At 41.7% G+C, this 130,000-nt stretch overlaps 3 protein-coding genes across 4 annotated transcripts in view; 1 reads left to right on the top strand and 2 right to left on the bottom strand.

Annotated features, from left to right (window-relative positions):
- Window positions 1-13,175, top strand: part of slc29a4a (solute carrier family 29 member 4a) — a 16,186-nt gene extending 3,011 nt beyond the window's left edge. Inside the window, exons 2-10 of one of the 2 annotated variants that reach the window (XM_059348890.1) lie at window positions 1,183-1,314; window positions 1,426-1,539; window positions 2,373-2,501; window positions 4,604-4,678; window positions 4,769-5,028; window positions 9,301-9,421; window positions 9,616-9,803; window positions 12,189-12,429; window positions 12,989-13,175. In XM_059348890.1, the coding sequence (XP_059204873.1) occupies window positions 1,183-1,314; window positions 1,426-1,539; window positions 2,373-2,501; window positions 4,604-4,678; window positions 4,769-5,028; window positions 9,301-9,421; window positions 9,616-9,803; window positions 12,189-12,429; window positions 12,989-13,134 (1,406 nt within the window). In that variant the 3' untranslated portion in view covers window positions 13,135-13,175. Of the gene's footprint in view, window positions 1-1,182; window positions 1,315-1,425; window positions 1,540-2,372; window positions 2,502-4,603; window positions 4,679-4,768; window positions 5,038-9,300; window positions 9,422-9,615; window positions 9,804-12,188; window positions 12,430-12,988 lie in introns of both variants that reach the window. The other variant, XM_059348889.1, reaches the window with a different exon arrangement.
- Window positions 13,176-29,239: 16,064 nt separating this feature from the next.
- Window positions 29,240-91,869, bottom strand: tnrc18 (trinucleotide repeat containing 18). The gene is made up of 30 exons (XM_059347267.1): window positions 91,693-91,869; window positions 89,678-90,022; window positions 73,518-73,658; window positions 68,765-68,869; window positions 66,506-68,389; window positions 62,391-62,478; window positions 61,671-61,885; window positions 60,703-60,849; window positions 59,060-59,244; window positions 57,983-58,397; window positions 56,375-57,376; window positions 56,115-56,260; window positions 55,432-55,565; window positions 55,191-55,304; window positions 54,887-55,070; window positions 54,469-54,793; window positions 52,621-52,833; window positions 49,112-49,282; window positions 46,765-47,243; window positions 46,181-46,315; window positions 45,434-45,575; window positions 44,672-44,789; window positions 43,149-43,224; window positions 42,959-43,067; window positions 41,367-41,483; window positions 39,609-39,761; window positions 36,497-38,268; window positions 36,146-36,382; window positions 35,599-35,673; window positions 29,240-33,898 (listed from the first exon to the last, which is right to left on the bottom strand). Exons 2-30 carry the CDS (start codon window positions 89,883-89,885, stop codon window positions 33,692-33,694), a joined length of 9,297 nt encoding a protein of 3,098 aa, XP_059203250.1. The 5' UTR covers window positions 89,886-90,022; window positions 91,693-91,869; the 3' UTR covers window positions 29,240-33,691.
- A 12,669-nt stretch (window positions 91,870-104,538) lies between these two features.
- Window positions 104,539-108,925, bottom strand: actb2 (actin, beta 2). Its single transcript, XM_059348891.1, has 6 exons — window positions 108,808-108,925; window positions 107,181-107,310; window positions 106,585-106,824; window positions 105,734-106,172; window positions 105,443-105,624; window positions 104,539-105,347 (listed from the first exon to the last, which is right to left on the bottom strand). Exons 2-6 carry the CDS (start codon window positions 107,301-107,303, stop codon window positions 105,204-105,206), a joined length of 1,128 nt encoding a protein of 375 aa, XP_059204874.1. The 5' UTR covers window positions 107,304-107,310; window positions 108,808-108,925; the 3' UTR covers window positions 104,539-105,203.
- Between the last annotated feature and the right edge of the window lie 21,075 nt (window positions 108,926-130,000).

The following is a 130,000-nucleotide window of genomic DNA, read 5'->3' as shown; positions in this document are numbered from 1 at the left end:
GTGAGTTATGTAATACACATACTTATTTTTAAACCAAATCATGAATTTTATAAACCTTTTAACCACATGCTTAAAACTGTAATTTAAAACATAATCCGTCAGAAAATATGCCTCTGAAACGTAATTGAGAATGCCGTTCTGTTGTATGGGAATGTAATTTTAAGGAGACATGGCTTAAAACACGTGTGACTTTGGTGTTTTTTCTTAGTCAAGAAGAGGGTTTAAAGAAAGCTTTAATTACCCAAGAGAAGATCTTGCTTCTCCACTCACGTCACCACCAAAAATGTTCCTACAGTCCCTAAATATAAATGTTAGAAAGGGAAAATCTGCCATACATGATATCCATATTGTCAGTTTCTGCACTGAAATGTCAGTCACACAGTGTGGGCGGTGCTGCGGTTTCTTCTTCATTGGATTTTCTGTTAATGAGGTTTGACTTTCTGCAGGCGCTGATCTTTTCTTCTGTCTGTGCAGCCATGGTGATGCTCACTGCTCATTTCCCCCAGAAACAACAAACCCAACAGAACAGCAGAACTGGGAAAGCTTCCCAGACCTCTATGCTATGTATGCACTGCTATTGCATATATGCATGTTATTGAAAGAGGCGCATATTCATAAGAAAAATAATGGGTTATAACTGAAGGTTATCACCCATCATGAGATCAGTCCCAGATATTAACGAGTACATAAAATATTAAGAAGTAAAATCTCAAATTCATGTGTTTTCCCCTTTAGCCGGCTGTAGAATATAAAATGCTTAAAAATGGTTTGGAGCAGTTAATAGTCAGCTCACAGGATTAGGAGAGGATTATGCGCAGTTATATAAAAAACCTGCACATCACACTTTAGCTGTGAAACTGAATCAGCTGCAAAACACACAAGTCCAGTTTTCAGCTGAAGCCACTCTGGCAGATAGTCCATGATCAGCAGTTCCTCTGATCAATCTCTCACCAGCACGTACAGGAACAAGGTCCTCGGCTGCATTAGCTGCTCCATCAGTGGAGCGGAGGCGTTACTGCTGCTGCTACAGCTTCATTCATCCTGATTAGCTTTAATGAAGATCGAGTGCGTTGGCTTCAGACCTAATCCAAGTTTTGAAGTCATTTTTATCCCTGCTGTTTGAGTGTGATTTCATACTCGTTTAATTCTCTCTAACCCTTGACTCCTGCCTTTCCCGCTCAGACTTTGAGGAGCCGATCCCTGACGACCGTTACCATGGCATCTACTTTGCAATGTTATTGGCTGGCGTGGGTTTCCTGCTTCCATACAACAGTTTTATCACTGATGTGGACTACCTGCACCACAAGTTTGAAGGTATAACTATGCATGTGCTTAGTAGAGAATGCATGGGTTTTACAGATACATGCACACTTGGAAAGTACACACTCAACTCCCAGGAGTCATGTGTGTGTTTGTGTGTTTCAGGGACGTCCATAGTGTTCGACATGAGTCTGGTGTACATCCTGGTGGCTCTGTTGGCCGTCATCCTCAACAACGTGCTGGTGGAGAGACTTAGCATGCACACCAGAATCACTGTGGGTAAGTCGAGCTCACAGACGGAGCTTTAATCGTGAAAAATTTCTCATTATGGGAACTTCTGCTGTTTCTCATTTATTAATGACCCTCTGGGAACCTCAAAGCTTATCAGAGCTGAATACGCCGAACAAAAATGAGGAAGACAGTATAAAGAGAAAGCGAAAAACACACTCTGCCATCATTTTCCAGTGGGTTTTATTCATAAAATGTTTCAAACTAACTTTGCCAAAGGCTGGGAACTCACAAGGGGCTGTCTTTCGAGAGTGTGGTTATATATTTTTTTGTTTTTCCTTCTCACTTCTTTAAAATCTTGCATCATTTTCAGTTTTGCTGTCAGCTTTCAAAGCGAACTCACAATGTTGTGCATGTAAACCATTTAGAAACAAGGCAGCTTTTGCATCAGGTTTGTTAAAGAGAGAAAGAGATTTAAATATCACCCCAAATTATTCATTAAAAAGTTGTTTTTTTCATTCTGCTACACATCTTTGCAAATATTAAAGCTGTTCAGCCTACCCCATATGAAAATGATCTTTAAAAATGCATGTCCCCCTAGGATAATTTTGAAGCACATACAGTGAGAGCCAGGTTTCACCACCGTACCCTCTGCAGCTAAAAATAGCTCTGCTTGCATCCTTGAGGAAATGTCTTTTGAAGTGTGTTGTCTGCTGGAGAGCTTGTCTCTGGAGTTAATAAACTTGGGATGGGACTTCAGATGGAAGTGATACGGCTCCCACGTCAGCCCTGTCAAAATATGTTCAGTCATGCGATCGCCACCTGACCTGGTTCAGTGGCGTCTCCTCACTTGTCCGGCTGTCTCTCTGTCTCCTTCTCTGCAGGTTACATCTTTGCTCTGGGCCCGCTGGTGTTTGTCAGCGTGTTTGATGTGTGGCTGGCCAAGTTCACCACCAGGCAGGCTTATGTTATCAACCTTGTGTCAGTGGGAGTCGTGGCCTTCGGATGTACAGGTACTACTAATTACAATGCTTCTCTATACTGCAGATTTATGCAGTACAGGGCCTTATTTAAAGGTATGCTATGCAGGATTTTCCTAAAAACAATCTACAGAGTCATACAAAATTAAAGTAATACAAAAATGACCCCTCTCAACCCCCCTTTTCGACCAAGCCAGTTCCAAAATTGGTTCACAGCGGCACCAACTCTTTGCTGGTCTTGAACTGTGAACCTCTTACGTCAGAGACTTGGGGCGGGGTTATCTGACCAACAAGACCAACTCAGTGCTGTTGAGAGACAACTAAGACATGTATCATTCATTTATTAGATTTGTTTAACGGCAATGTGATTGATACAGGCGAGCAAGCGTGCTAATGTTAGCGGGCGATTGCTAGCGTGTTAGTGTGCATTAACAAACTTATGTTCAGTGTTAATAATAGTGATCAAGGTGAGCAGCACAGATGTGTTGTAGAGACATGTAGTTGAACCAACTGCGAACCAGCACTAGCACCGGCTCCGAACCGGCCCTGAAACTTCTTTGATTGAAAAGGGGTATCAATCATCATCTCTTATGACCTATTCAAAGTGTGTGGCGGTGTCTGAATCTACAGAGACGCTGCCCGCCATCTGTATTTTCTCTTTTCTTCTCATTTTGCTGTGTTCTGCTGGACATTTCTGGGTGTGATTCTTCGGGCATGAAGCTACAAAAATACTTAAGACTGCATCGAAAAGAATAATTGAAAGAAGGTGAAACAACAAGTGGACGGAGCTTGTTCCAAATCAGATTGAATCTGGGGTTTGTTTAATATTTGTTGAGGGGGAGGGCACAAGTATCAATGTTGTGTTTTGAAACAGTAGGCAACAATTCCTGCATAGTATGCCTTTAAAACTGAACTATACATAGTTAAAATAACAATGTGTAAGAAGAATATTTGCAATGTGAAGGTTGAACATGGTGGAGCATTTAGCAGGTAAAGAGCCAGATATTTTCCAAACCTGAGGTAAAAAGATATTGGACTCATATTTGTTATGTGGCTGGAAACACAACTCAAAATGTATAGAGTGCTGCAGGGGTGACATATTTTTGTTGGCCAACCTGGTAGTTATAGCATCACCCTTGTTCCCTTTACAAAAACCAACAGGATGTTTCCACTGGATTATTACAGATTATTACAGAAAATAAGATGATGATGCTTCCACTTTTGTTCAGCAAGATGATGCTTTTTGAATAGAATCTGTAGAAGTAAAAGCTAACGTTAGGCTTCAAACAATGCCACAGTCTCATGACATAAATGTCCCTGATGAGTTTTAATTAGCCACTTGTTTGCAACCGCCTTCTTTAAGACATGTAAAATAAAAAAAACATGAAAGTCTCTATGGATGGTTAACTATGGATCTTATTTCAGGCATCAAACCAAAAAATGTTATAAAACAGCCATAGACTTAAGATGAAGGAACCAGAAGTACAAAAAAATACTAACTCATCTTAACTCATCATTTTCCTTCAGAACTCTATTGAAATGTTTTTACGAACACAACTTAATAAGGTGATATTATGTCAATATTATGTTCTACCCTAAAAAAAATTGCACAATGGAAAAATGGCACTGATCCACTAACTGTAAAATATACATAAATAATGGATTATGTTGAATTTCATAGCACTTGTATCCCCAGGATTTGAAAGTGGATACCATAAAGTATATTCAAACTTCTCTGACACAGTCATAAAGAAAACACAAGCTTTCAGAAAGGGCACATTTAATGTTGCTGTTACATAAGGTGTTCATGATGTATTGTCCACCGCCTGTATATATATAGAGACAGTAATGCAAAATGGTGGTGCTTGTGGTGCTTGTGGTGCCCAGTCAGAGCTGTCAAATGAACAAGCAACAGCCGAGGCTTCAGTCCTCAGCTGCCTCTAATGGCTTTCATACACTGAGCCAGTTTCCTCGTAGCAGCCTTTCAGCCGACAGTAGTAGCAGTTTAATTAGCCGAGGTCCTAACCCTTCTCCCGAGTGGTGTGTGGAGGTTCAGGAAGTTGTGCCTTTGAATAAATTGTTTTGTTACCGTGTTGACTGTTTGCACTGATAGACACTTCCTCATCCCTCCCCAGTGCAGCAGTCTAGTTTCTATGGTTACATGGGGATGCTGCCCAAGAGGTACACACAGGGTGTAATGACTGGAGAGAGTAAGTATGCTCACGCTGACAGAGAATTGTGTACACACATCCCTGCTATCATCTTCTTCACCCCCTTGCTTTTCCTGTTCTTCCTCCCAGGTACGGCAGGTGTGATCATCTCGCTGTCGCGCATCTTCACCAAGCTGCTGATCCCCGACGAGAGGAGGAACACGCTCATCTTCTTCCTCGTCTCCATCAGCATGGAGATGCTCTGCTTCCTGCTTCACCTGGTGGTCCGACGCTCCCAGTTTGTCCGCTACTACACTAACCACGCCCAGGGCAAAGGTTCGGGCAAAGCTCGGGACCCGCGCGACAACGGGACCGGATACAGAGTGCACCATGATGTCACTGCAGAGGAAGTAAGATTTGTAAGTTTGTGGACAGTTTATTGGCTATACCGTGTGTATGTGTGTTAATAATAATAATAATAATACATTTTATTTATGGGCACCTTTCTCAAGGTCACTTTACAAACACAGCAAAAGACATTAGATAAAAACAAGAACACAATCAGCTACATACAAACAAACAACTACATAAAAACAACAGACAGAAGAAGTGAGGATGGCAGGTCAAACAGAAAAGGCTCATCTAAACAAGAGGGTTTAGAGCTGTGATTTGAGGGGGAGAGAGAGGTAATGTCACGGATGGTGAGTGGGAGAGAGTTCCAGAGATGGGGGGCTGCACGGCTAAAAGCTCTGGAGCCCATTGAAGAGAGGCGGGCAGGAGGAGTAGTGAGGAGCATGGGGGAGGAGGAGCGGAGGGTCCTGGAGGGTGTGTAGGCGTGAAGGAGATCAGAAAGGTAAGGAGGTGCGAGGTGATGAAGAGTCTTGAAAGGGAGAAGAAGTATTTTGTAATCGATGCAGTATTTAACATGTAGCCAGTGCAGTTGTTGGGGGACAGGAGTGATATGATGTATGGAGGAGGTTCTGGTGATGATCCAGGCAGCTGTGTTGTGAGAGCATACAGTGAATATATTGAATATTTCTGTTTAGTCATGGGCGGATTATGAGACACTGGGTCTCCGAGCTTAGAGTTGTTTAGCCTCTTGGTTTTTTTTTGTTTTGGAGTGTAAATGGACTGAAAGAGAGGGGTATGACATCAAGGGAGGTCCCAAGGCTGGAATCAAACCTGGGACATTGCAGTTATGTGGCATGCATTATAACCACTCAGCTATCAGTGCTCCGTTTAGCTTCTTTTTCTTTTTCTCTTTGTAGCTGTTGTGGATCTGGCTTTTTCCCTTTGTAGTGATTTTGGTCCTTTCTCATTATTGTTGTGAACCTCACTGTAGTTGTTTTGTGTCACTCTGTAATCGTTTTGGTTCTTGTTGTTCAGGTGGTTGCTTTACCCCTTTTTGTTATCATTTTTCGTCTCTTGGTTGTTGCTTTGTGTCTCTTTGTGGTTGTTTTTGCCCCTTAGTCTCTTTGCAGCTATTTTAGCATCTCTTTGTATTTGTTTTGGCCTCTTTGTAGTCTTTTTGGGGTTGTTTGTGGTTGTTTAAAGTTTCTTTATGGTCATTTTGCATCTCCAACCATGTTCAGTCAGATTTATGTTGGTAGTGCGGATGGCAACGTTGCTCTATCAGCCGATCAATCCCCTAATATCTCAACAGTTATTGGGTGGATCGGCATGAAATTGTTCTGACATTTGTGATCCCCCAGAGCATGAATCCTGCCAACTATTGGTGACTAGCACCACCATGAAACTCACATTTGTGTTTTTTAGTAAAACTTCTTCACATTAGAACAGATTTTCTCATTACAGCTTCTCCTACATGTTTCATTCATTAAATCCTTCATAAATGTTGCAGCAACAAACTGTTTCTCAGCCAAGACAAGTAGGAAAAGTCAGGCCTCTAAACTGTGGTGTCTGGCAACCCCCATTTCCTTGTTGATTTGTGTGTGTGTGTGTGTGTGTGTGTGTGTGTGTGTGTGTGTGTGTGTGTGTGTGTGATCTACGTCAGTGTGACTGTGCACACGGGGATCGAGGGCTGTGTGGGTTTTAAAATGCAGTATCATTTATTTAAGCTGCGGGCTGCTTTTTGGCTGCCACTCAGAAAGAGAAATATTGAGAGAGAAAGAGAAAGGGATTTTGGGAGGGGCTATTAGGGATGAGAGTGGTGTGAGGTGATGTGGAAAAAAGATGAGGACAGATGGAGTTTTAGAAAGAAAGGGAGAGGTTGAGGCCTCCTGCGAACACAGAGAAAATGAGATAAAAGAGGAAAAAAGGTTGTGAGAAAAATGTCTTTGCAAAGAGGCGAGACAGATAAAAGAAGTGGATGTTGCACATTGGTTTGTGGACTACAAGATTTGGCTGTTGTGGTTTTTTTGGAACCAGAAGTGAGGGTGGAGCTAGCTTGATAAGCAAGGGGCATGCATAATTACGAATGAACGGTCAACACCTTTGAGTGTCTTTTCGTACAACTGAACAGATATTTTTTGCACTAAAATATTAAGATGAACTAAAAATGCTGTGAAAGGGTCAAAGTTCTCCAATAAAAACACTCAAGAAGACTTGAAACTAGGGATTGAGACCATAATCTCATTAACAAAGTGTTTCTATAGTTGTTGCCCCCTGTTTGCCATTAAGAAGAATACTGGATTAAGGCACTTCCGCATTGGCTTCACTTTTCAGCCTGCTTTAGGAAAACACAACTGAAAATCAAATACAGAAAGAGAGGGCAGATAGAAGCAGGAAACCATGTCAATGAGAGAAAAAAGTGATTGAAAAATGACAGGAGAAGAGGTTAACCCACTTTATATTCATGCTTGAAGCTGCACTTTGTAGCCTGAAGACATGGAGTTAATATTCCTCATCACCCCGTGTGTGTGTGTGTGTGTGTGTTCAGAGCCTTCAAAGGACGACACATCACCTCAGGCTGTCATCCTTTCATGTGTGCGTGTTTTCTGTTTGTACGCCATTACGCACAAGACAAGTGTGTGAGGGACGCCCCCCCTGTGTTTGACAGTAATGTGTGTGTGTTGGTGTGTGTGTGTGTGTTTGTGTCATTTTCTGGGGGCTGATTCAGGCAGCTCTTTGTTCTGGTTGCTGGGGGAAACCAAGCGCTCAATACGAAGAGATAATCAAGAAGAGTGGTGCCTTCTGGCCCGCAAGTCCCTCTAATCAACTAATGGATCGCTGGGTTGTGTGTGTGTGTGTGTGTGTGTGTGTGTGTGTGTGTGTTTGTGTGCGCATAATTGCTTGTGCACACCTGTGTGTGTGATGTGCTTATGAAAATGTGTGTGTAGAAGACAGTAGCATAAGTAGAAGCATGTGCCTAGACATTTGGATGAAGAGGATGTCTGCTTGTGTTTGTGTGTGTGTGTGTGTGTGTTTGTGTGTGTGTGTGTGTCTCGTGGGCTTATTTGCAGTCCAATCTTCTCTCTCTCCAACATCATTATGCATTACGTCAACCTGCAGCCGCTCACAGTGTTCGTCTCTAATAGCCACTGCCATAAAAACGCTGATGTCATGCATCCAGGAAGCCAATCGCTGAACAGATAAAATTCAATGAATCACTGCAAGAGAATATTTACTGTGTGATGGCTACCTCTAGTATTTTCGTAACCTCTTACATACGTCCGACTTTTTTATTGAGAATTGTGGGTTGTGGGCAGTGGATGTTTAGGGGGTGATAGTAGGTCAAGAACAAATATGGAGGACGTCATGTGAAAACTGTGAACCTGAAGATAATTTGAGATGCAGCTCAGCACTGTGTGTCAAAATGTTTTGGTCAAAAATGTCGAATAAACATGACAATCAATCAATAATGAATGAATGAATGAATGAATGAATGAATTAGTTAAACCTATTCAGATGTATGAGGGTTCAGAACATTAATATATGCTCCTTTTGGAGGCCATTTCCATGTTCAACTATATGTCCAATAAATTGTTGCAGCAATTTTTGGGTTGATACCATTTGTTACACACATTTGGTGATGAATAATACAATTTTATTCATATCAAGAATGGCTAAAAATGGTGAAAATCCCTCCAAAATAGAATATCAATATACCAAGACCTTTGGAACAATTTAAGAGAATCCATTTTGTGATTTGGGTTCAAAAACTTTGGTCATTTTGGAGATTTTTGTATTTTCAGCGATTGGATGACGAGCACTTCTGTTCTACAATCTACTGAGAAACCCTGTTATTGTCAATATACCGAGGAAAGCTGCACATCCTCTGAATGCTCTAGGTCTCTAGTTTGTGGTTGTAAAAAAGTTCCATGAGTCATTATCCTAGAGGTCACAGCAGCTCATTTTATACAGTGAGGTCGAGACTCAATAAATGCCCTCAGTGCAATGAACTACAGGAATTAAAATCATCCCACCTGAACAAAACTGGGCTCATTGAGTCTCAGCTTTCCAGTGACACCCAGTGTATTTATTCAAAGCCTGTTTGGGGACCACAGTATGCACAAATATTCAAATACAGTAGACAGACATAGCACATTTGTACTACCATCTCCTCTATAGCCTTAAAATTAAGCCTGCTGCAACCTCTGAAAGAAAAAAACGCCAAGGGCTTAAATTTAGTTTTAAAATTCAAGGCTTTTGTCATGCATTTTTTATTTGTTTTGCTGTATTAAAAAATTAAGGAAACTGCATCTCTGTGTGTCTCTCTTCAGGGAAATGGAGGGACAGCTCCGTCCACTACAGAGGAAGGCATTGAGGACTTTGAGGGGGGAACGTATGTGCGCTTCGATGCCCCCAAAGCCAAGATAAGGAGGACCTGGCCTGGTGTCCGCGGTACTTTCTGTTTTAATCCTGTGTACTCGCTGCTCAATTACCCTCTGACTCTGACAGATGGATTTGAAATTTAAATGCATCCCCTGGCGACTCAGGGGAAGAGGAGAGTGTTCTTTGTGAATTAACCTACTCAAGTGAGAGCTTTAGGTTTTTAAATATCACTCTGTGTGTGTCACCTTGTCTTCTCCAACCAGACATGATCTTGCATCGTTACGTGGTGTCCCGTGTGATCTGGGCCTACATGCTGTCTATAGCAGTGACCTACAGCATCACCCTGTGTCTGTTCCCCGGGCTGGAGTCAGAGATACGAAACCCCATGTTAGGAGAGTGGCTGCCCATCCTCATCATGGCCACCTTCAACATGTCGGACTTTGTCGGCAAGGTGAGTCGCATGTTGCAAGCATGTGCTTTCAGAACATTTTCACATAATCAACAGCAATATTTGGCTACATAGCACTGCTCAAACAGTGCAGTAACACTTTACTTTTTACTGGCCGAAAAACCCCATTGAGGATGCATTGAGCTCGGATTGGCTCAAGGGTTGCGGTGATACATCCTTTGTGAAAAACGGATGAACGGGTCAAAAGTTAATAAACATTCAACTTTGACCTGTTGGTGGCGCTAGGGCTCTCGAGCTAGAGTTGCCTACACAGTATCACCACTTGAACCCAAGTAATGGGTGGTCTGCTCTTAAATTATTACAATATTGGGGAATTATTACATTATCAGGACTTGCGAAATGAAGGCTAACCTGATAATGTAATAATTAATGTTATACTTTATTACATTATTGGTAAAAAGTGTATTACATTATTGGGAAATGCACTTTATTACATTTTCGGGGAAGTTATTACATTATCAGGTTTTATTACATTTTCAATGGACTCAAGTGCAGATTTTTATTACATTATCGGGGTTATTACATAATCGGGAATTTATTACATTATCAGGTTCTACACACCTTAAAACCCCTTCTTTTTTCACAATTATTACATTGTTGTTGTTTTATTCCAATCACATTTTATTTGCTTCATATTGGGAAAAAGATATTTTTAATAGAACTTGTTTCCATATAAATGTGTTTTCTGGGAACTTTTTTTGGCATGAGCAAGCTTTATAAAAAGAAAATGCAAGTGCACTTGCTCTATGCGCCCATAGATCTGGAAGATCAAAATGATTGTATACACGATAATCTAACTTTTTTGGCTGTAATTAAGAGTATCTTTTTCCCAAATTTAAAAGAATGATTTTGATTTCAAAAGATAAATCTGAGACTAGACTGTATAAATGCAATTGACGTGGCCTCCAGGTCTGAAAAGTGAAGTCAACTTTGAAGTGCTTTAAACCTAAACTGCATTCTTTCTAACGGTCAGCAGGGGGCTGCTCCACTGGTTGTAGAAATAAGAGCTATTGTATGGAAGTCTATGAGAAATGACTTCTCACTTGCTTTAAAACCTTAGAAAACATTTTTTCTAATGAGTTTATGGATTTAATCTGGAGTTTATAACCCTCAATACCCTCAATACAGCATTTTGGTCATTTTGCTAATTATGGTCCCAAGACAACATTAAAGCAGCTATTTTATCAATAAATGTATATTTATTTCACCCACCACCTTAGGCAGATGGGTGAAATCAAAATCATTGTCTGACCATAGACTGTATTCTTTCTACTGGGCAGCAGGGGGCAGCTCCACTGCTTGTAATAATGAGTCAGACTGTAAAGAAGTATATACAATCCAATGTCACACATTTTTCTAATGAGTATACAGATAAAATTGAGATAACATAATTAAATAAAACCAACCTACACTGGATGTTTTTAAAGTAAAAATAGGTTTTTAGAAAGTGAATGGGGCATGACCCCCATACCCAGGGGAACATTTCTAATCATGATTAGTTTCTGTAACCTCATGATTTATGCTCTAAAATCAACATAGCTCTTGGCAATCTCCATCATTTCACACCTCCTGAGATTCTGGGATTTAATTGTACATCAGACTTCTGCGCTACAGAAGCAGGAAAGAGACAAAGTCACACTGTAACACTGGCGTTGACCTTGTGAAATTGGTAAAGGAGTTGTTCCATTTATTAAACCTGAGAGTAAAGATGGGAAAAATCAGGTTTATTTTTGGATAATTGCACTTAGCTCAAAGGCACTATCTAAATATTCAGAAATGAAACCTTATCTGGTGACCTTTAATCATATTTTGACTTTGAAAGGGAAAAAGTTGGTTGAGTGAAAGTTGGGAAAAAAAAAAGATAAAGAGAGAGAAAAGAAAATAATTGGAAATTGTGAAAGAAAAATGTAGCTACCTTAGAGGTAAAATAAAAAAAAAGCATGATAAGAGCAAGGAATAGTGTGAAACTACTTTTACTTGGCATTTTGACTGATTTGTCGTTATTTCTGTCAAGTTCCAGATGCAGCTTTCGTACTTACTTGTTTTTAATTTAACTTGTAAATTTGAATATAGGTAGAGGCCCTGTATAAGCCCTTTTCGATTACTTGCCACTACCTTGCACCTTTCTTTGTTTTCTTTATCTTTTTCTTTTTGTCTTATTGTGCAAAATAAAATACTTCAAACTTCAAACTTCAGCTACATAGATGACCAATGATTTAGAGTTACTGCAGAACAGGGTCTAATGTTAACCCTTCAGTTTTAACTTTAGTTTTAAGACTTGTGCTTGTTTCACAGATGTATGTGTGACGAAACCGAAGAGATATTTACCTCCAACAGCATTGACACACCCCCCTGCTCTCTCCTCAGATCCTGGCAGCGCTGCCGTACGATTGGTCCGGGGGCCGCCTGCTCTTCTTCTCCTGCCTGAGAGTGGTATTCATCCCTCTGTTCGTCATGTGTGTGTTCCCGCCCGCAGCGCCCACTCTGTCCCATCCCGCCTGGCCCTGTCTCTTCTCCCTCCTCATGGGAGTCACCAACGGCTACTTCGGGTCCGTGCCGATGATCCAGGCTGCGGGCAAAGTGCCGCCCGAACAGAGGGAACTGGCGGGTGAGTTATTCGTCTCAGTCAGTACGTTTACACGACACTTGAATAAAACAAATTATTGCCTTAATCTGACTATAACTGGACAACTGAAGTGCATGTAAACGTGTTAGTCCGACTAATGTTGGAGTTCTCCAACTCTGATTAGGACACTCAGATTATGTGATTGGTGTAGGATTTGACAAGATAACGCATGTGCGCATGCTCCACATGCTGCAACCCACCCACCGACCCCCAGCACTGGAACAAAAACATTCAAGAAAGCCGGTCGCAGTAGCCGGTCACATTAGACCCCTGTCACCATGTCTGTAATGATGCAAGCCTAATATAATTATTTTTTAGTTATATAAAAATTCACTCCTGTACAGTTGTCATGAATGGGAAGTTAGCTATAGAGGCCAAACTGTTCTATGCCAGCCTGTAAACATGTCTTAAAGTTGGTCATTTTAACATGGGGGTCTATAGGGATTGGAACTGCAGTTTTACTATTTACTCATGATAAGCTTGTCCTCTTTTCTCTCTGTGTCAGCTCCACGCTCAGTCTCTGCTCTCTGTGTCTCTCCAGGGAACACCATGACAGTCTCTTACATGACAGGCTTGATGGTCGGCTCCGCAGTGGCATACGCAGCTTACAGCTTCACAGCTCCGCCACCAGGACCACACATGTCCACACTCAGCATACACACACTTGCAAATGCGACTGGGTATTGAATGTCCACACACATTAATACACACACACACACACACACACACACACACACACACACACACACGCACACACACAGGCGAGGGGTGTGCAGGATTTGCATACACGTCTGGCAACAAGTATCCATCTTTATGTGTTCATTCGGGTTGTGAGCGTGTGGTTTCCAAAGTGTGGAACACATATACACACACACACACACATACACACACACACATGCAGCCATTTACACACATGAGGTCTGGTCCAAGAGGCAGCGCAGACTGGTGGACTCCAGATCCAGAGGACTGAAAGAAAGCTGTAAGGCTGTATGGCTCGTGTTTATACTCTAAGAGATTGATTCTTCTTTTGTCCAGAATATGCTTCGATGTGGCTCACTGGATAAAGAAAGTGGATGATACAACAAAAAAAAGGAAGAAATTTATGTTAAACTGTAAAACCGTAGCATCCTGGTGGACCACTGACCTTCAAATGTCAAAGCTCTGCTGTGATGAACTTTTCCCCGGAGGTGAAGAACAGGAGCAGTGCATCTGTCAGAGAGCCAACACAGGCCCTCTGAGTGTCTCACAGTGAAATTATTGTCTGCATGTGTGAGCGAACAGACCGGCTGACATTTGTACAGTGTAAAGTCAAGTGGTTATTCGCTGCAGGGAACGAACAGCTTGCAGATTTTGAGGGGACCTTGTGTCACGGGTCACATATGTCACATTTCACGTTGTTGATTTTCAGAGTAGAGAGATGATGTCAGTGTTGATTTTTCTGGACCAGTTGTTTCAGCTGTTTCCTCGTTGTAATCTCTGACAGCCTCTGACTGCTGCACCCTCACAAAATTACAGCAAGAGCATCTTAAAAGGAGCCCCATTAGATTCACAGTGAAACCCAACATCCAAAATGTGGCATATTTACAAGTATAATGGGATATATGAATTATGAGACATATTTAAATGATTGGATATGCAAACACATTTTTTGAATGCTGATATCTAGTCTCCCCAAATCACACCTGAATGAATTCGTAAGGCCATGTAGGCATGAGAAAAGAATTCTTATGTATTAAAAGGAAGAGCAAAGACAGGGAATTTAACATATAACAAAAATAACATAACAAAAAGACATATTGATATGTATTTAGCATAGAATAACTGAACACAGAATTAGAGCTTGAAAAACATTTATTATTTTACTGTGCCTTAAAAGGAATTACAGTTTTCCATTTATAATATACACACTTCCTAAATGATGTCAAAAACTTTTCTTTCAGTTATGTTATTGCAATTTAAAAAAGTTCCCCCTTTTTGTAGACTGTATACTACGGAAGCCAGAAAGGCCAGAAAATAAGCAAGAAAAAGATAATTTGGTTTTTCCTAAAACTAAAACAAAGTTTCAGTGATAAAGAACCTCATTCTCATCAGCCTTATATAAATTATCTAAGAATAAAAAAGTATTAATGTTAAACCGCATTATGATTATGTGTATTAGCGTTGTTTTTATTTACAATAATTCTTAAAGAAGATGACAATAAGCAGATTTCTGTCTGTTCAGTGAGTTTCACTTTCGTTCTTGCTCCCTCTCATGGCTGGAAAGAGAACAAAAGGTTGGTTTGTTTACCAGGTGAGGTAGCATGATGATAGCTGTGTCTTGAAGTTGTGTTTTAAAAAAAAGTAATTTATGTCCCCTCTGTGTCCCTCTGAACGGTGTCTCTGTGTAACATCCATGTAATGATGTGGGATATTATGGGGAGACGGATATGTGCCAAAAAGTCTGCCTGTTTCTGATCAGTGTTAGTAGCTGAGAAAAGAGTGAATGTAAAAAAACTGTTTAAAAGGATGAAAGTTGTAAATATATATATTATGAAATACACTCAAGGCATTGAAAAGCTCTTATTTTACTCATGGGAGAGCCTTTAGGAAATATCAGACTCATATTTTTTGTAGCTTTATTGAATAGACCCAGCAGAGAGCACCTTCCTTAATAGTCCCTCCATGCTTTCCTGTTGGATTTGATTAATTTTTCAGTGATAAGAGGATCCCCTGGCAGTGCAGAGTTCACACTTGTACATTATGAAGAAAACAGGCCCCAAAGTAAAAAGCCATGAAATGCACTGCATTATGTAGGTGACGGCTTGAAACGGCCTAACGTCGTCCCTGTTTGAAGAATGCTTGGGAGCCATTTGGGAGCTAACCTCATTACTGTATGTATGTCCCACTGTGCTGACGGCGCCACACTGCCTGAGGCCCTCTCCTCTCAGTGAGCTGCTGGGTTTGAAGGTGTTTTTAGTTATTTTTGGTCAAATGTGTCATTAAAGGACATGAAATGTCTCTTTCTTCTCTCTCTCTCTGTAGTAGAAACCTTAGGGACATTTAAGAGAAGGGAGACCCCATTCTTCAAAGAACTGCACATTAAACCCAAATTTCCTTTACCCTTCAAGCTCATTTAAAGGGAAGTTTGACATGTGGGGAAATACACTTTTTCACTTTAAAGAGAGAAAGAGTAAGATGAGAAAATCAATAGCACTCTTTAATCATTTCGTTTAGCTTAGCTTAGCTTAGTTTAGCAGGAAGACTGTAAACAGGTGGGAACAGCTAGCCTGGCTCTGTCTGAAGGTTATAAATCCACCTACCAGCACCTGTAAATAACATAATAATATTTTATTTGAATAAATCAAATTGAAAGTAGGGTTATTTCTCATGGGCTTCTATACAGTTGGACTCAGAGGTTGCCCCTTGCTTTGGACAGATCCAGGCTAGCTTTTTCACCCTGTAATTGAAAAGCATGTTTACAGCGTTAGCAAGTTTCCCTACGCTGTGATGACTGTGTGAATTAAGCATTTTTAGCAGCTGGCTCGTTGGCTAGCTAGTTTACTAATTTTGATAGCTATAGTGTGCTAGCATCCAGACAAAGAGAAGCTACTAGTCAGTCACAGCACACTGAGCCCTCTTCTCTGGCAGAAATTTAGTTGTAAGATTCAAGACAGTGATTAAAATGTCAACCTATTCCCTTAAAATGAATAATTCACTGCAGTGACAGATTATTTAACTGGCTTTTGCTTCACAACAGTCTTTTAAAAAATAAAATGTAACGGGCAAATGAGTAAGATAGAGATGAAATTATTTAAATCAGTAAAGTGATCTGCCAGTGTGATGAACAGTTTAAGCTGAACTGGAGAAAATGAATCGTGCATTAGACCACAATGACACTTTGATCTGTTTAAAACTGACACCTTCAAATCTTATTATGGCCTAATGTAAGGATGACTGTGTGCAAACTCTTTTGATGAATCATTTATCATTTCAGAACATATTTTTGGCATTGGCTGACACTTTTATCCAGAGTGACTTATGATGAGTTTAACAGTAGAATAAGCTTCAACAGACAGCCAACCACAGGCAGGCAGTGCTTTGACAGAATCACTATGACAAGAAAGAAATGTCAGGAAAAGAGGAGGCAGAAAGAATATCTGGATAATTAAAGTGAACTGTAGCAGAGAGGACATGGAAAGCAACTCTGGAGTTTGAAGGTTATTCCAAAACTGGAATAATCTCCAGCTGCGTGCAAACGCACTGACCTGTACTAAAGAAAAGAGGGGAAAAACCTTTTAATTCTGCATTTGATCTCTGATATCTGTCAGCCATGTCACTTCCTCTTTCTGTTTTTTTTTCATCAGTAATTTCCCTGCCAACAAACAGCAGAATTTCTTCAGAAACCACGTCATGCTGACTATTTTAGACTGAAGGCTCATGTGACTGCACACTGTGAAACATCAGGATGGTGTAAAAACAATGAGATTACATACAGACTCTACACTGTAAATACATGTGTATATATCTACTGTAACATAAAATATTTTGCAGATGATATTTGTGGAAAAGAATAAAAGCCTTAGTGATCCAGACTAAGAAGTAGGTGCAGCTATATTTTGCCTTTTTTTGGATGTCTTATTTAGATTTTTGCAAAATATGTGCATATAGCTTAATTATTTAACAACCAAACTTCAGGTGGTTAAGGAGTGGGAGGATAATTATCTTTAGCCTGATAAATTACTATGAGATCTTAATGTTTACCGGGATTGGAGCAAATTGTGGCATTTAGCTCTTAATGTTTAATTCCTGATGCCATTTATACTTAAACAATACATTTATTGCTTAATGTATCAAAATGCAACTAATATCATCCTACAAATCTTGCAAATATGGCAGAATACATGCAAAATTACCCAACAATTTGGTTGAAATCTTGTTTTATTGTCAAAATGTCATGGTTTAATTACTTTTCACAAAAAAAAACAGAAAAACAGTCTGTACATCCCCAGCATTGTCCCATTGTCAGAGCTCAATAAAACATTTGATTACAGCTCCGTTTGTTGTGTTGTGGATATTTCTGCTGTTGTGTATCTACATGGATAGAGAAGAGACTTTTCCCCTACATCTTACAGTTCCTTTGTGTCTGTGAAAACAGGAAGCCACCACATTTAGTCAATCCGATTTTCCTGTTTAAACAGCTTGAGCGTAACAGATTAAAAACCTCACATCACACAATCTTTTTTCTTTTGAGCTTTTTACAAATGCAGCCGTAATTGCAAATGTTTGATAATCTTATTACTAAGAGATATCTGTGTTTGTGTGAAACATGAAACATAAGGAGCGACTTTGATCGCTTCTTCAGAGCTGGAGTTAATGAACGGGAAGTCCAACAAACAGGCGAGAAATGCAACAGAGTTTCTCATCCTCAGTGCCTCCTGAAGTGTCCCTGAGCAATGATCTGAATGTGTCCGGCTTTAGGAGGCTGACTTTGCTGTGAAGAAGGGAAGAGAAATGTGACTTTATCCTGCAGGGATCAGTCAATGAAAGGAAATCTGTATTAACTTCTTCTGTCCAGCAGAGAGAGCTGCAGCTCAGAGAACCACATCAGGGACCTTGCAGGAGGAGGACTCCAGGTCCAAACGGACACTGATGTAGAGCATTTGTTTGTAGTCTTGTAGTTTGTAGTTTGTAGACAGTAGTCTGTCTACTGGTCGTGTTCCTCGAGGTTTTAAACATGCAGTGGTGCAGCCCCTACTTAAGAAACCTGGCCTAGATCGCAGCGTGCTGGCCAATTTTAGGCCTATCTCCAAGCTGCCCTTTATCTCTAAGGTCTTGGAGAAGGTTGTATACGGTCAGTTACAGTCTTTTCTTGATGTACATGGTGTCCTGGAGGTGTTTCAATCTGGTTTTAAAACTATGCATAGCACAGAGTCAGCTCTACTCAGAGTTTTTAACGACATCCTCCTGGCTAATGACTCCGGTGACCATGTAATTCTTGTTCTGTTGGACCTGACTGCAGCGTTTGACACCGTGGACCATAGCATCCTAGTGGCTCGGTTACGCCACCTAGTGGGCATCGGTGGTACTGCGCTAGAGTGGTTCAAGTCATATCTGACCGACAGAAGTTTAACTGTAAGCCTTGGTACCTCGGAGTCCAGCCCCGCTCCACTGCTGTATGGGGTTCCACAGGGGTCGATTTTAGGCCCCCTGCTTTTTTCTTTGTATTTACTGCCTTTGGGCTCCATCTTGAGAAAGCACGGCATCCCTTTCCATTGCTACGCTGACGACAGTCAGATCTATGTGCCACTGAAGAAAAAAGATGCTTTCTCCCTCACACCGCTCCTGTCATGTCTCAAAGACATCAAGGCCTGGATGGCCTTGAACTTTTTAAATTTTAATGAGAAGAAAACAGAAGTGATAGTGTTTGGCCCTAGTGGCTCTTGTGTGACCCCTCCTTTTGACTTGGGCCCTCTGGCAGATTTTATAAGACCAACTGTGTCAAATTTAGGTTTTAAGATGGACAGTGATTTTAAATTAGATCGTCAGATTAGCGCTGCTGTGAGGTCAAGCTTTTTTCATATCAGGCAGCTGGCTAAGGTGAAGCCTTTTCTCACACACAAGCACTTTGAAACGGTAATCCACGCCTTCGTTACATCTCGGCTGGATTACTGCAACTCACTTTACCTTGGAGTCAGCCAGTCCTCCCTCGCACGGCTCCAGTTAGTGCAAAACGCGGCTGCTCGCCTCCTAACTGGAGTTCGTAAGAGGGAGCACATAACTCCCATCCTGGCCTCCCTCCACTGGCTGCCTGTGCATTTTAGAGTCCATTTTAAGATTCTTTTATTTGTTTTTAAATCTTTAAATGGTCTCGCCCCACTGTACCTCTCTGAGCTCCTCCACCCCTACTCTCCTGCTCGGTGCCTCAGGTCAGCTGATCTGCTGCTCCTGGAGGTACCGAGGTCTAAACGGAAGCTCAGAGGGGACAGAGCTTTTTCTGTTGCAGCCCCCAGACTTTGGAATGAGCTACCTTTACACATCAGACAAGCCTCCTCACTGTCCATTTTTAAAAGTCATCTTAAAACCTATTTTTATTCCTTGGCTTTTAACCACGCATGAGACTCTGCTCTTGTTTTAGTGTTTTATGGTTTGCTTTTATTTATTGTTTTTTAAATTGTCTTTTAAAAAGCAATAAATCTATTTATTTTAGTGTTTATTTCCTGTTTTATTTATTTTATTGTCTCTTGTTCTGTTTGTTTATGTACAGCACTTTGTTGCGGCTGTTGTTGTTTTAAAGTGCTTTACAAATAAAGTTGAGTTGAGTTGAGTTGAGAATTTGTTTCACGGATCAGAGGTTGTGTCTTTATTTAGCTTCATATCTGTGTTAGAGAGCCCTAGAGGATGTTAAAAAAACAAGTTCCTGTAAAAAGAAATTCTCCTTTCTGTTGACCTTTTAACCTTTCTGTTGCAGGACATGTCTCTACTCAGGACTCACAACCAAACAAGGCCAATAACATATTCTGTCTTGTGTCCATAGCTGTTTATAGAGGTCAGAGTGTGGAGCTGTGTGTGCTTGACTATCTGGGTGTTTGTGTGAGTGTGTGTGTGGATTTGCCATTGACTGTGCATGTGTGTATTCCTGTGTGCTAATTTTGGATGTGGCTGCAGGGAAAGAAAGTCTCTGGTGTGTGACAGAGCAACTGATCATTAGTCATTCTGCTCCACATACTGTAGAGAGGAAGGAAGAGAAAGATGGAGGAGATAGAGGGAGGTAACAGAGGTCTGCTCTCCACTCTGACTGTGTGCAAGTTTTAATGGTGCTTGGTTTTAAAGGTCAATATATGCTCTTCAAATGGATGGTAATGTCCCGGTATGAGGAAGCAAATGATGATTAAACTCACTCCAGTGCGGTTGTTAGTGCCCTTTTTTTTTTGACTCATGAAACCACTGCTTCCTTTCACTGACTTGATACTTCTCCTCTAATCGCTTCAGTTATTAAAGTAAAAAAAAAACCCTGAAAATAAAATAAATATTTACTTGACTTGAACTTAAATAAAACTAAAAAAGAACAACTAAAACTGTGCTTTATAGTCTGGTTAAAGAACTAAGACATATACAAATTAATTTCAGTTTTAGGCTGCAATATACAGTATCACTGCCAGAAAAAAAAGAGAGTTTGATTTCCTTCAACTGTTGTGAAACTGAACCACACAAATCAAGCAATATGCCACAATTGCTTCACATTGTACAGTTAAACATTATAACTATTTATTTTTCACGCACCAAACTTCTAATATTCAATAAACATCAAAAATAACATAGAGGTTTTTCATGCGTTTTAAATATTCAGTAAGTCCTGATGGCTACACTTATGAATACAAAATTTAACAAAAATATAAGGTATTACTAATGTCCAGTTCATGCTCCTAGTAATAACAATAACTTCGTTTTACATTATAACCATTCCCACACAGCTCTCCAACCATGTATTTTGGAGATATATGTAACTACAGTACAATATCTGAGTCATTTTTACCTGTCCTTAACTAAAAGTACTGAAATAAAAACTGAAAATTCAAACAGTTTATATTTTGAAATACACTTGGAATGAATAGCCAACATGTGCCATAAATCTGCATCACTTTGTGCGATAAAGCGATGCAGTGCCAACCTTCTCAACTATCTGCATGTTTGTTTAATGTAAGAGCCATTTATTGATGTGAAAAGGATACGTGTGACATTTTCATATCGTTAAAAATGGTTCCTCTTCTTCTTTACTGTAGGTGTGAATTGAACCCTAGAAAGAAGGAAGTCAGCACCATGGGGAAGACATTTGTATGAACTCTGACGCATTGAAACTGTCAGCTTTTCTCTACATTTATTACACTTGCCAGGTGCATGTGTGTATCAGTCCATCCGTCCGTCTGTCCGTCTGTTCGTCCGTCTGTACGCCTGTCTGTCTGTCTGTCTGCCTGCGTGTGTGTCTGTCTGTCTGTCTGTCTGCCTGTCTGTCTGTCCGTTCATTTTTTTCGTCTGTCTGTCTGTCATTCTGTCTGTCATTCTGTCTGTCCATCCGTTCGTTCGTTCGTTCGTCCGTTCGTTCGTCTGTCTGTCTGTCTGTCTGTCTGTGTGTGTGTCTGTCTGTCTGTCTGTCTGTCTGTCCATCCGTTAATTTTTCGTCTGTCTGTCTGTCTGTCTGTCTGTCTGTCTGTCCGTCCTTCTGTTCGTTCGTCTGTCTGTCTGTCTGTCTGTCTGTCTGTCTGTCCGTTCGTCTGTCTGTCTGTCCACAGCTAACATCTCATACTACTGGACGACTCAGCCTAATCATTTTTTTTCTTTTGCACATTTATAACTTTTAGGACCACCATGTCATTGGTGACATGACAAAACATTTGTTGTCTTAAAGGAGTTTGGATGATCAGAGCTGTGCAAGAGATTCTAGCTGACAGCTGCTGTCTAAATGCTCTTTTTAGTTATACTTGTCCTTTTGTATTATACTGTCACAAGTATATAAGAACACAAATATCATAAACAAAACATATTCAGTTGATGAATAAACAAAGTTGTTTTAATTAGTTTATTTTTTATTTATTTTTATTTCTGCCATGTTCCAGGATTAGGTTTGCTCAACTACAATTTGACCCAACCTGTCAACACTGCAACTGAGACTCAACAGTCCTTCTCCATTCATTTGGGCTTACCCAGATATAAGTTGAACTACTGTCGTACCAGTGTGATAAGGCCATGGACCCAGAGAGATGCCTGGCTCTGCTTATAGAGATCTGAATGTCTCTCAAGCTTTCTTGTCGCTTTGGCAACACTTCTCATTCTATATGATTGGAAATTGTATTATGATTAGATTAGCGGAACAATGAAAAAAGTAAGAGCATAACCAAGGTGAAAGAGGTGGAAGAGGGCAGAAAAATGGCTAAAACAATGAAGGTGTGGACGGATGACAAGAGAGAGGAGGGAGAGGTGATGGATGAGACGGTAGAAAAGAGAGAAAACCAGAGAACAGGGGATGGGCCAGAAGAACAGACGCAGGCATCCTGATAAGTGACACGATGTGCAGATATGTCTCATAAGCAGGATGGATAGAGGACGATAAAAACAGTCTGTCCCTGTATAACAAGATATAAAAATGAAATATGGCAGAAAACTTCCTGGGTGGTGAGCGTCGGCCCTTGCCTACAGGTGGCAGCCTCGGGCTGGAGAAGACTTCACATCTCTACCCTTTTTTCCTCCTTTTAGAAATGTTTCTTATCCAAATGTGCTTTACTGGGATGAACATTATTAAGTTTAGCAGTCCAAAATTTTACAAAGTAAGCTTTTTACAATGTACATGTAAAACTGAAACTCAGAATTGAAGGGGGAAAAAAACATGTTTTTGTCTACTATTACTACTACTACGACAAACATAACATTGTTTAATTTTGTAATGTATTTTTTTGTATTTTACATCTCAAAGGCTTCAGGGAATATAACAAGAAAACACATTATCAATTATCATTATTAACATTATCAACATCCAAAATGTGTTTTTTCCAGCTTTTTTACTTTGATTTGTAATTACCTTAATAAATGAATAATGAATGTACAGTTTAGTAAATGTGAAATAGCTAAGTAACCATAGCAAACTGTAAATTCCACAAGAGTTAAAAAGTGAAATGGCAGCGAGTTTACTGCTACTCTGTAAGCTAGGCTAGTTAGCTTAAAGCAGTACTAGTTTAGCTGGTTTTATTCTTCATGACTTAGCTACTGCGTTATTGCTTGAAACAAACTAAATAATAGACATGTTAGTTTATCAAACTGCGTACACTGATTTCAGGGAGCCGTTAACAGGAAAACATATGCAGGCTGGTTATATTTAGCTATAGCCGCGGGCTATCTCCAGCTAGCTGTAACTGGAGTTGGCTCTGTTGCTTTAGTTTGGCTTATAGCTGTGTTTTGTGGTAAGCGCTGCACACTTAACTTGGTGCTTTCTTTCTAAGTATACATTTATATGTCCTAAAAAATTATATTGCTAAATGATAGTATGGATATAACCTTTAATGTGTTTTTTTCTGAGAGTGTCAGGCTAAACTTTGGTTTCAAATGAGCTTTTTCTTGGATACAAACTCCTCCTTTCTCTAAAAACTGTGAACACCATATGCTGAATATATACTAAATATATTTTAGTACAATAACAAAGAAGAAAAAGGTATTTCTATGCAGACAATATTTTCAGCCCTGAGTAATGTCTGCAGAGCTTTCTTTCAGGTTGCTCATGGTCCCACCGAACTCTCCCAACCATCAGCTACAAGTATAACACAGTATTGACCAATTTGGAGTCGACGTCATGGCTACGTAACTGGCAGTTGCATGCACAGGCTGATGGCAAAAATTATAGTCTTTTGATACATATAAGAGCATAATATGGCCAGAAATAACAGAAAAAACACCGTATTATGGGATGTCCAAAAATGACCCCCTCAAAAAAGAGTCAATCTCACAATAGTAGTTGTTTCCCTCAGAGTTTCTGCTGACTTAAAGTAACATTTACATAGTAGCAGTATCTTGATGTTCAACCACTTTGGCCATTTAATGGTCCTTTACCATCCTGACGGTGAATACAGGTCAGGAAATCTCACAACATTGTAAAGGATTAGCTTACTCATGTAAAATAATCTGTCATTTGATAATAAACCATGAAAATAATCAGGAAAACCATCTTGACGATTCATATTATTTGACAACTGTACCGCTGGAACTGCTGGGACCAGCAGCTAACTGTCACTTTCTGCCACCAGTTAGGCTCCTCCCACAAAATACATCATCATTGTTGGTAAACAGAAAATTGGTCTATAACATTAGCTTTTTATAGTGCTAGGGAAAATGCTTAATCTACTATATTGAAATTATATTAGGCCAAAAGCATCACACTTTCACGTGTAACCCACCCGCCCATTTCCAGCACGTGAATTAATTGGTATCCTGCTCATTCAGTCTTGTGGGAATTGCCATGACCAGGAAGTAACCCGTGTTGACTTGCTTAGTTTCAATTAATAACCTGGGTCCAACCCTGGTCATTGGTGTGAAAGATGTAAGAGTGAGGGCAGCCTGAGACACAATATCCAGGGGGGAGTCCAGATAGATGCTGCTTCCAAAGCACAGGGTAACCCATGAAGGTAAACCAGATGAACATTTTAAAGTCTTTTCTTGTCTGGATCTTGGGAGCTGGACTGTCAGAGAACAGTGTTAGGAGAGAGTTTAGAGACTGAATAATGTCCCCCTCATCCCCAGTGTAAATTATGCCCTTATCCTTAATTAGTAGGAGCTGGTAGTCCTCAGCTGTCAGGTATTCAGTGGGCATCACCACGTCTTCACAGCTACAATTGGATTTCATTCACACTGTCACTAATGTCTAAATACTCACAACGGCAGCTGTGGGTGTGTGTGTGTGTGTGTGTGTGTGTGAGAGAGAGAGAGAGAGAGAGGGAAAGAGGGAGGGAGGGAGGGAGGGAGGGGGAGAGAGAAGTAAACATGCCTGAAATACAAAGACTGTGATGTTTCATTCATTACGTTGTCAGCATGAATAATAGATAGCTAATTGATATGCAGTACATCACACACATACACACACTTCCATGTGGGATCGCACTCTGAACTAATATTTGTAAGGCTCAGCTGTCATTTCACATTCAAATTTATCGCATGAGGCAAAAGATAGAGAGAGAGGGATCATAAGCCAGAGAAAACAAGGAACACACACACAGAGTTCGTACGTATATATTATGCAAACATGCAACAGGTGAATAGCAGCGATAACTAGAATTACTCAGTAACGAATAATATGGGAAGACGTCCTATTTCCAACCTGGTTTTAGACCTTCACCACATATCTGAGATGAACAGAATACTGGAGATTGTTTTTTACAATCTGATATATTATTATATATTTTTTGCATACGGATAAACAAGTTAGGTATAACATATTAATATATTTAGCTTTAGAGGTGCTGTTGGCTGTATTTCTAAGTACAACCATAGTAGTTTTTTCATGCTTCTTCAGGCCTTCATGGTAAGTTAAGCTAACCGATGTTAAACTGTTGTAACAAAAAAATTAGATCCAATTTTCCTTTCTCCCACAATTTTCACTCTTTATTTATAATTTCTTAATCAAAACGTAGAAAAATATGTCCCCTTCCTAACAAACTTACTCATATTTGGTGCTAAGAGCCTAAAAGTGCAATCAAACTGTCCCATTGACTCAAACTAAATAAACAGAATTTTCAAAAGCAAAACTTTTCCAATTTTCTAAATTACTCACTCTGTTTCACATATTTTGGACACGACAAACATGTGTTGAGCAGAATACATACATTATTACAAATAAAAAATGTTTTTGTCAATTGCAGTTTAGCATCAGCTTTTAAACATCCAGCATTCAAACCATGATTTCTTGAGAAATTGCCTACTCTAGATTGATCCATTGTTGTCCATTGTAGAGGCTGCAGCTGGTTTAAGGCACGGTAGGGCTGTAATGGTTTGTATTTTTGTGCCAAACCGTCACAGTACAGGGGTCACAGTATATAGTACGGTACATATACTGAGGTTAGCACAACAAGTCACACTAACAACAATGAAACGTCAGAGCTGAAAGACCTGCCTGCAGATTCATGGTCAGCTACAACAGTATCAGAGAGAAAGAGTGTGTTAACATAAAGATGCTGACAAAAACAAATCACTGAAGCGTTTGGCATTAACAATAGCATATGGCCAAGGTGAAAACTAATTGAAACACTCCTCGAAATGCAGAAGTTTTACTGTTATAAAAGACCTGTTACCTTGAAAGTGTTTGTTCAGTGTTTGCACAGTGAAATACAGAAGTGTTTGAAATAGCAGTTTACTAAAGTTCCATCCCCAGCAGTAGGATCTTGTTTGTCTGTTCAAAGTAAATGAAAAGAAACTAATCATAATGCATACTAAACCGGGGTATAAACTGCAACTTCTGTATACAGTTTCACCCCTCGAAATGAGATAGAGGACAATGATAAGAAGATGTAAAGCCTTGGGTCTCTCTTGGTTGACGACTCTAACAAACTCCTGTATTTACATCTAGTTTTTAGACCTCTTGATGTCTGTATAAGCAGAGAGGGAAACACACAAGTAATCTGAAAATGACAGATGTGAGAATGAAAGAAAGATTGACACATAGAAAGAAGGAAGGAGGAGAAAGTAGTGTTTGTCTAGAAACAAATTCAGAAAACTCTTTTTCTTTTTCCTTTTTGATAAAACAGAGTTGAAGGACAAACAGTGTTCTGGAAGTCTGAGAGCAGACTTCAGTCTGAATAACAAGCCTTTCAAACTGGACGCCCCCTCACTTAGATACCTGTCTCCTGGGAAACCAGTGGGTACGACCCACTCACTCACTCACTCTCTCTTTCACACACACACGCACGCACGCACACACACACACACACACACACACACACACACACGCACGCACGCACGCACACACACACACACACACACACACACACAGACACACACACACTGCTTGGAAGAGCTGAGGAGAAGGTGGGGGGATTCAACAGTAATGAGTTCAAACACTCACATATACACAGGCGCAAGCATACACATACACATACACACACACACACACACACACACACACACACATACTCGCCCCTCGGCTCCCTGTGTTTAAGCTGCAATGAAACCTCAGCCAATAGATGCCTGTGTTCATGTGATGTCGGCCAATCAGAACCCTGCATGCTGACACACCCACAAGAGGGTGTGTAGGGCTCCACTGAGGATGGAGAGTGTGTGTGCCAGTGTAGGTTTGGATGTGTGGACACCGTTCTGTGCTGGTTTACTGTATCTGTGTGTGTGTGTGTGTGTGTGTGTGTGTGTGTGTCAGGGGAAGCTCCCAGCAGGTTCTGATGTTATGCTGATGTTGGTCCTTTGGGGGAAACAGAGAGGCGGCCAAAACCCTGACTGCTGCTCTCACCATGAAACAGGAACACATACTCAGTTCATGTCAGCAAAGATTTGATTACACGTGGGCACACAGGAATTCAAAAGGCACACACACACACATACACACACACACACACACACACACACACACTTTCATACACTCACACACACATACACACACCCTTGCCAGCTCTTTGAGGGCAGAGTCATGAACGGTCAGCGGTGGAAAATGTGTCTCCTGCGGTCAGCTCTGCAGCTCAGCAGAGGAAGCTGAACTTTCCTCCATTTTATCACAACCAGCAGCTTCATTACTGGGCTGCCAAAATGGAGGCCTGATGGAGTCCAATGTTGATTAAAGGGGCAGTCCACAAAAACTGAACAGGTACAACAGCAAAGAAAAAACTGACAGAAAACTACTGAAAGCTGCTGGAGGTGATGTGATGGAGGATAACATCAGCAAAGTTGAAATAGCTGAATATTTACTGTGAACTATTATGTAAAACCAATAAGTTAACATTTTAGGGAACATGCTTTCTGACTTTCTCACAGAGTTGGATGGTAAAATTAAAGGCTGTTGTCAGTCACTGTATCCTAGTTTGTTCTTAAGCTGCAACCTCTAGAGGTTATGGCGGGAGAAAACGAAGTTAGGGGATATAGTATAAAGAGCGACAAAGTCTGTGTAGAGAGGAGGCCAGGATGGACTAATGGGTCACACAAACAGAGGACTTTAATCAAAGAGACTGGTGTCCCCTGTGAAAAAAACCTTAACCATTTAAGTTAGGTCTGTAGGTTAACTTCCGTACATAACTTTCAAAGAATAATAGTATAAAACCAATTATGATGATAATCATTGTGACTTCACTCACTGGTTTGGACTCGTTTCTGAAGCCTTTTATTTGCATTTTGGCTATTGCCATCTTGGTTTATGGACATTTCCGTAATGTTCTTTTGCAACCAGTGCATACTAAGAATGGATCTGGAGTCTGGATGACACTATGTATAAGATAACGGTAGTGCTAGCTTAGTTAGCAAGGGGCAATCGTTATTCAAAACGAACAGCCGACTCCTAAGACTGTCTTTTAGTTCATCCAACACTAAACATACATTTTAAGTGACAAAAATGTTAAATTGATGAGCTGGAAAAATAATGTGAAATGGTCAAAGATTGAAGATGAAAACACACTATTGACCTGTCAATTACAAGATATGTTGTATTTAAGAAGACATGAAACTGGAAATATAGATCCATAAACTCATCAGGAAATTGTTTACTGAGGTAATGAAGTAAAATCAAGTGATAAGTAGGGTAATTTATTCCCGAGACTTCTATACCATCTGACTTCTTTTTGCAGCCAGTGGAGGCGCCCCCTGCTGGCCGTTAGATAGAATGCAGGGTTAAGGCACTTCTACATTAGCTTCACTTTTCAGGCTGAATATTTGCTGTTTGATTATCATGTGACGGACATACACAGCTATGTTAAGTATGTAAGTAGTTTGTAATTTTAACCCAGTAGTTCCATTTGACAATGGTAAACACAACTGTCATATTTCGTAAGATTTCAAACTAACCATTGTATGAGGATACTTAATAATTGAAAGCATTCAGATCTGTATGTATGGTATGAAGCTAGAGCTAGCAGCCAATTAGCTTAGATTAGCTTAAAGACTGGAAACAGCTAGCCACGCTAGCTAAAATTTCTGACTGAAGTGAACAAAACCAGTCAAAGAAGGGGATCAAAGGGAAAAGTGCAGTTTTTTAGCAGTTCAAAAGGAACACAATGTCATCAAAAGATATGAGAAGAGAAAAACGTTGAGAAATTTGTTTTGAGGCCAAAGACTCACAGAACACCAAAAGTACAGTTCCATCTGTTTATTGATTAACTATAAAATATTGAGTTACTAAAACAATTTAAAAGAAACACTGATAAACGTGGTTGCTGTCTGTAAAAAAAAAAGAAAAAAAAACCTTACACATACAGTATAGGGTGACAGAATATATCTGGTTTCAGATTTATCTCTAAAATGTATTCTTTTTGCATTTTTACAAGATTAGACATGTGTACAAAGTATATTCTGATAGCTTTTTCTCCACTCGACAGTGAAGGATCATTTACAAAACTTAGATGATTTTTCTATTTATTTTCAAAATAATCTTTTTTTTTCTGTAACAGGACGATAACGATACTGAAGGAACAGCAGACGAAGAACCAGCCTCCAGTCCACCTCTCTCTCTCTCCCATTCTCTCTTATGCTCTCTCTCCCATTCCTCACTCTCTATCGTTCTCTCTCTTTCTCTCTCTCTCTCTCTCTAGCAGCTAGCTCCCAGTGCCTGTCAGCAGTATTGCTTGAGAGGCGTGGACGATTGTTCAGAGAGGGGAAGCAAGGGGAAAACAAATGACGGAAACATGCAAAAAAATACAGTTAAAAAAAACGTCACAGCAAAAACAAACAATTTAAAAGACAAGCCGAAGTAAAACATAAATGGTGATAAAAAGAACATATACAAAGTCAGGCTCTTTAAACATATGACACCAAATGAAAGTGAAGGCGAAGTGGGCAATAAGTGTTTGTGTGTGTGTGTGTGTGTGTGTGTGTGTGTGTGTGTGTGTGTGTGTTAGACCCTGTTTGAAGGCCTAAGGCTGGGCTTTGGATGGAGATAGGGGGCTAATAGAGATTGGAAGGCAATAACGCACACCTTTAACGGTTACAAAGGTGTGTAAGTGTGTGCATGTGTGTGTGTGTGTACTGGAGGATAAGAGTGTGATGTCTTATCAGTCTCCCTCACACACACATACACACACACACAGAAAAAAAGTGCTTTAGCAGCTTCAGGGGTAAACAAACATTCATAACGGGCACGTTAACTTGTCCACTCTGCAAACATCGGTACGACCTGTGTACCCATCATGCTCCCACGGCTCAGATCCCAGCCGGAGATCCTTTTTTTTTTGGGCCGTGTCACAAAACTTTTGTCTGCAGAAATGTTAGTCTAAAGGAGCAGGTGGGGATTTAGCAGATGAGATTTTTGGGGCATCAATCTCAGAAAACAGCACATATTATCACTCTGTACCTTGTTAAACCACTTTCAATACTAGCAGCGCTTTGTCAAACTTTTCCTCTACTTCCTCTCCTGTACTGAAATGCTACTACACTGGCAGACGTCTTTTGTCGTTTTATTTATCGGGAATACGTCACATTAACAACATTAACATCTTGGGCTGTCCTCGAGACGTCTTAGAGTGAGCAAAAAAACACGACATAGCCTATAATAAAATCAGACATAACCAAAAGATCTCAAAAGAGTAGAAAATATTAAACCTATTGAATATCAACAAGACAATCTTCAATCTCTGCAGCGAAGCAGAGCGAGGGCAACGTGGTAAGAAACGTACAAGAAAATCAACATGATAATCACAGATATATACGACTTATACAGTATGTTATATACTGTATATAGATACTGATATAGATCTGATACAAACTCTATACACAATAGTGTAACGAAGTGGGTTAAGAGCTCAGGAACAGAGGGTTGTTTAAATCGCAAAGAGGAAAGGCATTTTTGAGGAAAACACCAATCTGATTACTTTGATGATGGTGGGAGAAGAGGGCGGGACCCAAACGAGATTTGGCGAATCATCATCATCATCATAAGGCCTGGGAGAGTAAGGCCGCCCAAACGCTCACAACCCTGAGCACGACATTCAACAGTCTCACCCTAAAAACGGTTAAACTAGGCACGTGGAAAAAAATCGTAAGCAGCTAAGAGAGATGAAAAAAAGAAAAGGGACGTGTGTTCGTTTGTGTGTCTTAGGGTGAAGGGGGATCAATCACAGGGACACAGAGGACAGATGGGAGGGGGGGTAGGTAAATACTCTAGGAAAACATACAAGACTCCCAGTCACAGTCTCCTCTGTAGCGGAGCTCATTCAAAGTGCACTCATGTCAAAAATGATTGCTTGGAGGGCGAAATGTAGACAAAAGGGGGTAAGATAGACGTCCATAAAAAAGCAGAAGCAAAAGAAAAATAAAATCTAAAAACACAGGACATTTAGAGGTTGAAAACACCGCAGCCAAAACGAATGAATGAAGCCAAACTGTGGGAGATAACTGGTAAAATTGAATTATGCTCATGATGTAATCAGTGCTGGCAGCTTCATACTGACTATCAGCTCCATGACCTTGATGCATCTTGGACTGACTGCAATGTTAACAACCCTGAAAACACCTTAAATTAAAGGACAAATCCACCCTCTGGGACTCCTACACAATCTGTACATCAGCTTGTGCATTCAGAGTCGCTTTGTGATCAAGTGTTGTAGTTTACTTTTCTTGGTTACCAAGTTTTGTCCATCATTTCCCAGTATGCCTTTCAGCTTCTCCCAGACACCAGATCTTGTACCTGTGCTGCACCTCTATAGCTTATCTGCAATCATGTGACTATGATAACAAGAGAAATACAGATGGAGGGCAGAAAGTGATAAATTCATAAACTTAGTGTCCCTACTGGTGGCAGGAGATTATCGCATTTTTTTGAACTAAAAGTAATGGTCGCCGTTTTAAACTCGTAATTAACGCTGTGAAACAGTTGCAGTTTGGTGTGTAGGTAACAAAACCACTTGCATAAGGTTAAAAGACAAAAAGTACATGGTTAGGAAAAGATAGCTGAAAAGGTATCATTAATGTAAATGTTACTACTGGAGGTGAGAAAGTTACGTTGGTGACGAAAATCGCGATATAGACATGATTTAGCTACGCACAGCAAGTTTAGTTACGTAACTTACTTAACCTACATAACATTTAATTTTTCTTTCACAGAAGTCCTGTGTTTGTTTGACCCACCTACCCTATGTGGACCTTGTCTTCCTTTGCTTTTACACTCCGCAACGTCAGTTCCTCTTTAGCGTCTACGACCACCAGAGGGCGCTGCTATCTACAAATGTATATAATTAGGCATTTAAGCTGCTGTACATACAACACATGCGATTGTTTTTGAGGGAGGATAGCCTCCACCTTTATGTACTTCTATTTCTGGGACTCAAATATATCTCTTGTTTTTTTGCCAGTTTCCTTGATTGGGACAACGAAAATCACAGGCAGTGGTTGCTTCAGATCTGCCTCCAGTAACCTGCCCTCCATCTGGAAATCGTGCCGATCAATGACGTCATATGCAAAGAAGCTATTGAGGCTGCTGTCAAGTAGATAAACTGGTGTCTCTAGGATCTATTTCTCCACAAACTGTTGTGCAAAAATGGGGCAAACGACAAAGTACAAGATACATCAACAGCAGCTGGTTTCATAGTGTTTACGTGTTTTCAGGGTGGATTTTTCCTCCAAGATAAGGAACTCAAAGAAGAAAATGGGAAGTGCTTTTAATAGTACAAGATTCCTTCCTCTCTCTTTAAGCCTGAGTCTCTGAGGGAGTCAGAAGTTTAAGTAGCGCACGGACAGTTCGTCTGCCCGAGTTAGGATTGTCGAGGGGAATAGCAGGGGTTAAATTAAAAGTGTTTTCTATTTAAGTGCTCTCTGTTGGACAGCAATGGAAGGACTCTACCTCTCTCTTTCTGTGCGTCTCTTTCTCTGTCTGTCGCTCCTGCTGTTCTGTAGATACATTTATATGACTGTAACATGACTGTAACATCACCACAGCAACATCATAATCACAACGTCACATCTCCGCCATCTGTTGTCTGTCCGTGCGTCCTGCCGGGGCGCGGGGCAGGGGGGAGGACGGACAGACGGACGGACGGACGGACACGGGCCTCTCTCCTGTATCATCATTCACAGTTCATTAAAGCTTCTCGACTGTTTACCTCTTTAGAAAAAAGTACTCTGACATAAATCTATTACATGAAAATAAAACACTCATATTTTCCTCTATATAACCGTGTGTATTACATGGAGGTGAGTATTTACACGTGTCTGTGCGTGTGTGAGTGTAAATGTGTGCTGATGCAGAGTATATTTACATGTAAAAGGAGACTGAAGTGCTTGTGTGTTCTCAAGCTTTCCCATAAACACAACAAGCAGAACAGTATATGTTGATGGAGTCTGTGTGTGCAAACGTTTCCGGAGACTTGTTCCTTGTAATACTGTCTATAGTGTCTCCTGTCTCTGTAGTAGAAGCTGTTCAGGACAGTCTGAAGTGTATCATGGTGTCGGAGCAGTTGAGTTCATCGAAAGATCCATCATGAATGAAGATCAGTGATTAGACTTGGAAAAGACCACGGGTCGGGTTCCACTCCCTCGTGAGGAGTCGGGTCAGGATTTGGTTTCAGCGACTCTTTTAGTGAGTTTCTGTGTTTGTTTAGCAGATGACTGGGACTCCGTCGGTGTTGAAGATCATGCCGGTGGTGGGTTCGTAGGTGCCGGCCAAGTAGTAGAGGTCCTCGCTGTCGGCGTAGCGGCGCGTGTGGGTCATCTGCTCGTACTCCTCCACGCTGACCACCAGGCACTTGTGGCTGACCGTCTGCACGTCGTTCTCGTCGCTGTGAGACGACTGGTAGAGAGCGCGCTGTGACGGAGACAGAGGTTTTTTACATTCAAAATCCACTTTACATACTGAGGATGAAACACCAGCTTCTTAACACATTCACTTGTCATCTACGGAGCCACACAGAAAGTACCAATACAAAGATTTATGTTTTTCCTTTAACCTCCTGTCAGTTGGTCACATAATAGAAGTGCCAGGGCTTCTTTTATCCCTGTGGCCATTGAGAAGCTTAATTTACTTCACTAACTTGGTTGCTTTTATGTGCATCCTTCTTAGATATCTTGAATTGGCCTGGATTGAATATTTATTTATTTCCATTTCATTTCCTACAGCTAATTTAGCTACAGGTTTAGTGTGGCAGTGTACCTTCTGATTTGTGGTGTGGAAATGTGTCTTTTAGTATTGTTACTGTTGTTGATATTTCATGTCTGTCATGGTCCTTGATGTGATGTGATGCCGGCTGCAGATTAAATTTCCTCCGGGATAATAAAGTTAAAGTTAAAATTAAAACATCAGCACAGCACTAGAGGACAGTGCGTTTAGCTAGCTTAACTGGTTTGAAAGCACTATATACACGTAATACATTACTCTGCTCTTTTCCCTCCTTGTCTAAATTTTAATCTAATTTTGAATGTAATTTTGCCTTTTAATGGGGTCACGTTAACCGTGTTCTCAGAGCCTCAATTTTTTTTTTGTCTGTCATTATTCCTTTGTAATTCCTGCATTATGTTAACCACTCATTAGCCATTAGCTCGTTAAACTGTTGGTATTTGTACTGCAAACATCACTTTATAAACCCTTTAAAAGTAGCTAAAGCATTTTAGCTAACAAACCAATGCTAATAAAGTTAGTGAGGTAAAACTATCTGGAGTTCACAGACAACACTATCTTTAAGTGCTTTTGACCTTGTGTCATTATTTCCAGATGTAGGTGATTTAATGTCAAACAAACTAACTTACAAAGAATTGAACATATTCTACGTACTATTAGCTAGCTAACTTTGTTAGTTTTAGCCTGCTAGCTAAAATGTTTAGCTACATTTAATAGAGTTTGTAATGCTACAGCAGTAAGCAGTACAGTATATGGATGGTATAGTTTTATGACGAAAGTTAGCTTTAGCTACGTAGCTGTCTAAAAAGGCTGGTGCTCTGTGTGTTTAGCTAACGTTATTTCAGTTAAGCTAGGTAGCCAGTCATCTAGAAAACTGTAAATGTGTTGAGGAAAATATTACTTGGGGAAAGTTGATAAAAGACCAAAAAAGAACCAATTATTTGAGGCAGTGAAAGATAAACAGAAATAGATAACTTAAGCCTATGTTTTCTGATAATTGATGTTATACTTTTCTGTTCTTATTTTTTGTATAATTATGTCATTGCTGTTTGTTGTTTGATAAGTAAATGCAATAAAAAGTAGGTTTAAAAAAAAAAATAGAACTAGGTGTAAAAAAAATGTTTTTTCCAATTTAAAGGAGGTTTAAGGAAAAGTATGAAGCTTTCTATTTTATTTGACAGACCACCTTGAAAAATTACTTAATAGCAATGCTTATTGATGTATTCAGTTGTGTGTTTGACTTGTATGATAACCTTTTAATACACTTAGTTTTGGGACTCTGTGCTGTCCAAGCCTACCTAATCTGCTTTATGGTTATGATGATAAGATCAATATGGGTTTCAAAGCCTGAAGATCAAAACTGGAAAACACAGGCTTAATTTCTTTCTCACCTCCATGAAGTCTTTCCTCTGGATAGAAGAGTGCAGAGCTGCCGGTAAAGACTGACCGCACATCTGATCCCAGTTCTGTAGAGGAAAGAAGCAAAACACAGAAATAAATCCAGCCTGACACTGGGCGTTTCTTTTACTTAACAACTATAAATGAATCATGCATACAATACTAAAAAAGTCATGATCAACGTTCTCATGATGATCTCATGGTTTTTTAATGATATGGTAACATGATATATTACAATGAGAGGAAATAAGAGAGAAAAATTATGGAGGAAGGCTCTATTAGTTATGAGAACTAAATAATTCTCCTTTCATGAATTATATTTCCTGAAATTAAATAGGTGTCAGAACACTCTCACCCGTGAATGAGACCTTCGGCTATTCAGACCAAATAATTCAAGAGAAAAATTTATCTTTTACTGAATGACAAATCACAATGCGCAGATAGTGATTTAGCAAGTTGTGAGACTTAAAACAATGACTGTCTAAGATTTGATCAATCAGTAATTTCTTTAGAACTTTTTTTAAAGCTTTAGTCTCCTACCTTCTTGTCAGTGAGTTTCTTGCCGGGGTTCGTCTCCTCTGGATGGTAGAACCAGTTGACCCGGACCACCATGTTGCTGCCCCACGACTCCCACATGCTCTGGATGCGGCCGATGAAGGGCAAGTTTGGCCGACCGGCGGACAGGAACACGGCGCAGTCACCGATGCGGATCATCTCTCGTCCACGCACAATCGCCTTATAGAAGAGCTTCTTAGCCTTGCCCTTCATACCGCGTCTCTGTGGTGGGGGTCAGAAGAGGACGGACTGGTCACAGAGTGAAAGGACGGGGGTATTGGGGTATTGGGGTATTTGGATGAAAAAAGTAGGCGCACCAGGAATTTTTCTACTCACCTGAGTGGGTTTTCCAAACCACTTCCAGAGCTGTCTGGCTGGAAGGAAAGCAGAAATTTTGGGCCTGTTCTCCACGCTGGGAAGCCTCTGACGTTTAGCCAGCTCCTTGGTTGTGGGGAGGTGGACCCCCTCTCTACGCTTTGGTCTCCCCACCTTCCCCTCTCCTCCGCTGGGCTTTGGTTTGGGAGGACGACCTCTTTGCCCGGAGCCCTTCCCCGTGGCTGGTTTAGCAGGTTTAGCCGGAGCTGGAGTGGAAGGAGTCGGAGAGGTTGAAGGGGAGGGCGATCGTGAAGGAGGAGACAGCTCTTCATCCTCAACTTTTACCTCCACCTCCTTCTTCACCTCTTCTTCCTCCTCCTCCTCTTCTTCTTCTTTTGTTTCTTCTTTCGGTTTGTCTGGTACTGGAGGTGGGGTGACGGGTCCAGGTGGAGGCGTAGGGGTCCTCTCTTCATCAGAGCTGCAGGAGGAGTCATCAGTAGATGAAGAGGACGATGAAGAGGAAGATGATGAAGATGATGAGGAGGAACCAGAGCAGGATGAAGAGGAGGACGAGCAACTTGATGTGCATTTCTTCTTTTTCTTCATCTTCCCTTTCTGCCCTTCTTCCTCCGACTCTGAGCTGCTGCTACTCTGAGATTCCTCCTTCATCTTCCTCTCCTCTCTTTTCTCCACCTCCTTCCTCTCCTCCTTTTTACCTTTCTCCTCTCTTGTGTCCATCTCCTGTCCTCTACCACGACTTTCTGCTTTCTCTTTAGCCAGCATCGGTGCTTTGTAGGTGTCTTTCTCTGGCAGGCCTGACTCTCTATCTGGAGCTCTGGGTTTAGCCTTCAGCAGTTTCTGAGTGGCTGCGGCCGGAGGGATGGGGGTGTGATCTCCACGGACGCCTCGACCCTCCAGCAACATCAGAGCCTTGGTCTTCTTGGTCTTGGGGGAGGTGACGCCTTCATGGTCGAGCTTCACGAGGGGCTCTGCAGACAGGGGCTTGCGTCTCACCACCGAGCCCACGTCACTTTGCCCGGAGCTGGTCTTGGGCCTGGAGATGGGGCCGGTTCTGGAGCTGGAGGACAGCTGATCGGACGGCATCTTCACTTTGGGTCTGGGGGCAGATGATGACGACAACGAAGACGATGAGGGTCTGGGAGTTAGCGACGAGCTGGGTTTGCTTGTTGACAGCCTGGAGATGGCGCCAGGTATGAGTCCAGAGCTGTGGCTGGGTCTGGAGCTGCCGTGATGGTCCGAGGACGGTTTGGTTTTGGGTGAGGAGGCAGAAGTGGGCCGGGGCGCGGAAGGACCACTTGGCTTGGGCACAGCAGATGATGTCGCCATACTGGGTCTGGACATCGGCCTGTTGGTGGTGGGACTGACGTTGCTGCTATTCTCTCGTTCTCTGCGCTGGTTGTTGTACGAGCTGAGGTTTGGCTCGCTGTACAGATCCACAGTCAGGACTTTCCCATAGGTGGAGGGGTAGAGGGAGGGAGGCAGAGCACGGGGTGGTTTAGGTGCAGAAGGCTGGGCTGAGCTGGCCTTCCTGGGCACTGGGATGGGAAGGGTGGGGCTACTTGCGGGAGACGTGGTGGAGCTCTTGCGGCCTGGTTTTAGCTGAGTTCCCATTGTTGGGCGGGATGCAGGCCGGGGCTTCTCCTGAGCTGCCTTCTGGACAGAGGAGGTCCTGTCCTGGGAGGGCTTGGCTGAAGGCTGGGATCTCTCTGTGGGCTGGGTGGAGGCTGATGGAGGATCAGCTTTCTCCCGCCCGTCTGGGTTCATCGAGGTCTCTGAAAAGCAAGGAAAAACAAGAAAAGTTTCAGGGTTGGTATGGTTTTGTTAAGAGTAAATTCAAGATTTTTTTTAACACTTAAGTGTGTAAGATAACAAACAAATATGGCGACAGAAGCTGCTGCCCCCGCCCACAGATGGGGCTGTGCTGACCTCCATCGACTGGAGGGAATACACTGACTACGGATAAGTAGCTCAAATCTCAATGCTAAAAAATTCAGGCTATTCCTTTCAGAAACTTTTTCTTCTTCTTGTTATTTTTCTTTGTTATTTGGTTCCACTATAAATGGGTTTGCATTAGATATGCTGACATTTTCATTGTGTGGCTTCATGATTTTGTGGTCCGCAGCCTCACGTGCTGAGAACAGTAGACAAATGAGCAAGGAAACGAATCTGAAGTGAAAACATTGCATTGAAGAAGTGCTTACCCAGTAGAAACAAGGCCAGCGTCAGCAAATCAGACACACAACATGCCATTTATTACAGCCAGACTTACAGAACAACGACCAAGCTGTTTGAGCAAATTCATTAAACTGATATCAGAGATGACAGCCAAACTCAAATATGAGATGTTTGATAAAAGATCTTTCGGAGCCTTGAGCTATTTTTGTTGCCCCTGTCTCTTTGATTAATCTTTTTAAAACAACGAAGATGACTAAAGCGTTTTTTCATTTGACATTTTTAATGGTTTCTATGCTAAATATGTTAATATAAAGTCAGCAACAAACTAATCTCTATTATTTTGGCCCAAAATCAACATACGTAAAGTCAGTTTCTAAATGTTGTAAATGGAAAAGTGAATGCACTCAGGAGAGAAACACACTTCTCTTTCATGATGAGTGCTGAGGCAAATAATTTGAAATCCATCTCTTTTTATGATATTGTGCTGACACATTTGGCTCCAGTGTGTGAGGAGATGTCCTTTACTGGTCCCATGGAGTTACTCAAAGAAGAAAAAAAGGAAGCATATCTCAAATAAAGACAAACGTGATGGCAGTACTTAACGTACAGCGAGCTAGTCTCTCTTAAGCACCCCTCCATTATTTTTACCTCCCATAGGAACATTACTGTTTCTTTCTTTGATCATTCTCACAGATTTCAATTATTTCTGTGAGACTTATTGTTTCTGCCAGCTTTTTTCACTGATACATTAAAGTTAAGCAGAATTAGACTCAGAGGATATTATCTATTAGGAGAACAAGCAGCGGGTCGGCGGGGCAGTAATAACAGTTAGAAAGTGGAATAACGATGATACTAAAAGTCAAGGTTGAAGCCAAAATGAAGACTTTTATTATTCAATGCATCCATCACTCCTTGGGAAGCAGTCGGATTGGCTCACCTGGTTTGGGTTTGGGTTTGCGACCAGGTTTTCCTTTGATCTTAGGAACGGTCTCCTCTGGTTTTGTTCCTGCTTCTTTGCCCTCTTTGCTGCATTTGCGGACTCGCCTCCTGGAGCAGCTGGCCACGAGCAGCGCAGGGGACGGCTCGGCGCCTGGACACAAGCAGAGAGTCAGCAGGTTTTATGGTGTATCTCAAATCTTTTGGCCAATATGCTCCCAGGGCTTGCATTGCAATTCTGCATTAAATTTAAATGTATTCTGAAGTAATTTATTTGCACTGCTCGCATACAAACAGGTGTGTGAATGAAAACGGCAACTCCTATTATGTTTTGAAGAACTTGAATAAATCAAGTGCACAGCAATACATGATCCACTACTAGTAAGTGAATTTCTGTACATGGGTTCAAAAGTAATAAGATACTTTTAAAGAGTACAATGGCTGATATCAACACTGCCAAAACAAAACCCTATGGTGCACAGGGGAGCGGCCGGAGGGACATTCGCCACCATTATAACATATTTATATGGATCAGCAGTAGATTGGTGACGTTAATCCGATATCCCTTGAGTGAATTACGTCAATATCGGAACCAGATACTGATCCTGGATCGGTTCCATCGCTAGCTTTCATCATGACTGCAGGACATTAAAGTGATTCAGGTTTCATACTGTTGTTTGTTACCTGCAAACCTCTCAGCTGAGCCAAGATGATTATGAACAACATTGTGTCTCTTTGAGTGCGTGCCCTCTGCAGTGTTCACTCCCTCATAAAACATCAACTAGTTAGAAGTACCTTGCTTTTGCAAAAAGGAAAATATTTACACCAGCCTCTGAACTGCAGAAATCAACAAAAGCGTCCAGAGAGAGAGATACTGGAATGTAACAAGGTGGTTTGAACACCGTGCTCAAAAGATACTTTCATTTTTGTAAGCAAAGTGCTTCATGTAGTTTTTTTTAACTGTGTTGTGGATAACTATAAAGGTCGAACCAAGCTTTAGTTTAGCCAATACATCCACTTAGGAACAAGTGGACACACACACACACACAGATCCAAACACACCAGTTTACAGGTCACATATTGCAAAAAGTGAGACTTTTTTGATTATAAAGCAGGTCTAGCTGCTATAAATATACTGTGATAGTATCAAATGCGCACACAGACTGTATTCAGAAACTGTGTCTTTAAACGAGCACTCAGGACTTCTGTAAGGTTGTGATGTCACAACTATACTATATATATACAGTACAGGCCAAAAGTTTGGACACACCTTCTCATTCAATGTTTTTCCTTTATTTTCATGACTATTGACATTGTAAATTCATCAAAACTATTAATGAACATATGTGGAATTATGTACTTAACAAAAAAGTGTGAAATAACTGAAAACATGTCTTATATTCTCGTAAGCAAAGGGTGGCTACTTTGAGGAATCTAAAATACAAGACATGTTTTCAGTTATTTCACACTTTTTTTGTTAAGTACATAATTCCATATGTGTTCATTCATAGTTTTGATGCCTTCAGTGAGAATCTACAATGTAAATAGTCATGAAAATAAAGAAAAGCGCATTGAATGAGATGGGTGTGTCCAAACTTTTGGCCTGTACTGTATATGTTTCGGGAGGTCAATACAGATATAATCAGACAGACAATATGAGAAAATGTGATTTTTAAACATTAAAGCAAGTATGAACCTCAAAACTAGCATAATATGTCCCCCTTTACATTTATGACTGTGTGTGTGTTTGTGCTCTCACAGTGGATCTTGTAGTCAGGCGGCAGCAGCCTGATGTGTGAGAGGGGGATGCGTCCTGTGTCGCCATCGTCAAACTCCACAGTGATCAGATCATCGTTCTCGTCAATATCTGAGCTTCCTGTTTAGGGAGAAAAAAAAGCAAGCAGAGAACCATTTAATTTGGGCACATTTTAGAGATTAAAAACCTGTTGTAACGCTTGTGATTAGTACAAGTGTGTCGCACTCAGTCACTGAAGCAATATTGCCTCTTATTGCTCATTGCAGTAAAGCTGTACTGAATGGAAAGTGCTTCATAAGAACAGAACCCAGTACAGTTATGTTCCCATTACCATCCGGCTCTTCAAAGTAATAAACTCTGCTGCGTTATACTCTGTCAAGATTTTTTATATTTGTTTGTGCTGCCAGCTACAATTAAATTGTCCATGTGAGTGGATTATGAATTCTCTCTCTCTCTTTTTAACTTCCAGTTGTGACAACTTTAAACCTTTAAGTTAGTTACTTAAATACTCCTCACAATTCTAAACAGGCCCTGCGATAGTCTGGCGTCCTGTCCAGGGTGTACCCCGCCTCTCGCCCAATCACAGCTGGGATAGGCTCCAGCCCCCCGCGACCCGATTGCGGATAAGCGGTTAATGGTAATGAATGAATTCTAAACAGTAGCAGGTAAACTGCTACTTACCTGCTACTGCCGGTATACTCATCGAAGCCTCCTGGGCTCTCCTGCAGCGAGGCGACAGAAACCAGCTTCTCCGGGGCGTCCCGGTGGCTCACACTGGTAGAGCGCTTACCACTAAGGCTGAGTCCTTTCTGCGGCGGAGCCGGGTTCAAATCTGGCCTGAGCTCCCTTTGCCGCATGTCTTCCCCTCTATCACCCCCTTTCACTCTATCACTTTCAATAAAAGCATAAAAATGCCCAAAAAATAATAATAATAAAAAAAAAGAAAGAAACCAGCTTCTCCCAGGACTACACCTTGGGGTACTCCGTGATTCTCCAACCCTGACATATTTCAAAGAAAGCCTTAAAAACCCCCCTCCTCACTACTTCAACTCATAAACTGATATTTTGCTTTGTGATTATTTCTCGTCTTGTCTGTTTGCTTTTGTTTTTGTTTCATATCTCTTCTGTAAAGCGTCTTTGTGTTTTAGAAAAGCGCCATATAAATAAAATATATTATTATAATCATGTACACTGTAATAGATTTCTTCTGTAGTCATTTTATTTTACTTAAGATATTTGATAAACATTTATTAAATATAAATGCATTCTTTTTGTTGAGGCAGTTGTTTAAGTAACTTTAATATAAAAATGTTTGAGATAGAATCTACTTATTTTGATCACATTAAATATAATCTTTATGCGATGTAATTCTAAATCAAGAGAATTTTGAATGAATCCAACACAATAGAATTAGTCTGTTTTAATTGACACTTAACACTTCCTGGTAAGTTGTTATTAACTCAACTTGTAATGTAGTTAGATTTAATTAAAAATAGTGCGTGCAATCTGTTGCCTCAATTTTATTGAGTAGCTATTGTTTATCTTTTTTTACAGTGTAAGTGGTGTGTGTGTGTGTTTGCCTGCTGGTGCTGTACCGTTGACAACAGTGCCGGGGTACAGGCAGCGGTACTGCTGGCTCCAGTAGGCAGCGATGCGGGTGCCCTCTGGGAGGTAGCGCACAGACGGAGGCTTCACATCGATGATCTGCACACACAGAAGTAAGAACGTTAATATGTAAACATAACGCAGCATCAAGCGAGCTCTCATATGTGACAGTTTACTCACAGCCTCCTGCAGCAGTTGTTCCAAGCAGTAGATGTGTGGTCGGTTGCCTCTCTCCCCCTCCACCACCACGCTGTATCTGTGGGGGTCAGAAGATGGGGGGGTCAGGCTCAGCCAATGTGGGCCGAAGCTTTTAACGACACTGTCTGACAGTTTCAAGAGTCACATCAGCTGTCTCTGCAGTGTAAATGGTCTCTTTGCCAGAGACAGCACTCAACCTTTATCTTGATTCTGACTGCTTTGATGTGCAGCAGGCCGGCGAATGTGTTTTTTTTGTGCTTTTTTATCCACTATAACACGTTTGCTCTGCCTAAAATACAGCTCAGAGCAGAGCACGGCTAATACCAACATCCCCCTGGAATATTAATCCCGTCTGAACAGAGCTTTAGTCTGTTTGTTTTCTTTTAATGAAGCCACTGTGGAATTGAGCTTCAGCTAAATGACCAAAATTAGATCTAAATACAATGTTTTTATGTTTCTGTGTATGCAAGTTTGTGCCTGTTTACAGGAATAGTTTGACATTTCGGGAAAAATGCCTATTTTTGTTTTATTAGGGTAAGGGAACCAATAGTGAGAGCAGAAGATTAATACACGTCTGTGTGGAAAATATGAAGCTACTGCAGTCATTTAGCTTAGCTTATAGCGTAAGGACAGAGGATACAAGGAAAGAGCTAGCTTGGTTTTGTGCAAAGGTAACAACAGCTGCCTACAAGCTCCTTTAAATCTCACAAATGTACATATTATATCTCCTTTGTTAACTCTCTGCTGGAGGGTTTGACAGGTATGTTTTTTTTAATTGTCTGCCAAAACGACATAGCAAGAAACTGTATTTTTCGAACATGTCTCATTGAGAATGTTGCCACAAATAACCCTCTCGCATGAATCAGATCCTGCGAGTCATTAATGATTCGGTTGAGATAAACAGTCACTGCTGTTTACACAGAGCAGAGAGGAGAGGACAAGACAGGTTATAGGTAAAGGCTGTAAAAAACGTTTTTTTTTTTTTTTTAACAATATTGCTAACACCTGGAAATGCACTCTATATATAGATTACATTTTATTCCAATTTTTGCTAAATAAGCTAAGATAAGCTAATCAGCAGCATGCATTTAGCTTTTTGAGCAAGCTATTGCTTCTTAAAATGTCAAACTATTTCTTTAAGTGCACAGAGTGTCCCTGCATGTATGAAATGTGGAGTGGAGTTCTCTCTCTTGGTTGTGCATATGAAGAATCAACAAATCTTTGTAACACGTCTCTGTGGTTTGCACCTGCAGACCAGCCTAACAATATTTTCTCCTTTAGTTTTAACGTCTGGGGGCTCTCCATGAATCTTCCAGCGATGTGCAGCTGAATCAGGTACTTCCCAAATCAAGGACAGCAAACTTCAGCGAGGACAAAAATTGGAGCACACTGATTGATTTGCTGCTTTTAATAGTGCAAACAGATGTGTTTCCACTGTTAAAGGCTGGAAATTAATCACTGTGCTCCAGTCTTTTTCAACCTCTAAAGTTTCAACGTGTACTCACATGTCAGGGGAGTGTACAGTGTTCACGTGTCCTGCGTACAGTAGCTGGTCGTCCATCGGGATCAAAACTCTGAGTCCGTCCACCAGAGAATCCTTATCCAACACACACTGCACTGGAGCTGAACACAACAACACATGCAGATAAATAAGCACATCATTATTTACTGGGAAAGCAACAGTGGTGTAAAAAGTATTGAGATCCCTTACTTAAGTAAAAGTACTAATACCTCACTGTGAAATGACTCTGATACAAGTGAAGGTCCAAAAGTACCAGAATCAAAATGTACTTAAAGTATCAAAAGTAAAAGTACTCATTATGCAGAACGGCCCCATTCAGATTGTTTTATATATTAAAACCAATAATAATAATCCAAATATATGATGGTATTATTGATACATTTATGTAAGCAGTGTTTTATTTTTTTCTCAGGTGTTTTAACTACTTAATATACTTTTTTTTAGATTTAGTCTAAAATTAATTAATCACTTTAAATTGATCATGTTTTCAATGTTAAATCTCAACCTGAAAAGTAACTAAAGCTGTCAGCTAAATGTAGTGGAATAAAAAGTACAATATTTGCTTCTAAAATGTAGTGAAGTAGAAGTATAAAGTTCTCTAAAATGGAAATACTGAAGTAAAGTACAAGTACCTTACAATTTCACTAAAATACAATACTTATTGTACTTATCGTAAATGTAATTATTTATATTCCATCACTGGTAAGCAACGTGTGGGAGCAGTAGTGGTCTTTGTGTGACTGACCGGGTGTGGAGGACCTCTCCGACACACTGTTGCTGCGCGGTGGGACGAGTTCATCTTCACTGAAGCTGCTGTCCTGGTTGGGCTCAAAGTCTTCGTCTGCTGCCATGCTCTCCATCAGCCGGCTCACTGCTCCCCTGGAAGGCTGCAAAACATACACAAGGGTTTTAATTTCACAGCAATAATTATCTAATAAGTCAAAAATGTGAAACGTGTCTTATAATCATCTCGTTGTGGAATGCATGTGAGGTGCACCTGCTGAAAAACCTGAACTATCCCTTTAAGGTTGATTTGTGGCAGCCCACCAAACGGCCAGGCTGACACACCACAAATTAACTTTTCAAAGTGAAACAGCAACATATTACAACACTTATGCTGTTGAATACACAATCTTTTTTCTGCTGTTCCACCACCACAAAGAGCTGTGCACACACTCGAGCTGCCTTTAGTGTTTCCAAAACAAACTCGAGTTTGTGGCTGGTGGCAGATGGAGAGCAATGCAACACTTTGGCAGAAATCACACATCGAAAGAGGTTTACTTTTTCCTCTCACTAACAGAACAAGTGTTAATTACAACACAAGCTATCAGCTGACGTTGCGAGGCTTATTGTTGCCGCGTGTGCGTGTGTTCGTGCAGCACGGCGAGCTAGAAAGTAAAGTGGGCGTGTGCGCATTTGGGTTTTGTCCTTGGCCAAGATAATTAAGTTCACATCTATAATGACTTTGCAGCTGATCCATCATCTCACTGACCTCTCTGGCCTTGGGCTTGGCTTTTGGTTGGCTCTTGCGTGCCGGACTGAGGCTCAGAGGCGCGGGGACGTCTGTGATTGGACTGCACAGAGTGGACGGGCTCACAGGCAGAGGAGAGTCTTTCGACTTCTTTTTCTGGTTTAAAGAGTTAAAAACATGCATATGAATGATTGCACTAAGGATGTACGGGACAGATTAAAATCTTTTTACACACACACACACACACACACACACACACACACACACACTGAGGGTGGGATGCTGCCAGGCTGCCTGCAGTTGTCCTTTCTTGTCAGCAACACGACACAGACAGCAGGGGAGTGCTGCAGTGACTGAAGTACTGGGAAACCCTGCTGGCACTCTGACACACATACACACACAGACTTTAACACACACTCTCACACACAGAGGTGTCAAGGGAGACAAAAGGATGTGAGCGAACCAGAGTTTGAGGGAGGAGGAGAGGAGTGAATCAGTAACAGAGAAGAAAAGGAAGAGAAGCGGGAAAAAAAAGACTCGAATCTCTTTGTTTTTCAGGATTCATCTCAGTTGGTGAGTAACAACTCGATGAATTATTGACGTACTTTCACCACATCTTTCCCCTCTCTGCTGGGCGGGGAGGGTTTGGGTCTGGAGGCGGGCTTCGGGGTGAGAGGTGGGGCCGAGCTGGAGGAGGAGGAAGAGGAGGAGGAGCTCTGACTGGTTGAAACGGTGGCTGGCACGGGCATCTGATTGGCTGAGGTGGTGGCATCGTGGAGGAAGATCCTCTCGCTGCGGCGTCGGGTCCAGCCCTCGTCCTCGCTGAAGCCTCCGAACCCGGAGCTGGAGGGGAGGTCGAAGCTGAATTGCCGTGGCGACCGGGGCGTGGGCCGCGGTTTGGGCAGGGGCTTGCGTTTGACTGGCAGCGCGTCATCTCGCTTGCAGGGGCTGGTCTGGTCGATGCGGCGGGTTGCTGGAGGCAGCAGGGGGAGCTCTGGGGCGGAGCGTTTGCCGTGCAGCAGAGAGGGGAACTTCCTCAGCCGCAGGTCTGAGCCCGAGTCTGACCACTCGCACTCTGACGACCCTGATGGAGGAGAGGAGAGGAGAGGGTCACATGGTGTAAACACACTCACACACACACTGTACAGAAAAAACCCTCACACACAGCCAGTAATATACTCAGGTGTTAGATTCTCTGAAATCAATAACCCTGTGAATAGGGCTATTGATCAATTTGAAACTAATAAATAATGCAAGACTGAATCATTACACGCACCCTGATGTGACAATTAGAAATGAATGAATATTTAACCATGAATCGATAATATAATCCTGAACAAACGGTCAGGCGGTGAACCTGCTCAACCGCAAAAAAAAAAAAAAAAAAAAAATCACAATTACAAGCAGAAAAGCTGGAACCTGTGAAATTAGTCAAAGTTTGTGATGTTTTTCTGCATTCTATTTAAATATAAACAAGAAAGATGTGTTTTCCTCTACTTTCTCTACAGGGTGTTGTATAAAACAAACAGAATACGATATTTTGCCAATTCTTTTTTGACACACATTAAATTGACAACTGTATAAAGACAATATATTTGTGGATTTTTGTAAATAAACGCCTATTCTGTATTTGATGCCAGCAAAACATTTTTTTCTAAAGTTGGGACTGGGGCAACAAAAGACTGGGAAAGTTGTGTAACGCTCAAAAAACCCTTTTTTTTTAAATTCCAGAGGTAAACAGATTCATTGGTAACAGGCGATAGTGTGATGATTGGGCATGGAGCAGGGATGGAGCAAAGTTTGCCACTTTGTGACAAACTGCATGGGTAAATAATCCAACAGTTTAAGATCATTCTCAAAAAATTCTAAGGACTTTAGGGATTTCAGTGTCTACAGTCCATAATAACATAAAAGATTCAGAAAATCCGTTGTAATCTCTGCACGTAAGGCCCCCTCGACCCCTACTCCATGGGCTCAGGGAACACTGCAGAAAGCAGTGAAATCAAGATATCAACAACATCCAGAAACATCGCCTACTTCTCTGGGCCCGAGCTCATCTGAGACAAACTGACACAAAGTGGAGAAATGTGCTGTGGTCTGACGAGCCCACGTTTTAAACTGTTTTTGAAAATCATGGACGTTATGTCCTCGGGGCTGAAGAGGTAAAGAACCATTCAGATTGTTACCAGTGCAAAGTTCAAAAGCCAGCATCTGGATGGTGTGGTGGCGTGTTAGTGCCCATGGCATCATGGGTAACTGCCCCATCTGTGAAAGCACATACAGGTTTTGGAGCAACAGATGCTGCCATTCAGACAACGTACACACATTATGAGTCCCCGGACTGTTGAGCAAGTTTTAAATCTGTGTATATTTACAACAATAATTGTTTTTGCGTTCGAGCATTAAATATATTATCTTTGTACAGTTTTCAACAGAATATATATTGAAATTATCATACTTAATGTTTTAGCCAGTGTCTCATCTTTTTTGGAGTCAGGGTTGTACTTTCCACATCCAGTCATGGAAAAAAATGTTGGACCATTGTTTTCTTTAATTCCTTGTTAATTCTAATGCCTACAACTACATTACATAGTTACATAGGTACATTTATCTGGACAAATAATATGATAACAGGAAAAGCTTATAAGAGTTTAATTTTTGAGCTGATATCTAGACATTTTCCATGGTTTTCTTAATAAGCAACATCATTATCAAGAAAACTATGGAAAATGTTTAGATATCAGCTCCTAAATTAAACTCTTAGGAGCTTTTTTTCGTTGTTATCATTATATTTGTCCAAACAAATGTACCTTTAGTTGTACCAGGAATTAAAATGAACCAGAAAACAATGGTGGTCTAATATTTTTTTTTCCATGACAGTACATCTTAATCCATATTTATTCTGTTTCTTTGCCCGGACACATATGACTCATTGGTTTCTATTGTGTTTACCCAGAGTGCTTTGCCTGCTGCGGTGTTTGCCGTCATGCAGAAGGCTCAGTGGCGTGGAGCTGACAGGGATCGCGCTCGCCGCAAACCTGGCCAGCAGACCCAGCCCGCTCTCCTCGCAGCGGCCATCGTCGTCCGAATCGGACTCGTCCTCGTAGTCGTCCTCTGAGGTTTCTGTTTCAGAGGAAAATATTTTCAGCTCAGAGGTGAATGTGGTGGCAGCGTGGGTCTGCGTCAAAGGTCAAATCACTTCCTACTTCCCATTTCCACTTCCCACTGACACAAAGACTGCACCGCTGAGAAGATGAAGTCATTAAATAACTGTTTCAACACAATAAAGCTAAATACAAAGACTAAGAATAAGCTCTGTATAGAAGCATAGAGCGGCTTGGATCTTACAATAACCGACACACACACTCACACTCACTCTAACAACTTAACATATAGGCTGATCAGAAACAACAGTGGAAAGTAAGGAGATAGTCCAAAGCACTGCAGCCTGCCTCACACTGTAATGCTGTGTAAGCAACATACAGCAGGAAAAAATTGGGATTTACCACAAACATGCATGTGAGAAACGCTGACACACACACACAGCTGCTGAGACAGTGTGAGCTGAAACTCTGACTCAGATATCATTTATTTTTTTTAAATAAACCTCAGAGAATGTGACAGAGAGAGAGAGAGAGAGAGAGAGAGTGATAATCGGTCTCCCTGTGAGTCTGACAGGTCAGTAAAGCACACAAAAAGGCAGAGAAGCGCACACAGACACACACACATATATATACACTGTAGCATACTGCTGGTTAGCTGTGTGTTGCAGGAAGTTAGCAGTTAGGTCCATGGCAACAAATGAGCAGGAGGAGCGTCTCCTCAGGGGTTAGAGTGTTAACATTGTGGGTGGATGCACAGTACAACACATACCTTCAATTTTTTTTGTCTTACCTTAAAACTAATAATAGCACTCATAAAATGAGGTGTTATTTGTGTTTTTTAAAAGTTTTTATTATAAAGGCTGAAAGTCAGAGTTTTGCTGCCCTCTCTGGTTGAAGTCTGTTATGATCTGTTCACATCAAACGGCAAGTGAATTTTTCACTCGGCACAATTACATACAAAGTCGATGCATTCGGGTTTTTGTGCAAACTGAAAATTCTCACTTGAGTGAGAAATTAGTTCGATACTGTGTCGTGAAAGCAGCACACTGGCACTGGGAAGCTCCCGCATAGGATAACCCTGATAAATCCAAACTCTATCTAAAAAACAAGCATTTTAAAAGTTGTTAGCTTGTCGAATAGACTGCAGACCCTACTCTTTACTGAACTATCTTCACATTTGATCTACACAGATGACAACTATAAGTATCGCACTGACTGCTTGCGCGACCGAAAAGCACTTACGTCATAATGGACTCAAACTTAACCCATGCCACTTACTCTGGCTATGTTACTTGACCACATCTTTGCTTGTGTTGTATTAACTCTCATTTGTTTGTCACTTTGGATAAAAGCGTCTGCTAAAAAATGACAGTCTTGCGCGCAAAGCTGGCAAAGCATGAACTCAGACTTTTCAACACATTGTGATATATTCTTTTTCTGCATCATTTTTATTTGTTTATTGACATTAAATCACAGCTAAATCAGTTTATTTTGGGGTTCATACCACTGCTGTAGCAGCAGTCATCCAGACAGTTATAAACACTGAGCTCTGTGCATCGGATGAAGTTATGAACCTACACACGACAGAATTTAGTTTTCTGATATATCTGGGAGTTCCACAAGAGGTACAAAGCAGCAATGGGTATTTTGGCCATGCTTGATGATGGAAAGAAACATTGTTGGTCCCAGTATTATTCCAATATGGTCCGGCAGGTAAACTCACACAAGTACCTCAAGGAAAAAATGTGAGTCTTGTTTGGTGTGACCACATCTGACAGCAGTGATGTCATGGTGTACCAAAGTACAGCTGTACAACACTGCAGCAAGGTGAGAATTTAAACGAAAAGGTCAGCAAAAGGAAGGAAGTTTAACCAAAGTTTGATTTGATTTTTGAGGCTTTTTTGTATTAAACAGTCTACTTTTGTTGCGGCTCTTGGCCAGTATAAAATAAATATTTAAAAACTAATTTTAAGCCATCAGGACTTTTTGTTGTTGTACTGTGAATCCACTATGTGTTAACTGAAGCAGGCAGACGATACAACAGGCAGGCACTGAGAGGACAGCCCTGTGAGGCCCCTTGGTATGATGTTGGCATGAGGTTACCGTGGTTACATCCTCTTCCCATCAGGAGACATAAAGTTGGGAAAGTGGAGGTAACCATGGCTTCCATTAAAAATACAAAAAAAAAAAAGTTAATGTTCTGTGCATGTAGTTTAATTTTAGCATGGTCCATGTTAGCGGTCAATAAAGAATAGAGGGAGGGGCACTTCCTACTTACAGAGCAGGTGACAGGGGTGTGGCCTCAGGCAGGGCGGGGCAGTGCGGCGGAGAGAGCGCAGCCTAGCCGTAGCGTAGCCTGGCCTTAGCACAGTCAAGCTTAAGCAAAGCTTTAGCCACTAGCTGCAGCGAGGTAGCGTAGGCTCCAGGCTGCGCTAGTCCTTGCCAAGCTTCTGTAATGTCGCAGCAGCAGCGGCACAAGCACATGGAACAGGCTGAGAGACACTCAAAGCATCATGGGTAGGATAGGGAGGGAGGGGAGGAGGGGGGCAAAGGTGAGAGGACAGAGCAAGGTGTCTGAGAGAGCAACGTAAAGGGAAAAGGGTTATTTGAAGGTTTAGTAGACACAGAGGAGGGGCTCTATTGTCCAAATATCCCCAGCGGCTAATAGGATTCTCAAGAATTTCCCCACACATCATCAAAACTAGACCACATCAATGAATAGATTTCAATTTACCTAGAAATGTTAGAAAAAGATCCAGCCATCATTACATTCCTCTTTATTTTATGATCGGGTAATAAATAATCTGTCCTTTCAGATTCAGCTCTGTGCACTCTGAACTAATCTTCTCCATATATGTTTTAGGCTGAACAGGCCGAAGCTTCTGCCAGCAGGACTAGAGGGATATTTGACGAACAGAGCGGTCTAAAGGATGTGTGAGGTGCAGCTGGACAGACTGACGGAGACGGACAGACAGATGAAGCAGACACAAGGACCACATCGCTTTGCTTTCTGTGCCAATCAAATCAACACCTTTAATAAAGCTTATAGGTACCAAACTGCAATACAACTTTATGAAAGAATCTCACAATTCACACAATTTTTCAAATGTACAAATGCTACAAAAACGGTTTTTGCAATCCAGGCAATAAAAAACACCATAGAAATAGGTAAACTCTTTAAAAAATAAAAAAAGGCAACTTTATAGAGAAGCCAGCAGCAAGGGAGGTAGAGATCGTCGAGCTAAAGCACAAAACAGCTGCCTCAGCGAAACGCAAACAAAGACACAGGCTGTGACGAGGCTCAGAGACACGGGGCTCTACAGCGAGGGCGAGGAGCTGTAAGATTTGGTCAGTAACCTTGGTCGAAGGAGTCGTCAGAGGAGCTGAGGCCCGCTTCCTCCAGCAGCAGGGATAAGTGCTTGTGTTTCTTCTTCTGAGACTTCTGGCTGGTCAGCAGGGATGTCGGCGACAATGCGGACCGCCTCTTCCTGGTCAGGTTGCCGTGGGAACGTGTCCCCGAGAGAGGGGGCCAGCCCCCTCGAGCAGAATTGTGCTCCTCTGAGTCCGAGTCTGGTGCAGAGAAAGTGCGGTTAATGATTCATGAAATAAAGTCAGACACCAAGAAGTTTCTGCTTGACCTCGACATCATCAGGACTCTGCAAGGACTCTTCAAAGTAAACCTGAATCTATATGATGTTATTTCACTTTATTAACTCAACCAAGGGCAACTTAACTACGACCTAATGTTCTACTGCTGCCGCGAAGTCGTTATTTAATGCCAGCATGCTGCTCTCAAGAGCATGAGGACCGTGCAGTCAGACAGATTCAACCCTCGGAGGCTGATATTTGGCATGGAGGTCAAGTGTGTGTATGAGAAGGTGTGTATTTATGTTCATGCCGATCAGCTAAAAGGGGGTGTGGCAGTGGGAGTGGCAAGTAACAAAAAGGCCCATAACTTCTAAACGGATTCAAGTACCATTAACAAACTCACAGGCTGTTGTCGTAGACTCTTGTGTCAGACGTTATTGCTCCCAGCAGAGAGTTCCTGTTTCAATAGTTGTTTTTACACCAAGGCATTTCTATGCGCATTTTGAAGATTTGCGTGAAAAAAGCTTGATGGAAACATCATAATTTGATAAAACTTTGGCGCATAGAAGTTCTTACGCCCTTTCGGAAAATAGTTTGCGCCAAATGGGAGATGGAAATGCTTTTTCAGAACAAATTCTAGCGTAGCGAACATTTAACCCTCATGACTGATCAGCTGTTTCTGCTCTGCCGGTCAAGACAAGCTGACATTAAAGAACAATTATAAGTTGCCCAATTGAATCCAATTCCTGAAGAATTCTCTCTATTTTCTCTCATGGGTAGACATAGTTGTCTGATTAGCAACTGTTTTTTTTTCTCATCTAATCTCATTTTCTCAATCTCTTCTTCTACTGTTTACTGACGGATTAGCCTACAGCAATACATTACACTCTCTGACCAAAGTATGTTTATGCAGCTTTGTTTTTTTTCGCTGGTGCAGGTTACCACCACTCTTTCCTAGCCATTTGTCATACAGCCTTGCAGGAGCTATCAGTGGACCCAGTAGAAAGTAGTTCTTAGCTGCAACCAACAGCTCTATATATCTCACTCTGTCGGTCGCTCCACAAAGACTCCCCCACCCTTTGGCGACCACAGTTTTCACCCTAAGAGGCTGAAATTTTGAATGGAGGCCAGGCGTTTGTGAGGTTGTGTGTGTGTGAATGGAAGACCATGTGGATGCACTTATAAGGTCGCAGCTATTATAACTTTGTATCTGCTTAAATGAAAACAGTCCTAAGAAGAGGACTTGACACGTATACTGTCTTTTCAAAATAAATGAAAAGGACATATTCGTACACTTTTGTTTTTTTTTCTCACTAACAAACTCACACTGAACTGTGATTCCTAAACCGGGGGAATAAACCGAACCATGTATGGTTACACCCCTATTACTCAACCTCAGGTTAGACTAGGAGCATTATCCAAACAGCAGGATATTAGTGTACAGTAGAATACTTTATCGGTGTACTGACCTATGAGTCACATATAAAGGATAAGTCTGCCGTTAGTCTATATTTTGGACTGACTGACTCAGTGTTTTGATGAGGGAATCTGAACAGTCTATTAGTTCTTCTGTGACTGCATCATTCATACAAAGCCGTCATGTCTCCAGGTACTCACTGTTGGAGCAGCTGCTGAGCTCTGATCTCATTGGAGAGAACAAAGCAGTCTTCTTCTGACCTTTCACCTTCCGGACGGTCTCCGAAGCAGAAGCCTTGGTGGCCATCTTGTGTTTCCCTGCCTTGGCAGATGGATGGACGCCGCGCTCCTTCATCCGACTCTCCGCAGACTTGCCCTTCGACTTGTCTAATTTGGGGTTGGAGTTAAGTTTGCGAGATGCTCCGAGGGAGCCGAGCGAGCTGAGCTGAGAGAGCGAAAGCGCTCTGTCGAGGTCTGACGCCAGCTGCTCCTGCTCGCACACGTGGCCGCGCTTCGTCTTCAACACCTGACAACACCACAAAAAACACTTGATCATTTACTCCGAACACTGGCGGAACACTGCAGCCGAAACACAAACATGCGCTTCAGTGTGGCCTACCTCCAGAGCATGACTGGTGGATGGCTCCTGGTCATTCCAGCTCTTCTTCTTCTTTTTCTTCTTTTTCATCTTCACTCCGCCACTTCCTGCCTCCGTCTCCTCTTCTTCTCTGGACACACGAAACCTCTTCCTCTGTCCGTCCCCAGCTTCAGAGTCCTCGGAGTATTGCACTGTCCTACCCACCCTGAGACAGCAGGATATTTGCACTGTTTTTGCACCGCCAAAAACCAAACATGCAAACCAAAAAAAAAAACATGGAAAACTGCTATAAAAATAAATAAATTAAGGTGGATATCTCACTCACTTTCCAGGCCTGCTGTCCAGTTTGGGAGGTGTAGCCAAGAGTTTCCTCTTCCTGGGTCGTCCTCTGCCACGTCTGGTCAGACTCCGCCTCTCATCCTCCTGCTGCTGCCGCTCACTGACACACACATAAAAGGGTTAAAGGTGTGTTTGTCTGGGAGACGTGGGAACATATTTTTGTGTGTAATAATAACAGCAGTTATTAATTCATCTTGTATGTGGTTGAGTAAAGTATGGAAGCTCACCGCTTGTCTCTGCGTCTCTGCAGCCTGCTCAGATCTCGCTGCTTCTCCTTATACGTCTTCTGCAGCTCGGCCAGGCGGACACGGTATTCCACTTCCACTGCATCCAACACGTCCACAGACATTTTACTGTACAGCTGCAGAGAAGACCCAAGAAAAGTAGCACCACAGTTAATAATCCAGGTTTCCATCCACAAATGGTGACTGAATTTCAAGGAAATTCGCAGAAGAAAATGCAAATGAATGCTTGTTTCTAGCCACCCCGATTATTAGGAGTTTGTTCCTCACGATAAGCTGTAGGTGGTGCCGATTTTCCAGTTCGTTAAAACCATTATATCATTGCAGAAGAAGAGGGTTCAACAAGATGACATAATTGAAAGAGCGCCAGTTGAACCTCAAGCAGTGAAAAACATAAGTAAACCTAATGAAAATATGACTTTTCTGTTTGTTTCATGAATTAATGTACTATTTTCATTTGAAATATAAATTTTTTGTCTCTTCGGTGGGGCCAAAGCTTCACTTGAACTTGAACATTCTTCATGTACGTCATCATGTATTATGTCACGTTTTGCTTTTTATCGATACAGCAACTTTTTGACAGGCTTTTCCACCTCGGCCAAGCGTTAAAACTTTTGTGATATCCCAAGATTTTTACAGATCGGCTGTGACATTTTTCTTCATCTTACCGGCTCTTCCTTCCTCTGCCTCCAGCTGTACTTCTTGTTGGGGTCCAGCGTTCTGGGCAGATCAATGTGCGACTGTTTCTCGATGGCCTCCAACAAAATCTGTCTGCTTGCTTCTAGTAGACAGTCGAGACCCTCTAATGTCAGATCTGAATGGGATGCAGCGGATATTAGAACATTAGAGACATATAAAAACCTCTAATATCACAGAGTTGATGAAAGAATTGCCCTTCCCCTCCTCTCACCCTCCCATATCTGCTCACCTTGCTCCAGGCTCATGTGCTCCATCTCTCGCTGGGCCATTTGGCTGAGCAGGGCCATCCCCTCCAGCGCCACCATCTCCAGAGCACCGGCGCCGCTGCAATCTGCACCCATGGGAGGGTTTTCTATCTGCAGTTCGAGCGTCGGGGCCGGTGGGGTGCTGGGGCGGGCCTGGGCCATCTCGCTGGCTGCCAGCAGAGCGAACATCCCCGCCATGGGATCCTCGGGGCCGATGACCAGCGGGAGCGGCGAGTGGGAGGACGGGGGAGGATAAACGGGTGTTTCGGTGACACTTTCTTTCTGAGTGGGAATGTGTGAGTTGATTGGAGTATCTGGCTGTTCTTGTTCACACACTGCGCTGGTGATTTGTTCTAGCGACGCACAGGTCTGAGACGATTCCTGGCTGCCTGAATCTGCAGTGATGCACGATGGAAAGTGTTCGGGATCCTTGATGACCTCCGGTTTAGGCTCAGCCTCTGTGAGTGGAGTGAGTGGAGGAGGCAGAGCATATGCTGCCTGACAGGAGTAAGATGACACCTCCATCTTGATTTGCCCCCCTTCCTTCTCTTTCTCCCTTACTTCTGCCAGTCTTTCATCTTGTAGCAGTGGAGGGCTGGGGACGAGCAGAGGTAGCGGTTGAGGCTGGGGCTTCAGGGCGTCCCCGTCTTCCACTCTGTCCTGGCAGGGAAGTGCAGGGCTGCAGGTCCGGCGGAGAGGACCCAGAGGTTCTGACGTCATGTCGAGGGGAGGCTGCTCCACACCTGGTTCCTGCTTGAGGAAAGATCCCGTCTTTGACGACTCTAGTTTCCGCGGCTTGATGTCTCCGTCCAGCAGCCTCGGATGAAGGTGGGCTGAGGGCAAAGGGGCAGCAGAGGCAGGAGAGCGGGAGCGGTGGGGTGGGACAACTTCTGTGTTTGCCCCTGCGGGTGCTGGGATGTGATAAGGGGGGAAAGGTGAGCCAAAAGGGGCAGTGATGGACTGGTAAGGGTAACCAGGAGGAAGATCTGTCATAACCGGAAAGCAGAAAGTTAGAGTCACTAATAGATTCATCCAAAATCATGCACAGGTCTGATTTATCCAGAGCAAATATTCAATACTTCACACTACCAAAAACCTTGGCGCGATCCACTTTTTTCCATTTAAAACTAAGTTAGAGCAGTCGGTTAGAACAGATCATCTGCTTAGAGATTACACCGCCCCAAATTGTCAATAGGGTACCTATACTGTAAGGCAGGCAGTGGTACTGACTGTAGTCACCACACTTCTTCAAGTGAAACCCTCAGTGGGAAATAATCAAATAAAATAAAGCCAAAAAGGAGCAGGGATGAAAACAAATGAAATGGTTAATAAGAGCAGGTGGAGCGGAGATGGTGAGGGGAAAAAAAAAGAAAAAAATCACCAGGTTTATTAGAAGTAAAGTGTCTATGTCTAGTTTCTGCCCGTCCAGACTAAAACGCAACATGCATTAGCAGCCATTCCAAAAGTCTTAGTTTAAAGGGTTCAAAAATGCTGCAGCAGTATGGAGGCTAGGTGAAGTCAGCATAGTTCAGGTGGTCTTAAGCCCAACAAGCTGATATGACATTTCAGTCGAGTGTTCAGTCGTAACTCACCAGAGTAGATGCCTGGAAAGGCTGCAGAGGTCGGCTTCTGTGCCTCTCTCTGCTCCCTCCGCCCCACCTCCCCCTCCTCGGCCGCCTCAACTTTAGGCCGCCGTGGCGAGGATGGGGGCGGAGACGCTGAGCGTGGGGAAGGCGGGTGAGGCAGGGGCGTCGGTGGGTGAGACATCACTCTCTGCCCGCCTTCCTCTGACTTGAGGGTGGTCACTGGTGAGGGGAGCGGCGGCAGCGGCGTCAGGGAGGAGGTAGACGGGGTTGGCGAGCGAGAGGGAGGGGGAGGTTTGCGGGGGTGCAGGATGGGCGAGGGAGACGGGGAAGATATCGAAGAGGGGCGGGGTTTGGGGTCGGCATTCCGCTTTTCTGCTTTGTCTTCCATCTCCGGCCGGTGCTCACTGGCCTTTAAACGCTCCTGAAACACAGGAGAGGAGACGGTTTTGCATGCATGATGTTGGTGTGAGGTTGCATTGTTTAGACTTCCTGCACTGTATTCTCCTGCAGCTGCAGGATGTGCTGTGTGAGTGGATGTTTATTGAATGCATTATGCAACTTTACTATGACATAAAAATATGTGAATGTATCCTCTCTGGGCTTTATTTCCCAAATGAAAAATATGTTTGTGACCCATTTTTAAAGATAGAAGTTCTCAGTAGGGAGCATTGGGTCTGTGGAGGGGAGTCAGACAGTAGTGAGATATGGGTGTATTGTCTTTTCATGGGATTTGCTGACAATAAGTAGAATACAGAATATGCACCTTATCTTTTAAGTATTGCTGTAACTCTTCACCCATTTGTAGAATTTGCTTTTATGTGTGTATGCAATATTATTTTTCTCACTTTAAGCTCTCTGTTCTTCTAACAGAACCAGGATATATGTGTTTATTGGTGATGCAATATGCTTTTGTAGGGACATTAATATTAGGCACATAAAAGTCTCCTACAGCCGCTGCTGTGTTTTATGTTATTACTTGGATATATGGTGAATATATACACCATATACATGCATACATATGAAAATGTCTTTGAATATGGGGTTCGAATTCTGTGTGCATTTAACAACCCAAAGTCCACTTACGACTAGCTGTGCGTTCCTCTGCAGCTCCAGGACCTGCGCTGTGTGCTGCTGGATCATGAGCAGCTCCTGTTGTCGGAGCATCTGCTGCTGGGAGAGCAGCTGGAGCTGGGCTGCATGCTGCAGCGAGCTGCCTGTACCGTATACCCCCGACCACACCGGGGCTCCACGCTCCAGTACATCACCTCCTGTGGAGAGATGGAGGGGAGGGGATGGGGGGGTAACATGTTTCAGTAGCCTTCTTTGGCATCTCATCTGCCATGTTAAAGATGAAGAAATGAGCCAATGTTTGACAGCATTCTTACTGCTTCATCTATCAAAAGGAAAACTACATTTCCCACAACCCCCAGGGTTTTCCTCTCAGAGGGAGGAGAAGCATCTGCCCTCTATTGCACTGGGTCCAAACCTCTTTGGTAAGACATACATCTAATGTCCTTTCAGAAGAACTACATTAACACCACCGTCAGGCTTTATATGTGCACACTTGAATTGAAAGTTTTGTATGCTTGCCAAATGAATTGGCAGAAAGCGGATATTTCAACCATTCATACATTACATATGCTTAATATTTAAACTGTTTACCCATTACTTGTAGCTAACTATTTAAACCGTTTACTCGTAGCTAACTGTTTTAACTGTTACTCGTAGCTATCTATTTCAACCGTTTACTTGTAGCCAACTATTTCAACCGTTTACTTGAAGCTAATTCTTTCAACTGTTTACTTGTAGCTAATTATTTCAACCGTTTACTTGTAGCTAATTATTTCAACTGTTTACTTGTAGCTAATTATTTCAACCGTTTACTTGTAGCTAATTATTTCAACTGTTTACTTGTAGCTAATTATTTCAACCGTTTACTTGTAGCTAATTATTTCAACCCTTTACTCGTAGTTAACTATTTCAACCATTTACTTGTAGTTAACTATTTCAACTGTTTACTCGTAGCTAACTATTTCATCTGTTTACTCGTAGCTAACTATTTCAACCATTTACTTGTAGTTAACTATTTCAACCATTTACTTGTAGCTAACTATTTCAACTGTTTACTCGTAGCTAACTATTTCATCTGTTTAATTGTTGCTAACCATTCCAACTGTTTACCAATTTTTAGCTTACTGTTTCAGTCATTAGATACAGTAATCTTTTCAACTGTTTACCCAGTTGCTTGCTAACTACACACTCTACTTAAACATAAAATTGTTTTGACATCTGGCTCAATATGTGGACATATTTTTCTAATCAATGCTTAATTTATATTTTTCTAAACTAGTCAAGCTACTTTATTATCTTTCCAACTGTCAAGGTAGTGTCCTTGGTAACGAATCACACTATTTTGATACTTCATATAAGCTTGTTTTCTCTTGCTCTACGTCCTCCTGTTTGTGCTGTAAAGCAGCAGAAAGGAAAAACTACTGGCACACAGTCGACAACATATGGAGGCTGTCAATCTTGTTGGATACGGTCTCATTTGTTTACAGTAATTACTAACATTAACATCTGCTTCAAAATGAACATGGAAATTGTTTCTTTTGCTAAAACGCAATAAGTAGTAATTTTATTAGTGATAAAATCAGTAAACCAACATCCTGCCCCCGTACTTTAGTTTTCACATGCACACACAAACACACACAGAGGGGCTCCCGTACCGTAGTGTGGCAGGTGTTCAGTGGGGATGACTATTAGCTGTCCAGACTGTGGGTCCCTGGCAAACTGGTAGGGAGGAGGTATGGAGCCTTGCAGGGACGGTGGGTAGCCTGGGGGGAGGGTCTGGTGGAGTGAGGAAGGACCCAGGCCTGAATGGGAGGAAAGGGGAAGAAAAAGTGTGAAAAATGTGTCTGAGAGGAAAAAAAACATTTTCCCAGCTACGTTAAAACAAACATTACTCAACATCATTCTTCACCAGTATTTATACCCATGTTAAAGCCATAATAGACTTACATCCGTAAGCACACACTGAATTTAGCTGCTTTTTTGACTGATTTTGTTTTTTTGCCCTCTGTGTCTAGACAGAGCAGGCCCTTGGGGAGCTCCACATGTGTGTTTCCATATTTTCAGATGTTGTGTGTCCAGCTATGTGTAAACTCACATAAGTATGCGAGTGTGTGCGTGTCTTGATGTTGTTATTTCTGGACAGCGAGCGTTGGAGGAGCAGGAATGTCCTGCAAAGATCAGGAATGTCTGTGGAACTTGACCCCTGGAGGCTGCTGCTGGACGAGCCACTGGACACACACAGCACCTCCCTTTTTCTGCTGCACCAATCACAACAGGCTACACAGGCCCATGTAGAATTTTGCAAGCATGTCATGTTCTGGTGTTGAACTGATTTAGACCCTTTAGTCTTTAGCACCAGGTTGGATAACTCTGCTGGCAGAGAGTGAAGCATAATGCTGACTGAAAAGGGCAAGCGCTGCTTGTACTACTGCAATACTAATGCTTTGTCAGTCCACCTTAGTGAACATATGAAGTGGCCGCATGAAGACATGGAAGGTCATTTTTACAAGTTGTAAAACTATACAAAGCTGTCACGAGGAATGTTAAGTGCAATTTTGGGAACATCCAAACATGTGCTGGCAGCAGTAAGCGAGTGTCTCCAGTCACGTCCTTGTCCACTTACTGTATGGGGAGCTGGAGAGCCAGACTGGTGGGGCTCCGGGTCGGGGCATCCAGGGGTGAGAGGTCAGAGTTGAGGGGTCGGGAGGCCATCGTCCTGCCCCTGCCAGGGCAGCTCCTCCCGTCACCATAAGGTTAGGGGTCATGAGGCTGGGGGTCAGGCAGCTAGACAGCGGGGTAGGGTGCATCTGCGTAAACTCAGCCAGCTCCTTCGACTCTCTGGAAGGAAACAAGACAGTTTTATGTAATTCAGAGTGTTTGCAAGTACAGTACAGGCCAAAAGTTTGGACACACACCTACTCATTCAATGCGTTTTTCTTTATTTTCATGACTATTTACATTGTAGATTCTCACTGAATGCATCAAAACTATGAATGAACACATATGGAATTATGTACTTAACAAAAAAAGTGTGAAATAACTGAAAACATGTCTTGTATTTTAGATTCCTCAAAGTAGCCACCCTTTGCTTACTAGAATATAAGACATGTTTTCAGTTATTTCACACTTTTTTGTTAAATACATAATTCCACATGTGTTCATTAATAGTTTTGATGAATAACAATGTCAATAGTCATGAAAATAAAGGAAACGCATTGAATGAGAAGGCATGCCCAAACTTTTGGCCTGTACTGTACATTTTGTCAACAAAGAGATGTGCATTTTAAAACGGAGTGCAAATTTTACATTTCATAGTTAATTTTTTTTCTTTTTCTATCCTTACCTGAGCACTTTTTCCTGCTCACGCTCCAGCCGGCCTGCCAGCATACGGTCATCATGGTGACGACCACGGTCCTCCCCTCGCTCCTCGTCTACCATGGGTTCAGGAACAGATAAAGATGTTGATTAGCCACATCACTTAGTATGTGCTTAAACCCTGATCCCAAATGTTACACACATTAAAGCACCCCCAAAATGGCCATTTGTATATCAATTACTCCGTGAAGAAAATTACAGCCACTATCCAAACAGCAAACTTTTTCTTTTCAGTTTTAGTATTTACTGCAGCTGCCCTTACAAAGTACATATTGTTCCAGGCAGTATGCGTATAATTGGAACACTACTTCATCATCATCATGGCACATTAAACCCTGACCCTCTGGCTCATAAATATGCCGTGCAGAGGATTGTGGGTCAGAATCAAGCAGCAACCTCCAGGCCTGAAAAGTGTCTTTCTAATGGTCAGCAGGGTGCGACTCCACTGGTTGCAAAAAGAAGTCTGCTTGTATGCAAGTCAATGTGAAAATGACCTTACTTCTCAATTGATGTATTAACTCAGTAAACATTTCCCTAATGCCTTTATGGTCTCAACCGTTAGTTTCAAGTTTTATTCAATACAGCATGATATTCTTTTAAAAAAATATGGTCTAATTTACAATAAAACAGAAGATAAAGCGAGTTGATACCACGGTGGACTGTGTGTTCTCATTTTTGCACTTTGACCCTTTCACAGCTTGTTGTCACTGAACATTTTTTTTGCTTAAAAATGTCTGGTTGAGTCTTCAGTTGGACAGAAAGACACTCTACATACTCTTTACATACTACAAACTAGTATTACAAGTATTACACTAAATAAAGAATCCAAAAACACAAAAAATCTTGATGAATTTAAGTATATTGGGGGTTTCACAAAAAGCAAAACAATGCCAAAACATCTCTTTAAAAACTCTCAAACAACTTGTGAAGTATTCTCCAGCTAAAACCTTAGGTGCTAATCCATGCAAGTCTGGAGGAGTAGTAAACTGAGATATAGTTGATATAGTTTTGCTGTTGTTAAACTTGGCCTCATTTATTTCAATCCATCAAGAGTTTCAGGATTCTTCGCTCACTGTGGAGGTATGCAAGAAAAACAGTTTTCTCACTGAATTCAACCTAACGAGGCTGAGTGACTGATGTGCAAATTATCATTCTGGGGGTGAAATATTCCCTTAAAAACAAGAATATGAGCTGCAAAAGAGGACCTACAGGATGGGTGAGAGGTAAGAGGAAGCAATAATGTGGCGAGAAGTGAAAGAGGAAAGTGGGTGACAGCGCAGGAGAGAGGGGAAGAAGACAAGGTGACACTGGCTATATAATGATGACACGACACAGCATGTCAAAACGAGCGGAGAAGCTAAAAATATGATGTTGGGCCACAGCCTGAACACAATGAGCGTGTGCACACATACTGTACAAACTCGCACACACCAACGGAGTGACAGCTCTCACTCCGAGTGTCAGCTCTTATCAGTTATTAGTCTAGTGCCACAGGAGACGCGTGAACATACCACTAGTGCCTCACACACACACACACAGCCTTAAACCCATGGTGCTTACTATGAGGGCCAACGGCAAAAGACAGAGATGGAGAGTAAAAAAAAAAAGAAAAAGAAAAGCAGAAGCACTCAACCAAGCAGTCCAGAATAAACATGAGGCTCTCCTCCTCGCACTCTTTCCCGTTAACCCTCTTCCATCTCATCGGCGCTGACTGAAGGTCCCCGAGCAGCAGAAAGGTTTTATACGAGTGTGCTGAACCCTTCAGTTCTGCTCTAAAAGTGTGTGCATGTGTGTGTGTAGCCCGTAAAGGGACAAGGGACTTTAACAATCCCTGACATGCTCCGCAGGAAAGGTTTCAAGACTGTTACCAAGGTTACAGGGAGCCTGTCCCACATGCTATCCTCTCTGCATCAGAAAGGCAGCGATTAGCGCCGCACGCCCCCTCTCTCTCCCCCGTTCCTCCATCTCACACTCTCTTTTCACTTCTTTACTTCCTGACATACCTCTCTCTTCCCGTCTATCAACCTATCGATCTACGTCCGTCTGTCCGTCTCTCATCATTAGCCTATCCTTCTCCTCCTCCTCCTCCCTTTTCCCTCCATCTCCCCGCTCATTCATCCATCCATCTATTTGTGTTCTCTGCGTAAATCCTCTGCTGTTTATTTAGAGCTCTTCTCAGCGCGAGGGACTGATGCTATTAGACCAATCACTCCGCTCGAGCAAGGAAATGAATAAACGCCCCCAAACCGGCGTGCACACACACAAAAACACAAACATCTCACGCGCTTTCTCATATACACTCGCAGTCCGTCACTCTCAAGACTGATCCATTGCTTAGCAACGCACCCATGGTCTTATTGTAATTCAAGGCTTGTTTGTAGCTTTTAGCAGCACTCTGTAATGACATGTTTAATGCAGAGAGGGTGGTGGTGGTGGTGGTGGGGAGGTGGAGCTGAAGAAAAGAGTGGAGAAAGAGTAAGGGGGCCTGAGGTGGGACAAGGAGGGAGTGCCGCTACAAAAGGCCTACTCAGAGAGGAAGGAAGGGTGGGGAAGGAGAGAGACATTCAGCGTAAATGAAAAGAGCAAGAGACGGAGAGAGGGAGGGAGAGAGAGAGAGAGAGAGAGAGAGAGAGAGAGAGAGAGAGAGAGAGAGAGAGACAGAGACAGAGACAGAGACAGAGACAGAGAGAGAGAGAGAGAGAGAGAGAGAGAGAGAGAGAGAGAGAGGGAGAGAGAGAGAAAGAGAGAGAGAGAGAGAGAAAGAGAGAGAGAGCTGTGGGAGGACAGAAAGAGCATGGAGCTGAGTGAGAAACAGAAACAAGGAGAAAGAGCGAGAGATGGAGAGATGGAGAGGGAGCACTGTAGTTGAATGACCTTGACGTACAAGAATAATAGAGCGCTGTATGGCAGGAATTGCTATGCAGCACAGAGAGCCCAAAGACTTGCCAAAAAGAGCCTTTCAACAAAACACAACCCATGACATAATTAGTAATTTGGGAACGGGGAGGGGTGTGTTTCTACCAATCGCACACGAGCACCTCAAAGTCAAACAGGAGCTGAGGAAACATGACTTTAATCCGAAAGAAAATGAATCCTCCATTATTCATGGGGACCAAAATGAGGAATCATTTGCTCTTGGTTCATTTAGCTGAGGGGATCCATGATCCCTGCAGTGCCATTCTGAGAGGAGACGCGGCAGAGAGAGCCAGTTGAAAGCAAAAAGCAGGAGGAAATACATTAGAAGAGTGTTTCTAATAAATTAAGTGTACTTGATTTACCTTGCCGGAAACTATTAAATATAAAAATGACTTGTGTGATTGAGTGAATGTCACCACATGAGTCCTGGCTTTTCAAAAGTCAAATTCAAGTACTTTAAGTGTTTTCAAGGTGCAATTTCAAGCTTTCTATCAAATAACAACTCTGGTATATTGTGTCTTTATATTTCACAGGTTTTTACGAGCCAAATTCAAGCACTTTCAAGGTTTCTAATACAAAGCTGTCCAGACACTCAAAGCTTTTATCATCACAGACTCATTGTTACTATAAATACAATTGCAAAAAATTGTGAAAAAAGTAAATGCTCGCCCTCATGGAGCTGCAGAGAGAAACAGAAAAACGGTGCAAGACTCCAGGAGACAACAAGCAAATATGAAGATGGGATTGTTTGATTTTAAATATTAAAAGATTTTTGGTTTACATGAGTGATTGTGTAGCTGAAACACCAGATGAGGAATATTGATCATTTTCAAGAAGCATATTTAAATTCAAACATATTCCTAACCTTAAAAACTTATTTTTTCAAACTTTCCAAACTTTTTTCATCACCAATTTTCATGCAAAAAAAAAAAAAAAAAGTAATTCAGCATGTATAAAAAAAGACTAATGAACTACAGAAATCTAAGTCAACTCTGACCCAAATCACTGACTAACAGCTTGAGAAAACACATTAAATTTGAATGTTTTCAAGGTTTCCCAGCACCCGAAGGACCCCACAGGAGCCACAGGAACAGTGTTAGTAGTGTTCAGCAGTAGAGCAGCGATGCAGTGAGTTTTAGGGGTTTCTTACATAAAAGACATCATTACCTTTAATAGCAGTTTGCAGCAGAGTCCTCTGTGTTTCTGAGGGTCCGCTGGTCTGTTTGCTGGAGCTCCCACTGTCTCTCTGCCGGGCCACGGCGACAGCAATACCAACCGGAGGGTGGCGCACCTCCCCCTCCCCCTCCCGGCCGAAGGAGCGCGCGCTGTCCGGCCGCTCCTGCTCCCTCTTCAGCTGGGGAGGCACCCTCAACGCCCCTGATCCACCCGATCCCACTGAGACCCTCTCCCTGTCTCTCTCCCTCTCTCTATCCCTTTCCCGCTCTCGATCTTTTTCCCTCTCTCGTTCCCGCTCTCGTTCTTTCTCCCTCTCCCTCTCGTTGTCCATCCCAACGCTAGCCAGTCCCCCGAAGGGACCTCGGCCATCTGCGGCGTGCCTGGCGGACCCAGGACCTTCAGTGGCAAAGTTTCCGCTGTATTTGATCAGACTCTGCATGGCGGAAACCTCGTTGGGATCCGACCCTGCTGGCCCACCTCGCTCTCCTCCCAACGACCCTCCAGGTCGGTAGAGCGCCGATGGGTCCAGGTAGCGTCTCTGACTCCCCTCGTCCCCTGCGCGCCCGTGCCCGTGTTGCGAGGGGTGTGTTTGGGGGGAATGGCTGTGGGTGGAGTGTGGGTTGTTGCTGGGCCGGTGGGCTGTGTGAGGGGAATGGGACATTTGTGTGTGTGTCGGCTGGCTGTGGGGGGAGGAGAGTGTGTGTCCGTGTTGAGCTGCCAGGGCAGCCATGTGACTCGTGGCGTAGTTAGCTAACGGGCTGATGGTATTCCACTTAGGCTCCGCCCCCGCCCGCTCTATCCCCAATCGGATTGAGTGTTTAGAGATGTCCCTGGTTTCTGGGCTGAACCTTGATTGACTGGAGGAGTAAGAGGCGTCCTGGCCTCGTTTACCAATGGAACCATTGGAACAAATGACAGAACCTTCCTCTCTTTGATTGCCTGAATCGCCAGACTGGGAGAGACGAGGATGCTCCAAGTGGCTCCTCTCAGGAAACCTGTAGCTCTCCCTCTCCCGGTTTCTCTCCCGTTCACGCTCTCTGTCTCTGTCGCGCTCCCGTTCTCTGTTGCGTTCCCGTTCTCTGTCTTGCTCTCGTTCTCGCTCTCTGTCTCTCTCCCGTTCTCTTTCTCTGTGTTTCTCGCCATGTTTGTCACGGGCCTGCGAGGCGATCTGGATGGGCCCGACCCGCTCGTCGTAAACCTCCACAGAAGGCACATATGTCGGTGCGGTGACCCGCTGCTCCCTCACAGACTCTCTGGGTGTGGAGGGGTGCGGCGGGCCGGCGGCGGAGGGCTGAAGCGCAGGAGGAAGGTTGTAGGAGATGTGGAGGGTGCCGGCTGACGTGGCCACAGAGTCATTCCTCCTTTGTCTCTCTGAGTGAGAGTTTGAGTTATTAGAGTTATGGTTGTGGTGGGGTCGAGAACCGCCGTCTTCATCTCGACCCCCTCTGTCCGTTTCTGCTCCATGAAACCTCCCGCCTCCGCCTGAAGGGAAGGAGTGCTGCGGAGGCGACGGCCTGGATCTGGGCTCGACTGTGGACGGCTGGGAGTGGGACTTCTGCTGATGGGCGTGAGGATGGAAGGGCCAGCTGTCTCTGTCCCTCTCCGTGTCCCGCTCCCTTTCTTTCTCTCGCTCCCGGTCGCCGCTCCTCGCCCTGCGGTCCTCCTCGCTCCTCCCATCCTGCGTCAGGTCCACCACGCTGTGAGGCCTCTGCTCCTCTCTCGACCTCTCCCTCTCCCCTCGGTAAGGCCGGTCCCTACCTCCGTCCCGGGACGTCCTCTGAGGGGGTGTGGAGCTGGACGGGGCGGTCGGAGGAGGAGGAGCAGACGGATGGTGTAGGGGCAGCTGGCTCAAGGAGGCTGGCAGGTAAAATCCCTCTGAAGACACAAAACATTAGAAACATGAGTCTAAAAACGCACACTCACACTCACTGCACGAACACAAAGTGTCAAAACAGAAGATTCAGAGCAAAACAGCAGCACACAGGCAGAAGTGAGCATGGTAAATATTTAAATGTCAACTCAACAGTAACAGAAACCTACAGTAGATCTGCAACAGTCAGAAGATACATTTTAGCAGCTGAATGTTGCTCATTTCTGGATCCGTTCCACAACAAATTACAAGTCTCATTACTAAATGAAAAGGCTCCACACATAAACCTTCTTCCACTAACGGGTCACAGGATATGAGACCATCTGCACACTGAATACAGCCACTTGTCTCCATGACTGTTTGCTGTGACAGTGACTGACCTTTATGGGAGTCGTAGAGAGGGTGCTGGGAGAGCGTGGGAGGATCCAGGTGCCCCAGGGACAGGTAGGGGCTGGAGTACAGGCTGCTTGACAGAGGAGGGTAGCCTGAAGACACACAAACACACAACATGTCATTACAATAACGTTTACATATAAACTGAGACGTTATTGTCTGGCTTCTGTGGTTATGTAACAAACTGGATATTACTTCCAGGGTTCCCACGCATTTTCTTTGACAACATTTCAGAACTTTTCTATGATTCTTCTAACGGAGCAGTAGGGCGGTGACACCTGACAGTTCAGTTGGCTCCCTACCTTCCAACTTCATGCTCTACTTTCACTGCAGTGTAAACAAAACCAAAGTGCGCACTGGCGCTTGGAGTAACAATTGCTCAATTTGCTCCATCTAAAAAATGTAGTGCAACTGAAAAGTGGGACATGGAAATGGAAACTTTGGGCTTCATGACCCAACATGCCTGACATTATTCAAACATATCTGATCCTAACCGGAGAGAAAAATGTAGGGAGAGACAGAAATCAGGAAAAAAATCAGGAAGAAAAAAAAAAAAAAAAAAAAGTATGATAGTAAATACAACTTTGTCTAACGTCAACATGTATAAGAGCTTCCTAAAAAATACATTTGCTGTTATCTTACATTAAGTGGAACTTCATCAGGTTTTTTGCAACAATTAATTTAATAACATACAACAACATTGCATGACTTGTTCAAAACCTTCGGGGATGTTACTAGTAGGGATGGGAATAATTAATCGATTAATGGTCGTTAAGAATTTGGTCGATCACATGGAATTTTAATCGATCTGTGTATTATTTAATTATCTTTACAGTTTAATCTCACTGGAGTTAATGTTACAATCAACAGGAAGTCTCTTTTTCGACCTTTCAAAATAAAAGTGACCGTTATCAAAACAGGCTTTCGCACAGTACTGTATTTATATCTTTTATTTTGCCCATGTATGCATGTTGTAGTGTGTATAAAAACATAGCGATTAACGTTATAGATAATTGAGTTGGCAGGTTTATTCAAAACACCCATCCCTAGTTACTAGTGTCATGACTTTTCCAGGCCTTGAAAACAAGATTGTTAAATGCCATGACCTTTCCAGGTTTGCCATGACCATGGAAACCCTGTAGTTAAAGGGATAATCATTTAGATGATCATAAAATCAAAACCTGTTTTCAATGAATCCATTTATGGTCAACATGTTTTTTACAACAGCCATTTAATGTTTGTGCATTCTGGAGTTTTCTCTCAGTTACGGTAGTTTTCCCTGTCAGGGGCGGAGTCTCTAGTGTGAGAAGAGGTGAGTGAAAATCTTTAAAATGTTCCAGTATTTTGAGTTTTCTGATCTCAGCTTGTCAAACGCTCAGATTTTCTGCTTTTCCTCTAATTTACATCACCATGAAGAAAATATATTTGGGTTTTAGATCTTTGGTTGGATCAAAACACCTGAAGAGATCAACTTGGACTCGAGAAATCGTGCTCAACCTTATTTTGGTTTTACATTTGATAAACCAGATGATTCATTTGGAAACGAATCTGCAGGTTAATCAATAATGAAAATAATCTTTCCTGCAGCCCTATTTACAGCCACCTGAAATTAATGAGTGACTTTATACGACTATAAACTAAAAATGATACAACAATCCTGCAATAAATCCAGCTGTCATAAAGGGTTTAGTTGAAACAGTTTCAGAGGTGCTGATTAGACTTGACGTAATGTTTGAAGGCTGCAGGTGGAATTATTCTCTCATCTCTAACTCTTCAACAGATTTACCTCTTTTAAAATCAGATTATCCTTCGTGTACCAACTCATGTTTTGAATGAGAAGTCGAGCCCCTGATCACCTGCATCAGTTTGTTCATGAGTTGAGCCTAATGTTGACGTTGGGAGCGAGAGTCTGCCTGACAGCCAGCTGCTGCTCTCAGAGACCGGGTCTTAATATAGACAAAGCCTCGCGCCTGGTGTAATGCTCTGGATTGCTGTGTTGGGACTGAGCTGGCTGTGACTCTGACGCTGGCTGGTGTCACCACATGTGACGAAAAAAAAAAGAAAAAAAAAAAAGACTGCCACCAAGAGAGGGTGAGACATTCCCTGTTCCCACACTCCGGCCTCTCCGGGAAATATCAAAGACGCCGCTGTCGTTCCAGCGCGGAGCGCCGGGCTGCAGAGCCGTAGTATAAATCTGTCTCCTCTCCGCTCTGAGAGGCAGAAATGGAGAAGCGAGAAGAGGCGGGTGTCAGTGGTTATAGGGAGGCAGAGGGAGACAGAAATATAAGAGGAATGATGTGACGGGACTAAAGGCATGCGGGATAAGTTTCTTGCAAAGCTTCTTTAACCACAGCTAACAGCTAACCTTGATCTCTAACAGCTTTGATACGGGGTTCCTGTGTGGCGGCGGTGCATCTCAAGTCTGCTCTTAGCTGCTGCCCGGAAACCTCTTCAGCTTTTAGGAACTTTTAACTGCTATTAAAGCCAGCCACCAAGTATTAAGAATCTCTCTTAGGCCATGAAGGATTCTTTTTAGATCAGAGCAAGGCAAAGTTAAGGCTACTTCAGCCATTCTTTAGCTTCAGCTTCAATTCAGGCTAAACTTCAAGTTGAGCGTCAAAAGTCCATCCATCCTTTATCCCTCCTCCTGCAGCCGAATATAAAGTCTAACAGGGCGGAAACTCAGTGCAGATGGGCCAGTGACCGACTTCTGCATTTAAAAGTATAATTTAAAGGGATAATCCTTTAGATTATCATAAGATCAAAACCTGTTTTCAATGTATCCCTTTGTGGTCAACATGTTTTCTGCAACAGCAATTTAATGTAAAAAAAAGAAAAAAAAAAAGAGTGCTGCTCTGATGGGAGAAGATGGTTTTGGACATACTAAAAAAATCTCACATACTGTTTCAGCGTGTTAGATAGCATCTTGGTAAGAGATTTGTGACGCAGCCAGTGGCTGAATGTTGGCTCAGGCTAGTTAATATGCTAAACCTCCATCAACCAAGACAGTGAAAAAGCCCAATTACCCCCAACAACTTATCTAACTGGCTAATTAAATACATGAATTTCACATCCACAAAGGGTTCAGATTCTCTGCTTAACCCTGTTATGTTTGTTTCTCAGGAACAGCCTTTAATTATCCAAGAGTGTCAGAAGCCAAAAAAATCCCAATAAATATTGTTTATATTTCATACTTAACTCCATTACTACCCATTTCAATCATTACTAATCATTTCAAATATTTAGTGCATTGGTGTTCTTTACCTCTCACAGATCATGGTTCAATGAGGATAACACACTTGTTTTTCATAAGAAATGCTGTTAAAACTTTTTTATGTACATTGAAAAGACCTACATATAAAATACAATGGTTTTACATGACATTATTATTTTTAATTGCTTTCTTTTATGCATTGATGTGAAATGAAGCATTTTCATTTTATATGTTGATTACAATTATTAAGCCAAGCAGGAGAATTTTCATCCTGAAAAAATACTTTTAACTATTTTTATTAGATTTTTTAACTTTGAAATGGGTAAATTTAACCAATGTTAGCTGTGGCGCTGGACATGACTTTCAGGCTATCAAACATTAGTATAGTCTTCATTCTTTAGATACATTTTGTGTCGGACCAGGTGTTTCCTCAGCTTAGATGGAATTAAATTTGGCACCAATGGACTTTATGTGAATTAAATAATTAGTCGGTTCCCTTAAAATAACTAAATTCAGTACCCGACATTACTCTGTACTCCTGCCTGGCTCACTACTTCCCACATTATAGCTTGATCGTCTAATCTGACTGAAACTGGAGTGTAAAAACACAAATTTGCCATTTCACGGTGGGTTATGCGCCGGACTATTCTTGGCTATGGAGCTGTTGCCAGGGAACCAGCTAAGAGTCCAACAAGTTACTGCTCAGACTATTGCCTATAATCATAACTGCCGCCTCTCTGAACGTCCCTGAATCAAAGACGGTGAGATCGAAACAAAATCTTAAAAAACTAATCCCACACAATCTGATTTGCAGTGTTGGGAAGCACTGGGAGAGATCCGTGTCACACGGGCGATGCAATCAGTTTTAAAATGAACCCTAAATAGAATCCATTCGTCCTTCTCCCTTTACCTTGGCAAAACGCACCGCGGGATACGCTCCCTCCTATCTGACCTTCTAGTCCAGTGAGATTTGATAAGGAGACACAAAAGGACAGGAGGGAATGAGGAGGGAACAGAGATTCAATCACTGACTGAACAGGCCTTAAGAAGAGCACAGAGACAGAGAGGTCCATGGAGAGGACGAAAACACACAGAGATATATATACCTTACTAAAACTGTGTTCATGAGCTAGGTCAGGAGAGAGATGTTGGAGGAAAGTGGGGCGGGAGAGCTACAGAGAGAGACGGACGGAGACAAAGTGCACATCGGACAGGAAGCTCAAAAAAAGAACAAGAGAGAGGCAGATGGATTACAGCAACGCATGACAGGCGAAAGTTAGAGACAGGTGGAGGACGGAGGAAACGAGACACATATAGGACAGAGCTGGGAGCGCAGCTAGCAGCACGGAGACAGAAATGGAACAGGATCCCACTGGTGTAAGCAATGAGGAACAGGGGAAAGAGCCTCCTGGGCTTTGGACAGGCTGGGAGACAAGTCATGAAAATATAATGTCTTTAAGAGTCTCCGCTGACACAGAAAAGGAGGAGAGAAATGCAAATGTTTGTGGAGGCGAGCGGTGATTTACCTTCGTGAGCGTGCGATGCCCAGAGCTGAGCCATCTGCAGACCGCTGGGATTGGCCGATCTGAACGCGGGGTCGGAGGTCAAGGGGGAGGGGCCGGGATAACCTGACAGGAAAGGACTGGAGCCCGCCGGGAAGGCATCGCCTAGGAGAAAGAGAAGGAAGGCTGTCAGTAACCCTCTCAAACCACCAGAACCAAACTAATAAATGACAATTGATTTACAGTGTACATGCTGTCACTTCTTTTTGGGCGTGTGTGGTGCACAATCGATGGTTCTGTGCTGAAGCAGTCTGTTGTAATCACATTATTACTGAGCCACCATGCACTCTGCTCTCACAGGACAGACCACAGACAGACTGCGCTCTGAAGAAGGGGACACTTAATGTGACCACCGACTGAAAACCACAATGGTCACAGCAGGAGTGCGTACGAACACTTGGATTAGAGTGACACGGATCAGATCTGACACTGTGTGGGGAATTTACCTTCACTGGATTATTGTCACTCCCTAATATAACTGAAAAACAAATTATCCTCACATACAGGTGCATCTCAATACATTAGAATATGATGAAAAGTCCATTTCCAGTAGTTCAAGTCAAATAGCCCCAACTAAGTATTGAGTCATATAGATGGACAACATTTCCATATTAAACATACTTTTTAAAATTAGTCTTTTGTAATATTCAATTTTTTTGAGACACTGAATTTTAGGTCTTCATTGAATGTAAGCCATAATCTTTATAGTTAGAAGAAATTAAATAAATGAAGACATGAAATGTTTCATTCTGTGTGTAATGGATCTATATAATGTGTTATTTCACCTTATTGGATTGATTTGATTTAATAAATAAACTTTGATATTTTAATTTATTGAGATGCTGTTCTGAAAACTTTTTTTATTCAACATATAATGCAGAAAATGTTGCTTGGGGTGATTTAGAAATGGTGTGTTGGCTTTTCTTTCTTTTTTTTTTACCATTTAAAAAAAATCATCAGCAATTTATTTAGCTATTTATTTAATTCCTATTTATGCTTTATTTTCTCAGTTATCATTTATAGAATTGGCTGACAACATAATACATTGTTCATATAATGTATGACAGTGTTAAATATGATATTAATAAAGTTTGATGTTTGAGAATGTAGCTCCCTGGTTACCTTTACAGAGAAGAGTAAAATCAGGAGGGGGTGAGAATGGGTTTGTTAGAATTTAATGGTTTATCATAAAGCCTGACAGATATATAGGTTGACAGATATTATGGACGGATATTGGCACATCAAATGCGTATCGGTATCTGTGTGTATGTATTAGATTTATAATTATTTTCTTTTTTTAAGTCAGCAATTGACTGAAACTGAACTGTAATGATGTTTATTTAACAATTTATTTATTCCATTTAGTCTTTATTTTCTCAGTTAAAGAATTGGCAGACGATATATAACAATGCTAAATGATAATTATTATAAACAAAGTTTTATGTTTGAGAAAGTAGCTCTCTGGGTACCGTTATAGAGTAGAGTAAAATCGGTGCACACTTCAGATAAAAAAAGGTCTATTTTCATTCCAACTTAAAAAATTTACTATATCAGCCACCAGATTAGTTTTTGATAAATGTTCCCCTCTAAAATCAGTATCGGCATCAGTTTAAAAAGTCCCATATCTGTCAGGCTCTAAAAAGACTCATTCTGACACTGTGATGTGTGTATACATACACTCCACTTGAAGTATGTCGACGTCACACACACTTCCCCAATAAACCCACCTCCACCAGTGCAACATGGACAGAATAAATCCTTGTAAAGCATTTCATATCTAATGATTCCGTTATCGATTGTTTTCATTAGACTCCGCCTCCTGCGTGTGTGACCATTAATAAACTTTGAACCTTTGAACCATTACTGCCTCTTCGAATCACAACCTCCTAAGAGCTGGAGAAGGTTTCATGTTTAGCTGAGGTCCCCCCCCAGCCAGCCCAACCCATTACTGAACGCACTGCACAGCCATTACCCTGATAAAACTAACCATGTGTGTAGGGGAAAGGGTGCTGTCCGTATATGGGCGAGGGGGAAGGGACTGAGTGTTTGTGTGTGTGTGTGTGTGTGTTTCTGCATTAGTCCTGTGGGAATCTGTGGGAGACATGCTGTGCTTGCCGAGTTTCCCCTGCATCTAAATCAGTACATTAAAACCGCAGTCCGTCAGCGCCTGTGCACACACACACACACATTTACACACAGAGCATTTTAAATCAATAGCAAATACAGCTTTCCAATTAATCACAAACAGAAGAATGACACAGGTAATGCAGTGTGCCTCTGAAAATCACAGTGAAGGTGGATCCTTGCACAGCCAGTTTTATAAACACACAGATTGAGTAAAGTCTCCCTGTGTTTGCATGTGTGTGTGTGTGTGTGTGTGTGTGTGTGTGTGTGTGTGTGTGTGTGTGTGTGTGCGTAGCTTAAGTGGCTGCCCTGCATCAGTATATGATCACTGACATGTGCAAACAGTTTTGTGTGGGTTTGCAGTGTCTGCCCTTTGAGTCAGAGACACTAGTGCAAGAGCTTCAAACACATGTGAACCAATACACGTCCGAGAGACACACACACGCGTGCAAAAACACAGGCACGCACATTCGAACACACACAATTATGCCAAATGCCGGGAACATGCAGACACGCACACACGCCCTGTGATTAACCTTCAGTTAGTCTCAGTACGTTAACTCTGCTGGAAAACACCCCCCTCGTTCTGCGTGGAATGCTGAGGAGCAGCACAGCGATGACGAGAGACAACTGACTGTCTGTTCGTTTAATAATATGACATATTATTCATCTTAGCAGTTAGCAGTTAAGCAAGTTACCATGCATCACAATTCGTTTTTTTTTAAAAAAATAAGGAACTAAGTGCCCTTTATGCATTGAGTCAGTCACCCATGGGTGCAGGTGATGGAGTCGGGTGGTTACCGGTTTTGCTGGTGTGCAAGCTTTAACTGGTTTAATTTTTTTCAAAATATACGAAAAACAGTGTGAGGACATTAAAGCATGTAAATATGTTTTAGTAGAAACCCACAACATTAGTATATGTCCCCATTACTTCCATTAAATAAATATTTAAAAAAAACTTAATGATACCTTTAAGTTAGAAAAAAAGTAATGCAATAAAATTATTATTATTAATACTAATAATAATAATAATAATAATAATGACACTAATAATAATCATGATAAAAAATCATCCTCAAAGAGTTTAATTTTTTGGGGATTTTAGTTTGTGATATATATTCTTGTGAGAAATGGTTTTCACAGGGCAGCGACAACACGTTGTAATACAGACAAATACCTCATGACATTTATTGACTATAGAACTGACCAATATGTTTCCTGTCCTTTAACTGTTGTCATTGTTTTCATTGTGACTTTAAAAAGTAATTTGCTATTTGTTACTGTGGAACATAAAGCTTGGTTTAACTCTAACCACTTATGACTAGAGCCCGACCGATATATGATTTTTGAGACCGATGCCGATACTGATTTTAGAGGAGGAAAATTCATAGATAACTGATATGGTGGCCAATAAAGTGTTTTTTTTTATTGCTAGAACGAAAATAGACCTTTATGTAGACAGATTGTCCACCACTCTGCAAATGTACCCAGAGAACTACTTTCTCAAACAAAAACTTCATCAAATAATATTAACATTCTAATACATTTTCAAACATTATACAAACAATGAATTACTCTGTCAACCAATCCTATAACTGAGGAAAAAAAGACTAAGTGGAATAAATAAATAAAAAATAAATAAATAGCAAAATAAATATAATTACTGTTCAGTTTCAGTCAGATGCTGACTATAAAAATAAAATAAAAAAAAGTTTAAAAAACCCCCGAATTAATCCCTAACACTAGGTGTGAATCAGCAGAGCCCCCACGGTACGATTTTATGCCATACTTGAGTCACAATGCAATATTATTGCGATTTTAATTGTTTTGTGATATAGTGAGTATTACAATACAATATATTGTGATTTAACGTTTTAACTTTATTTTGTGTCCACAAAATTAAATTAGCCTAAATAGAGAAAGTTTGCAGCGTTATTTCGACAACTTCCTGACACAATATCCTGATGTGATGCCTATAGATTCCCCAGATCTTCTAGTGTCATTTGATACAAATATTCTAGTTTATTCCTAAAAGTCAGCCTTGGTGGCGGTGATTCGATATATTATTGCCACGCAAAATATCGTGATAATATGCTGTATCGATTTCCCCCACCTCTACCTAAATCCATTTCTAAATCATGTCAAGCAACAATTTCTGCATTATATATTGTGTAAAAAAAACTTTTCATAACGGCACATATGGGACAGCACATAGACGGATACCGATACACCTTTGATAGGCCAATATCAGCCGATAATATCAGTCAACCTATATATCTGTCGGGCTCTATGAAACATTAAATTCTAACAAACCCATTTCCCCACCTCCTTTCCATCATTATCTGTGTGTGTCAGGATACGTGCCAACAGTGTTGTTCTAACAAATCATTCCCACCTTTAATCCACTTTATAATTGTTACCGTGTGTGTTTGTGAGGACAGAAACGTAGACGTACCCCCTCAGTGAACACACAGCACACATTCACAACCACCACCTGTCAAAGATGTTAAGGTCCTGGTAAGATGTCAGCCGTTTCAAATTCCTTCAGGCCAAACACTACACACACACACACAGACACACACACACAGTTGATGCCCCACTAGAGTATGGATCAATCTCAGCATTGCAGCCGCCTACAGGCCCTTTATCCCCGTGTGCAGCGAGTACACATACACTGCACAGTTCCGCTTCGTGCCAGTGATCAGGAAAAAAATACAATCCCAAATTCCCTTTTCCCCTTCCTGAACAGTCCAGGGGAGGAAGAAGAGGGAGGGGCAGGGCGAGGGAAAACATTTGCGCTCCTCGTTCCAGAAACAACATCCAAATGGTAGCTGAGAGGGAAATGTTTCTTTAAATGTTTTGGAATGACTCTTTCATTACCTCCCTCTCTCTTTTCTCTCAGCCCTTTCCTTCCTTCCTCTCTCTCCCTTCACAACTCCATCCCGCTTTCCCACCACACACACACACACACACACAAACACTTTGGCTCCCACTTCACAAGACAGTTAGTTTGCCATATTGGGATAAACAAGTTGCCAAGAAACACGCTCTCTGACTCCCCAACACGTTCGGAGCCTCCATTTTCAGATCCTCATAAGAAACGTATCTCCATATCAGAGAGGAGAAAGCCTGCTGGAGATCAATTCTGATAGAGCTGCAAATCTGACACACACCCGCCCACACGGCGAAAAAAAATCAGAGGAATCAAACTCGAAAACAAGAGTCTTGATCGCCAATCGATCTAAGATGGACTGAAACACGACCGAATCCAAAAAACGACAATGCTGGATCATGTACAAAAGCTCCTAAAAATACAGGAGAAAAATATCTGGTATAGATGTCTGCCACAAGCACACACACACACACCACAAACACGTACACACACTTTGTGAACCCATCTGTTATCCATCAGTGGTACTCAGAGCAGGGTTAGCTGGGGGGGAATCTCTATTGATCTCTGGTTTTTATTCGCTGCAAGAAAAACATTCAAACTGTAAAAACTCTGCCATGCTGTCCGCCTCTGCCACAGCTAACTGGAACACTGACACTGGTAACCATTAATTCTGACAGGAAAGCAGGAAAAGGCACACGCTCAAGCACGCACACACACACACACACACACATACACACACGCGAGGGGTGTGCAGGATTTGCATACATGTCTGGCAACAAGTATCCGTCTTTATGTGTTCATTCAGGCTGTGAGCGTGTGGTTTCCAAAGTGTGGGTCTGTTAATGATTTCAAAATGTGAGTCTGGTTTTCCTGCCTCCTCTGTTGTTTAGAGGAAACTATTTTGTTTGTGAGTTCAAGTTGAACACAAACTATTTCTCAACTTCACTTAAAAATGTCTCTGATGTGTGACAAGTTCATGTTCCGACACGTCAACCTTCCGCTCGGTGAAAAGCCGCACCGCAATGTGTTAATGCCTGATGTGGTTTTACTCTTCTGTTATTGTTTGTTGATAAAGACATCACACAATACAGTTAGAGGGGGATAGATTTGCAAAAAAACTGACTTGCTACAGAAAACAAATCTGCTACAAATGTATGTTAGTAACTGCTGTTGCAGATGTTACATTTGTATGGTGCTTATTGTTGTTGTTTCTCTGAAAAAGTGACAGATATCCGGCTAATAATAACACTATTTATAAAAAGTTAATAAACTGTCACAAGGACAAACTGCTATACCTAAAGATAAGATAAACTTTTACTGATCTGCAGCAGGGAAATTCAGTTGTTGTAGCAGCAATACAGATAGAACTATATAAAAGTTAAAATATAGAAAGTAAAGTGACAGTGGTGTGATTAGCCCTCTGAACCCCAGATCTAAGCTTAAAACAGTGATATTTCTTTAAAATAATTTCATGCTACGTCTCATTTAATATTTTTACCAAAAATGTACCTTTTGCACAAACGAGATTTTGTAAAAAATAAATAAATAAATAAATAAATGAATAGAAAAATCAATTCTGCTCTGTGTAGCTGTGAAGCCATAAATGACTCAACTGAGACCAACAGTCACGTGACAAAAATTCAACTAAACTATGACTGAACTGCAGGCTCTTTACACAGACCAGAGAGGAGAGGACAAGAAAGTTTGTTCGGCAGAGAAAGTAGCAAAAACCTGCCTGCTACTTTAACGTAGTTAAAGAACTGTGCACTAAACTACTATCTGTTGGTTAACAAAAATATCATTAAAATATAAAACATATTCACTCCAGTAATATATTCTAAACTTCCATAAAAGCATGCAGGCTAGTCCTTTGGCTCAGACAGTGCAACAGTGTTGGCAGAGGGACTGCACAATTAGAAAAAAATATCTAATTGCAATTATTTTTGACTGATATTGCAACAGGATTCACAATATTGGCGGGAATGGTCCGTTTTGCTTAATCTGTCTCATTTTTATTGAAAAATATATTTAAATGACCATGGTGTGATTTTTGGCTGTACCAAACAAACATTTTCTTCTTAAGTCAGTAGAAATTTTGTGAGCTGTGAAATCTCTGCTGCACCACTACTGAAATATTTCTTCCTAACAAATATTGTAAATTCTGCAATTTGGTGTGCATATTGTAATTTTAATAACTAATAACTGTGCAGACCTAGTTGCCAGCAGTGTGGGCTGCACATGTAATGGAAGAATGCATTGTACATACATATAGAAGGTTGTAAATGTACAGATTTAATAGGATGCTGGCAAATGATCTGTCCATGTGATAGAAGAGTCGCAGCTGGATGCAGCACCTTATTCAATGATCACACGTTTAACCAAAACACAGCATCTAGAATTCCTGCTTCATGTGTTTTCTTTTCTTGCAACTCTCTCATGCAAAACTTGCTCTGACAGTTGGATGGAAACACACCTCGTGAGTCTCGCTGTGCCGTGCTGTTGCACTCAGAAATCTCCTGTGAAGACGGCAGGTGTTGTTCCGACACACTCCTCGATGCAAGCAAATGGAAACACACTCGCAACAGGCACACACACACAATCACGCAGTGTCGCACACAGACAGACAGACTGGTATGCACAGGTGCAATGGAACACAAATGCACAGACGTAGAAGAACAAATGGCGGCTCCATGTACACCTGTAGCACAGGGCTGATCATTTATCATGAAGTTAAGTGGCAGCACGACATTACTTTGTGGTAGATAAGAATAAGATTAATAGAGACTGTTTCCTGTGATGTTGGTGCAGAGTACAAACCACAGAGCCGGTGTGTCATTCCTTCATTTTTAGAGGGTAACAACCTATCAGTAAATCTTTCAGCATAAATGGCAGCTGTTAAAGCATCAAATGTGCATGTTGTCTCTGCGGCTCAACAGGCTAAAGCACATATCAGGTAGTTACATGTCGAACCTGCTCATCATGTCACGACATATTTAAAGTTTAACTATTGGTGCATTCACGTGCTCCTCGGATTGTACCAAGTTGTATGAGCTTTAACCCTTAATAGGGCACTCATTGAAATACTTGCAAATTCCAAATTTCATCCCCAGAGAATATTGGAGGATATTACATACTGCCAGAATGTGTAAAAAAAAAACATACGAACCCAGGGGAGGAGGGTAATATTTTGAGAAAAAAGTTTATGAGATTTAAGTGGTGAATCTGCACAAAAAAAGTTGCTTTTTTTCACTTTTTTCTTGTAAATCTGCGACTTGTTTCTTGCAGATTTGCCACTTTAAATCTCTTAAATCTGCAACTTTTTTTCTTATAGATTTGCCACTTTAATCTAGTAAGTTTGCAACTTTTTTCTCGAAATATTATTTTATTTATTACTCATTTATTACTCATTTTAGATATCCGCTGAAGTTACCAAATATAGTTCTTCGCCTGATAAAGGGTTAAGCAAACAAAACAGACGCTACAAAGAAGATGTGTTGTATTTTATTGCTCAGAAAGTTTTATAGAGCATAATACTTTCCTAAAACCACCAGAATATTGCTTTAGCTGACTTGTTATCAGGGTTCATGTTAATAAATAACTTCTTTAAATAACGAACAAGCTGACCGCTGTCAGTACAATACAGTAGCTTTGTTTCCATTAAAGTCGAAGCAAATTTTGAGGCTAAATTTGAAATGTCACATTACACAACATGCAAATTAGGGACGTTCCAATCAACTGGTTGAGAGCAAATAAACAAAGCTGCATAAATGTACTTTGGTCAAAAGATGGCAGTGTAATGTGTAACTGTAGGCTAATCGGTCGGTAAACAGAAGAAGAAGAAAAGATTGTGAGAAAGAGAAAAAAACAATAAAAGAGTTAGCTAATCGGACAACTTTGGCCACCCATAAGAGATAAATGGAGAGAAGTCTTCAGGACTTGGATTTAATTGGGCAACTTATACTCGTTCTTTCATGTCAGCTCTTCTTGACCTGCATGTGGAGTTAAACGTTCGATACATCAGAACTTGTTCAGATAAAGCATCTCCATCTCTCATTTGGCACATTAAATATTATTTAAAAAAGTCAAAAACAAACTCAATCGAGTGTAAAAACTTTGAGGTGCATTTTTGAAATGTATTAATTTTTGGTGTTTCCATCAAGCTTTTCTCATGCAAATCTTCAAAATGCGTATTGAAATTTGTTGATGAGTCACAACGTCATCATCCAGAAATCTACCTCAGGTCACATGGGGAAAAGTTTTCAAAGGGGCTTGGGAAGACAAACATCCATCATTCTGATACTAAAACACTAAAATGTGAATGTTTTTGAATACATAGGGAACAATACTGGGGAGCTACAGAATGACATAATAGCCTAAAATAAATAATGGGCCCACCCTTTTTATTGACCGAGCATTGACCTCTTTACTTTTAATATGGCTCAGACGTGTTTCCAGTCACATACAGGTGCATCTCAACCCATTAGAATATGGTGGAAAGTCCATTTCCAGTAGTTCAAGTCAAATAGCCCCAACCAAGTACTGAGTCATATAGATGGACATACTTTTCAGAGGCCAACATTTCCACATTAAACATACTTTTTAAAATTGGTCTTTTGTAACATTAATTTATTTCTGAGACACTGAATTTTAGGTCATCATTAACTGTAAGCCATAATCATTCAAATTAGAAGAAATTATATAAATTAAGACATGAAATCTTTCATTCTGTGTCTAATGGATCTATATAATGTGATTTTTCCACTTTTTGAATTGAATTCCAGACCAAGTTTGCTATGATACTCTAATTTATTGAGATGCACCTGTAGACCATAGTGGTGGAGCAAGCCCATCACACCACCTCATCTTGTGCACTGTCCCTATTTCTCTCTGTTGATGTTATATTTGACCGGGAAACTGCAGACAAACTTTCACAGTTTTGTCAACCTTGCTCTCAATGTTGTGAGTGGCGCGCTAACAACAGCGCCTGTTGCTATCAGCAGATAGCTAAAGGTTTCAGGGCCAGGCCCATGTGGGAACAAACGCTGTAGTGCAGCTTTATTTTCCACAATTGAATAACCATTTTTACATTCAAATGTCTGTTTTTGTCTCACAATCAAACACATAAAATAATTTTGTAATATTTGTTGACAGGCCTTGCCTGGAACTTATTTTTCAGATTATTACAACACCACATGAATGCAGGGTATGTATGCTGGGAGGGATATTATAAACCTTATGTAAGGGGACACGTAGAGACTCAACATGCAGCCAAACAGACAGACATAACGCAGTGTGTGACCTTTGTGTGTTGGAGGCTGTTGTTTGACTTAAAGGGAGGGTTCTGGCACAGTGAGCGACTTAGCTAATGCTTTGGGTATTTCGACATGCCGCGGCACGCTCGTTTTCTCACACTCACACACACACACACACACATATACACACCGACCTATCACTCTTGCGCTTGACAGCTGTGTGTGTGCGTCATGTGTATGTGTGTGTGTTGTGTCGTTTGTCTGCCTCCGACAGGTTTATTGTAGCAGGGCAGCGGTGCCTTGTGCTTTCTCTTAAGGGGCCTGTTTTCTCTCCTGAAGGATTCAATTAATCTGAGAGGGGACGTGTCCGAGCCACGTCTTCACACACACACACTCACACACACACACATGTAGAGGTCTGTCTTGAATACATATAAACACACACTCACCACATTAATTTTAACGTAAACAGACACACTAACCAAGTGGCGTGGAAGACAAATTGGTATTGGCCGAGACAACCCTGCCCTGCCCTGCAAGCTGCATGAATTATGCTTACATTTGTGTGTGTGTGTGTGTGTGTGTGTGTGTGTGTGTGTGTGTGTGTGACTGAAAGAGAGAACATTTGAAGGGCTACCACATTTATCTAACAGCGCAGGAATATGTTGTGGTCAGGATAAATCTCTTTCTCAGTGCAGAGAGTCCCAGGGGGAAACCCCGGCTCTAACTGCACTAAGCACAATCACATGCTCCCGTCCCGTACACAAGACCTCAATCCTCTCATCTACACGATTCTCCTCGCACACAAAACAACAACCTCAGCTCTTATCCCTTGAAAACAAAACACTGCTCTCCACCTTAGGGATTGTGCCCACTTAGCTCTCCTTCTCCATTTGTCTTGAGCTGTTTTCATCTCCGTCTATTGACTTCCCTTCTCTGCACTCGCTACAACACCTACATTTGCCTGTGCGTCTCACTCCTATCTTCTGCTACTCCCTAGAGATCACTGAAGTGTGTGTGTCTGTGTGTGTGTGTGAGGGAGAGAGACAAAAGAGCAGAAAAGTTGCTGGTTCAGACGTGTTATCCCTTAAGTCTCTGTGATGAGGGACGCCGCCCTGAACGACATTCTCGCCTCATTAAACCTGCATTTGTTCCAAACTGTTCTCCTGAACCTGCAACGGTCATTCCATAAGGTTAAAGCAATCACCGAAAACAATGACCAGTTTATATAACACTCCAGATATTCAACCTACACCCTGTTTATGCATGCTTCTACGGTTTCTACGGCTCTCGACACCCCGGGAAAAGCAACTGGTGGACAGGGAGGGTGTATGTGTGTGTGTGTGTGTGTGTGTGTGTGTGTGTTTTACGTTTCCCATAGCTACAGCGACACTGTGTTGTTGGTTAAGAAGATATGCAGCATTTTAAGGGTAAAATTCAAGCACTTTTCAAGCCTATTCCTAATGTTAAAAACAAAATGATTAACATTTGGCATTTTCCAAACTTTCCAAACTTCGTAGGAACCCTGGAACTGACTAAACAACTAGTCGAAAAACAGGAAATAATATGACACATGCCGTCAGGGAAATTTTGTGCAAAAGAATGTTTAGCACTAAGCCTCCAGCTGGTGATTAACTAAAAAGTACTTAATGATAGATCAATTATCAAAATAATAATAATTACTTGACTAATCGATTGGTTGAATAATAGTTGCAGCTATATTTGGCACCAAAACAGGCAAATGAGAAACAATCTTTGATGAATTTACCTGCAAAACAATGTGTATAATTCTTATTTTTAACTTGTTTTTTATCATTCTTGATACACAAATTTAACAGTCGGGGTTCCTGCACCTATCTAAACTCAAAATCAAGACATTTTCAAGTTGCATTTTTAAGCTGTTCCAGCACCTTACAGCTGTGGGAAATTACATTTTTATATACCGTACATACACAGTATACTGATTATTTCACTTCTTCATCACATTAAATGTTATTGTGCTATAAACAATCAAAATGTTTCAGGACAGAATTCTACAGAATGGTGACAAATTAACATCATGTTTCAAAATGTGCTTGTAAGTAGTTATGGAGTCTTCAAGCAGTTTCAACCACTAAATTCAAAATCTAAGCACTTTTTAAAATGACACATTTAAATGTTAAATGTTTTCAAGGCTTTCCAGCAGCCATGAGAACCCTGTACACAGCAGAGATTCAGCCTACACCCAGTTCATGCATGGAGCCAGGCAATGTATTGATATTATATTGATATCATGATGTGAGACTAGACAAAGGGGTGTATATTTTTTTTTAACTTAACTGACTCTGTTCTTATAAATTTGCCTTTACCTGCTTAGTCATGATATCCACATTACCGATGATATGACATTAAGTGATATTTGATTTGTTTTCCATTTCGTCCGGCTGTACTTCTGACATTTCTATAGCACACGAAAAACTGGAGCACCAGGTGTGGTGTGTTTTATATTTCCCCCACAGCTGCAGCAACATTTTTGTTGGTTTAGAAAGCAACGGAGTAACCAACTGGTGAAAAACTACAGAAAAAAAAAGGTCAAATGCTGTTTGATTGTCAAGTGTGTCTGGGAAATATGGTGGAGAAAAACACATAGTACCAAAAATTGTTGCACAAATGGAAAGAAATCGTCAGTTTATCTGCACAACCACGTGCCTAAACCTGCCTCCTGATACACGCCCTTCACAATAAAATAATAAGCGACCTTTAACAGTAATAGCAGAGTCTCTGAGGCAGCAGCGTCTCCTCGGTGCAGCCACATTTCAGCAGGTCCTACCTCTGCTGCTCTGGGATGCCAGGGGGAGGGAAGAGGACAGATGGCCTCAATCTGGTGATGCAGGCTCTGGCAGACCTCCTCTAGACAGAGGACCATTTACAGCCATTTCACATCTATAAACACTGACTCAGACCTTATCGTGTTTAGATGAAAAACCTGTGTGAATGAATAAGAATGGGTGCTGCGGGGTTTGCTGATGGAAAATTATGTCTTTACAGAGTGTACAAGCTGCACAAATATCACACTCTTTGCTGCTCCACATTGCATTTAAAACAAATGTTGCGCTGCCACACACACATACATCTGCCAATCTTGAGTTGAGGAAATAAAGGAGACACTGTACTCCGTTAAGTCAGGTGGAAATCCTATTAAAACCAAACTAAAACTGAAAATAAGGGAGTCTCCTGGGAAATAAGGGTGTGTTGGCAGCTATAAACAGTCAACCCTGCTATCAAGAGGTCAGCCAAAAACAACAGTGCAAAACAAATGTCTTGAATTCCATTAAAAACACATGTAAACAAAAACAGTAGCAGGGCGACCTTGGCTCCTCTGATTGCGCTCCAGGTCCTTGAGCGCTGCATTCCCCCGCTGTTTATTGCAATTAAACGGGAGCATTATGAACATTTGCAATTACCGGGTAATTATCATGTAACAGGGCCGTATAGTGTTATTACAAGCATGGGACCGAGATCTCAATTGGGTTTGGTTAATGTAATGTGTGGGGATTTGATATTGAGGAGCGCCATAAAGCTAAATGACCTGCATCGTACGGCGGTGTGTGCGTGTGCATGTGTGTGTTTTAGTGGGTGGAGGCTGTGTAGTGTGCGTAGGGGAGTGAGAGTCAGAGAGTGAGAAGGTCAGTGTGTGGGCTGAATCAAATGTATCCCGTTTTAAAGGAGTGTTTAAACTGCCAATCTGGGCTGGAACATTGGTCGGGTCAATTCCACTTCACAAAAGCCCCCCCATTGGCTTCACATCAAGTTGTTCCACACAAGCAAGTCCGTGCACACACCACAAGCAATTTTCAGCTCGTTTTAGAGCCACAGGAGGGGAAATGGAGGAACAGCATCCCAACTGAAACACGCCGCTGCTACAGAGAAACATTTTATACAGTAATGGCATTTACGTGGTTTACCACAAATCTGATCACTTCACCTGCAAATATTTCCATGTTATTCCAAAGCCGCAAAAATCAGCTCAACAAGCGGCAATAAGCTGCGCCCTGGCACATCTCTTTGCCACGGCACACCCATCAATCACCCTAACGCTCCCTGCTGAGAGTTGATTTCATCTCTGACAGCTTTTTCATGTGCGTGTGTGAGTTTGAGTGTGTGGGCTCTGTCGGTGTGTCAAATTAACGCTTCATCAGAGCCCGTGCCCTGGGAGCACCGCTGCCTCACTTTACTAGACCTCTAGTACCACGAGCTCCGAGTGACAAGTGCTGCATTGAACCCACGCTCCGCGATAAGGACGAAGGGGGGAACACAACTAAACCTGAATATTATCATCCCCGGGATTTACCTCCGAGAAGAAACCAGAGAAACTGTAATTGTATCTGTCTGCTGCTAACTGACTTCAGGGGGATGGAAGTAAGTAACTCGATGAGAGCGTTTGTCAGACTTTCCATTTTCCAAAAGACACAGCGACCCTATCTTTCCTACACAAGCTTGAAATATGATTTGAACCTCGATGACAGCACTCTGACTTTCCCCTTTGACTGACCACGAAACCGTATGCAAACCTCATGCAATGTTATCTTTTGTTGCATAATGTTATTTTAAGGCTTCCGTTACTAATAGCAGAAGCAGACATCACAGTGCAGGCAGTGAGAGTGCAAAGGAAAGACTGCAGCTCAGCAGGAATAACAGATACTGTGGTTGTTCAGGTAATACAACACACACGATTGTCTCCATCATTTTTTATGACATTACATTGACTTACATTCATTTCCTGGAGACTTGCCCTGACCCTAACCCCTTACCCTGACCCTAACCTGCAGGGTCTTCAACCTAAAAATGATTTACCTTATTTTGTCCCCACAAAGAAGATGGGTCCCCACACTGTTACCGTGTCAACAGATTTATGTCCCCACATTGTCAGTAAAACACAAACACACCCCTGTGTGATGTAAACAAACACATGGAGGTTTGCTTTAAAGCACATCTGCCTCATTAATGCCACGCCTTCCCTTTAAAAGCCAAAAACATCCAGTTTGCATCCAACCTGTGCTCGTTTCAGTGCGCGACACACACACACACACGCGCGCGCACACACACTTGATCTCTCTCCTCACACAGTTTCCTCAATGTACTTTACAGCAGGGATGTCCAACACAAATGGTACAAATGCAGCTGAAAGCAGCATCAGCCATTTTTCCTAAATGTTCCAGGAGAGCGCTTTTACTCCAAATACAGCACACAGAACCACAGCCATTCTTCGCTCTCACACACACTCCAGCAACCCCCCCAACAGGGTAAGAGGTGGTCTGTCATCCCTCTGAGGTCGCAACTTTACCACCCCCACTCTCCCAAACACACACACACACACACACACACACACACACACACACACACACACACACACACACACACACACACACACACACACACACACACACTGCATCTGCTCTCTCAGCAATGACGGTGTAATGGTCCACATGCAATCCAAGGCCATTGCACCCTGACCTGCATACTGCTGCAACAACACCCACACCACAACCCTCTACAGTGAGCCCCTGCTTGTGCCGCCGTGCCTATTGCAAACTGTAATTTTTCGCTAATGCCCGTTGCAAAGTCTGAGAATCCTAAACACGATGCCATACTTTCACATTTGAAACTTGTTTCATAAACAGCCACACCTCCTTATGAAATCTACATTTCCCACCACAGAACAGCGCAGCGACATCCAAGTGATGACCGCACATGAAGCCACAAACTGAGCGCATTTTGCGCAGCGTTAATTCAAGTTAATATTTTATTATTTGAGAGGTTTTGCTTTTGGGCCATCCGCATTACAGAAACCAAGCAGTCTGACATAATGTACTTACTGTGGTGTGGATGTAGGTTAATGGCCGATGGCAAGAATTTTCCGGAGTGGAGAGGCGGCGGATGACTCGCGCCCAAGTGACCGGTCGAGGGAGGGATCCTCCCGGCTGCTGCTGCTGCTCCGAGTCGGTGAGACTCCATTGCGAGCCCCGCCAACAACGGAGGTGGTACGTGGACGGATCGGGGAGGTCCAAAATCTCTGCCATCCATTATCCACAATGGGGAAAGTTATGAAAAGAAATAGTCCGTTCGGATAGGCCCCCTATTCCGAGAAAAGCCAATTCTGGCTATAATAATGTCTTTAGTTTTCCAGGCGATTCGGGCTCCTTTTCAGCCATCCTGCTGACCTATAAAATGCAACAAGAAAACATCCGCTTGGTACATAATCTAAGGACACATTAAACAAACTGTTGAGAAGTGGTAGTTTTAGGATTTCTCCTCTTTCCAGCGAACAGGCGGTGCATATGTGCAATGACGCAGTTTGGAAAACCACTTCAAAAACTAACCGTAGAATAAGCTGGTCGACAAAAAGACCATATGAGTTGCTCCTGGTGTATCTGATCTGCACGCCTAAATGCAGCTTTAACTTATATCTACAATATTAAGATCTAATGTTTGAGCGGACTAGCAGCGCTACTCCACCCCCACTGCACCGCACACCGAGCAGGCAGGCAGCATGCAGCCGCTCCGGGGCTCCACTTCCCGGGGACACACAGGCAGGAGAGGGGCCGTGCAGCTGCTCTGTCCCGGCCGTGAAAAACACCCGAAGATCATGCGGTGGAATCGCTTACGGTCAAATTTTAACAGCCTATTCTACCTTTTCCGATTACACAGCTGTTTCCTAAACCGTAAACCAGCAATGTAGGCTATGGGCCGAGTCGCCCTGTAAACCAATACACCATAAATACTGGAGGCGCATCAAATATAAATTTCAAACGGGTTAAAAATAAATAAGGTTGCAAAAGCCTGCATCATTAATCAGCGGGGTTAGCGGTGTTTTGTTGCCCACAGATGCGAATTTAGTCCGGGCTACTCCGCGTTTGGACATGATGGGTGCTGCCCGTGGAAAGAAATCAAACCCGTACAAGACTTCAGTCCGATGTTTAAAAACTAAAACCTCATTTAATTCCCACCTTGTCGAAGGTCTGCCTGCTGGACCTTAGTTTGAACTAGTATTATGATATAATACTGTAATTGACATGATGAATCCGCGTATTTTTCAGGTTAATCAGCATCGACCCGAGCAATGCGTCTTGAATGTGTTAAAAGGTCGATTTTAATCGTTTTGCTAAACACGTGATAAAGCACAATATTCGCGGACATCTGTATGTGTGATATTAAAAAACACAAAAACTGAATAAAAGTTACTTTAAGGAGAACAACAACAAGCAAATGCGACTTTATCCGAAAGCAACAAGGGGATGCACATTTGCTACATTGTGTGTAACCTTTTATTTTTACATACCGAGCTAAAATAACACTATACCTAACACTGTAAATAAGATGAATTACGTAAAAAAAGGCGAAAGTCGAGTTAACCTTCAAAGGCTGCAAGCAAACACATCACAGCAACGACTCGTGATATCCAGGCGGGCGGGATCTGAAGAATGGCTCGTTCACAAATCACAATAAACCTTTTTTGCCTTGAGGTAAACACAAAGGACAGTAATTTAGCCTCTAAACCTTGTGAAATACACCAGGGAGGTAAGAACAAGACTGTATCCGTGTCCGTGGAGGTCCATGCGGAGCGGCAGCGGAGGAGCACGGCATTTCAGCCACGTTTCAAACTTTTTACGGTTCCATTAACGACACAAAACTTTCTCGGCGGAAACGTATCGAAAGTGGGATTTTCACACAGACAAGAGCCAACTAAAAATCCAAAATGTCGTATGCAAAAAAAACCTACGCGCCCTTTTCACTCACATTTACAAGCCTAAATTGTGTTTTAAAACACCGAGACACTTTAGCTGGCAAGAAGAAAAAACAAACAAGGGGGAAAAACATGCCGAGCGCTTACTTGAATGTGGAAAAGCTGCGGGGAAGGAGCTAAAAAAAATGCAAACGTATCTCAAAATCCTTCCAGGTCGCTGGGAGAACTGGAGTAGTCCATTACAGGCTCGTCCGAAGGTAAACTGGGGGATAACTGGGGGGAGAGAGAGCCCCTGACGCGTCCGTAAACTCCTCAGCAATGAAACACAGCATTGTTTTTGCAAGCCCCGCCCATCCCCCTCGCTGCCACCCAACCCCAGACCAGCCCTGTACGTCTCACACAGCGGCCGTCTGATTGGCTGCACCGACTGTCAATCAAAGCTCCGAGTGTATAAAAAATAAAAACCACCCTGGCCGCTCGCCAACACCATAAAACCAATTATGGAGCAAAGAGGTTGAGCCGTTTCAAGGTCCCCTCTTCCTTCAAGACTGAGTGATCAAAACAAGCAGTGGGTTGCTTTTTTTTAGTGGCAGTGGGGGCCAGTTTTAAGGCGACCCCCCCCTCCCCACCCATTTACACGCTAATTATAATAGACGCTCAAAGATTGGGAAGCGGAAAGTATGGGGGCGTTATACCCTTAAAAATACCGCACTCGTTTTTAATGTAGTGTGGGCCGCAGTTTACTTCCCCTCACTAGGAAGCAGTGCATAATTACTCAATAAATAACTTTTCCATTACACCCCTGCTCTCCTCCGAAGAGAGACATGAGTCTGAATACAAACATCAAAAACCTGAGATAACAATCTCACATTTTCTAAAGGCCCCTCAATTAATTCTAATTGAATTATTCAATTTCATTCCGCAGACCGCAATTTGGGCGTTGTTTTCCCACTGGCAAACCCAAGACAACCCATAACAGGCTAGTCATTATGGATACAGCCTACAGTATGGTAAGGGAAAATAGAAAAGTAAAGGTATTACAAGCCAATAACATTTAGCACAAACATTAGGGCATGTTCCTGCATGCCCAAGACAGCCATGATAGCTGAACAGAAGTCTGTACAGTCCTAATAACAGTCCTTAATTTATTTCACTTAAGTTCAGCTTTCATGGCATAGGAAAACGTTACATTTACATCACCAGACCAATTGTGAAATAATTAAAAGAGAAAAAAAAACACAATAAGAAAAGATAAACTATAGATGACATTATATGTCAGTCATTTGTATTTTTTTTTTTCATGCATAATAACTTATTTCAGTGTTCTCGTGTAAACACAAGCTTTTAAGTGGTGCTTTGGCATGATTCTTTGTTGAGAAACCATATCTTATTAAATCAACTAATCGATAAATGAACATTATGGTACATTGTTATTCGACTAATAATTGCTTTAGTCAAGTAGGCCTAGTCTTAGCACCACTAAGTTTGTTAAGAAAGCATAGTAGGGTACTTCATGCCATATCTTTATTCCATCAATTGCTTGTTATGTATTCATTAATGTTAACAGTGCTCCCAGGTTATTAGCCATCACTCAGCACTGCAGGCTAGTGGGTCTGCAGGCTGATCTCACAGGTCAAAGACATCCAGGATCTTCATTATGTCAGCCAGGAACAAGACTTAACGTTATTGTCGCCTTCATGGCCGCTGTATTTGTTGTTCCCCTCACCACTTCTCAGCCAGGAATAATTCAGTATGCAAATGAACATAACAGGCTGTGGTTGAAGCAACGCTGAATGTGTCCTTGTGTATAATCTGCGAGTCTTAGCGGGGACACACACAGATTTGCATTAGAAGAGGAGAAAAAGTGGCGTCCTCATTTAGTGCTATTATGCCAAAATTCAGAAAGGGGGTGGTCGACCTTTGGTGTGAACTACTGCTCGAAGAACAGGACCTCTCAGCCCCTCCTTCTGTCTTACACTCGTTTTTTATTTATTTATCATAAATAAGTTGCCTTTGAGGTAAACCGCTCCGCGTTACATAGTTGCAAAAATGTTGATTAAAAAAATCTGAGGCGGTTTCAAGCTCCCCATGTCACCCTCCCCTTCCCTCCACCAGCCCCTCCTCCTCCTCCTCCTCCTCACGGTGAGGCGGTTTCCAGGCGCCCCCTCCCTCCCTCCGGTAGAGAGGGGAAGCTACAGCAGACAGCACAGCGTCCAGGGAGCGGAGAGAGGACAGTGGAGCGGCTGCTGCAGACGTCTGCTACCGGCAGCAGCGGACACACGCTCCGGTGTGTGGTTGTCAGGTGTACCGGTGATGTCGCGGCGCCCTCGGTGTGTTTTTTTCTTGCACCAGCTACAACCTAAAGCACCGAGCTGCGCTAGAGAGAAGAGGCCGCTCCTCTCCGCTCCGCCACAGGCCGAGCTGTCTGCTGCAGCCCGTCACCCTGACGGGACCCGGGGAGGGAATTACCAGGCGGAGATCAGAGCGACGTCCCGTCCCGGGCCGTCCGAGGGGACCAAGCCAGCCTTTGTTCTCCGACTCGCTCCGACTGGGAATTCAGACAATGCCTTTAGATTAGAGCCCTATTGTTGCTGTCTCTTCAGCCCCTCGCACAGGAGGCAGGTTTCATTTTCTCCTTGTTGTTTTTCTTGTCAAATGCCGCGGCGTCCGTGGGGGGTTATCTCCGCTTCCAGGTGGGTTTCTGGCTGCTGTCCGGGCCGCGGTGCTGTTTATTCCCTTTTTATTAAACACTTAAACATGAATTCTTTGACATTACGAGTCGCGCGACACATTTCCTGTCCACAAATGCGACATTTTACTTTTTTTTTTCATTCAGCAGTAACTTCAATTTAATTAACTACAGGCTGCTATCATTTATGGCAACCCTAAATGATTATAGCCTGACATGGTGCTGGAATGAATACATCCATCAGCAGCCAAAATAATCCAATAAAGACTTATTATAATTCATTATTGCACTCTCCAGCAGCTAATAGCTAGGCTAGATAGAAACATGTGTAGTTTATCTCACCTTACTCATTTGATTGTAATAACAGATATGTTTATTTCTAGGCTTTTTCCCTCATGATGCGTTACTGCAGGAGCAGATGGGACCATTTGGTAGATTATGTCTTTTTATAGCCTATACACCAACTGGGTTCTTTGAGGATGGTCCAACTTGTCCTCTATGTGGGGCTGCAGTGGAAAAGTACTGAAAACCATGATTTATAGCCTGAAACGCTGCTGAGTCAATATAACACCACGGCCAATTTTTCATTCCACCAACATTGTTTTTTTATTCCACCGACCACAGATTACACAATGAGGACATTTGTTATCCCTGGCTCTTGTTTTTAAGCTTATTGTGTTTTTCTTTCTTCCCCCTTGTTGTTTTTCCTCTTATCTTTGTCTCAACACCATTATCTCACATCAACCTCCACCAAACATGCCTGTCCAAATATCATTGTTGCAGGTTTTGGGTTGATTCTGTCCTATCAGCTGAAGGATCAGGTAAATGATTTGATTTGGCGGACAGGCTATCTGATTTTTCTCCAGGCGTGTGGCTGCATTAAACCCACAGGGGACGAAGCACAGAGACAGCATTGATTAATTCAGCTGGGGGTTCAGTCCTCTCTGGAAAAGAAATACATAAATAAATAAACACAGAAAGATGCCCCCCCCCCCTCCACCAAACCGTCCCTGCATAAGCACCCACCCTTCAGCTCCACCACTGGGAGCGATAATAAAGCCTGAATTTATGATCCCGTCTAAATTAAACATATTTTACACATTATTCCTTAAATGGACAAGCAGGAATAAATAACAACAACCCCCTCACACACCAGTGCACACACACACTGACAGAGCAGAGCGCCTGCATGCTCAAAGTGCTAAATCATTCATCATTCCTTGTCTCACGCTCTACACAACTACTGTATTGTTATTGAAGCGACTGCTGCTGCACTGCAGCAACACACATCCACTACATGACTGTGGAGCAGGCTAATTGCAGTGTTATTGGATGGAATGAAACAAACATACAGAGACAAACACACACATCCACGCAATAAACATGCCACTGAGTCTGAGACATCACCACACACACCAACCCCCCACTTGAAGCTCACACATTACACACATAACTCTCATGGGGTACCTGCCAATCATCAGACAGTGGCTTGAAGGGTTTTATGGTGGATCACCGGAGGGGGGGAGGGAGGACCAACAGCCGGCCACATGCACACCGCCCTAACAGTCACCCGAGTGAACGTGTAGTAGTCCGATGATGTCAATGCACAAAGAAAATCTACACACTGTCTGTTTATTACCACAAATATTAGAGTTTTTTTCTCAGTTCATTTTTTATTAGGGTGATGGTGGATTTAGTTTCACTGGTAGTTTCAGTGATTAGCTGTATTTTTAGATGATTGGATGATGCATTGTACAAATATGCTTATAAATGTACTAATGCATGTATGTATTTGGTTATATATGCAGAGGCAGATTATGAGACAATGGGCCCCATGGGCACAGACACGCAAAAGGCCCCAGCACCTCTCCTACACAGGAGCAAGACAGACTTGGTGGTTTTAACTTGTTTTTGTTTTTTTTGCATATCTTTGTAGTTGTTAAACATCTTTTTGTGACTTTGGTTTTCTTTGTGATATTTTTTTGTGTTTCTTTCGTCATTTTGTGTCTCTTTCTTGTCATTTTTGTGTCTTTTGCAGACATTTTGTGTCTTTTTTTTGTCCATTAGCCATTTGATGTCTCTGTTCAGTGCCTCTTTGTGTTCTGTGTTGTGTTTTTGTGTCTAGTTGTCAATTTATGTCTTCGTTTTGTATCCCCTCGCGGTAACTTGTGGCTTTTTGGTCATTTTGTGTCTCTTGACAAGACTTGTAGTCTTTTTAAAATTATTTTTTGTCTTTTCTGTTATTTTGTGTGTCTGTAGTTGTTTTGTGTCTTTTTTGTGTCCATTAGCCATTTTATGTCTCAATTTAGTGCCTCTTTGTGTTCATTTGCATAATTTTGGTTGTTTTGTGTCTAGGTGTAGTCAATTTATGTCTTTATTATTTATCCCATTGCAATAATTTGTGTGATTTTTGGTTATTTTGTGTCTCTTTGCCATCATTTTTGGGACTTTTTGTGTCTTGTTTTAGTAATTTTTTCTCTTTTTTTTGTATTTTTTGTGCATTTTTTCTTTATTTTGCCTCTTTTTCTGGTTGTTTTGTGTCTCTTTTGACTCATTTTGTGTGTTTGTTTGTCATTTTGTGTGCTTGTTGGTCATTTTGCATTTCTGTCCGTCATTACATGTCTCTCTCTTAACATTTTGCAGGTGAAGGCCAGAGAGGTCCCTGTAGCCATTTTCAATAATCCATCCATGCATTCATAGAGGTTTAATAATTTAGCAGGACAGAGCCATCACACATGAAGCACTACAATGAGAACAAATGAAATAAATTTATTCTACCATGTCTCACCGAGTTAAGACCTGTTGTTAGAATTCACAACATCTACTGTATTATGTGTGAGTGGATGTGTGCTGTCCCTATCAAACAAATCGTTAAGACACAACCAAAGGGCTGCAGTTTGAATCCTATTTGAATCAAATCAAAATAAACTGGAAATGGTACCAGAGCAAGGACACGCATGGAAGTCAAAGCAGAGTGATTCCCATCTGCCACTGCTTCAAACAGGCTGGGGGATGGAGAGTGGTGTGGGGGGGGGGGGGGGGGGGGGGGTTGTCTGCTGTGCATGTAGGGTGCTTGAGCAAGCCTGCAGTGCACCGGGTGTGTATTTTTGGTGCCTGGGCTGTTCCTGTGCCTGAGTCGTGCGGTTAGAGCTCTGAGAAATCGTGGGGTTTTTCTTAAGAAAAACCACCCATCCTTCACCACAACCGTAAGGAAACATTGATGCAACAGACGCATCTCCTGCTGAGTAAAAGTACAGTGGTGATGTGATAGGGCCGCTGAAACCTCAGGAAGAAAATAGAAAATGGGGTCATCCACATCTCCTTTCAACCTTAACACTGCCTTTCTTTCTCTTTTTTTTGGTTGTTTTGTGTCTCTGTAGACCATTTATGTCTTATTTTGCCTTTCTTTGTAGTCATTTGTGTATTTCTGGTCATTTTGTGTTTCTTTGTTGTAATTTTGTGTCTTTTTTTGGTCATTTTTTGGGTCCTCGTAGTTATTTTGTGTCTTTTTTTTCTTTATTTTGTCTTTCTTTAAGGTAATTTTGTGTCATTCTGAGACATTTTGTGAGTGTTTGTAATCATTTATCAAGTCTGTTTTGTGTCCCTTTGTAATAATTGTGTCTTTTTTGGTCATTTTTTAAGTTCTCGTAGTTATTTTGCATCCTTTTAGTGTTTATTTTGTCTTTTTTTAAGGTAATTTTGTGTATCTTTATACTAATTTGTCTCTTATTTTGTTTTGTGTCTCATTATTTCTCTTTTTATATCTATATGAAAATCATATCTACAAATCATACATTCCTACTCCGGATTGTGGAAAGCGGGAAAATGTGCCGTCCTGGTTACAGAATATATTTGATTTGACTGAGATATGAAGAAACAACAAATTAAAAATGAGCCAACTGGCCAGTTAGTATATCCTGCTGTCAGTCAGCAGCTCACTGACAGAAACAACACTTTAAATCTGCTGTCAGTCAATCAAACTGAATAATATTGGGTGCAGAGGGGCAGCATTACCTTCAGTGAACATGTCACCCTCGGTGGAATGCAAATCCCTCCGAGGCGTACAAAAAACAGCAGCTACTGTATTTGAATATGATCAATTATTCTCTGCTGGCCTCCTTCTGTCAGCAGTAGTAGCCTTCTTGTTGCCTTTCACCCAGTTTATGTGCCAAACAGGCTCATGTAGCGCAGCGGCCCCATCTGTTGGAGAAACATGAGTACTGCATGAAGGGGTGGGACCCGTGACCCGGCCAATAGAGCTGCTGTAAAGCTGCACAGCTGTAGTAAATGGAGGAACACAGCAAGCCTCATTTTCTGACAAATTGGTCCCCCTCTGCGCCGTCTCTGGAGCGCCTCATTCACACACACCTGCGCTTCTTGCACCTGCGTAGGCAACACACACGCACGATAACCCTGACAAGCAGAGGAAAATGAAGTATGGTTGCACACACACACACACACACACACACACGCCAAGCCCTGCTTCCCTGCCAGTGAGTGTTTTGCTGGCGTGGCAATAAAAGGATATCAGAGGGAAGCAGTCTCAGCAGAATCACAGGCGGGGGGGCTGCAGTGAGATGGAATAAATCTCCAATAGCAAACACACTTGATCTTCAATGTGTATGAGCATGCAGCAGGCAGTCTGTGTGCACTCTGACTTAATGCATGCATATATGAATTCATATGGATGCAAACACTTCCATATGCATGTGCACAGGCCTCCCTGTCCCCCTCAAACAGCCCTCCAGGCTCATCATATATCATCAGGTGCCTGGGTGCAGCCCAGAATACTGTATGAAAGTGGGACAGCCTGACTAATGGATGCAGCATGACTTTGGCGAGTGCTGGATTGCTGGTGTCACACACAGAAACAGGATATATGATGCATAGAACATGAGGGTGGGGCCGCTCCATCCGCCATCCATCTTATCCTCTTTCGCTCTCTGTAATATGCAAATGTTGAGATCGGGTTTTTAGATGTGGATGTGTCAGCAGTGGATCTTTTCCCATCATTCTGGGAAAGCTGGGTTGAAATATATACAAGCTCAGTTACTTTAATGGCTCTATCTTTCATACATCCTTTATTTACTGGCTCTTACACTTCCTTATTCCCATATTCACTGATATTACTTTTTATATTTATACATTTATCGAGCATTAACAGCGTGAAACATGCATTCACACAGTTGAAAGTCAGAAGCACAATGCTTACAGTGTATAACAACATGCAGCTTGGCCCAATAGTTCATCTGACCTCCAAAACTCCCTTAAACCACCAAAACTCTTCATACATGATTCATATTAAGCTTGTTCGACCAGAACACTGAAACAATTCTCACTCAGAAAGCATACACTGTCACCAGTGGTGGAAAAAGTATTCAGATCCTTCAGTAAAATAACTAATACCACACTGCAGGATTACTCCAAGTCAAAGTCCTGCATCAAAATGTTTATCAAAAGGAAAATTACTTGTGATGCAGAATGTCCCCCACACAAATTTTTATACATATTCCAAATAAATTATTGCATTATTATTACTGATGCAATTATGTAAGCAGTGCTTTAATTTTTATCAAGGTAGGGCTCACTTCAACTACTTAATATACTGTTTTGAGGTTTAATAATAATTAAAAAAAATGTCTAATCACTTTAAATTGATGTTTGTCGTGTTAATTCTTGACCTGAAAAATGAAAAAAAAAGCTGTCAGCTAAATGTAGTGGAGTAAAAAGTACAATATCGGTCTCTAAAATGTAATGGAGTAGAAATATAAAGTAACATAAAAATGGAAATATTCAGGTAAAGTACAAGTAATTCAACAGTGCTTGAATGAATGTACTTAGTTACATACCACATTTTCAGTTTGTTGACTGGCCTAGGGTAAACTGTATGTAACAAGAATAATTCAACAGAAATGCAACAATTTGCTTCAATTTTTGCTTCCTGTATGTTTACATGTAGTCATTTGCTTATGAAAAATACAATGTTCAAACAAAAATAATACTGCAATAAAAATGAGGATTTAGAAACTAATGAAGCCCCCTGAAATGAAACATCACATCTGTGTGGCTTTTAGTTGAATGATTATTATTTTATTTTATTTTATCGTAAATTCTGCTGAGATATTTCATAAAAGGGCGGTTAGGAAGAGGGTTCTGGGTTCACACCTGGTTAGATAAGGTTTATTGGTGACCTTACATTGCCTGTAAGTGTAAATATGAGTAGCAGTCTGTCTCTATGTGTCTGTCCTGTGATAGTCTGGCAATGTCCAGCGTGTACCCGCCTTTTGTCCAATGTCAGCTGGGATTGCTTTTATTAATGGGCATTATCGGTCTGTTTAAACTAAAAAGTTAAATATAAAGTGTTTCTCAGGTGGTGGAGTCTGAATGTATGGAATGAGAAAAGAGTTCATGAGTGTTTTAAAATGTGGTCACTTAATGAATTTTTTTTTTTTTTTTTAAACAGTGACTTCAGTTTTGACCTATGCATGTTAGCAGCTAAGTATTCAGATCCCTTACTGAAGTAAAAGTACTAATAGCAAACAAGTTAAAGTCCTACATTCAAAATTTAAGTTAAAGTACAAAAGTATCAACTTAAAGGAAGTTAAAGGATTAACTTAAAGGATCAGAAGTAAAAGTGCTCATTATGCAGAAAGGACCCACTCAGATTGTTTCATATAATCATATATCGTATAATAATATAATATATTATTGTTATATTTGTATTGAAGCATTTATGTAAGCATCAATTAAGTATTGAGTATTATGTAAGCGTTAATTCTATCAAGATAGGGTTCATTTTAACAACTAAATACACTGCTATGATGTTTAATTAAAAAAACAACAACATCTTATCACTTTAAATGTATTATTTCCATGTGAAAAGCAACTAAAGCTGTCAGCCAAATGTAGTGGAGTAAAAAGTACAATATTTACCTTAAAATGTAGTGGAGTAGAAGTATAAATTTAGATAACATTCAAATACGCAAGTAAAGTCCAACTAACTCAACATTTTACTTAAGTACAGTACTTGAGTAAATGTACTTAGTTAAATTCCACCACTGGTTAAATCTAATTAAACATTTTCATTACATCAGCCAGCAAGAAAAGCATGGCTTCAGATCTGGCTCTGTACATACACTTTAATATGAGTTCAAGTTTTGGGATGCAGAGAAAACTACAGCAACATACAACACAGTGGGTCTATTGGAGGTAAATACAAATGGAGCTTCACTGCCACCTGCTGTCTAAACTGTGCAACTGCTGTAAAGTCACAATCAGGTTCTATTCCAGGAGTCAGAGCAGCATCCAGGAATAATATTTACTATACACAACATTACTATGTTCTCTTTATTGTGGAGATGGAGATATGAGCCAAATAAAAATAATCAGGTGAAGCTGTTAAAGCCTGATTGCAATTGTAAAAATGTGCCCTCTGTAGTGTCCAATGTCACTAACTATTCAAAGTAGAGCTGCAACAATTATTCGATTAATCGAATATAATCATTCAAAATCATTCAATCAATTATTGAATTAATCGTAAACTATTTTCATAATCCAATATTTGGTTTGAGCAGTTTTTTAAAGACAATAAGTCCAAATTCTCTGATTTCAGCTACTTCAATGTGAATATTTCTGGTTTCTTTGTTCCTTTATGACAATAAACTGAGTATCTCTTTGGTTTGTGGACAGAACAAGAGATTTGAGGACGTCATCTTGTGGTTTGGGAAACACTGATTGGTATTTTTCAACATTTTATTGACCAAACAACTAATCGATTAATTGTTTAAAGTGGTGAATCTGGGAGAAAAAAGTTGCTTTTTCCCCACTTTTTTCTCGTAAATCTGCGACTTTTTTCGCACAGATTTGCCACTTTAAATCTCTTAAATCTGCGACTTTTTTTCTTGTAGATTTGCCACTTTAATCTAATAAATTTGCAACTTTTTTCTTGAAATATTACCTGAAGTTACCAAATATAGTTCTTTGCCTGATAAAGGGTTAAATAATCAACAGATTAATCAATTATGAAGATAATCGTTAGTTGCAGCCCTAATTCAAAGTACAGATCTAAGGTACCATGAGGAAAATGGAATGCTGCTCACATATGCATCAAAAATAATAATACAATAATATATTCGGAATATATAAAACATTCTGCATAACAAGTACTTTAACAAGTACATTTGATGTTTTAAGTACATTTTTATACTGATACTTTGTATTTTTAGTAAATAAGTCCATTTTGAATGCAGAACTTTTACTTGTAGTGGAGTAATTCTGCAGTGTGGTATTAGTACTTTTACTTTAGTAAGGGATCTTAATACTATTTTCACCACTGCTTTGCTTTAGTATTTTCTTTTCATACCACTTTATACTTCTACCTGCTATATTTGAGTGAAATATCTTACTTTTGACTTATTTACTTATAAAGATGTTTTTCCACACAAATAAAATTAAGAGTTTGTGAAATATGTTTTGTTATAAATTCAACTGGCCGAGAGTTTAACAAGTACAGCTTAGGCTAAGAATGAATCAATTAGTTGATTAACAGAGAATTAATGTGGATGACTTTCTTCATTAAAAAGGTGTTATCTTAAATTCAAGACTTCATGGTTTTCAGTTTCTCAAATGAGAGGATTTGCTGCTTTTCCTTTTCCTTTTTATAATTCATTCATTTGAATGTATTCACTGGGATCACTTTGATGGCATTTCCCAGTTTTCACAAATCAAATAATTAAATAAATATGAAAGAAAATAATCAGAGATTCATCTATAATGAAAATTTTCATTAATGGCAGTCTGATCAAAAACAGTTGAAAATAATAAAAAAATTGGGTTTTGCAGTGACTAGAACAGTAACACCTGCTTTTATATTAATGCACAATTAATGTTATATAATAGTGTAACAGCCATATCATTTTTTCTGCATTAAGGACTTTTACTTTTAAGTACATTTTCCTAATTATACTTATATATATATATATATATATATATATATATTTTTTTTTTTTACTTTAGTAACATTTGAATGCAAGACCTTTACTTTTAATGAGATGTTCATAAAATTAATATTTTTTTATTTGTTGTACAAGTAACTGACAGAAGCTCTATGTAGAGGTACTAATTATTGAGCCTTTTCTTGGCCCATTAGTAAACTTTTGCACACATATGTGACAACAAATATCCTGCATTTTATTTCATTTCATCCAGGATTGATTTGAGACTACAGCTGGCATGAGTGCAACAGACAGCAGGTGCTGGCAGGTGGATTTACTATCACTAACCGCAGGATGTTTGTGGTTGTTCCAGGTTTTTGCAATCGCACCTTCAAGTAATGACTTGCTGCGTGCCCTTTCAGCTGAACTCCCACAGGCAAGCTGCAGACGTTATGTCATTATGTGTGTTTCTGGTAAAAATCCAACATCCCGTCAGTGCTGGTATTCTAACAACTCGTGGGAAACCCTGAACAGGTGAGACAAAGAGCGCCGCAGGGCTCAACAGCTGTCTCGCCTACTGCATGTTAGGTTTGTGGATTCAACCCAAAATACTGCCTGGAGTGGTGTCTACACGGGGTTACATCACTAATTTATGCTCTTAATATATTTGGATTGAGACATTTTTGCCTTTCCTTTGAATTTTACCTGTTCTTTTAAAAAGGAAAAGGACATTTAAAGTTGATTTCAAGACTTGGGGGGACTGGGGTCAGCATTTAATGTTCACTACATGGTGGAATTAGGTAGAGCATTTGATTTCTGACTGTTGGGGAACACTTAGCATTTTGGCATATTTAATTTTGTGTACATTGTATGTTGATAGTTTCTTGAAAAGCCAAGTGTTGAGCTTGTTAAGCACTTTTAAAATCATTTTTAAATCAAGGTAAATTTGACCACCACTGGCCTGTTGGGAGCTCAGATCCCAAGACAAGTTTGCATCTAAAATAAAATTAAGTTTCTGATGGATTCAAAGTAATCTGAGAAAGTTTCAGTAACACTTTGGGTTACCTCAAGACTTAGATAAGAGGCCTACATACAAAACTAAAAACCATAAGTTCTAGTGCAAATGAGGCCTGCATTCAATGCTATCAACTTTTAATTTACTAGTCAAGTCAAAAGGAGCTAGATCTTCAACTGTTGTATTACAAATTCCAGTTTGGAAGTACTACATGCTTAGTGTAGTGTTTAAGGTTATCTGAAGAGCACCCATTTACCTACATGTAGGACCAAGAAGTTTTTTGCGCTAAACTAAAAAGTTAAAGTCACATTCACCTTCAAATACAAACTCATTTAATAGAAGACAAGAGTCAGACGTCATGTCGGAACACATGTGCACTTTATTGGGATTGTTTAGTCAGTGTACAGGTTGGCCCCACCGGTCTGGCACCCCATGTTACCCCATCACGTCGAGACCCCTTGACCCACCACCCCGGGGATGAAACTTCCAACAGGGCGAAGAAGAGGTCACGATTGGGTTTTGCATAACAAAAACAAAAAAATTAACAGGACCAAGATATTTTTAAGGCTGAAAGTACAAAAAACCCAGACATAATTTACATACAAGCGATACTACAACCATGTTTAAGTATGCGCCAACCACTGGGCAGCCTTCACAGAGGCGAATACGTGTCTGAACAATGCAGTTAACATTTGGAATCATGTGTCTGAACAATGCAGTTAACAAACATTTGGAATGACTCAAAAGAAAACAAAATGTACATTTTTTAAGTCCCCAGATGCAACTGCAGAACCCTGGGGTGCTTTTTTTTAATAACCTAGCCAAAAACATTACGGTCTCCATCGTTCCAGTTTTTTAAAATCCTGAGTCAAGCGCCAAAAATAACTGAAGCCATGCCAATGAGTTGGTCATCTAGGCTCTGCGCCTGAGTGTGTATGAGAAATGTGTGGTGTGTGGTTGTTTTGCACAGAGCTGAAGTTGTTGGGCGTTTGGTCGGGGAGGGGGAGGAGGAACAGTCTGTTTAGAAGCATTTGCGGTGGACGATGGAGGGGCCGGACTCATCGTACTCCTGCTTGCTGATCCACATCTGCTGGAAGGTGGACAGAGAGGCCAGGATGGAGCCTCCGATCCAGACAGAGTATTTACGCTCTGGTGGGGCAATGATCTGCAGGGAGACAAGACAAGGAAGCCTGTTAGACCACTGTTCCAATACACACTATGTTACATGTGAGCAGCAACAAAAAGTCAAGTGTTTCTCACCTTGATCTTCATGGTGGATGGGGCCAGGGCTGTGATCTCCTTCTGCATCCTGTCGGCGATGCCGGGGTACATGGTGGTACCTCCAGACAGCACGGTGTTGGCATACAGGTCCTTACGGATGTCGACGTCGCACTTCATGATGCTGTTGTAGGTGGTCTCGTGGATTCCGCAGGACTCCATACCTGAGAACAAATACAGAACACTGGTCAGTGAGATGAAGTACAGTGTAACCTTACAGGTTTAGTATGTTAAAGTATGTAGTGCGAGTTTGACTCAAGTTGGGAGACCTACCGAGGAAGGAAGGCTGGAAGAGGGCCTCTGGGCAACGGAACCTCTCATTGCCGATGGTGATGACCTGTCCGTCGGGCAGCTCGTAGCTCTTCTCCAGGGAGGAGGAGGAGGCAGCGGTACCCATCTCCTGCTCGAAGTCCAGGGCGACGTAGCACAGCTTCTCCTTGATGTCACGCACGATTTCCCTCTCGGCTGTGGTGGTGAAGGAGTAGCCACGCTCTGTCAGGATCTTCATGAGGTAGTCTGTGAGGTCGCGGCCGGCCAAGTCCAGACGCAGGATGGCGTGGGGCAGGGCATAGCCCTCATAGATGGGCACTGTGTGGGTCACACCATCACCGGAGTCCATGACGATACCAGTGGTACGACCAGAGGCATACAGGGACAGCACAGCCTGGATGGCAACGTACATGGCGGGGGTGTTGAAGGTCTCGAACATGATCTGCAAAATAAAGAGAAAACATTAGCATTTTCAATCATAGCATATATTTAGCTTCTGTGGCCACTGCACTCACTACATGCATTAGTGTGAGGCTAAAAGTAAAGTTAGTAGAGAAAAAAAGTGCAGAAAGTAAACATTCCTTCACACTTGTGCATGTCAGATGTCTATTTGGTGCTGATCTACTGACTCTGCTAAAAAGACACAAGTGCAGATAAAGGCACACAGTCAAGAGAGACCTGTTGATGATAGATCATCTTATAGGAGAGAGGTCCTGGAGGAGAGGGGGAGGAAGGAGCAGATGAGAATGGAATGGAGAGGGAAACTGAGGAGGAAATGAGGCAGCTAGCTTTGAACAGTAAGCTAACTATATATGCTAAATTCTGTCTGCATGTGCACAAGTAAGGGTGTGTACCTGGGTCATCTTCTCCCTGTTGGCTTTGGGGTTCAGGGGGGCCTCTGTGAGCAGGACCGGGTGCTCCTCAGGGGCAACTCTCAGCTCGTTGTAGAAGGTGTGATGCCAGATCTTCTCCATGTCATCCCAGTTGGTCACAATACCGTGCTCAATGGGGTACTTCAGGGTCAGGATACCCCTCTTGCTCTGGGCTTCATCACCAACGTAGCTGTCCTTCTGGCCCATACCCACCATCACTCCCTAAACAAGAGATCACATGGATTGTTAACACACATTATCCTGTACTAGGGCCTTCTAAGTTTAGTTGCAGGTAAAAATTACTACTAGATGTATAATGGTGTGAGAAATGTGTAAAAATGCACCAAAGTCATGATGTGTTTATATAAAGGTCGCTTAACTGATAAGATTTAATTGAGTCTAGCATATAAATAAGAGTGAAGCCATTTTCAGTGTGCATGTAATTAATTACAACTTTAATTGCTTTAATTAAATGAAGACAGTAAATGTTTGTAATAAAACTCCTAATATAGCTGTTAATTAGCAAATAATTATTCAAATTGGAAGTGTCTTTATTCTAATTGAGATCAATCGCTCACCTGATGCCTGGGGCGACCGACGATGGAGGGAAAGACAGCACGAGGGGCGTCGTCTCCGGCGAATCCGGCTTTGCACATACCGGATCCGTTGTCAACAACCAGTGCGGCGATTTCATCTTCCATGGCTGAACTGTTGAGAGGAAAAAGAGAAAAGGGGCCGTTAAAAACTGAAGTCCCAGCAGCGCATGCCTGACACTTTAACTTCCTGTTGGTTATCAAGCTGCAGTTCATAGAATTCACCGCTGGGGGGAGCTAGTGTCCCACATTCCGCCCGAGCCAGACAAAAGGAAGTGGCGCTGCATTCTGTTATTACCATATAAGGACATGGTTCGGTTTTGAGCAGCTTTGCGGCTACCGGCGCCATGGCGCGCGGCCAGCGACAGAGCACAGCGAAAAAAAAGAACGTTCGACACTATCAAACCGGCGCCGCGACCACTCCCTCCGGTTCACTACCGTTAGTCAACTCCCTCCGGTTCACTACCGTTAGTTAACTCCCCCAATCCCTCCGGTTCACTACCGTTAACCCCCCACCCCCTCCTCCCATTGTTGCCTAATCATACTAGTTTAATATGCCCAGAGAATCTCCGCTCCATTATCACTGCGTCATACTCCGCCGCTCCATTCATTCTACTGCTCATCTGACTGCATACATCATGAGCATTTTCTCAAAAACTACTCAACCTTTAACGACTGGTAGTTGTAAAAAAAAAATAAGTTGCATAATGATGAACTCATATGTTGACTCATGAATGGGTCACAAGTCCTTGACTGATGCTCCATTTCCTGAAAGCCACGCCTTTTCTTAAGGGTGGAGGATTGTCACTGGCAATTTCCCCATTTTCCTCATGTGCAATTTGGCAATCACTGACTTCATGATAAGACAGGTCTATTCAATTAAACAATTTAATTATGTCTTCTGCAGGCCCGTTATTCTTGGCCTCTTCCCATTTAAATAAAAAAAAAAAAAATCAGCCCTTGTGAATATAAATGACTACAACGATCAAGTCTAGTCTACACGCCCAGGAGTGGACACAAGTGTCCATGAAAAAAAAAAAAAGAATCTATTAAAATTGCTTGTGCTGCCAGTGTGAAGGGCGGTGTTAGCATGGTGCGGCTAAGCTACCATGCTAAAGTAGGTCACACCCCGCCGCATCGGGCGCACAAAGGGAGCAGCCGGGTTTCAGACGACCTCAACTCAAAAGCCTCTTTGAATGTACCCTGCTGGGGAAGATATGTGACACAACAGGAATACTGCAAATGTTGCGCAACTACACGGAGAAAAACCAGCACAAGTTGCAACAAGGTATCATTAACCATAAGCCGGCTGCATTCAAAAGCACCTGTGAGGCGCATTAGCTCAAGTTTAACGGTCCCGTACAATCACTACTGCGCATTAAAGGAAATCATAATACAGATGCCGGTGTCTTTCATTGTTATTTCAAAATCACCAAGTTACATTAGCAGTACAATTAGTCAGGACAAAGAACCTCGTGGTCTCTGCCATCTTTTGCATTCAAAAATGACAAATTTTACAGCCGTTGCATTAAAAAAACAACAACAACTCACTGTTTACTTGGAATATTATTCTAAAATTAGAACCTGTAAGTAATGGTTTCTGTCTCCTTACCTTTGGGTGGGGGGCTTTTCGCTTTAAGGGAACCGGTTTCAGGCAAATGATATCCCGCACAAGCTGCGTGTGACGGCGCTCAGAGTGAATCCGTTAGCTGTGGGCGCTTGCTTTTTATACTGCGTCAGTTGCCCGGCTCTAGCCATAAAAGGTAAACTTTCGGAATAGCGCCCTCTGATTGGTCCAGCGTCATGCACTGGGGCACGTCGCGTGCACACTGTGGTGCACTGGTCACTCGCGATTTGAGAGAGAGAGAGAGAGAGAGGGAGAGGGAGGCGATAATAGCAAAGGATTGGAGAAAATAAAAGGGAAGGGATTGATGTTGTGAGGCCTAGTAAGCCTAATCTCTTGATATATTCTTTTATATACAGGTTAAATGCTGTATAAACTTTTATAAGAGCGAACATGGCTTCCCTGCACCTGTTCTAAACCGTTAGACACATAGTTTTATCATAATTAAAAGAGCTCAGCAGCGAGGACTCCTCCCTGTGAGGGCTGCAAAGGCCCAAGACTTTTATGCAAAGGCTGCTCTCATTCCCAGCTCTTTTCTTCACATTAACTATCACTATTTGATTATTTCAGACAATACAGAGGGTAGGGGCGATGCTGATGTTGTTGTCCACTTTGAAAACCAGCTGTAAAGCTCAGTGGGAGAGTCACAGCCACTGCATCACTAGGTCAAACACATGACACACACACACACATACACACACAGTGGTGGAGCTGATCTGCCACAAGCTGGGGAATGGCCACTTATGTAGGCCAACCCTTCCCAATACTGCCATGTTCATAATGTTAATTTATTGATCAAGTATTTGTGCTTTGTGGATACATTGTCTTGGGCTCCTCCTAAATATCCTGTCAGTTGCTGCTTGCCTCTCACTCTCTCTGTCTGAGATTCAATAGTTTGACAAAGGTGTGTCGTTTCAGGAGAGGATGGGATTTGTTATTTAACGCTGCTTAAATACCCTTCAGACAATATATTTTGGGACAAAAGCCCCAAAATACACCCTGAGTGAAAGTAGCTAGAGGTTTTCAGTTGCTGTTTCAGCCATCTTTAATCATGTAGGAAACACATCTGTCATTTTGAACCACAATGAAGCAAGAAGAACATCCTCACTCCTCCTTCGGCGTAATCAATCAAACCCATTTGCTTTACACCTGCTCTTATTCACCTCTATTATACCCTATAAAACACAGACCCACATGGCACTCCTATTTCCACTTCCTGCCCACTGCATTACAATAAGAGTGGTCTTTTAAAATATTGGGGCCTTTCACCCTCTGCCTCATTCACATCATGACTAATGAGCCCTGTGTGACACAATCTCTGATTTTAAGGCTAGCCATGGGGGCAGGCTAATAAAATTTCCATTCCTGATTCACTGCCGTATTAAGTCTCCACACACCATCAGACCACAGTCTTATCATAAATTACTCCACTTTTAAACGCTTTTTTCACATCTGTGATTTTATTTCTCTCCCCTGTCCTCCGTCTTTCTCTCAACTATCTACTCCCTAACATATAACATCTGGCACACACTTTAATTCATTTTGTGCTGTATGTTAGCAGAATGACTGGGCGGTCCCAGTGCCATTTAAAGCTCTAACACTGAGACATGCAGCAACTTCTTCTCTTCCTCCTTCACCACTTCCCCTTCCTCTCTCTCTCAGTTGCATCAACTGCATTTTTTTTGTTTTTTCTTGTCTTCTCATTCATGCTCTTTAAAGTTGGCTTTAAATGGACATTACTGTTACCTCACATGGCTCATATGACCCCTTTAAATCAGCCATAACCCAATGCAGTGTGAAACCACTTCTAGTATGCGGAAAGATGGTGATAGTTTGTGTGACTTCCTTCTTTGACAGATTTTGAAGGGATATCAGCACAATTTTCAACAGCATAAATAATTATTCTGTGGTGGTAAACAATTAATAAAAGAGAACAGTCAAAGTTAGACCTGTCAATTTATCCACACTGAGCTTTGACTCCAGTCAAAGACTCTGTAGAGACGCTGTTAGAGGGTTTACAGATGAAAGGAGATCAAGGTGATCAAAGGTCTACTGGGCCCACTTATTGATTTACAGGCCCTAAATCTCATTGTTAGGGTCAAATCTCAAACATAGTTTATCCTTGTCTGACACTAGTCTTTTTATTTATATGTCCTTGAAGATAATTAAGTTGCACTTCTATGCGGGACTGAAAAAAAATGTTCCGGTATTTTATGCAGCAGAAAGGATTGTTCCTCTATGTTGACACTTTAGTGGCATGGACAGGGATTGGCTAGGAAATGTTTAATCTGACCTAAAGGGAGTGTCTTTTTGCTATTCAAGCTGAATGTGTGTGTGTTCGTTTGCACATATATGAGTGAGTGAGTAAGTCATTGTTCCGGCCCAGCCTACTTTGATTCAGGTAAAAAACTTGGAATGACGTATTGTTCTTCTTTTACTCCTGAATAAGGAGTGAAACTAGAGATAAAGGTTGTTTCTGTCAGTCAGAACTTTGGATATGCATCTAACGCAGCCTACGTGTGTGTAGTGGTAGTAAGTGAGAGGTCTCTAGTTAAGTGGTGTGTTGTCAACACTATTCAGTGGGAATTTCTACTATCCAAGTGCTTGGAATAGTGTCCCGGGAAGACTCCTCTCATGTGTCATAACTGTGTGTGTGTTTACATCCCTGGTGCCAAGGTGCCTGTACCTTCCTGCCAAGCTCCTTAAAGCCCTGGAGCCATAATGAATTTTTCTGAGGATCTTTCATCTAGACACAAGTTTATACACATGCACTCAAGGTGTTGTGTATAATGACTATTACTATGTATATTGGTTGTCTAAATAGACTACTTGTCAAACTAAGTGACACTTTAACGAGAGCAACAAGTGGAAGCTCAGGGCTTAAACCTGTCATTTAGAAACAGAGAGAGTTAGGGAGCTACTGCAAATGACTGTAATTTAGCTGTAAAAGTCCCATGCCCTTTGGCAAAAACATCTTCCTACAAAATTACGTTCAGCAGCTTGACCCAACGGACACGGGTGGGAGCAAATGTGGGGCCAGATTCAGAGGGTACAAAGGTTTTTCAGCCAGGTGAATTGTTTAACTGTCTACCTTTCAATGCTTGTTGATCTTTTTTATGTGTGGCATGTCAAAGGTCAAGGGCTCAACCTGGAATATATGACTCACACACGTCAGTGGCTGGTAGTGCCGACATGGATTGAACACAGTTGCAATCTGTGATGCTCTGGCAGGGAAAAAACCTCCTGAATGTGGCTTTACGCTTCACATCTTTGTCTGTGTGACTCGCTTAGCGACCTCTGCATTTGAAGGCCACATTGCACAAACAGCTTTTGTTGTTAGAGTGCTGTATGTTCGCCACTTTTCTAGCAACATGACCACACTCCATGATATAATAGATTATCACTTTACTTAAATCACCCCTCTTTATTTACTCAGAAAGTAGTTGTTTATCCAGTGCTTTATAGGCAAAGTCTCTGAAATATCTTAGTCAGTGTCTCTTTGTTTGATGTGAGTTTTACGTTTAAGATTTACACTACCACAGAAATAAAATTAAAGAACAGACATTCCAATTCAGATAAGCACAGCAGGATCGTCAGAGTTTCTGCTTTTTGTCTGCTGAAGTCAGGCAGTAAGTCAATAAGTAACCCACTGACCACTGTAGCACGTGTTTATATATATATTGTATGTGTGTCTCAAAGGTCAAAGAACTTGAAATAACAGCTAATCATAACTGAATGCTATCTTTGGTTAGTAATTCAAAGTGGAAAGCTTTATATGGACATATGATCAGAGTGCATACGGCCGTGTGTGTCTGACAGTGTGTGTGTTTGTTTGAGAGGGTCACTAATAATCTTTACTGACTTCTCAGCACCCTGACCTCTCAACTACACGGTCGCCTATGAAGTTGGAATAAAATATTTATACCTCTTTCCATGAAATAATTGTGACAATGTGATCTATTCATAACAGATAAAGTGTAAATCTTCTCAAAACATATCACAATGAAAATGAAACCACAGTTAACAGACGATTGTGACTGAACACCAACTTTATGGGCGACCGTGTAGATAAAGCAAATTCCCCTTTCAATGACATAAATGCACACACCAAACCATATTAAGCATTCTTATGTGTTGCTCTTTGAGCAGGCATATGTGCCTGTGTAGTCTCAATGTTTACCAGTGAATTGAAGGTGTTGTAACACCCGCGTGTGACGTCATTAGCTCAGGTTTTTCTCTTCAAATATGGTAACCATCCTGCCAGCTGGTTAGCCAGCAGCAGCAGCAGCACCACAGAAGAAGCAGTCTGTTCTGCAGCACTGCCACTCCCTGCCTGACTAAACCCCTCCCACCATGGCTTCCTGTTCCTCTAATGAGTAAAGATGCCACAAGTTTCTCTTTGCTCTCAACCTAAGAAGGCCATAACTTACTAATTCACTCCCACCGCCTCCTCTTCTCCCCTCTCTGTCTACATCTACGCCATCGACCCTTCTTCCCCTTTCTGTCGCTCTTATCATAATGAAAATTTGATATTTTGCGTCTGTGGTAATGGGGAGTTAAGGGTTTTAAACAAGGACATTTTTGGTGTATAAGTGGGTGTGTGTGTTTGCGGGGGAGGGGAGAGGAACCATGAAAGGCCTGTTTCTAATGGCTAAAGCCAGCCATAGGGGGTGGACATGAATACTATATCTATTATCCACATCACTCACACACATACACACACACACACACACACACACACACACACAGAGAGAAAGAGTTAAACATCTGCTGCCTTGAGTCTTAGCGCTACTAGACTGCAAGGCTGCAGCTCAATACAAAAAACATTAGTTGCAATTAGCCTTGAGTGAGGTTGAAAGCTAAGGCTGGAAATGTGGACATCAAAAAAAGAAAAGGGTGGAGGGGGTGAGATGAGAGCAAGACCATCAAGCATTAAATGGCATCTGAGTGGACTATAGGCGTAGATAGAGAGAGAAGAGGAGGATGAGGAGAAATATATAATGTCATGTTGGAAATTAACTTAGTTTGACAACTACAGGAGTTTCACTCTTACCTCACTGCATTTTTGCGTAATAGTGTGTCAGAAAAAAAGACACATGACATCAACCTGGATGCAGCAATGTGGGTATTTTCTCCTTCGGAGCAACAGCTAATACCTTTTAAAGTTATAGTTTGACATTTTTTGAGAAAGAAAACCACTGATTCACTTTCTTGTGTCAAGTCATATGACTTTCAAATTTAGGCTACAGCCTGAATCCAGTTAGCTTAGCCTAGCATAATTTAGAGAATTCTTGGCAGTATCCAAAGGTCACAAAATTTGCCTTCCAGCATCTTTAAAACTCTGAAGTTAACATGTTAACTTGTTTAGTGTAAAAGCAACAATTCATTTTGGGTATGTGCCACACTATGTCCTGGCTATGTGTTAAGGCCCGGACACACAAAACCAAACTAGCAGCGATAGCGGGCCAACTGTTGCCTTGCCTCACATCACTTATGTATTTGCCACAAAGTTGCACTTATAACATACCACAATGACAATGGCCAAATAGCATGTATGTTGTGAAAGTTTTCCTCTACTCCCTCTTTCTTTCTTTCCTCATTCATCCATCCCCCCCATCTTGCTAAGCAGGCTTTTCCATCCTCTCTTCTTTCCTCACGCCCTCTCTTTCTTTCTTGTCTTTGCAGCCTGCTGAAAAGTGACTGGCTGACCAATTGTTTGCCATCTGTGACTGGTCATAGTTTCAGAGAGGGAAGCCCTATTCACCACCCTTCCCTCACCCCCTTCCTGCTTCTCTCCCTCCTTCCTCTCTACCCCCTCTCCAGTGATACAGCCAATAGATTGGTCGTCTGCAGCGTCATTGATCCGTGGGTCACCGTGGTGATGGTCTGACTCCAAGGCACAGGCAAGTTACCAGCTGTGTGTGTGTGTGTGTGTGTGTGTGTGTGTGTGTGTGTGTGTGTGTGTGTGTTGTGCCTGCCAGCTGGTCTGTTCGTGCTTCGATTGGATTAGCTTCCCATTTACGGCCCAAATGGATCCTTAACTCCAACCCCCACTTCTTCACACACACACACACACACACACACACACACACACACACACACACACACACACACACACAATTTTTTTGTTGCCACACCCCATCATGTCTTCCTGACCAGTATCTTATGTCATTCAGCAAACTTTGCACAGCACTGGAATTCACTTGACACCTCAGTTCAACAAGTAGTTCAGATGACAAAGCACATATTGTTGTGATGATCCAGACTTGTTTGAGTTGACTTTTAAATGTGTGTCACAGCTTCTGACATGGAGCTCTAAAACAAGTTTAGCTGCAGGCTACACACTAATGCAAAACATCTTCTGCTAATAATCGATGAAAGAAGAATTATGTGGTTATTACAGTTAAATCTGATCAAGAAGCTTGAAGTGTATGACCCATTTTTTGTCAGACAAAAGGGAGCTTCTCTATAATGGCTGGACTGATGTAATAACCACATGCAGTGCTTGAGACTGTGCAGCTTCTCTGAATTCTCTTTTCTGTTCCTCCACACCAAGCCCTCTGTCCTCTCTTCTTCTTCTCTTCCCCTTCCTGTGCACCCACCTCACTTCCTCCTGCTGTTCTGTCCTCTTATTGGCCCAGATATGCAGCTGAGGTGCCTTTTAAGGCTGTAAGGTTTCATTCGGGTACCTGATGATAGCTTCCATCGCCTTAACCTTTAATGGAGAAATGTCACAACTGCATGTAAAGACACCCTGATGTGTTTACTGTATGCAAAGATGGAAATGCATATATGATGACACAAGTTTACATATAAAACAAGCTCCACACACAACAGGGACACAATTCATACTTTTTTGAATGGGGTTTTGCATGATTTTCTGCAAAATATAAAATAAATCTTCACCTACTCAAGCTAAGAAGAGTGACACACTGATCTATCTCTGTATCTAATTCTATCTCCGACTGACGCACACACACACACACATATGACCACACTCCTCATACCCCCTGCATGGTGGTGAACCCTGGGAGGCTTATCTATCCTCTACCATCTGTCTCTGTCTGGTGGGAGGGCTCCTTCTCTCAGATTGGCTCATTTCACAAGCTGCCAGCCTTCTCATTGGCTCATTCGGCAAATTTCAAGCATCTCGACATGCCCCGGCCCTGCTTTTACTTCCTGATCATCCTCATCCCATGTCTGCCCCCTCAGCGGTAGCTTGAGCGCAGTGAGAGAGGTCAGCCACCTACACACGCCCATGCACTTTGGTCTGTAGTCCTTGGACGTTCCTTACATAACATTACCCCTCCCTGCTTTCTCTCATATTTCACTCGTTATCTTCATCTCTTTTCGTATCTCTGTATCGCTCTCTTCCTGCCTCGTGTTTCGATCTTAGTCTGACAAACATCCATCACATGTCAACTACTGATTAAAGTGGTATAAATAAACACTTGCAGAGGAATTTTAGCTGTGTGCCAAGTCATACCTCTGTCCACATCCTCCTCTCAGCTCTAGAAATCTTTCTCCTCCTCTCCTCCTTTCCTCTCCTATCTCCTCCTCTCCTCTGCATAGTAACTAACAGCCCACCCTCTCCGTTTGCCACCGAAAAACAACTCCAATGCGGCGCTGCAGCGTGCACCCAGTGCCCCTGAATCACTGAGTAAAGTTTGCATGCGTTGCTTTGCTTTGTTGTATTGTAGCACCTATTTTTTGTTTCAAGCCAGTGTGCAGGTTTGTGTGTATGTATGTCTGTGTGTGTGAGTGTGTGTGTGTGTGTTAGTGGGCTATATTGTTTTGTATGGTGCTATGCTGTTCATTTCTGTTTGCAGTTCCCACCCTTCTCCCTCTCTCACACTCCCTGTTTGAATGAGCTGCCTGCTCCGCGCTGATTGGCTGCCAGCGGCTGCCATATAAGGGCATAGGCCAGCAGCAGAGGCAGGAAGTGGGGTAAAGAGGAAGTGGAGAGCCGGCTCTCGGAGACCGGCATCAGAATGTGCAGCCTAAAGAGAATTCATAAGAAACTGCCACACCTTTCCTCACATAATGCTCCATCTTTTTCTTGTCAGTTTAAAATGAAATATCCTCTATTCTTCTTCTTCTTTATCCTCTCTTTTCTTCTTCTCTCCTCCTGTTTTCCTCCTCTCCCTCAGGATTTAGCATCCTTTCCTGATTAGCACATAAAAAAAAAAACGTGTTGAGCCAGTCACTCATTAGTAGTACCTGCTGTGCTCATAAGTGTGCTCAGAGTGTGTGACTGGAAGCCTCTTAATCACTCATGGCAGCGATCTTTCAGCTTAGTGCGGCACACTGGCTTTACTTTACAGCCGAGGGTCGGACAAAGTCCACTCAGAGCTATGCAGCAGCAGCAGAACATGGTGCTGTGCAGCAGATTGTTATATGAGTACAGTATGATGTAATGTGTCAGTGTGAGACAAACAGGGAGTGCTGGGTTTTAGATCAGATCACATGCATGGCACATTTTGATTCCTTTATTTTTGGTGTAATATAACTTGACCACTTTTAGGTGAATGAATAACAGTTTCAAGGTTTCCTGCCCTGTTATGTTCATGCCTGGCAGTGTGGAGAAGGTGGAGACAAGCCACTGCTTCTTCACAGTGGAAAGAGTCAGCTGAGGAGGTTTTTAGGGATGCTTTCTGATCAGGTAATTACTGGAGGTGGTTCTGGCACATCCAGCTGTGAGGAGGCCTGGAGGCACACCCAGAACACACTGGAGGGATTAGACATCCCATCTGGCCTGGAAACGCCTTGAGATTCCTCAGAAAGAGCTGGGGGGCGTGCTAGTTGCTCAGTCTTAGCTCATGCTAATGCTAATGGGGTTCCTTATGAAGAAGAAATCTGCTGCCACTAGGTTAAAGGTGAAAGATGGATGTTAGACATTTTACTAAATAGGCTTATTTGCTTTCTTGTGTCTGTACAGTAAATATGAAGCTACAAACAGCAGATAGTTAGCTTTGCTTAGCATAAAGACTCCAAACGGGGACATGGCAGTCCAGCTGATTCCCCCAGCTACAGTATTTATGCTAGGCTAAGCTAACTGCTGCTAGCTATAGCTTCAGGTTTACTGTTCAACAATGAGAGTGGTATCAATCTTCCCTCCTGCTAATCAGCCTCTTCCACGGCTCAACGTAAGCGAAAGCAAACCCCAGAGTCACTCTTATTTTGGCACAAATTGTTTGCTATGTTTGCATTTTTTAGTCTGTTAGTTCCTAAGATTCATGCCCACAGGGTGACGCCCGGAAATGAAAAGAAAGGAGAAAATACAGTGAGACGGCAGTGTCTGTGGCTTATTAGTGATGATTAAGGGGAGCTTCTCTCTATGAGTCTATGCAAAGAAAATCTTGCATAGTATACCTTTAAAAAGAGACCGTAATCATTTTGGGTCTACACTGTAAAAATGTCTGTAGAAATTACAATAAAACACTGTCTAATTGCATCAGGAATAGAATGTAAAAATAAAAATTGAATTTCACCATAGTAGACGCTGTTAATTACCATAAATCAAGGAATAGTACAAAACTTTTAAACTGTAGAAAACACACAGTTTTTTAAATGTAAAATTAAAGGAGAAATAACATTATATCACAAGGACACAACTACCCTAAAACTAAAGGGACTATTCAGTCTTAATTACAGTTTTTGCTGATATTTACATTTGAATTTATAGTAGAAAACCCACTTTTTTACGTTGAAGTTCTGGCAACCACAGCTGCTGGTATTTTACCGTAAATTAAACAGGTTTTTTTTACAGTGTAGTCATGCATTGAGAGACTCATGACTCAAAATTTTTAACATACCAGCTTTGTTACTAGAAAACAAATGCATAGCTTTAGGACAGTTAGGAGCCAAAGGGCAACCTGATGACGACAATGCACCAATGAACTGTGCTAACTTAGTAACTTAACATAAGCAGAGACCCGACAGTAATGTTTCTTGGTGTTGTCATGTGATAATGCCATGACCACTGATAATTATCAATAGAAATAGTCCAAGATCTTCTAGGACAGAAGCCCAGAATGATGTTTTCATTCCTTTTGTGTTATTAGCCATATTTCCATTCAATTGTCAAGTGAATTTAAGGTAAACTCTTGAAACATAAGTTTGGTCAGAAGTTGGTGCTATAGCTTACACATGACTGTAATCCTCCAAATACCAGAGTAGAAGAAGAGGTTACAAACTGGAAACAAAACAAGTCGCCATGGCTATGAAGAAGTCTTCAAGAACTTGGTTCATTTTGACAAGTTTTAATTGTTCAATGTCAGCTTTTCTGGACACAAAGACAAATATATATATTGTCTGTGAAGACGCAGACAGCAGAAGGAGCTGATTAATGTGAATTTAATGTTTGCTATGTCAGAATTTATTTGGCTGAGGTGTTTAAAAAAAACACAAGCAGGGCACAAACTTTTTTGCTTCTTATGAATTTTTATCAAATTTTGCCATTTACATTCAGCTTTCCTAATGCGATACTTCAAAAATGTGTATAAAAATATGTATGAAACAGAGAGAGTCATAAGTCAAACTGTAATAACTTACAACTGATATTATGATTGTAATCCAATCCTCATGACATGCAGAGTATGGTTGTACCTGTGAAGTGACCTAGAGGATGATTTCACAACCCTTCACCCCTTTTGTCTATCACAGTTTGTGTTTGAGTTGGCAGGAGTGTGTAAGGTGTTGTGCTGTGCAGTTGTATTCATTCTTTGTTTGTCTTTGTGTGTGTGTCTATGTGTGTGTGTGCATGTGTATTTGTTGACCTGGGTGTGTATTAGTGAAGCCACGCCCCCTCCTGTTAACACTGGCATCCATAAAAGGAAATCTTTAAGTTTGTCACATGACAACAATCTGAGGAATGCAAGACCGGTCACATGGGATGCCGTCTCAAGGAAATCAGCTTCACCCCCTAAGGACTGTGAAATTGTGTGTGTGTGTGTGTGTGTGTGTGTGTGTGTGTGTGTGTGTGTGTGTGTGTGTGTGTGTGTGTGTTTGTCTCATTAGGTTCCTATTTGCAGGCACCTAAAATACATCCATGTATGTATTAATGTGTCAGTGATGAATTGTGCATCTTTGTGCCCCTCTGTGTGTGTGTGTGTGTGTGTGTGTGTGTGTGTGTGTGAGTGTGTGTGTGTGTGTGTGTTTAAAGGGGAATTCAGAGTTTGAGAGATTTCACTTCTCGTTCAGTTGTGTTTCAGTAACTGGAAACTGCAGAGGAGGACGTTCTAATTTCCTTTTCAGACAGAAGAAGTGTTTGTGTGTGTGTGTGTGTGTGTGTGTGTGTGTGTGTGTGTGTGTGTGTGTGTGTGTGTGTGTGTGTGGGGCCTGTCTGTGAAACATCAGGATCAAATCAGAAATGTGTCTTTGAATGATTAGTAGTTACAAAATAAAAGCCTCCACTTCCTGTTTTGCTACCCCACAGCTCTGTGTAGGATGAAACATGAAATAAAAAACATGTTTTTTAATGTGTGTGAAATGAGAGAAGTAGAAAATCAGCACTCACACCACTTCATAAAGCTGAGGCTGCTGTGTGGGCTGCAGCTGATGCTGCTCTGTGCTGCCTCCTACAGCTGCCGGCCGTCTACTGAAATCACAAGCTTGTCACTTTTTTCACAGAGAGGGACTTCCTCATAATTCACTATAGGGCACCATATAAGGTCAACAGTCAGCAGGTATAGTCTCAGACACCACCACCACCACCATTGATAGACTACAGGAAGCCATATCTGGGCAGACTGAGCTGTTTGTACCATGTTTCCTTTTATCTGCTGCATTGTCAGTGTGCATGTTAGTCATAAGGAGCACAGCCTGGTGAGGCTGTTTAGCTGTCATCAGCATGCCATTTCTGTTCTTTCCAAACAGCATTAGACACTTCCTGTTTTAGTGTCATTTAAGTTTTCCTGAGTTGAGTATTTTCATATTGTTTGTCTTGCTAGTTGTCCTTCCCTCTCCTACAGAGGAGCAAGACACAGACTTTGTGGTGATTTTGCCTACTTTTTATTGTAAATTTGTAGCCATTTTTCTGGTTGTCTTTGTAGTTTTTTGAAGTGGTGGAATGTAAATTCATACATCTACTCAAATACTGTACTTAAGTACAATTTTGAGGTACTTGTACTTTACTTGAGTATTTCCATTTTATGTAACTTTATACTTCTATTTCACTACATTTTAGAGGCAAATATTGTACTTTTTACTCCTCTACAGGCTTTAGACAGCTTTAGTTACTTTTTAGGTTTTAACAAGATGTAACATAAAAAACATCATAGATTAAATCTCATAAGAGTATATTAAGTCGTTAAAATGAGCCCTATCTTGAGCAAATTCAAATGTACTAACATAAATGCATCATTAATAATAATAATCCAATATTATATTTGGAATATATAAAACGATCTGAGTGGGTTCATTCTGCATAACGAGTACTTCTACTTTTGATACTATAAGTACATTTTGATGCTGATACTTTTGTACTTTCACATAAGTACATTTTGAATGCAGGACTTTTTCTTGTAGTGGAGTAATTTCACAGTGTGGTGTTAGTACTTTACTTAAGTAAATTATCTGAATACTTTTTTCACCACTGGTTATTTGTGTCTTTTTGTGGTTACTTTGTGTCTGTTTTGAGTCATTTTGTCTTTTTTGCTGTTGTGTGTCACTGTGTAATGACAGTAATGTAATTTTGTGTCTTTGTTTTAGTTGTCATTTGTCTCATTACTTTGTGTCTCTAAAGAAATGTTGTGTCTTTTTTGTTGTTTCCTCTCTGTAGTCCTTTGTGGTGTTTTTTGGTATTTTTTTTATGTCCCTTTGAAGTTATTTTGTGCCTTTTCTGGCTGTTTGGTCTCTCTTTGTGGTCATTTGACTCTTCATGGTTGGTACTTATCTCCTTGAGTTACGTTTTGCAAATGAAGGCCCGGGGGGCCTTGACTCTTTGGGCCCAGTGTTGTTCATTTCACAAGAGCTGGCTCAAGCTTCAGTTCAAACAGTTCACCTTCATCGTTCACAACAGAAATACAGACTTGACAGTGACTTCAACATACACATTACCCAGTAATCATCATTGCATAACTATATATTCATTTCATTGGATTGATATTTTTTATGGTTCATTTATAGTTTATATAGTAGATGTAGATTACTACCATCTGCTCTTTCTACAGGCCCCCCCAACCTCCCAGGCCCTGGTGTAAGATATGGAAATCTCTCTTTTTACACTATGGGACCTTTACAATGTCCTACTGGATGAGTTAATACATTGACGCTGGTGCTAGATAAAAACTCAGAGGGTCGTCAATGTCAATGAAATTCATCCATAGAACCAAGTGTGTGTGTGTGTGTCTCATGGCCAACAATTCCACAAAATAATAATATTAGAACAACAAGAAGAAGAGAGGCAAGACATAGAGTGGACAGAGAATAAATCCAGTATTATCTTTGTCCCTGAAGCCTCTGAGGAATGTGCTGTCCAGCCCTGTACCACAGGAAATTAATAAACACATTCTAATTCAGGCATCTGCCATTCCTGGCACTTTGTTTATCTGTGTGTGACCTCCACTGACTCAACTCCACCCACTCACCTCCACCCCCAGGCTTTTATGGTCAGGGAGATAAAACGAGAGACAGAGAACAGGGAGGAGAAGGAATAAACAGAAAGATGAGGTGGGGTTGAGAAAGACAAGCGTTAGAAGAGGACAGACAGGGATCTAAAGTGGATTCATTCATGATCCTCCTCTGACTCAGGCGTTGCTCTTTTCCTACGCCATCACTCCTCCTCCTCCCACCAATAACCCCTCACCCTCACCCTTCCCGCCTCCACCAGCCCAACACACATCCCAGAGGAAACAGGAGATGATGTAATGGCCGACGACTCGAGACTCGGCTTGATTCTCTTCTTTTGTCTCTCATTAACTCTTTCCCCGTCATCTCCTAAACTTCGGTATGTTCTCTGGCATGGCAATTAACTCCAACATCTGTGTGTGTGCAGGTTAACAAGCCTGTTTGGGAGTGTGTTCAAATGACCCCCCTCTCTCCCTCCTCCTCTCCCTCTCTCTTCTTTTCTCCCCTCTGCATTGTTACATTGACCACAAGACTGGCACAAAGCTGTGGCCTAGTTGCACTCCCGTTTCCCTCTTCACTGCTGTGTGCACACATTCACTTCCTGTTGAGGTGTTAAAGTGGAAAACCTTGTTTCAATGTATATTTCACTGGAAAAGGCTACAAGAGAAGAAAAAGCATGGAGCCATAGGAAAAACATGTTTGTGTGTCTGTGTGTGTGTGTTACAGCTAATGATGTGGGATTCCCTAAGCGCTGGGATGGAGTCAAATCCCAAAAATGTAGGTCAAGAGGCACCGCGTTTTCCTTGCGCTGTTACATAACCGTACACACACACACATGTATGCACAACTGTGCAGCTATAGAAGCAGCAGTGAGCGCGCTGATGTGCCGGGAAGTCGTCCAGAGTAAGCAACTGTAAGAGCTCTTTATGAAGCCTTCAGCTGCAGCTATTCCCTCTAGTGCCCTAGTACAGCTCTATACACTGATATGAAAAGTGTGTGTGTGTGTGTGTGTGTGTGTATGGGAGGTGTCCACATATGGGCTGAGTGGATAGTAAAAAAGAGAGATTAGGCTTTTACAGGTGGATAACTTGCTGCGTGGTGATTGGCTGAGGCCTGCAGGTAATCACCTGGACTGGATTGCCTTTTAAGGACATTCTGGTCACAGAGAGCTGTAAATCCTTTGTTCTCGATAGATCCTTCTCGCTGTCTCCTTTCTTTTTTTTCCCTTAGCAAAGTCTCTCTGATTCAGTTGCAGCCCTCTCCTCTTTCCACCCTGCTGTCTTACACACTCCTCTTTCTTGCAGAAGGTTTACAGGACAATAGAAGAAGAAGGGAGAGATGGGGGATGAGGAGAGAGGGAGAGCTACACCTTTCTTGGCTCATCTGATTGTAAGCTGATAACCTGGACCGTACTAGCAAGCTGTTATATAAGGGATAGGAGACAACCTGAGAGACTTCATGTATGTGTGTGTGTGTGTGTATGTGTGTGAGAGAGAGAGAGAGAGCACAAAGTGCATGACATACTAAGCAGCAGTCCAACTCCTGTCTTGTTTTCCCCCGTTTCTTTGGTAACACACAGATTAGTCACACTGCTATTTTTTTTATGTAAAAGGAATTTGCTTGTGTCTGTGTTTCATGTGTGTGTGTGTGTGTGTGTGTGTGTGTGTGTGTGTAGAGAGAGAGAGAGAGAGAGAGGAAATGGAACATGTTGAGTGTGTCCTGGCTTTCATTCTTCTTTCTATCACTGACCTAATTTCACAATATATCACCATATGTAACCCAGTGAATTGTTGGTTCAAGCTGATACATTATAGTCGACCACTAAATGTCCCACTCAGTCATGCGGGGAAAGATCCCGTAAAACTCTGTATCATTTAAGGAGTTTAACAGGAAGTAGCTAGTGGGGAATCATGTTTTTTTATGCATGAATTATTAAAAGTAAAACTTTTATAGGGAATCCACCCTGTACACTCCCTCCCCTGGAGTTTCATTCTGACTGTATCTGCTACTTACTGTTAACAATTAGGGAGAAAAACTGTGAAGGTTATTTATAGTAAAATGTAGGGAAACATCAAAGTGTATTGGAAGGTTTTTAAACATTGAAATATGATAACATGCACTGCACTTAGTCTGATGACTCATTCATCGGGAAAGTTTCTGTCTTTGGTGTCCTGATGGGAAACCAGATGAGTCTTTCACTCTCACTCAACAAAGAAAGCGTGCACACATGTCCACTAACAAGCACAACACTGAAAAATGTTGTTATGGTAATACATTTAAAAAAAAATAATAATAAAAAAGATGTGTTTTCCAGTCCTGGTCTGCACACTAATACTGAACAGAACTAAGTGCATATGCAAGTTGTGTTTCTATTCAAGCAGGTACTGTAGTTCTTGGGAAAATAGGCAGAATATTCAAAGATGTCCTATTGTTACATACAGATATTCAAAAAATCCCTTCTTCATTTGCCCTTTCTTTCCATGGAATGTATGATATAACTTCCTATGTATGAGTAAAAAAAAGTTCAGAATACTTTTCAAAATGTAATATTTTAACATCTGTGGAGACAAGATTAACAACATCTAAATCTCTGAGTTTAAACACATATTTTGTAGACTGTAGTAGGGGCAGCAGTATTGATCTGTAACATGTTGATACAGTTTTTTAAACTAGCACCCATTTGAGCTTTAAAAAGTACAATAAGCTGGTTTTGTACCTCTGATATTGTAAATCCATCACATCTCTGGTCTCGTGTTGGAACAAGGAGACTTGAGGTTAATTCACCCTCAGTTTGTTTCCAACACATGCAGTTCTGTCATTCAGCAGGAAGGGGCAGAACTGTGAGCCAGACTGCTGTCAAATGTGGAAAACTTGAATTAACTTTTGTATCAAGTTATGTCAGCTTCGCTGCCTTAGTTTGATTGATGTGGTAGTGGAAAATACAAGTTGCTATAATGTCACATTAAAAAAAATGTCCTACCAGTAAACAGAGAGTAAGGAGGTGGTCAACCCACTTTGGTGGAAAAGGCTCATTAATAAGTTATTCTGAATAGTCAAGTGATGAAACGTTTGTGGTAAATGATCTCTCCTTAACCAACAGTCAGAGCTGGATTACTGAACAGGGGCAACAACATAATTAATGTCACTCAAAGAGACAAGTACCAACTAGGAAGAGACTCAAAATGACTACAAAGAAACATACAACAACTACAAAGAGACACAAAAGACTACAAAAAGACCAAACCAACTACAACAAGCTGCAAAACAGCTTCAAAGAGACCACATAAACAATGAACAGTGCCAAAACAACCACAAAGAAACAAAAAATGACTACATAGAGACACAAAATGACTACAAAGAGACACAAAATGTCTACATAGAGACTTAAAATGACTACAAAGAGGTGCAAAGTGGCCACAAAGGGGGGACAACAACTCCAGACAAAAATAACTCAGAAAAGACCTAACCAATAGTACAGAGAGCCACAAAATGTCCACAAAAAACACAAAACAACAGAGATGCAAATCGGTGTCAGAGATGCAAAAAGCAACAACAAAAAAGACGCAAACACAACCAAAAATGTCTGTGTCTTGCTGCTGTGTAGGAAAGATGGTGGGGCCTTTTGCATGTCTGTGCCCATTGTGCCCATGGGCCTATTGTCTCATAAATATACCTTGTGATGGACCAATTAGACAGTTAGCAAACTAAAGCTGTAAACAAGCTGTTAGGATAAAATAAAGTGTATATGATAGATCTACTGTACTGGTCTGGTTTGGCCCACAAGGGGCAGTGTGTTTAAGATGGCCATCTGCACCAGATGTTAATGATCCCACTGTGTGTGTGTGTGTGTGTGTGTGTGTGTGTGTGTGTGTGTCAGCAGATGGTGTGTGTCTGTCACACACATGCTGTCCTCCATTATCAGTTCTCAATCATCAATTATTCACAGCAGGAGATTGAAACCAATGAAGAAAAACTAATTTACTGTAAAATCAGTCAAGCCGCCGATATTTCTCTCTAAAATCTTCAAAAATAAAAAACATTATTAACTTGTCAGACTTGTGCACTTTGAGTCTCTGTGTGTTCATGCCTGTTAAACAAAAATGTGTGTTTTATGTGCGTCTACTGTATGCAAGTGTGTAAAATGAAAAAGAACCAGAGCAGCTAAATCTTTCAGGGGGTCCGTGTAATAAGAGGCCAACAGAGAACAGCTGGTGTAAGTGCTTGACGATGTGTGTGTGTGTGTGTGTGTGTGTGTGTGTGTGTGTGTCCAAAGAGGCTCTGTAAGGGGGCCTCCAACCCTTTGTTGCAAGAGGGCATATCATTAGCATCTAAAACTCCTTATTGCCCATGAAGAGAGAGAAAGAGGGATGAAAAGCGGAAAAGAGAGGACAGGAGTGAGTGGGACAGAGAGGAAGAAAGGAGGAGGAGGGAGAAAAAGGAGAGGTAGAGTGAGGGAGAGGAAGAAGGGGACCCAGGGGAGACAACAGGAAAGTGGTGGCAATGACCAGCAACACCTGCCAGCTCAACTACATGTACTCACTGTGTGTGTGTGTGTGTGTGTGTGTGTGTGTGTGTGTGTGTGTGTGTACACATGTGTGCTCCTGGTGTAGCTGTGTGGGTGTGTGACAATGAAAATGATTCATTAGTAGGTGGATGATGTGAGCGGTGTAGTTTGCTGCTGCTGCCAGTGGGTGGAGCTACAGAGCTCCTTTAGACTCTATGAGCAGGACTTCACACACAAGAAGCAGACCTGTAAGTAACTCAACATGCTGTGTTAGATAGGAGCATATTAATCTCCAGGTCAGGGGATAGTCACAGATGTAGACTGATGAAACATATGAAGAACTATTAAAATAAATACAATTATTATAAGAGACTAGAGAAAAAAGAGAGATGACATTGAGTTGAGATGATATGACATTCAAAATCATTCGTTTTTCATGCACTGGTGAATCCTTAGAATTTTGGGCTATTTTGCTTCCAAATCATGTCTTCTTTCGGAGTAGTGGAACAATAATATCTAAAATGTAATGTAAGTAATCACCTAGGGAAGTTTCATGGTGATTTCTGTTGGTTTTCCCCCCCATTTACATGCAGTGTTTTTAAAATTTAGGGAATTTCACAATTCATATCTTTAATTCCTGTTTTCTCAAAGTGAGGTTTCTCTGGGTCAGAAATCTCCACTCTGCATATTTATGTGTGGCATGTGCAGTATATGTGTAATGAATATATTTGAAGTGTATAATATTGAACTTATAATTATCCGTTGGCCAGACACCTACCCTTATCAGCATTATTTAAAGGAGATAATGTGTCGATGTTGTTTTTACAGCTAGTTCAGCTGGCCCCAAAGTAGCCAAAAAATCAGTTGATGTAGCTTTAAAGTGGTGGAAGTAAATGGAAGTAATAGGGGTACAACAGCTTGTTTGCCCTCTTAGGTAAAGCTGTTGTACCCTTGACACTGGATATAAGTACCAGTTATTAGCCCTATCAGTAATAGGGGTACAGTGGGAGTCCATTTCAAAGTACAATCTACATTAATGTTAATTATTGGACCTCAGATAACTATGTGTACATATAGTACATGTTCCCAAGCCAATGTGAAGTTTACAACAGCTGTATCTTTGGGGGCTTTCACCTGAGCTGTTTGGTCCACTTGATACGAACTCTGGTGGGTTTTATGGGATAGTCTCTTTGGTTTTTGCTGGTGTGAATGCTCAAACGTACTGGTGGACGTGGACCAAAGAACTGAATTCTAGTCCGTTAAAAAAAGGGGGTTCAGTTCACTGCAGGTGAGAACGCGGTCCAAACCAAAGGAAGAAAGCAAACCAAAACGCAACACATGGTTTTTGAGAATCAACCCCAGGCATGAAAAATGTCTCATGGACAGACGTGGTCTAATGATGAATATAAGGCCCTTATCAAATATCAGACAATCACAGAACACAGTTGCTTGAGGCTACGAGCAAAAACAACAAAGTTATTAAAATTATTTAGCAACAGAACAATGACTAATGGATTCAATCACACAGCGGATCAATGCTGCATTTGAAAAGACTCCAACAATACTTTAAAGTCTGCAACTTTCTTGGAAAAAGTGTCAGTTTTTACCTTCACATGTTTCATCCAGTAGAGGAAGGTCATTAGTTTACAATGCTTGTGCACTTTATAAAGCACAGTGTGAAAGCAAACCAAACCAAATGAAAAATGCAACAATGATGCAACTTCACCACTGAATCGCACCAAGACCACCAGACTTTATTCTACAATTCTACAATGTCATTAAGCAGATGCTTTTATCTAAAGTGACTTACATTTGAGAGTTATTTCAATACAATATAAGATAAAAAATCACTTTATATGTGAAAGAAACCATGGGGGGTACTGCCCCAGTGACAAGCTGTTAAACCCCTAAAGGTACAAATTCAGCACAATTTGTGACAGTGTAGCTTATGTCATATTGTGTTTTACAGGAAGAAAGTACGACTGGATTTTGACAGCAATAATTCAAAGAAACAAATTTCTTTGCATATATTCTTAAATAGGTGCGCGATAAAAGGGTCGATGAAGGATCAAATCTAAACATGAGCCTATTTCCTGCAGAGCGACACTCTTTTTTTCATATGGAGAGAAGTTTAAATAACAGACCCACTCTGCAGCTGTTTACTGTCTCAGAGATCAAAGAAGCTGCACAAGACGTCAAAAAAAAATTAGGAAGAAGGGATATAGAGGCTACTGACCACAGTAACAGTGTTCATTCAAGGGGACAGGATGTGATGTCACAGGCCCTCGCTGAGAGGCAGGAAGATGTATTTTTAGTGGCATCCTGATCAAGTTTCCCTGTAGTCAGTGCTGAGGCGCCAATCAGCCCCCGCAATCAATTCAAGCACACACACACACACACACACACACATACACACACACACACACACACACACACACATACACAAAGCAGTGCGATGCATACGCATGACCTTGAGAGGAAAATCAGCGTCTCGTTTCATGTCCCACAGAAATCACTGTGTCTGCTGTGGGGGGATGGGGAGCAGTAAATGAGATGATATGACAGTTGCACACATAGCTGGCCGTCATGCTATCAGACATACACACACACACACACACACATACACAACACTAACATACAGGCACACACACGCTGACACACAAACACACACATTGCCCCACTGCTCCGTTTTTTCTTGACTGACCCATATCTTTTTGTCGGCTACAGGCATTATGGCACACCATAGTGGCACACACACACACACACACACACACACACACACACACACACACACACACACACACACACACACACACACACACACAAACACACACAGCTACACACTCCGAACCACACACACTTCATAATGTGTTAAACAGAGGGAGAAGCTATGAAGTTGCTCTGCTGATTTTGGCTCGACTGCTTTGCTGTCACCATGACAATAAGGGGGTGGAGAAGCTGGAGGCACCCCCAAAGCACACACATGGGCACACACACACACACACACACACACATGCTGACCTTTGACCTGACCACTGTGTGGAGAATGGAGGCGAAGGAGAGGAGGGGAGTGTGTGGTGTTCCCCAGTGGCTTCAGCTTCCAGCTCT

The sequence above is a fragment of the Centropristis striata genome, chromosome 13 (assembly GCF_030273125.1).
Source record: "Centropristis striata isolate RG_2023a ecotype Rhode Island chromosome 13, C.striata_1.0, whole genome shotgun sequence".
Taxonomy (NCBI): domain Eukaryota; kingdom Metazoa; phylum Chordata; class Actinopteri; order Perciformes; family Serranidae; genus Centropristis; species Centropristis striata.
The sequence above is the reverse complement of the archived record's forward strand: the minus strand, read 5'-3'. Positions and strand labels throughout refer to the sequence as shown.

Excerpts from the sequence above, each read along its gene's own strand:
- tnrc18 (XM_059347267.1), bottom strand. The coding sequence starts at position 89,885 with ATGGATGGCAGAGATTTTGGACCTCCCCGATCCGTCCACGTACCACCT. Across the intron at positions 68,390-68,764 it reads TCTCTACGACTCCCATAAAG|AGGGATTTTACCTGCCAGCC; the intron begins GTCAGTCACTGT and ends TTGTGTCTTCAG. Across the intron at positions 38,269-39,608 it reads CAAACCCAAACCCAAACCAG|AGACCTCGATGAACCCAGAC; the intron begins GTGAGCCAATCC and ends CTTGCTTTTCAG.
- actb2 (XM_059348891.1), bottom strand. The coding sequence starts at position 107,303 with ATGGAAGATGAAATCGCCGCACTGGTTGTTGACAACGGATCCGGTATG. Across the intron at positions 106,173-106,584 it reads ACAGGGAGAAGATGACCCAG|ATCATGTTCGAGACCTTCAA; the intron begins GTACACACCCTT and ends TTTATTTTGCAG. Across the intron at positions 105,348-105,442 it reads CATCCACCATGAAGATCAAG|ATCATTGCCCCACCAGAGCG; the intron begins GTGAGAAACACT and ends GTCTCCCTGCAG.